This window comes from Oryctolagus cuniculus, chromosome 17 (genome assembly GCF_051225735.1).
Source record: "Oryctolagus cuniculus isolate XC-2025 breed Fujian yellow rabbit chromosome 17, ASM5122573v1, whole genome shotgun sequence".
Lineage (NCBI taxonomy): Eukaryota > Metazoa > Chordata > Mammalia > Lagomorpha > Leporidae > Oryctolagus > Oryctolagus cuniculus.
The window spans coordinates 70,973,113-71,117,291 of NC_142883.1; the positions used below are offsets into that span (position 1 = coordinate 70,973,113).

Here is a 144,179-nt window from a genome sequence, read left to right on the forward strand (position 1 = left end):
CTGACTATGAACACAGTATAATAGAGGGCTTCGGAGGGCATAGCTTAGCATTAAGCACATGAAAATTTTTATTGGTGTCTCATTGGTGTTTGCAGTTCTTTTCAAATCATTTTACATCATTCTTCCATTCACCAAGTATAGAAAGATAAACAAAGGAATTGAATAGAAAGCTAACGTTCCTGAGGGGCAAAATTCTATACATCATCTCATTTCATCTTTAGATTAATTCAGGAAAAGATTTCATCTCTAGTTTACAAAGAGGAAACTGTGGTGGAAAGGGTTTTGTTATTTGCTTATGAGGATTTGTTAATAAGTCTAGGAGAAAGGCTAAATGAAAATCAATACTATTTTTCAAAAAATTATTCTTTTGTGGCTCATTTTCTAACATCTGAGATTTCTCATCTGGAAAAAAAAGTGAGAATGCACACATAGATTACAAGTTCTCTAAATAAGGAATAAGACTCAAAATCTCATTGTGGTATTGTACCATTGTCATTTTATCTTATGTTTAATATCAATGTAGTTGCTAAATATTATGCATTCTCGGATATATATGTGCCATTTTTATTTTAGGTTTTTAATTAGAAAATTTACTGGGTGTAATGGAGTTCTACATTTATGACTTCTTCTGTCTCTTATAGTTCATGGCATAAGAGTTGCTTGATTAACAATGTTTAAATCTTTATACATTCACTTCACACTAATATTTTCTGTTATTAGGCAATATTCTTAGGTTAGATTTTTTCCTGAAATATTTTAGCTTCATTAGGGAAAGAATCATGTTTGCTTTATTTGACATTATAAGCTCAACACCTGAGAATCTGTTTCTTAGTTAAGAAATGAACACGGATATAAGAACTGAACAAACCCGATTCTTGACCCTCAAGAGTTCACAATCTATGGTTGTGAGAATTTTGTGAATCAGATCTGGATTGGTCTCTAAGAGTCGAAGAACAATGAGGCTGGATACAATGGTGAGAAGAGAAGAGCTTTATTAGACAGTACAAAAAGCTGCCACTAGTGGCAGAGGCTGATGGAAAAGGACCAAGCTGAGGGGAACTCAAAGGCAGGAGGTATTTATAATTCTCATATTGGTTGGTTTCCACAGTAAGATGGGACTGAGGCTTATGGGTCCCCACTGTGATGGCTGTTGTTGGTGGGCAGGAGACCTATTATCAGAGTTGCTGAAAGAACTTCCCTATTTTATTCAGGACATTGCTGGTTAGGCCAAGTGAAATGGGCTGGGCCCCTCAGGGCTGAGCACAATATCATATTTTAACAGCCTGTGAGTATTCGTGCAGACAAGAGATGGTGATCTGATCTTATGATGGGGTTAATCTGGTCCTTTTTCCCTGAAGGTGTTGGGGTCCCTCTCACTAGTAGAGGACACAAGGAAAGTTATAAATCTATTTTTTAACTCTCAAAATTAAGTGAATATAAAATTTATTTTCTAAAACTAGTTTGATAATTAAAAGGGGGCATACTAATAAGTACAATGTGATAGAATGTGTGAACAGGGACTGTCAAGAGCAAAGCAGGTTGAATGGTCACCCTAGCTATGTAACTCATTTATTAAACAAACATTAACTGAACATTCTTTTGTGTGATATGTTGAAAGAACCACCAGCCACTTGATTTCCCTAGAAATTGAAGTAAGAGATACTAAACAGCAAAATTTAGAAACTGGATAGGAAGTGGAGCAGCTGTGACATGAACCATGGCCCATATGGGATGCTGGCACCTCAGGCATCATCTGCTATGTCACAATGCCAAACCCCTATGTGTGTTCAATTTCTATCCTAATAAAATTTACTTTTTGTCAGCACTAAGAATTCCTCTCTTTGTGAATGACAATGGCCTGGAATAAAAATATACCCCACAGCAGTACCACCACTTCAGATTTACAGAGGTCAACTGTTAACCTTGTGTGTTTCCTGAGGAAGGGCAAAAGGATCATACTATCAACTATCTCCTTGCTAGTTCCTAGGCTGGCAAACATCTTTTCCTTTTCTCTGTTTCTAGTAAGAAGTCGACCTCCTCAACCAATTCATATTGTCTGTCTAGCAAACACTTTGCCCTGCTTCCCCTCTGCCAGAACCTCATTCAGATCATGCACCCAGGATAAGCACACTGGTCAACACCTGAGGCTGCATAAACTGCTGGTGCCAGGAGCCACATCCTGCATGCATTAGCCAGAGCCCAGTCTGGAAGTCTCTCACCATCACCCACCCCAGGGTGTTGCACCCAACTCAAGTTTATTTAAGTCCACATGAGCATTAAGGGAAAGGCATGGGGCCAGGAGACCAGCCCTCCTTCTCAAGCCAATCACTAACCCCATCAACTGTAGAAAAGGCTGTCTCCATAGTGATGCTCTAACCTCAGAGCCAACCCATCAGACTTCTTCCACCTACCATAAAGTCTCCCTTAGTCTCAACAGGTGCTCAGAACACCTGGTGATGGTGGACTCAGTCATTCAGATGCAGAGGCAGAGCCAGCTCTGTCCATTCCCCACCACTCATTCAAGGCTTTCTCAGCTGTGGAAGCTGCAGTTAGCATCATGTGCCCAAACCCATGACTCATGTTTGCATCCTCTGGCCTTAATCAGTATGGCCAACTTCTGAACCTGCCACTAACCCCATTGACCAATGTGCTGCAGGGGGCAGTGCTTCTCCCTAAATGTTCTCTAAGTTCTCTCAAGTTCATGTCTCCCTATGACTGGCCTTATAGGTTTGTAGTTTTTTGGTTTCACCTCCTTACAAGGCAGAGGGAAACTTTTTTAGCTGTGAAAAAGAATTTCTTATGATTTTTTTAAGGAAGAGCTCATTAAATCTTTCCCTGACCCAAATCACCTACCTCCATTTTCTCACCTTTCAGTATACCCATGAGTATAGGATCATATGATTACATGCTCTGTTTAGATGACACCTCATATTTCTGTTTATTTAACAAGTATTTATCATCTGCTTTCTGATGTGGGCCCATAGGAGATCTGATCACAGGAGAGATTTAGGCTAAGGGGAAAATGCTTAGGTTTCTAAAGGATCTTCCCAAGGATTAGGAAACTTCAAGGTTAAAAGATTCTGGCCTCAATATTGGTGTGTTTCCACAGTGCCTCCAATCATCAGTGGAGAACCTTGTTACGACCAGAGATGTGTTTCTCCCTCTAGGTCAGGCCTCTCTGCAAAGTCACAGCCACTTGGTTATAAGCTGGTTAAATCACCACCTGCAATGCCAGCATCTCATATGAGAATAGGTTCATAACCTTGCTACCCACTTCTGATCCAGCTCTGTGTTAATGCACCTTGGAAGGCAGTGGAGGATGGCTCAAGTTCTCAGGCTCCTGCTGCCCATGAAGGAGACCTGGTTGGAGTTCCAGGCTCCAGGTTTCAGCCTAGGCCAGCTCTAGCAGTTGTGGTCTTCAGGGAGTGAACGAGAAGATATAAGATCCCTCTCTCTGAGACAAAGAGGGACACTATATAATGATTAAGGGATCAATACAACAAGAAGATATAACAATTATCAATTTATATGCACCTAACTACAGGGCACCGGTTTATCTAAAAGATTTGTTAAGGGACTTAAAGGGAGACTTAGACCCCAATACAATAGTACTGGGGGACTTCAATACTCCACTCCCAGAAATAGACAGATCAACAGGACAGAAGATCAACAAGGATACAGTAGATTTAAACGACACTATAGCCCAAATGGATCTAACAGATATATACAGAACTTTCAATCCTACAGCTAAAGATTTTACATTCTTCTCAGCAGTACATGGAACCTTCTCTAGGATTGACCACATACTAGGCCATAAAGCAAGTCTCAGCAAATTCAAAAGAATTAGAATCATACCATGCAGCTTCTCAGACCATAAAGGAATGAAGTTGGAAATTAGCAACTCAGGAATCCCTAGAGCATACGCAAACACATGGAGATTGAACAACATGCTCCTGAATGAACAATGGGTCATAGAAGAAATTAAATGAGAAATCAAAAACTTTCTGGAAGTAAATGAGGATAACAGCACAACATACCAAAACTTATGGGATACAGCAAAAAGCAGTGTTAAGAGGAAAGTTTATATCAATAGGTGCCTACATCAAGAAATTGGAAAGGCACCAAATAGATGAGCTTTCAATTCACCTCAAGGATCTAGAAAACCTACAGCAAATCAGACCCAAATTTAGTAGGAGAAGAGAAATAATTAAAATCAGAGAAGAAATCAACAGGATAGAATCAAAAAAAAATTACAAAAAATCAGCCAAACGAGGAGCTGGTTTTTTGAAAAATTAAACAAAATTGACACCCCATTGGCCCAACTAACTAAAAAAAGAAAAGACCCAAATCAATAAAATCAGAGATGAAAAAGGAAACGTAACAACAGACACCACAGAAATAAAAAGAATCATCAGAAATTACTACAAGGACTTGTCTGCCAGCAAACAGGGAAACCTATCAGAAGTGGATAGATTCCTGGACACATGCAACCTACCTAAATTGAACCAGGAAGACATCGAAAACCTAAACAGACCCATAACTGAGACAGAAATTGAAACAGTAATAAAGGCCCTCCCAACAAAGAAAAGCCCAGGACCAGATGGATTCACTGCTGAATTCTACCGGACATTTAAAGAAGAACTAACTCCAATTCTTCTCAAACTATTCAGAACAATCAAAGAAGAGGGAATCCTCCCAAATTCTTTCTATGAAGCCAGCATCACCTTAATTCCTAAGCCAGAAAAAGATGCAGCATTGAAAGAGAATTACAGACCAATATCGCTGATGAACATAGATGCAAAAATCCTCAATAAAATTCTGGCCAATAGAGTACAACAACACATCAGAAAGATCATCCACCCAAACCAAGTGGGATTTATCCCTGGTATGCAGGGATGGTTTAATGTGTGCAAAACAATCAATGTGATACACCACATTAACAGACTGCAGAAGAAAAACCATATGATTATCTCAATAGATGCCGAGAAAGCATTTGATAAAATACAACACCCGTTCATGATGAAAACTCTAAGCAAACTGGGTTTGGAAGGAACATTCCTCAATACAATCAAAGCAATCTATGAAAAACCCACAGCCAACATCCTATTGAATGGGGAAAAGTTGGAAGCATTTCCACTGAGATCTGGCACCAGACAGGGATGCCCACTCTCACCACTGCTATTCAATATAGTTCTGGAGGTTCTAGCCAGAGCTATTAGGCAAGAAAAAGAAATTAAAGGGATACAAATTGGGAAGGAAGAACTCAAACTATCCCTCTTTGCAGATGATATGATTCTTTATTTAGGGGACCCAAAGAACTCTACTAAGAGACTATTGGAACTCATAGAAGAGTTTGGCAAAGTAGCAGGGTATAAAATCAATGCATAAAAATCAACAGCCTTTGTATACACAGACAATGCCATGGCTGAGGAAGAACTTCTAAGATCAATCCCATTCACAATAGCTACAAAAACAATCAAATACCTTGGAATAAACTTAACCAAGGACGTTAAAGATCTCTACGATGAAAATTACAAAACCTTAAAGAAAGAAATAGAAGAGGATACCAAGAAATGGAAAAATCTTCCATGCTCATGGATTGGAAGAATCAATATCATCAAAATGTCCATTCTCCCAAAAGCAATTTATAGATTCAATGCAATACCAATCAAGATACCAAAGACCTTCTTCTCAGATCTAGAAAAAATGATGCTGAAATTTATATGGAGACACAGGAGACCTCGAATAGCTAAAGCAATCTTGTACAACAAAAATGAAGCTGGAGGCATCACAATACCAGATTTCAGGACATACTACAGGGCAGTTGTAATCAAAACAGCATGGTACTGTACAGAAACAGATGGATAGACCAATGGAACAGAATGAAACACCAGAAATCAATCCAAACATCTACAGCCAACTCATATTTGATCAAGGGTCCAAAACCAATCCCTGGAGTAAGGACACTCTATTCAATTAATGGTGCTGGGAAAATTGGATTTCCACGTGCAGAATCATGAAGCAAGACCCCTACCTTTCACCTTACACAAAAATCCACTCAACATGGATTAAAGACTTAAATCTACAACCTGACACCATCAAATTATTAGAGAGCAATGGAAAAACCCTGCAAGATATAGGTACCGGCAATGACTTCTTGGAAAACACCACAGAAGCACAGGCAGTCAAAGCCAAAATTAACATTTGGGATTGCATCAAATTGAGAAGTTTCTGTACTGCAAAAGAAACAGTCAGGAAAGTGAAGAGACAACCGACAGAATGGGAAAAAATATTTGCAAACTATGCAACTGATAAAGGGTTGATAACCAGAATCTACAAAGAAATCAAGAAACTCCACAAAAACAAAACCAACAACCCACTTAAGAGATGGGCCAAGGACCTCAATAGACATTTTTCAAAAGAGGAAATCCAAATGGCCAACAGACACATGAAAAAATGTTCAAGGTCACTAGCAATCAGGGAAATGCAAATCAAAACCACCATGAGGTTCCACCTCACCCCAGTTAGAATGGCTCACATGCAGAAATCTACCAACAATAGATGCTGGCGAGGATGTGGGGAAAAAGGGACACTAACCCACTGTTGGTGGGAATGCAAACTGGTCAAGCCACTATGGAAGTCAGTCTGGAGATTCCTCAGAAACCTGAATATAACCCTACCATTCAACCCAGCCATCCCACTCCTTGGAATTTACCCAAAGGAAATTAAATTGGCAAACAAAAAAGCTGTCTGCACATTAATGTTTATTACAGCTCAATTCAAAATAGCTAAGACCTGGAACCAACCCAAATGCCCATCAACGGTAGACTGGATAAAGAAATTATGGGACATGTACTCTATAGAATACTATACAGCAGTCAAAAACAATGAAACCCGGTCATTTGCAACAAGATGGAGGAATTTGGAAAACATCATTCTGAGTGAATTAAGCCAGTCCCAAAGGGACAAATATCATATGTTCTCCCTGATTGGCGACAACTAACTGAGCACCAAAGGGGAAACTTGTTGAAGTGAAATGGACACTATGAGAAACAGTGACTTGATCAGCTCTTGTCCTGACGGTTGATGTACAATGTAATACTTTATCCATTTTAGTATTTTTTTTGTTCTAGTACCATTGGTTGAACTCTGTAATTAACACACAATTATTCTTAGGTGTTTAAATTTTAACTGAAAAGTGATCCCTGTTAGGAATTTGGAAAACATTATGTTGAGTGAAATAAGCCAATCCCAAAGGGACAAATACCACTTGTTCTCCTTGATAGGTGACAACTAACTGAGCAGAAAAAAGGAAACCTGTTAAAGTGAAATGAACACTATAAGAAACGGTGACTTGATCAGCCCTCACCCTGACTGTTGATGAGCAGCTTAATATGTTATCCCTCTTAGTTTTTTTTCGTTTGTTCTACTTAATACTTTTGGTTGAATACTGTAATCAATACACAATTCTTCTTAAGTGCTGAAACTTAACTGAAAAGTGATCACTGTTAAATATAAGAGTGGGAATAAGAGAGGGAAGAGATGTGCAATTCGGGACATGCTCAAGCTGACTTACCTCAAACAGTAGAGTTAGAAACACACCAGGGGATTCGAATTCAATCCCATCGAGGTGGCATGTACCAATGCCATTTCACTAGTCCCAGTGATCAATTTCTGTTCACAATTGATCATAATGATAGGACTAAGAACCAAAGGGATCACATAAACAAGAATAGTGTCTGCAAATACTAGCTGATAGAATCAAAAAGGGAGAGAATGATCCAACATGGGAAGTGAGATACACAGCAGACCCATAGAATGGCAAATGTCCTAACAGCACTCTGGCCTCATAATCTGCCCTTAAGGCATTCGGATCTGGCTGAAATGCCCATGAGAGTATTTCAGGCATGGAAAGCCAAGACACTCTGGGGGGAAAAAAAACCTAAATGAAAGATCTCCGCGAGTGAGATCCCAGTGGAAAGAATGGGTCATCAAAGAAGGAGGTACCTTTCTCTGAAGGGAGGAGAGAACTTCCACTTTGACCATGGCCTTGTCTAAAAATGATCAGAGTCAGTGAACTCAGGGGGCTTCCATAGCCTTGGCAGCTCATGACAAGAGCCTAGGGTGATTACTGAGGCCATAAACAAGAGTGTCAATTTGTTAAGTCAACAACAGGAGTCACTGTGCACTTACTCCTCATGTAGGATCTCTGTCCTTAGTGTGCTGTACATTGAGATTTAATGCTATAACTAGTACTCTAACAGTATTTTACACTTTACGTTTCTGTGTGGGAGCAAACTGTTGAAATCTTTACTTAATGTATGCTAAACTGATCTTCTGTATATAAAGAGAATCGAAAATGAATCTTGATGTGAATGGAAGGGGAGAGGGAGTGGATAAGGGGAGGGTTGCGGGTTGGAGGGACGTTATGGGGGGAAGCCATTGTAATCCATATTCTGTACTTTGGAAATTTATATTCATTAAATAAAAGTTAAAAAAAGAATAAAAAAAAAGATCCCTCTCTCTGTATCTCTGCCTATCTGTAAATCTTCCTTTGAAATAAATAAAACATTTTTTAAAAAGACAGTGATGTCATTTCTGGGCTCTACCAGCTTGAGATATGACCTTAACTCTGCTTGATATGGGCATGATTGGGAATCAGCCTATTGGGGAATGTCAGTCTTAACCCCACCTCCAAATGAGGTAGGTGATTCTACTGAGCTGCTCCAGCATTTGTCACATTGTTCTGTAATTGTCTATGTCCTTGTCATCTCTCTCCCAGGACTGCAGGTGCCTTTAGGGTAGGCAATATAGCCATATCATTCATGCTGCATCGATTATATCAAGCACACTATCAGATATAAAGCAGGCATGTGGTCCCTCTCTCCCTCCTTGTCTGCTGAGTTTCTCTTGCAATGTCAGAGGCTCTTGCTCTTTTCCTCATTTACTGATCCCTGTGTACATCTACTGCCATAAGCATGTGTGCACAATACTCCCTAACCCGTGGGAACCCTTGCAACCTCCAGACCTGAAGAAAAGACGGCAAGTGGGCATGGCACCCCCAGGCCTGCATGGGCCCCTTCCCTTACCATTGCTGGCCCTCTGCTTCCTTTCCCAGTTTCTATCTCTTCTCCCTCCCTCAACAGGCCCCATGGGGAAGAGTTTGGGGTAGGTTCAGGTCAGGAAGTCAATCCTTTTAACTCCCTCAACTCCCTCCATCACCCCAGATTTCATGGCCTACCTTGTGTATAAGTGAGGAAGACTGGACAGTCCACTGAAAACAGAGGCCTGGTGCAGTCCAGCTTGACATTGAGTAGAAGGGAGAGGCCTGATCCACTCTGGCTGGTGCATAAGGACTGGGGCCTCAGCAGGGCCACTGCAATGGCACAGCAGCAGATGATAAGACTATGGAAGGCCCTGGTGCTCAACTGCAGAAATACCCTGTAGGAGGCTTCCGCAACACCCTTGTTGTTGAGTGCATCCTCTATGACTTGGAGGTCACCATATTCTGACACCCCCCCCCACACCCTCTAGGAAGGCTGCTACTTCAAGGCACATATTACGTCTCCTACTGACTACCCATATTCATTACTTATCTTCAGATTCTTGATCAGCATGTGGCACCCCTAAATTTCTGAGAAAGGAGACCCATGCATTTCAAGTCTTCATTCACCTGTAGATGACCCACAGAATGAAGAACTGCCCTCTAAAAGGGGGATCCTACTCAGAATGTGAGGACTGCCCTGTTACGTGTAATCTCACTGCTTAACCAGCCCAATACCTTCTCCCCAGGCAATGTGAATGCTTTGATTATGTTCAGGATATGGAGGGATACTAAAGAAAAAGACAAAGAAGATGCCAAAATCATTGGAAACAGGTTTCAGCTACTGAGCTGAAGCAGAAAAGGAAGGTGTGAAGGTCTCCACAACCTTGGCAGAATACTGCATCAAATTTAAAGTGCCGTCCAATGACCATAGCTCAGATTCACTTCATGATGACTTGTCTGATGATGACACTGATGAGGAGGAGAAAGAGGATAAAGATGTCAAGTGTTCTTTTGATTTTGGGAATGAGGAGTCCCAATGGACTCCTTCAGTACCTCTGTGCTGCCCTGCCTTCTTAGTCAGAAAGGAGTGAAGCAAGTGGGGACTTGGCAGTGGCCTCTCAGTAAAAACCTAATCACAGTAGGTGGGAAAAACAAACAGTTCCTGCTGACTCCCCTTGTGAATATGTTTCTCCTTTTTATGGACTTTTACTGGAGAACAAAAAGCTTTTTCATCACTGTATTCATTCATTTTTTTAAATGACAACAACCCAAGCCCCTAGTTTACATCTTCGCTACAGAATATACACAGCAAAACACATATGGTCTGTCTTTATATTCCTGAAGAAGTAAATAGTTTTCAAGATGTTTAATATGTTTAAAGCTGAGAACCCATTGAGAGCTCACAAAAGCTGCATACACTGGGTAGCAGGAGAAAATGGAAAAGAAAACACAAAAAAAAGTTTAAAAAGCAAATTTCCCAAGGATTACTTGCATTTTTATAATTAGTGTGTGCACTTTCATTGTGCAGCATGGTAGTGAATTTGGTTCCTTTCTCTCCATAAGGCTGGGATACAGGGTGCATAGAGGATTTCATGCTTAGGGTGTCTCATGAGAAATGGTCTGTTAGCTTTCATGAAACCATCCTAACCATGCGGCCTCAGCCACTCTGAGGAGAGGATCAGATTTTGTTTTATGAAATCAGTTGGGATCTAAAGCGTGAAATAAATATTTGTACTTTACATAAACAAAAAATAGGCACGCAAAAATATTTGTGAGCAAGTGAGGGAATGAAGAGCAGTAAGGACAGAGGTCACTTACTTCAGTGACAGGAGCACAGAGATGCATATACCTATTCCTGGATTCTTGGAGTTGGAACAAATTCTACCTTCTTTATTCTTACCTAGGCATTAACATCAGTTGCTTAACCAGTCAACATATACTCAGAGTGCCTCTGCTAAGGGATTCAGCAGCGAATAAGACAACAGGTTATCTATCTTCAAAGAGTATCTGTTCTGGAGAGAGGGTAGAGAAGGTAGAATAGAAAAATAATCAAATAAGTAATTATAAGTGGCTGCTGCCATGGCTCAATAGGCTATTCCTCTGCCTGTGGCGCCGGCACCCCGGGTTCTAGTCCCAGTCGGGGTGCCGGATTCTGTCCTGGTTGCTCCTCTTCCAGTCCAGCTCTTCTGCTGTGGCCCTGGAGTGCAGTGGAGGATGGCCCAAGTCCTTGGGCCCTGCACCCGCATGAGAGACCAGGAGAAGCACCTGGCTCCTGGCTTCGGATCAGTGCAGTGTGCCGGCCACAGCGCGCTAGCCGCAGCAGCCATTGGAGGGTGAACCAACGGAAAAGGAAGACCTTTATGTCTCTCTCTCTCACTGTCCGCTCTGCCTGTCAAAAAAAAAAAAAGTAACTTTAAGTAAAATAACAAAAATAAGAGGTCATGAGATGGTCTTTCCTGTTTCTGACCTTGTTATATCCTGAGTTGTGGCCCAAGAATAGAGTACAGTCAATTTTACTGGCTGTGAAGAATGAAATAATCCTGCCTATCTGTATTAAAGGCCTTCTTTAATGCCCCATCTTAAACCTTTTATGGTCACCTTGATTTCTCCTTGAATGTCATTTTTCTTCTTTAGTGCTACAGAAATCAACTGTACCACTTCCAAAACCTCATTGAGCTATTAGTGTTTTTGGACAAAGACAAGGCAAAATGCATTCAAATAATGGTAGAGTTCAAGATTTCAGTGTATATTTGGTACTGTAAACTACAATTTAACCCAATACTTGGCTCTCTTAAACCTTGGTTCTCTTCTGTGCTCTGCTTCACTAGAAAACAGAAGCTAAAGTGAAACTTGTTTGTTCAAACTCACATGGAAAGTATAGGCCTAGAGCAGCAAGAATAAATGGAAAGGAAATTAAAAAAAGAGGAAAAGAAAATACAAGGGAGTGTATTGCCAGGTTTTCCAGAGCTTGAAATAAACTCCAACTAGTTGCTCTGTCTTGCAGGATGTACATCTAGGCATTCTAGACTCTGTGAGAAAATTACATCTCAGATGGAAGAATGGATGGGTTATGCTACTCCATCACTCAGCAACCATGCAGACACTAGATCATTTTGGTTTATCTGAGACAAGAAATTGTGAGCAGTTAAAGCCCCTGATTTGGTCTATCTAGACCTGCTGCAATACCAACGTTGGTGTCAAAACTTGACTATACAGGTGAAACTGAGATAACAAGATCTGCTAGTAAACTGGCAGCTGGGACATCCAATAAGCAATTGCCCAATGCCTGGGGTCAGAGGTGAAGATGAGGTAGTGAATTTCAGGAAGAAAAATAAACCAAGTCCAGTAAACAGACCCAGGTCCAGTCTCCTAGCTTCTGCATTAAGTGACTGAACTTAAACCAAAACTGAGAACAGGAACCAAAGACAAGACAAAACTGATTCTTCTATTATACGCACAAAATCTCAGGAAAAAAAGTAAGATAGTCATCAAAGCTGGACTTTATACAGCAATTAAGAGGCAGAGACCACAGTACCTAAGGACAGTGCATGGCTGCTCCAAAACCTGAAATAGTCAAGAGAATGAAAACAGTATCAAAAACCACCTTGTGTGGAAATTTGAAGTCATTATTACCTTCATAGTTCTCAAAAGCTATATAGGAGCATACTGTAGATTCAAGGACTGTGGGCTCAGAAAGCCTGTTCAGAGTTGAGTTTCCTTCAGATCCTCCATCTCTAGTGCTTACTTGAAAAAGGAACAGAAAACATGCACACCAAGCATAGTACCTGGAAGCCGTGGTGGTTATCACAGCTCTCACCATTCTCTAACTCTCAACTCCACCAGCCCTTCTCCTCACTGCCGACCCCTACTCGCAGTCTCCTGTCATTCAAGTGGTAGCGGGGGCTGGGTTTCTTCTCCCCTCTCAACAAGGCTGTTCCTGCAAGTCTGAGCCATCCATCTCCCTAGGAATCTGAAGTTGAACTAAGAGAAGGATCTGGGGGTGGGGGACAATGTGCCCCTTTTTCTCCATGTCCCTCACTCAGACCTAGTTAATTTTCTCTGTGGTTTTAATAGAGATTTGTTGAAAACTTCAGTTATCAAAACCAATTGCAGCAGCATATTGGTGTTCTTCATAGGCCTGCAAGTGTTTAGAAGGCTGCCATACTCAGTACTGAGTGATCTCTTTGGGAGGTCAATTGTGGCAACAGGAAGTCCCTGGGGACACACATATTTTCCTGAATTGGCCTTTTTCTTCTTGGCTATGAAGTCTCCCCTGTGAATCAGGAATCAAATAAATCCATCTGCTCAGTGAGGCTAAATTGCCCCAGCTGCTCCATGCTGTTTCCCCTCTGTCTCCTCTTGGGTTCTTACCTCCTCACCTCACATCCTCTGACCCTATTCACCTAACCTTGCCCATGGACCAGAGTTGTAATGCACATGCCCCTAAGGTGTGGATCACAAACTTGTGAAGCCCACAGTCCTGTCCAAAGGTTCAAGGTCTTCTTGAGATACCCACCCACTACCCAGAGGCAAAACACCTCTAGAAAAATTGGGGCTACTGTTAGGGTCTAAAAAAAAAGCCCACCGCCCGAGGAACGACTCCAAGAGACTTTTTCTCTCATGCAACCAGCAAAGGGTTAAATTTATTGATCCAACATGTTGGGGCCCTCTGACAAGGACAGAGGAGCAGTGAGGAACTACAGCATAGGGTTTATAAAGGCAAAAACCGCAAAATCGGGAGGGGGGAGAGAATACATGGTTGCTAAGCGGTTGCTAAAATCTTACAATCAGCAATTATGATTTTAAGACATAGACAAATCACATCTTCATTATTAGCCCAGGTAACCCAGGTGCAACCTTTCTACTTTTAAGCTTGAGCAATCATGCTAGGGGGTTTTTGTGCGTTGCCAAGGGTGATGTAGTGCACTGCTATTGTCCGACTATTTGAGATCATAGTTTCAGACCAGAGTCTCACGGTGGGGGGGTGCTTTCCCAGAATGCAGTCTCAAGTGCTCCAAAATGGAGTCCCTACTGTCAAGGTGCTACTTTACTCTGTCTTATTTTCACAGCTGCACCAGGAAGGTTTTTAAACCTGTAAGCTTAAGCTTAACTTTTGACACCCATACATATACAATTTTAACTCTTCACTACAGGATGTTTTAGATATGGTACACCAAGGGGAAGGAAAAAGCAAAGTTGGGAAGCAAAAGTGTTACTATTTACAAGGCTTTAAGGATCCATCAAATTCAAAAGAAGCAAAAGAAGATGACAAACCAAAATGGTGGGCAACTTTCCTCCTAACCCAAAAATTGGCATGTTTCATTCACTGCTGCTACTCCCCTATGCCCTCTCCTCTCAACCTTATCTTGAGAGCCCTCTACTCTCTGTACTCAATCAGTTTCACTAATGGCCAACCCTAGTTTTCTCCCTCCAGTGAACCAGTAGTTCCCAGTTAGAATCACTGTCATGTCTAGGGTTGGGAATCAGCCCCCAGGTGGAAGGTAACCTTGAAAACACTGTCATCTCTTCTGGGTGTGAGGTGCTGTGTTACTTGAACATTCCACTTCCCAATCCCCAATGTCCTTTACTTGCCCATAAATGCCCAGCTAGCAGCAAGGATCACTGGCCCTCCTCAGAGCTCTAAATATGACTAAAGGGCCTGGCAACTATAGCTGAACAGCTAAAGTGCTGAAAGGGGCTGAAGTTTGGACCTAGACATACAAAATTTGAATCCTAGCTCTCAAGCTTACTGACTCTGTGACTTGAGGAACCTCTGTGGTTTTATTCCATGTTGTCTAAGCACCATCCTGTAATAAAATAATTTGCTTCTGGTCTATCTCCTATAATAATCTGAAGATTCTTAGGGGAACCTTAACCATCAATATATTCCTTGTTGATATATTTTAGAAATAAGTGAAACCACTTTCTCTTGACCTGTTTTCTCAATTATAAAATAAAGATGCTACTTGCATGATTAATGTAGCAAAGAATAAACTTAGCACATGCCCTCCAGCATAGGGTGGGTTGCTAAATAGTGAAGCACCCTTCAATTTCCTCTTCAGCTTGCTCATCAGTTTTTATCTGTCCCTATCTCAGCTTCAAGCTCAGCCTTCTGGGGTTTTCCTAACACTCATTAGGTTTCCTCATTAACCTCGGCCTCTATGGAATGGTTTTCCTTTTCCTTTCCTTTCCTTCAGACCAGGTTCCTTGTTTCCCCACTCACCTATAAACTGCTGCCTCTGATTCCACTGATTGCCTTTGCTTCCCTGGGCTTCCTTTTCATCTGCAGCAATGCAGATGCTCCCAGGCCTACAATCTATACCAGCTTTCAGCACAAAGGAGTTGATATCAGCTTTAATACATTGTTCTTTCTGATGCTAGGCTGCAACTTGCTCCTGTAAAATTAACAGTTTCTAACTGTTACTCCAAAGACCTTGGTTTTGCTCCATTGTCAGTGAGTACATCATGGATGCTGGCCTTGAATGCCTTGATATTCTATTCTTACAGTTCCATGACAGCTGAGAGTATGGTGATCTAGATGTCAAGATTTCTGCCTGCATATTACATTCAGTTAGGGGTCATAGAGCTCCAAAGCACTGTTGTTAGAGCCATTCCATGTATTCACTGTGTACATTTACTGAGTTTATCTTCTTTTTGTGCCCAACTACTCCCATCAGAGTAGCCAAGATAGAGGGGGTTTATTTAAGAGTCATGATGCTGAACCAGAAGCAGGCTCCATCATATGTACTCTATGATGTCTATTTTAGATATTCTAGGACACTTTTACTTATTTCCTGCTTCACTGAGTTTTAGGTAGCTGAGGTTGGTGGACACATGAACTGTGAATTAGTGAGGAATAACACATTCAACTTTGCATTATATAATTTTGTAGGTTTTTAAATTTAATATTTTATTTAGATTGATCCTATAGAGGATGATTATTCTAGTTTCTAAGTAACTGCATTATAATGAGGATCAGTGCATATGGTAGTAAAAATGACTTGATCATTGACATAGTGCTTATGTGTTGCATGCATCTATGAACTTGTGTCCTGGAATTTTGGGGATTTTATGTTGATCAGAGGAAGCCTTTTACCACTGATGAACATTAATGTGCTAACATCTTGTTCTGTAAACAATAAAATTCTATTTAGGATTTACCTAGGAGTTTCCTTCTGCCTACTGCACTAAAATGCCAAAATCCTATTGATTCTACTTTTAGATCTCACTGTAATGTATCCCCTTGTCTCCATTCCCACTGTCTTCAGGCCCTTCTATATCTCAACTAAATTTCCTTTAATAGACTTCAGAGTTGACCTCTGTGCTTCTTGTCTTTCTTATCTCTGGGGCCCAACCCTTTGGCTTATATCTTGCTCCTCAATATCTCTTACTTCAGTTTCTAGGGAAAGCAAGTGGCTGGTAGGTCTTTCATCACTCCACACAAAATACTGCTCAATAAATTCTGGTTAAATAAATGAATGAATCATCTTACACAGCTATGGTTATTGTGAACTATGTGGGGATCTAAAAATACCTATTCTAGGCTCTTGCCTCTTCCCTAGAGAAGCATTCTAAGTACAGGTACACATACAACAAAATGATAGTTTATTTAAAAGGTGAGGTAATCACACACACATGTGGGTTATATTCAGGAATAGATTGGGCTGGGAAGGAAAAAGATGAGATATTTCAGCACCCTGCTCCTCTATGTCTGCAGAGAGAGAGAGCATGCCTCTCCCTGTTCTGGGTCTATTATGAGGTTGGAAAAGAGGAGTGGTTACACGGGACCAATGTCAGAGGAGGTGCATCCTAGGGAAGGAGTCATGTAATTGACAGGTGTGTCGATAGGATTATATAAGGGAAGTATGGCTTCCAGCTTGTGGTTCTAATCTAGCTACTTGTCTTATCCCATATCAGGGTGACCATTCAACCTGAGTGGTCCTGGATGTGTTTTTTTTTTTTTTTTTTTTTTTTTTTTTTTTTTTTTTTTTTTGACAGGCAGAGTGGACAGTGAGAGAGAGAGAGAGAGAGACAGAGAGAAAGGTCTTCCTTTGCTGTTGGCTCACCCTCCAACGGCCGCTGCGGCCAGCGCGCTGTGGCCGGCGCACTGCGCTGATCCTTAGCCAGGAGCCAGGTGCTTATCCTGGTCTCCCATGGGGTGCAGGGCCCAAGGACTTGGGCCGTCCTCCACTGCACTCCCTGGCCACAGCAGAGAGCTGGCCTGGAAGAGGGGCAACCGGGACAGAATCCGGCGCCCCAACCGGGACTAGAACCTGGTGTGCCGGCGCCGCAAGGCGGAGGATATTAGCCTAGTGAGCCGCGGCGCCGGCCCTGGATGGTTTCTCTTCACACATTTCTTCCCTGTGTAAATACTAATATGCTCTTTTTATGATTAAACTTTTCTTAGAACAATTCATTGTGTAACTACCTAATTGTGGCAGTCATCAAATATATTTCTAACTCTTTTTGCCTTTACGAAATAGTGAGCTCTTGGGGGACAGAGATTTTTTTTTTTTGTTCACTGTTTATACTCTCATTTATTTGTTCAACTAACTGAATCCGTCAGGTGCTGAGGTTATGTCAAATAAAGCAAACATGGTTCTTGACCTCATGAAGTTTGCAATCTTGCAGGAAAGAGCAATCTAGCCCAAGAATATTACCTACATATAAATACTAGTGGGGAGTGAGTGGACAAAGATTTACACATTCCTAATCAAGCAACTCTAATCGTATAAACTGTAAAAGACAGAAGTAGTCATAAACACAGAACTCCACATGATCCCGCTAATCATGTACTTAATGAGTTTCTACATAAAAATTTTAAAATACAAATAGCACATATATACCTAAGAATTCACACTATTTAGTCAGTACCGTGAATTAAGCATATGAAAAAAGTGACCACGTAATAAGAACAAGGATAGAATTTTTTTTAAAGATTTATTTATTTGAAACAGTTACAGAGAGAAATCTAGATGCTACACTATGCCCTCTGCAATCCCCCTAAAAGTTATAGGGAATTCACATCCACTTATTATTTGGTTCCTACAGGCAAAGGCACAGAGAAGCCCGCCAGGAACAAAGCAGAGGGTACGATTTTTCAGAAAGAAGTTTAGGAAGAAGCCAGGATTTGGCGGTCAGCTAGTAACGGAGATGTCGCTCAGAGATTTTGGTACAAGCAGGAAAAAGAGTACCTCCCAATTTTTGAGATTTTTTTCCATGGGGGAAGAGAGGGATGGGTGTAAACAAGGGCAAATGCCTTCTAGTTTCCACCTGCCTCTACCTGCTGGAGGCTTTGAAGCCCCTGGGGAGGGCCGGCCCCCCAGGTCTCTAGCAACCCTGAGTCTGGACTCCATTTCCCAGAGTTCCTAGGAGTCCCAGCGTATTCTGAACGCCGAGCGCCTCTGTGTTTGCGCGCGTGTGTGAATATGCGCATGCGTGTGCGCGGGGGCGGCTCCGAGTTCCGGGACAGCGGCGGCTCATTCACCCGATCGGAGCCGGCGCTGAGAGGCGGCGCTGCACCTTCTCCCGTGTCCTGGTCCCTGGCCAGCTCCCTGCAATCCCAGGCAGTTGCAAGCGCACAACCGGGCCAGCCCGTCCGTGGCTTCCGCTTCCGCTGCTGCCGCCTCTGCTGCCTCTGCCGCCTCTGCCAGTCCCACGCGCCTCGCAGTTTTCCTGCCGCGCACTCGCCGCCTTGAGCCCGGTGTCCGCAGCCTGCGGCGGAGCTCCCCGGGAACATCCACGGCAGGTTCGGAGCCCAGGAAGGGGCGAGGGGCGTGCGTATGGGAGAGGGCTGGGTGCGAGGGCGGCCGGCGGCCCGGGGACCTCGGCTCACTTTCTGGCTGCGCCTCCGCGATCCAGGCTGGGGCGGGGGCTGCAACGCGGGCTGTCGCCTCTCTGACAGCCACCTCCCAGGGCTCAGCGCACCGCTACCTCTCGCAAACTTTCCTTCATGCGGTTTATTTAGGGGGCGTAAGCGGGTGGGCCTCAACGCGGGGACGGGACAGGTAGGGCAGGCGGGAGCACCGCGAAGGAAGGCAGCGCGACTCCTATTCTCCACATTTTAACCAGCTGCGTTGCCATTTGGGTCGGTGGCGAGAGTGCCCTTGGGGCTGGTGGCCCTGAGCGGGGAGCCCGAGGCGGCTGGAGGGATGGGGAAGGAGCGTCAGCGGAGTGTGTGCCCCGCCGCGCCCACAATGCACGCCCCGCGGACACTGCGGGCATTAGGGCCTTGCCTGTTCGGCCTTTTCCCCAGTGCGAGCAGCGTGGAGGATGTGCTGTGGCTTTGTGGATTCATGCCGCCTCCGCGTCTAGTTCACAAAGACTTTGCAATCTCGAGTTTGAGGCTGTGGCAAAGTAGCTGATTTATTTGGCTGCTTTTCGGTTTCTGTTTTCAGCCCTTCTCCTTTTAACGGGCATGTCAACTGTTACTCTACCGACGCCTTTACAAAGTGAGAAGTGAACTGAAGTTACTGCAAGTCTCCTACTGTGGTTAACTGGAACTATTTCAGTCTGGATTTGCATGAAATGCTAAGCTATAAAAACATCCAGGCAAAAAAGTCACGCTTTTCTCTGTGCCTATTTCTTTATGGCTGGTTATCATACAATTCAGAATTTTTTTTCAAGACGGTCACTTTTTTTTTTTTTATTTTGGGTTTTGTGTTTAAGACCATGCCATTTTTGACATTGGGAGTGTATTAGCTATAGATTTTTATGACTATTGTTTGCTGAAGCCGCTGAACAAGTTGTTAGTGTGTGGGGGAGAATAAGAAAAATAAAAATAAAAAAGTGCTGCCCTCCCGGCAAAAGATAGTTCCACACAATAGAGTAAAAGAAATGTGGCCTTGAAAAATATTCCCTTCTTTTTTTCAGTGTGATGAAGTTTTCATGTGATTAACCAGGTTTGAGTAATTCACGTGTTCTGGTAGAGTGTTTCCTGCTGGTACTGGGTTAATAATTTATGAGACTCATTTAACCCGAGGCCATCTAGGAAGCAGTCACAGAAAGTGAATCATGGGTGGGCGGAATTTTAGGATGGCAGCATTCCTGCTTTCATCCCGAATGTGTTAGTTTTTCCTTTCCTCATATCATAGTGCTTGTTGATGGGAAAGCAGTTATGTATTTCTGATGTGAAGAGCTGCTTCAAACCCTCAATATAGTTGTATGCTGACTTTCTGAGCAGATGTATCGTGTGACCATTCATCTGACTTGGAAGCAGCCAAGAACAGGATTCCTAGACCTGTCAGACTGATTGACTGTGTTTGGCAGATCTTTCCCTATACTAGTAAAGTTGGCAGGCAAGTTACTTAACATTTGGAAGAGAAAATTTTTTTAATGTGAGATGCATAATGTGGTGTTGCAGGAATTTTGTGGATCAGATCCAGATGGGTGTCTGTGCAGCAGAGAAGATTAATGAGACCAGATGCAATGATGAAGAGGTGCGAAGCCTTTTGAAGCAGACAGTAGGAAAGTCTCCTGCAGTAGGAGGGCTGGTGGAGAGACCAGCTGAGGGGGACTTGCTCAAATGCGTTGTTTTCTACAGGCAGACAGTGCTGAAGCTGATTTGTTCCTGCCATGATGGCTGTTGTTGCTGGGCAGGGTAGCTAAGGTCAGGATTGCAAAGAAGGGACTTTTGGGCAGAATTTTTGTGGTTAGGCTAGTTGGAAATGAGCACATCTGGGCCCTCAGTGTTGAGTACCACATCCTATTTGAACAGTCTGAACTTGCAGACAAGCGGTGGTGAGATGGTGGGGCTCTGGACTGTCTTAAGATGGAGTCCGTCTGGCCTTTTACTCCTAAAAGTGTTGGGGTCTTTCTCATTGGTAATTTAGCAATGATGTCTTTAAGGAAGCAGTCTGATGGTGCTTGTTCATCTCCCATTAATAATTCATTGATATTTGCTACAGTACTGTTTGAACTGCATTAAGCCAGGAAGATTCTCTACAGTTTACCTGAGGTTTCTCAGTTTGGGGGAATAACGAAAATACTTCATTGCATAGGTGAGTTTTTTTTAAAAGGAGGGATAAATTTTTTTATATAACTCTCAAAGCTAAGATTATAGTTTGTGGTAGATGGTGATTTTTTTTTGTTACACTTTGAGTTTCTTTAAGTTGTTATTTACTGTTTATTTTTGAAGTTAATGAGTCCTAGTAGTCATCTTATGTTATCTTGCCTTTTGATAAATAATATTTATCCCATCTCACACTCAATATACTTCTTTTAAAGATTTTATTTATTTGACTTATACATATACATACCCCCACACATACAGAGAGAGAGAGAGAGAGAGAGAGAGAGAGAGAACAGTATCTTCCTCTGCTATTTCGAGAGAGAGAGAGAGAGAGAACAATATCTTCCTCTGCTATTTCATTCCGCAAATGAACATAAAAGCCAGTGCTGGGGCCAGACCAAACCCAGGAGCCTGGTACTCCATGTGCGTTTCTGACATGGGTGGCATGGACCCAAGTACTTATTCCTCCTTTACTTTCTCAGGTGCAGTGGTAGGGAGCTGAATTGGAAATGGAGCAGCTGGGACTGAAACTGGCACTCATGAGATGCTTTCATTGCAGATGGTGGCTTAACCCACTACCCCACAATGCCAACCCCTCAATATACATTTCAAAATGGAAACATTGGCTATGAAAGTATTCAATCTAAGTATGCAAAGAAAATGGAAAGAAGTCTTTTCTAACTGCAGTTGGCCCCAGGGGCTTTTATTAGACATCAGCTCTAACTTTGCCAATTAGCAGAGCAAAAGAAGCCAGACATTTTGTTAAGATTTTGCTCTAAATCAGGGGTGAGGAACATCCAGCTTGTGGACCATATAAGGACCATGAAATCATTTGGTCTGACCTTGTCAAGGCAACCACAGGTGGGGTTTGGTATTCAAAATATCTATAGCTACTTATAAATATCCAAGTGCCCCTTGTCTGAAGAAAGGTTTCCACCCCAGCAAAATGTTAATGGCAAGGGTGAGTGAATTAGTAACTACAATTATCAATCTTCTAGAAGACAGGCACAGAAGTAAAGAACACATGCCAAAAACATCCACTATGTTTTTAGAGATTGTCAGAGATGCCAGGTAGCTTGCTGAAAGGGTTTTATTGCTTCTGATAAAAGAGAAATAGGAATCCTGTGTAAAATGTGAGAGCAGGTGCATCAAAATAATGTTGCTGCTGTTGTATCACATAGAACCTGTTTTGGAAAATAATTTTAGATGACAGAGAAAGATATGTTTATGTCTGTGCATATGTGTATATGAGGTATGTGTATGAGGTGTGTATGTATGAGTGTGTATGAGGTATCCACATGTACAGTTTGTAGCAACTCACATGTACAGATGTTCCTTGTCTAGATGAGTATGATGTGGGAATTTGTCAGTGTTGTGCCTTGTTAGGGGAGATGATGAAAGGAGGCATGTGTGGGGGAATTGCACAACTGCAAACTGGCCTCTGAATATCAGGTACACCATGGGTGGTGCTTCTTTAAAATGCAGATCCCCATCTATTCTGCTGGGTGGCATGGCCTTGCAAAGCTCATTTTCCCAGGGGATAGTGTATGTAAAGGTTTTATAAATTCTTTTCTTGGCCTGGGTGCATCTCACCTGGAATGTGTACAGAACCACATCAGCTCTGTGTAGGTCACAGCAAATCATTGATTTTCCTGAGTGAAAATACTCTGCTGCTCCCAAGGCCTGTGTTATCTCTTGCCTGAGCAACTGTAAGCCAGAAAGCTTGGGGTTTTCCTTTTTTCTCCCCCACTGTTTTCCTCCTTCTTTTTCCCTTTGCTTTTTCTGCTACTCTGCAAAGGGGATGACTCCCTAGGAATATTCACTGCCTTGATCCAAGGTGCTGCTTAGCCTCTCTCCCTGGGATGACTGTTTCTTATGTGACACTGGCCATTGAAAAAGACTGTGGTGGGCTTACACTGGGTATTTTCCAGATGGACAGCTTGTCCTATCTTCCCAACCCTTAGCATCCCCAGCCCTGATGGCTTTGGCACCCATGGCCAAGCTCAGCTCTGGTGCTTCCAGCCCTTGGCAGCAGCCATGAGCCTTTGGTGTCTCTATCTTGGTAGACAGGGTGTGTGTATTCCATTCACCAGTGGCTCCTACACCTTTCCCTCTGTATACCATTAGCAAGGTGGGGTGCCAGGCTCCTTTGTAAGTTGTGACTTCTGCTGTCCTTTCTACACCTTTGTCCTCAGTTACTCCCTCAAATCTAGATCGCACTGCAGTCAGTATGCTGCATCCTAGTGGTGGGGGCTTTCCACCTTTATCTTCCACTGAGGACCAGAAGAGCCTCACCACTTAAGAACAGTCATGACACAAAGCCGCTGACTTGTACTTATCGGTAGTGGATGGCGAGTGTAAGACTAGGCACCACAGGTATCTTCTAGCTTCCTCTGCTCACTTAATGGTGATGACGCTGAGAAGACTGTGGCTGTCCCTGGCCTCATTTCTGATGGGGAACCCTCATCTGGCTCAGAGGATTGGAATGACATGTGAGTAGTTTGGTTTGAGCCCTCCCTTTTCTCCAAGTAGGCTCTGCAGCACTCATGTTCAACATCTTGGTGGCTTTGTCCATGCTCCTGGTCACGGGTAGGGCCAACTCTTTCCCTCCCAACAACTGTGGAGGGCTGGCATTCACTTGCCTCTCATCAGAGAGCTTTGATAGGTCTTGTAGGAAGTGTTTTTCTGATAATGGCCAAAGGGAAGTTGGTCTCAGTGCTGTCTTTCAACCAAATACGTGGTTGGTTTATTCATTGAGGACTCTAAAGTGAAAAGAGCTGTAGCAATCACTGGAAGGAATGCCACTGCATTAGCAACTGTAGGTTCCTAGGGAATTTGGTGGGGGCGAAGGGATAGAGGAACTCATCCATCTCTCATTTATTTGTTCTCATTATGTTTCTATGATCTTAATATTATTTTCTAGCTTTTCTATTGAATCACACCCAGCATACTGCATATGATTCTATTTTTACAACTCTCAGCCCTTGTCCACATCAGACGTTTTTTCTGGGAAGAACAAAGGTTGTCATCGGTTACCATAAAGCATTTCAAGTAGCTGTGTTTGCCTTGTTACTGCAAGGCTGGAACGCAGACTTCTCCTGTGACCTAAGAGGTTTGCTGAGTGGTTATCCTGGGGTTCACTTGGAGGACTACACACTGTTGTCCTGTGGTCCATATTTCATGTCCACAACCATTATAAATTCCTGCTTTTGAAATAGCTTTTCTCATGTTCTCTAAGTGTCTGGTTGGGCTCTGGCTACAACCACCCATACTGGCAACTAAACATTTATTTGGCACTTGGAGACTAGGAGTGCTGGTCCAGGAAACTTGCTCTAATTTAGTTAGAAAATAATTGTGTTTTAAAACAACTGGGGTTGGGTAGACAGGGCAGTTTTCTTCAAGTCTGGTGAGAATTTTATGAACTGAGGGTGTTTTTCTCCCACATTTTGATTTAAGATTTGTTTCATTTTATTTTCTTAAGAAAACTACTTCTGAGATTTGCTTTCCCTTTTCTTAAATGTTTATGCTTACATCTTTATAACCACCAACATGAGTATGCTTTTTTTTCTCTTCTCTTTGTGATATTGAGAAGAGTTACTGAGACATTGGAACTCTCTGCCTTGTCATGGTTTCTTCAGGCTGTCATCTTGAGTTAGGCACTCAATAACTTTGCTATTAATAGGCATCTGCCCAAATTCAGTGAACCTTTTCAGTAAAACCCAGCATAGCTGTTCAATAAAAAAGTTATCATAAAATCATCTTGTAAATCTCTCATCTTTGATTTTGAAATACGTTGTGGGTATATCTTTTATATCAGCATCTGTAAGCTGGAGACTTCCCACTTAAAGCAAAAGGCTGCTGAGGGATGGCACAACCATAACCTTATCTTGTCACTTTGGCTATGTATCCTCTTTTACCCTTTCATTTTTTTTCAAATTTTTTTTTCTTCAAGATTTATTTATTTGAGAGGCAGAGTTACAGACAGGGAGAGGGAGAGAAAGAGAGGTCTTCCATCTGCAGGTTCACTTCCCAAATGGCTACAATAGCCAGAGCTGGGCCAACCCGAAGCCAAGAGCCAAGAGCTTCTTCTGGGTCTCCTATGTGAGTGCAGGGGTCCAGGCACTTGGGCCGTCTTCTAACAGAAAGCTGGATCAAAAGAGTAGCAGCTGAATCTTGAACCAGCATCCATATGGAATGCTGGTAGCAGGTCGAGGCTTAACCTGCTGTGCCACAGCCCTGGCCTCAATATTTCTTATTTTATTTGAGATGCAGAGTTAGAGGGAGACACAGAGAGATGGGGATCTTTCATTTACTGGGTCACTCCCCAAATTGCTATAATGAATGGGGCTGGGACAGGCCAAAGCCAGGAGCCTATAACTCCATCTGGGTCTCCCATGTGGGTTCAGGGGCCCAAGTACTTGGGCCATCTTCTGCTGCTTCCTCAGGTGTGTTAGCAGGAAGTTGGATAAGAAATGTAGTAGTTGTGATTCAAACTGGCACTCATATAGGATGCTGGCATCTTAGATGGTGGAAGCTTAACTCACTGTGCTACAATGCCAGCTCTTCCTCTTCCTGTATGTTGACTTGTGTGTGTTCTGTTCCTGCTTCTTGAAGATACCTGCTGATCAGATCTTGGCCTTGTGTTGGACTGCTCTATTTTGTTTTGATTGTCATTTGTTGAGTGATGTATAAGTATTCAAAGCTAGCTGTAATCTGACTGGTGGCTGAAGCTTCTCTGGGTTAGGGTGCAATTGATTCTGTCTTTTCCTGTCTCCAATATAGGTGGAAAATGAAATCTTCTTAAGCCTAATATGCTGCAAAGTAACAACTGGAGATTGAGATTCCTTTCTTGTCACCTAACAGATCCAGCTGGTCTCTGTTTATGTCTTTTTAGCCCACACATATAGCAGACTCCTAGAGTTGGACAAAGCTTGTTAGCCCAGTCGGAACTGACAGATGTGAATATCCATTCCCCTTGGAGTGTCAGAGCTTTACCTCTGCTGTTCGCCTGGTTTGCATTGTATGATGGTACATCCCTCATGGAGACAGATCCCTTACACAGGAATACAACTTCATGGAGAAAAATTCAATGAGTCTCTCTCCAAAATTGAAATGAAATTCTAACTGGAAAATCATGCGATTGTCATCAGTAGGATGGGGAGCCTCCTTTGTTTCAAGTTGAGTGCTATATGAATGGGCACCCTTTCCTCTTCTGTTTGATATATTCCTCCCTTATGGATTACTTACGGAGTACTCAGCACTCTCCTTCTTTTGCACGCACAGGGAGCCTTTGTGGGTATCTATAAATGGGGATGTTTGTGAATTAGCAGTGTCTGGTGTTGCCTTTGTGACCATCTCTAACTAACTGTAAACCAAGGGGCAAAGTGAGGAGGAGACTGTCACCCTGTAGCCAGCCTGGATTTGTGCCTCTTGCTCCTTATCTTTCCCTCGTGCTGGAGCAGCCTTCACAGAGCTCTACTACGTAGCACTGGTGCTTTGATTTTGAGTGGAGAATGAGATAAATCATTTTTCTTTAGGAAAGGATTGAGGTGGCACTAGACAAAGTTAGCAGCAACTTTTTAGATCCCTGTCATATGCTGATAATTGTCAGAATATTTAGAGTCTGTTTTATGTAAATACATATTTAAAGGACATTGGAAGGCCTGATTATTCCTGTTAATTGTCATTCAGGCACTCTGTGCAGAGCTGTTTTTAAGTGTGTAACATTTCTTATGTAATCAAGTGACCATCTACAAGACTGCTTCCAGAGAGAGATTCAGGGGAAGAGGGGGCAGTGATGTGGAGTGGAGGTGGGGGGAGAGGGAAAATGGAGAGGCCAGATTGCTATATATTAATGTTAGCCATCGCAAAACACACCGAACTCTGGAGTAAGGGAAAGGGTTTATTGGGGAACACCCTACAGACCGGAGTGAAGGGGCGGCGAAGGAAAAAGAGAGAAAGAGAGTATAAGAGAGAGAGAGAGAGACAGAGGAGAGAAGATAGAGTAGAGGGACGAGCCAAGAGAGAGGAGAGAGCACTGGAGAGAAGAACCAAGAGAGCACGTGTTCAGGAACAGGCCCTTTTAAAACTTTGCCTGAGGGTGGGCAGGGAAGCAGGAGCATGGAATCCCATTAGGATGGGGGTGGAGCCTGGCTCAGGTAGCTGGGCCATGCGGCCACCTGGCTAAAACTACCAGTTTCCTAACACAGAAGAGAGGTTAGAATGTGTTCAAATGAGTGAGGTGATCCGACACAGATCATTTATGCAGATTGCCAAAATTAACCATGTATATTTTATTTTTTTTTAATTTTTAAAATTTAGAGTTAACTTCTAATACAGTTTCTGGTATAGCTGATCCACTTTTCAGTTTTCTTCATATAAATAAGAAATTTTTGTGAGATATAGATAGGTGGTATAATTAAATTCAATAGGGAACTGCTAAATAAGCAGTTAGCTTTCGAGTTTTGTTGGCAGTTGAGAGAGAAGTGAGTGTGGGGATGTGTGTATAACCCTTGCTTATATCAGTTTTATAACTGAACTTGAGATCATTAAAATCAGTTTTATAATAGAAATGTTGACTTTTTTTTACTGCTGCAACCACCCCCTGCTCACGCTCTGCACCCTTGTATATAAAGACCCACACATGTGCACATTGAAAACAGCGCTTGCAGACCTGGAGTAATGCACATGCACCCTTTGATTCAACCTGGGGACTGATAGGGTGGAGTTCTTTGTGATTTTATTTGTGTGTTTCAATAGAATGAAATATAGCAACTTGTATAAAATATTCTGTATCCCAGTGATGACTCCAGTTGGCTTGCCTGTCCATCCACCTGGTGTTACAGGTGATTGCCATGGCAGGTGTTGGGCTGTAGACACAGAAGTCTACAGATGTGGGCCATCCCTCTGTTCTGACTGCCCAGACCTAGCACTGTTCTTGCTTCACTACTCCTAGGTTCTCCCTGAGCCACTTTTCTCCTCTCTCTCTCCAGGGAACACAGAATTCTACGGTGTGTGTGGTGTTGTCATTTCTGGTTGTTCACTCTCAACACAGTCACTGAGACCCCTTTTCATGCTGCTGGGTTTTTTGTTTTGTGGTGAAGAAATGTTTGCATGGCTAACGTGGGGGCAGACTCATCCCTACAGAGCCATCTGACTTAGCCTGGCTTGGCCTTGCATATGCAGGCTGCTGGCTAGACTCTGACAGGTGCTGTACTAGTTGGTGCTGTGCTTTGCCATCCTTGCTACTTCTGCCCTCTTGGCAATTGTCATGCAGAAGTGATCTTGGCTACCCCTTGGTAATAGATGCCTGCTAATGTAGTTGTGCCAGGCAGAAGGTTGGCTGGAAATTGAGCATTTGCAGGGAGAGGGATAAGAGGAGCCTGGACCAACTGGCAGAGGTGAGGCCTCAGAGGGGCACCAAAGCTTGCCTGCAAACCCTCTTCCCCCCAGCATCTGCCCCTAATGAGGCTTGCAAGGGCTTTCGTGCTGTTGGTGACCGCACTGCTTCTCTGCAGGACAAAGAGCAGAGAGTTCCATACCTGGAAACAGGGGTAGCAGGGGCCATGCCCCTCATGTCCTGCTTCCCTGCTCCATGAGGTCATCCTAAAGACTCAGTCCTGGGTTGATTTCCTATCTGTCTTTTAAGCAGAAGGTGGTAGATAGAGATGGGAAGTAGAGTGTGACAACTAGTGAGCTGGAGGACAGACCACAGGGCCTTAAAGTGAGAAAAAACCAATGGTGTATTTTTTATGAAAGATGTAGCTTAGCAAGGGTGCAGCCATGGATATCAGGTCACAGTATTTGACCACAGTGTAGGTTGACCAAAGCAGATCAACTGCTGAGCTTGCTTTACAATCTTTGTCGCTTTCAGCAATTCTGTAATTGCTGATGACTGTTACAGTGCCTGTTACACAGTGCTCTCACATCTCAGTTCCTGAAATCGTGTTGGCTTTGCTGATACCATGATATAACCTCTCCCCACCCCCCCACCCCCATCTAGATTTCCCAGCAACACCCATCCCCATTACCCTCACTTTAGGTTGTATCTCCCAAATTTCTCAACTAGTGAGGAACTGGGTGAAGGGACCTCCAAACAGCAGTGATAAAAGGAGCTGAATTTTTGAAGGCAGTGTCTGCTTCCACTGATCATTGCTATTGATTCTAGGTTTCAATGAATGCCTCACTTTCTGTTTCCCTCATGTTCCTGGGTCTGTCCTTTTAGTGGGTAGGTGGTATCAGGTGGGCTTATTTCCCAAACTGGGGTAATGGGGGTGGGCAGGAGATAACAGGTGGTGCATGGTGGGAAAGAAGCACATGCACAGGGGTGGCACTTAGAAGGGGTGAGAGTGTGTGTGAGACCTCTGGCATGGCTGTGCAGACTAGTGCACCCTGATCCAGTTTTTCTCTGGACACCTTGTCACTTGTATGATTCTTCCTGCACTTGCACAGTTGTCCTTTGAATCCTCAGCATTTCCTGTCTCTCTTTCATGGCTATGAATCACTAAAGGAGTGTTTCTCAAGCCCAGGCTCTGTAATGGTTTTTGCGCATGATGAGTTGAAATTGCCTCCATGGTCTGATACCCACAGCAGGAACTTCAGCATTCACTGTGGCACTGGTAGTTTCTGGAACTCTTCCCATGGGAAGATTTCTAGGGATGCCTTCTGGTCAAACACAGTTTGATTTTTGGAGGCCTTTCTTTGAAATAAAACATAAACATTGTGTCCAAATAACAGAAGTTGCTCCACAACCTGTTTTATAGTATTGCAGAAAGGGAGAGAAAGGATCAAAATCCATCTCTGTGCTGGTCCAGCTGCTTCTCTCTTCATTTTTTATCCATCCCCTGGAATAGCCCTGCATTTTCTCTGACTGCTTTCTCCCTTCATTTTATTTATATGTGAGGTCATATTAGATTTAGAGAATCTGAGTGTCTGAGTCAGGAAGGGACTTGACTAGGGTTAGATATCTGTGTGGTATCTATGTGGTAGCCTAGGTTAGAGAACCTCTATTTTCATATTCTAGATTTTATACTATTAGATATTGTTAGTAATAAAAGGGCTGCTGGAACTAGTGTGTCAGGGAGATTGGGGCAATAGAAAATCAGATTTGCTGTAATGATATTTGAGTAGCAGTCACATTTTAGACTCTGGTGTATGCTTAGACTGTAGGTTACACAGACATTTTACTTTCTTGCCTAGGTGAGACCCATCTGCAAGCCTCCTCCAGGTGTGTCACAGGACTGCAGCACAATGGGTTGCATTTTCTTAGGAGAGCTTAGGATGGGATTTGAAGGGGCCTTGTAGGTGGGGAGAGAAATACAGAGAAGGGCTGAGCTGGGGGTCTGAGGAGGGATTGACAGGGGAAGGGGAGAGGAGTTGGTTGGGGACAGCCTCTTACCTAGCATCTGTGTGCATTCTCCTAGGAGTGGAGGAAAGCTGCCCACTACCCTACCCTGAGTGCATGAAAAGCCCAGTGTTTTTTTTTTTTTTTTTTTTTCATGGAAATAGAGTGCCATGGGGCTTGCAAGTACCAGAGAAGGGCTCTGTCAGCGGGATAGTGGGGAGTAGGAGAATGAGAGTGGGAAACACTGGTCCTGTCTGCTGGCCTTGGATTTGAACCTGCTTTTAAAATAGACTCATTTATATATGGTTCACCTTTGAGAAATCTCATGTTCACGTATATATATAGCAGAAACAGCCATGAGAAGTCAGATACCTGATACTTCCACTCCTGTCAATTCTTTCATGGCCACCTTTAAAGTTTAAGGGAAGGATTTCAGCTCACCGTTGTGCAGAGCATCCCTGCCAATCATGGAGCACTCAGGTCTGTCCATGTCCACAATCCTTCCTATATATGATCACAAATGAGTATGGGAGGCAGGAAGAGCAACCCTGAACATGCCATTTTGGCCCAAATGCCACAATCATAATGAAAAGGGAATTCTAGATAAAGCAAGGGTGGTATGAAAAGTAGCTAAAGAGTAGGGGCAGCAGCCTAGGCTTGGAGGAGGAATCAGTAAGACTACAGTTAGGATCTAAGCTTAGCTTCTTTCCTGGGCAGTAAAATGAAAAACCAACTTTAGAACAGGAAAAGTCTGGATGCATGGGCTTCCTTCTTGACACACTAACCTGATGGAGATTCATTCAAATTGTGCTGAAGTCAAAGCTGATTTATGCATAAAAGAATATAGACAGGTGGACTTAACTGTTTCCAAACAGCACAGATGCTGTTTGCAAATGCTGCCTCCTCTTTCTGACTTCTCAACATGGTGTGGGCAGCTTTTATTGTCATTTTTTTTTTTCCCTTTATTTAAAGAGAGCACCTGTTGCTGAAGGGCCTAGTGCCCTCTTCATTATAAAACTATTTAGGAGATGCTGAATGGTTTTATAAGAGACCTTCCCATCGAGTCTGGGAGAGAGCTGGCATTGTGGCCCATGGCCAGTATAGACCTCTTGATGATATATTGACTTTGAAGCACTGCATCTTTCTTTGATAATGGGAAATGCTGCTGCAGGTTGTATTGAGGCAATCCTGTGAGCCCCATTTCGGTCTCCCAGATGTTGGTACTAAAAAGGCTTTGTACTGCCTCATCTTAGGTGTTGATTGGTAGCAGTGTATGAAACCATGGCAGAAGTCATATGGCATTACACAGTTGTCCTGAGAGGTGGAGGATGTGATGTACTCACTCATTAATTTAAGTATCCAGCCATATACATGTTCCAGGCACCAGGCTACGTACTGAGGATACAATGCTGAGCAAACTGCGTTATACTTCTGGCTAACTGGACCTTAAGTTTAGTTATCAATTGCAGGGTGTTGTGAAAAGTGCTCAAATATATGAGTATAAAATTCCATGAGATTCAAAGGTATGAGCATCTAGTATTGTTCAAGAATCAAGAATAACCTTCTTGAACAAGTGACCTTTGTGCTGAAATATGAAAATTATGAAAGAGTTACTTATTCAAAGAAGCTATGGAAGGCAGTTTGCTTTTTTGGACAACATTTATCATCTATGTGGAAGAAAGAACTCCAGAATCAGCAAGGATTGCTCATGAGAAAATGAGAATAAAATATCTCCCTGCCAGGGCTGAGAGCTGACTTTGGGTCTGTATAGTATATTCCATCCTACAGCCAGGGATTCTTGAGGGTGTCCATTTCTTGCTCTTGTTCTGAGGCCTGACGTCAGTAAGAGTCTTGCTTTTCAAATAGCTGTGAAGATGAGTCATTATCTAATACTTCCATGTGACTTATGATCTCTTAATCACCAGAAGTCCCCAGATTACAGAGAACAATGCCTGGCACAGAGGGGACATTCAGGAAGTATTTATTGAATGAAGGAGGTCATGACCCTGCTGATGTATATTGAGGTGAATTAAGGGTCCTCTGTTTTTACTGAAATTCAAGCTCAGCTGAGTACTCAGACCTGTCCAGAGACATGTTGGTTCTCAGGACCCAGAGTGTTCATTTGACCACTAGCTGAGGCCTCATAGTACCTGGGATTCTGGACAGAGTTCTTTGCAAAGTTTCCCATGGGATGTGCATTGTTCAGCCTTGGGTTTCATGAGGGAGTTTAGGTTTGTGGTGCCAAGCACATTAAAGGAGGACAAAGGAAAGGGACTGGGAAATATTGTTCTGGCCTAGCATATATAGGCATACTAGAACAGTTCATTCCACCTAAAGTCTCTGTACTCTGCCATCTTTTTTGTGACTTTCCTTTCTTGGCCTCTTATCTTCATCATCTCTGCGTATCTTGGACATTTCCTGGGATCCTGTGTGTACAGCAATGTTCCCAGGGCTGTTTGCAGAGTAGTAGTCAAAGGATGATGTCATACATTGTCTTCCTCAGAGTCTCATGGTCAGACAGGAAGGGCTTGAGCATTCCAAGAGCAGGAGTCATCCTCTGATCTCAGAGCTACCAGCTTCAGATCATATGTGATAGTGGGTTGAAGAAGAGGGTCTGGGAGTGTAGAGATCGTTATATGTAATGCAGATTCCCAGTGCCTGCACTCATCCTGTTGAACAAAATCACAGAGAAAGCTGTCCAGGATTCTGTGTCTTTAGTAAGAATCTCCCTGAGGAGATTGATGTTTATGGTTTCTAGATCACTCATCTGGGGTGACAACATCACAAGGAAGGTTTTTAACAGGAGTTTTGACCCTGAGGGAATGGGAGTTAGGACAAGAAGAGTGGAGAGTAATGAATAAGAATGCTGAGCTCTTGTTTCAAAGGGGGGAATCTTGTCCTTTGAAGAATATAGAAAAAAAATTCCATGTTAATAAAAGACACAAGGCAGAATTCTTATAGATGATATTTCCCCAGAGCTACATCAGTGGAAATTTATTCCTTATGATAAAGCAACCCAATTTAAGTGTTTACAAATTTCCTGATTAACATTTTCTGTTGGTTCAAGAGGCTGGCAGGTTGGGGGAACAGGGGAAGAGTATCTTCTCTATTCAGTGGTGCCTCCCTACAGGTAAATTATAAGGGAAATTTGTGAGAAGGGAAAATGATGTTGGAGCTGCGAGGGAAGGAAATCTAGAGTATAAATATAGGTAAATACGTGCAAGGCAGTCTTCCCATAGAAATTTGGTAAGAAAACCAAATGTGAACAGGGAGCTAAAAAAGAAAGAAGGAAAACTTGGAGATAGATGTAGGAAGCAGATGGGGAACTTGAAATATCTTAAGGAATTATGAATAATTTGATAGCATACATTTGTGATGAAGATATGGTAAACAGGATCTTATAGTTGGTCAGGGTATAAGGTAGTAGAATCTGTGGAGGGCCATTTGGCCAGTCAGCAAAAATTTTTAAATGGCAGATATCCTTTGGTGGGATTCTACCACAGGAATTTATCCTGCATGTATTGGGCCAAGTACGTAAAGGCTTTCTACATTTATTGTGATATTGTTTGTAATGGTAATAAAACAGAAATAACCTGGAGGTATATTGATAGGGAATTGATAAAATACATTATGATATATCATTATAATAGAATACTAAATATGCAGTGGCTCAAAAAATGACTTAGGGACAAAATTCTTGTAAACAAGTTATGAAAATACCATTTTGAGTAGAAAAATGCATACATCTTTATGAAGATACTTCAAAAAGTTCATGGGAAATGAGTTAAAAGATGAGGCATGGCTGGTGCCGTGGCTCACTTGGTTAATCCTCCTCCTGCGGCGCCGGCATCTCATATGGGTGCCGGGGTCTAGTCCCAGTTGCTCCTCTTCCTGTCCAGCTCTCTGCTGTGGCCGGGGAAGGCAGTGGAGGATGGCCCAAGTGTTTAGGTCCCTGCACCCGCATGGGAGACCAGGAAGAAGCACCTGGCTCCTGGCTTTGGATTGGTGCAGGTCCGGCCATTGCGGCCATTAGGGGAGTGAACCAATGGAAGGAAGGCCTTTCTCTCTGTCTCTCTCTCACTGTCTATAACTCTACCTGTCAAAAAAAAAAAAAAAAAAAAAAAGGTGAGGCTATTTTAGTGCCTGAAAGTTGAAATCCATGCATATTTTTGCTAATATACACTCTATACAAACTTTTTGAAGAGCCTCTGTGAGCTTGTATTTCAGAATTTGTTAGGGCTAAAAAACAGTTATGTTTTAATCTATTTTTATCTTGCTGTTTTTAGGTACCCTTGAAACTTTCAGAAGACTAAGAAACTGTTAAGGGTCATTTCTTCTGGAAGGTATAACTAGGGATAGAAAGGATAGAGAAATGCTTTTGTTTTATGTGCTTCTACATTATTTGAATAGCTAATCTGTGCATGTGTTTTTTAAAAGACTTATTTTTATTTAAAAGCTGGAGCCTTAGAAAGAGAGACAGAGACATAGAGAAACTAAAACCTAAAAATTGACTTTAAATAACAGCTAACCAAAGGATGGAAAAATAGAAGCTTTGGAAGAAGGAGAGAGAAAATCCTTGGTAAGAAACACAGTTATTTTATTTAACAAACCAGCACATAGCCAATATGATCTACAGGCATAAATATTTAGTGTTTATAAATGTATATATGTGGCACACATTTACAGGTTGAACATCTAGTTTAAAATCTGATACTTTTTGAGAACAGACGTAATGCAACAAGTGGAAGATTCTGTTCCTGATCTCTTGATGGGTTGCAGTCAAAACACCAGTGGGTTAACAATATTGTAGAAAATTACCTTCATGCTCCATATGTAAAATCTCTTAGACTTAGGTCTCATTATGCCTGTAAATTTTCCAAAGTGTGAAAAAAATCTGAAATCTAGAACAATTATCTATGCTTAAGAGGAACTTGATCTCGGCACTTTAAAAATTGAGAATCCTAATATATAAAAACAAACTAGATGCTGTCTTTGGTTATGGAGAAAAAGAGGGATGGGAGGAGATGAGAACAGTGAAATAAGACTCTTAATTGCACTGGCTGTCAAGGGCATGTGGGCATCAGTGTTGTTTGAAGAATTTGTTAAAAGTGCTGGTGTGTTATATTGGGTCTTACTATATTTACATTCAGGATACCTGGAGATTCTGGACAAGGGGACCTGGGAAAGTCCTGGCAGTTTTACTCCCTTAGCGTTGGGTGAAAATGAAAAGGCCAGGGCTGTCTTAAAAACCTCATCCCATGTCTTTAAAATGCCTTTATTCACTTGTGCATAAGGAGTTCCTGTTCAGATTTTCTGCAACTTTCCCTGAAATCAGTGTAATATGCATGATGTCACCTGTGTTATCAACCTCAGTTGCCAGAATACTCCTTATGTAAATATTTACTGGAAGTGGATCAGGGCTGTGTACAGAGAACACACAGAGATCGATCTTCCATCCATTGTTTCCCTTAACAATTACCCACAATAATTGGGTTGGGCCTGTCTGAAGCCTGGACCCAGGAACCCCATCCAGGTCTCACATGTGGGTTGCAGGAACCCAAGTACTTGGACCATCATCTGCTACCCACCAGATACATTAACGAGATCTCAATTCCAACCGCTTCAATATGAGTTGCAGGCATTCTGAGTGGTACTTTAACCTACTGAACCATGTATAAAAGCATATAATTATATACACTGTCATTTTTAAGAGTATGGTATAAAATATGACATGTTGATTAAATGTTCAGGGTTAGACACATTCACAATTTTTGTAATACTGTCCTTTTCCTTTTTAAAAAGCATATGTTTATTTAATTTGAGAGTCAGAGTTATAGAGAAAGAGAGACATAGGGAGAAATATCTTCCTCCTACTGGCTCATTCCTCATATGGCCACAATGGCCAGCACTAGGCCAGGCCAAAGCCAGGAGCCAGGAACTTCATCAGAGTCTCTCATGTGGGTGGCAGGGGCTGGAACATATGGACCATCTTCTGCTGCTTTTCCCATGCCATTAGCAGGGAGCTGGATCAGAAGTGGAGCAACTGGGACAAGAACTGTTGCCCATAAGAGGTGCTGGTATTATAGGCAGTAGCTTTATCTACTGTGCCGTAATGCCAGTTCTCCACAATCCTTTTCACCCACAGAATATTATGTGCAACAGATTTGAATCTTATGTTATATTGGGATGAGTGTATAATAGTTTGCTTTGTGTGTGCAATCTAAGTATAAACAGGGTGTAACTTCAGTTTCTTCCATTAGTGAGCTATTTCTACATATTCTTAAGCTCTCTGGCTTTCATTTTGCCCTAAACCATTTTTCTGTGATGCATTTATTTTTTACTAAAACCTCCAAAGTGTAAAAAACATGAATTAATAAAACAGCAAAAACAGGACTCACTTTCTGGTGAAGGATTCTCTCATATTCCTTATTCACTGACTACTACTCCTCCCTTTCAGTTTGTCCTTCCTTGGTGATTATATAAAGAATCATTTGATTATACAAGAGTACTTCAAAATGTTTGTGGAAAATGGAACTAAAATATAAGTTTAGTATAGTACCAAAATTATTGAAATATATGCATAATTTTCTCATAATATGACTTTCCATAAAAATTTTGGAGACTGTCCATATATGTTGTTAAATTTATTTTTATTTATTTGAAAAATAGTGATGAAGACAGAGTAGGAAAGACCAAGAGACATCTCCTGCCTGCTGGTTCTATCCCAAATGGCTGGGGCAGAGCCAGGCTGAAGCCAGGAGTCTAAAATTTCCACTTAGGTCTCTTACATAGGTAGCAGAGCCCCAGTACTTGGACCATCATCAGCTGCTTTCCCAGATGGATTAACAGGGAGCTGGATCAGAAGTGGAGCAGTAAATATACAGAAAAGAAAATGAAGTAATGTAGTTAATATCATAAAGCCACCCAAAATAGTTAGATTATTTAATAACATGGAAATGCACACGTGATATTAAGTGAACAATTCTGTAATTCTGTATGTTATAATCCTATTTTATAAAACATACCTATTCAGATGAAAAAATTATAAGAACATATATGGAAATGCATTTAGTAAATTTCTCTAAGTGGTGATTTTGTGGCTAATTCTCATTTCTCAAATTATTCTTTTATAGATATATATATATTATATTTATTTATTTATTTGAAAGTCAGAGTTATACATAGAGAAGGAGAGGCAGAGAGAGAGAGAGGTCTTCCATCTGATGGTTCACTCCCCAAATGGCCGCAATGGCCAGAGCTGCGCCGATCCGAAGCTAGGAGCCAGGAGCTTCTTCTGGGTCTCCCAAGCGGGTGCAGGGACCCAAGGACTTGGGCCATCTTCTACTGCTTTCCCAGCCCATAGTAGAGCTGGATCTGAAGTGGGGCAGCCGGTTCTCAAACCGGTGCCCATATGGGATGCCAGTGCTTCAGGCCAGGGCTTTAACCTGCTGCGCCACAGTTTTGGCCTCATTTTTATATATTCTTGAAATATTTTGTGATTATGAAAATAAGTCTCATTCTCATAAAGTTAAGCAGTTATGCTTTGAAAATAGTAGCAACTTTTTTCTTTTAAAACACAAAGTAAATTCCATAATTTGCAGATATCCATCACTGCGTTGAGTAACTTTTGCTATTTTTCATTCCAAAAGAAACATTTGCAGAATGCTTCGTTTGAAATCCCAGCAACATTGAGCCTGAACACATTGAGCAGTACTCTTCAGAAACATTTTTTTCTCCCATTCCAAGATGATTTTCAATTGTTTTTCTTTGGTAATTACACTTAGAACTTAGGCATTCCAACAGTAACTGCCTCTAACTTTGTAGGTGATAATGATGATCGTGTGCGATAAGCATGTTATCAGGGTTCAGGCAGCCATAAAATGTGCCATAAAATTCTGTTTTAAAAATAGCAAAATTTTACAAATAGGAGACAGGGGCAGGTGTTCAGTGCAGTGGTTATGACTCTACTTGAGAGGAAGACATCCCATATCAGAGTGTGTAGGTTCAAGTTCCAGCTCTGCTCCCATTTCCAGCTTCTTTCTGGTATGTACCCTGGGGAGCAATGGGAAAGGGCTCAGATACTTTGGTCACTGCTACCCACATGGGTGATATAGATGAAGTTCCTAGCCTGGGCTTTGGTCCAGCCCATTGTTGATCATTACAAGCATTTGACATATGAACCAATGGGTGAGATCTCTTGTCTCTCTGATTCTCTCCTGTTAGTACCTTTGAAATAAATAATTTACAAAATAAAAATAGAAGGTAAAATAAGAAAAAATGAAATTTTACTATTTATTGGATTCTATCTTTAAAATTGCTTAAAAATAGCATTATAAAAACTGACAAATAGGAAGAGATGGAGTTTAACTTAGTGCCATAGATGAACTTTCATTGTGTATTGGGCAATGGATGTAACACTGGAAGTATTGTGCTTGTAACAGATTCATACTAATTTAAAAAAATTATTAATTTATTATTATTTATTATATTATTATTATTTTTTATTTATTGGCTGGAGCTGCGCCAATTCGAAGCCAGGAGCCAGGAGCTTCTTCTGGGTCTCCCATGCAGGTGCAGGGGCCCAAGGACTAGGGCCATCTTCTACTGCTTTCCCAGGCCATAGCAGAGAGCTGGATCCGAAGTGCAGCAGCCACGTCTTGAACCGCCGTTGCATCCGGCCAGGGAGTTAACCCGCTGCGCCACAGTGCTGGCCCCAGACTAATTTAAAAGAAATTAATCTCTTTGGTTATTTTAATCAAAATATCTACCTAAGTAGTAATCTATATAACATTATATAGCACTTGGCCAAAATTTGAAAAATATAGGCCAGAGCTTTAGAGCCAATTTGGTAAACAATTTTAAAGTGGATAACTTATCAATTGTATTACATAGCTATCCAGTAATAGTTAATAATTAAGTCAACCACAATAACAGATCAGACCAGGAATTCATTATATGACAGATAATTCAAATAAGACTACTGAAATATCAAGTACTCAAAATCTGCTATTCATTTTTCCATGTGTCTTAATCTTGTCTATCTGCCTAGTCGGTAATAGAAAGCTTTCAATTGTGTGTCATCTCAACAGTCATTCAAATGATCACATATCCTATTTTTTTATTGTTACATAACTACGAAATGCACAGCCTAAAGTGAAGAAACAATACTCCACAGATAGTGTATGTATTTTAAAATTATATATAAAAGGGTACAGACATTTGCCTTAGTGGTTAAAATCCTTGAATCCTACATCAGAGTGCCTGGGTTCAACGCTGGCCTCCAACTCTTGACTCCAGCTTCCTGCAAATGCACACTCTGGGATGCAGCAGTGATGGCACATGTAATTGGGCTTTTGCCATCAATGCAGACCACCTGGATTAAGTTCCTGGCTTCCAGCTTTCAGTATAGGCTTAGATCTGGCCATCTTAGACTTGGGCCATCTTCTACTGCTTTCCCAGGCCATGGCGGAGAGCTGGATCAGAAGTGGAGCAGCTGAGACTAGAACTGGTGGCACCATATAGGATGCTGGTGCTTCAGGCAAGGGTGTTAACCTGCTGTGTCACAGCTTCTACCCCTTGTAGCATCTCTTAATAAAGGGTTCACTGAAGAAGCACATACAGTCTCCCTGCTAAACTAGGAGCTTCTGCTCTCATCCCTGTCTCCTGTGTCCACCACAATCCTAATCCCATGGTTAGTGAGGAGATTATTTTCTCTCCAGTGCCACAGGGTAAAGGAGAAAAATCTCAGTCTTCCATGTTCCTATTCCACATAAACATCACTAATGGAGAAAGAAATGTTAGTGTAAATGTGGGGACAGCTATAATTTCTGGATTGTTCTCTACTCTGTTACATACATCTACTAGAGTCCTAGTGAAATAAAACTGGAACTAATATGTTCTGGATGTCCTTAAAAGTTCTAGACCAAGATAGGAAAACCACCCCTTACTGACAATGGCACAGTCTATCTGTCTCATACAATTGCAAGTGCACTGTCATTAAGTCAGCAGACACCTGCTTGTCTTTCTATACCTTCACCCAAGGAGAGTTTGATAACTAAGCAGATAGAAGTAGGAAGAGAGAAGGGAGACATGGGATTGCAGCCTTTCTCAACACATGAAACCTGGAAGTGAGGCTGCCATCAGCAAAGCCTTCAAGGCACTTGCATAGTGACCTTAGAGTAATAAGAGCAGCCCTGTCTACCTCCAGCACCAGGTAGAAGTGGGCTTGGACATTACATCTCACAAAGAAAACATCAATACTTTCATTTCATATTGTGGTAAAAGTCACATATTAAAATTACTGTCATTCACAGTATAGAGTTCAGTGGGAATACATAGACAAGTGATCTGTATAATAGATTTCTAGAACTTTTTTCATCTACCAAACTCTATGCCTAATGAAAAATAAAGACCTCCTGCCATCCATAACCCCCTTTCTATTTTCAGTTTCTAGGACTTTGCTTTAAATACTTCACAGTATTGGAATCTTACAGTATTTTTGTTTGGGTTATTTGCCTAGCATAATACTTTCAAAGTAAATTGATGTCAAAGGATTTTTTTTCTATTTCTTCATAATACTCCATTATGTGCATAGAACAATTTAAAGATTTTCATCTGTAGTGTAACAATTGTTTTTTTTCCAGACATTGGCTATGGCCCAAGCACTTTGATCATCTTCTACTGATTTCCCAGATGCATTAGCAGAGAACTGGATTGGAAGTGGAGCAGCTAGGACTTGAACCAGTGCCCATATGGAATGCTGGCATCACAGGTGGAAGCTTTAACCACTACTATCCACTATTATTGGACCCCAGTTATTTTAGACATATAGCCAGAGGTGGAATTATTGTATCTTATAAACTCCACCAGAACACTTTGTACATGCCTTAATTTTTTTATTTGCACTGCTCAGCATGTAAGAGATAGGACATCAGAAAGACATGTTCATGGTTGGGAATAGTGCATTTTAATAGGTCATTTAGTTGTGAGTAACTAAATGGCATGGAGGCAATTGGAAGTGCTACAAAGATATGAGTCTGGATTAAGAAAGATGTGGGATATAGAGATGCTGCTTTGGGTGCTGTTTGAACAAATGCATGTTGAGAGGCTCACCCACAGATACCATATGACTAAATGTCTGCAAATCTTTGTTTTGGATTTGTCTAATAGGGCACTCTCTTCCCAAATGAAGTCACAGACATATCCACAAAGGTCACTGATTTCTAAAACATCAGACATTCTAGATCAGAGACCTCCCTGTCAGTGTGGGGAGGATTTTAGTAGACATAGTAGCACTGCGGAAGGTAGAGTCTGTATAGAAGTCTCACATGTGTCTGAGATTCCTAGCAGCCGTTTCTCTTGACTGCGGCACTGCCTTTTGTACAGATTCACAGTAAAGGACACACTGTGAATACAAAAGCATTCCCATGGGCAGAAAATCACATGAAGGGAGGTTTGAGTTCACCTGGTTATCTAATAAAGCACTATTTCTGATTTCCTAAGAGAAAATTTTAAAATTTACTCTTGGGCTTTATTTCATAGATAAAAATCTCATACTACCAATTTCCAATAGCTTTATAGACTCATTACCAAGCAGTATCCATGATCTGCCACTTAGCAAGTATGAAAAGTAGGAAAATACTTCTGCCTGAACCTTAGATTCTTCATCTGTAAAATGATTTTATTTTAACCTTGTAGAGTTTCTAGGCTCAACAAACCCAAATGGTAGATCCATTTTTCATAACGTGTCAAATGACCTTTAAGCAGTATCTAGCATCATCTATGCCAGAACAAATCTAATAGGAATTGTGATAGCAGATGAGGTCTCTCCTCTCCGTATGGCTCAGTTGTTTATTACAGGAAATCAAGACGAATGGGTTCATAGAACAAGCCAGTAGCTCCAGAACAGCTATATAGTGAAGGAGAGTCCTAGCCTTATTATTCTTGTGCTATTGAACTGACTTTCCCTCTTGGTTCTGTGGTACCTCAAAAGATCAGTCTTCATCTTATCTGGGCTCTTCATCCTGACTCTGCTCACACAGTAACAGAAGTCTCTTGATAGCTTCAGATCTTTCTAGTCTTTTAAAAATGATCTCTGTACTCTACAGTTCACTGTACCTACTGTTGGATTTCTCTTTAAAGCGCATTCAATTTGTTCTGATTTCTAACTTGATTAGGTATTTAATGCAAAGAAATCTTGGGTTATTTGTGACATTAATGTAAGAAGAATTTTCTTTTTAGTGTTTTAAGACATTTCAAGTATATTTTATCAAAATTTTAATATACTTAAAATAGGAAAAAATAAAATTATCACTGCTCTGCCAAACCTAAAGAAATGCAAGTGCCTTCCTGGTGCTCACCTCATTTGCTGAAATAGCTTCCTCCTCCTTTCAGCCTTGAGCTTCCTCTCCCTTACTCAATTCTATCTTCTTTGGCTTGCCATTTTCTTAAGCCTATTACAGTTATAAGCTTGATTCCTTCAACAGATTTCTTCTCTATCAGAACTGATCTAAGTGAGAAAAGGGCAAATGTTATACTCTTTCTGTACAAGACAGCTTTGCTAGAGCTCAGATTAAGTCAGTGTGAAGGTGGGAATTTGACTATTTCTGAATCCATCTGAGGCCCACTAAGCATCAGACAGACCTTAGGAAACTTACCAGAAACTCAGATCCTTGAATATCTCAAGTACAAAGATGCCAGCCAAGGGAAGAAACATGTCCATCTGCTGATCACAGATGACACTGTAAGAAAATTAACAAGTCTCGGTGCCCTAGTTATTCACTGCCAAGAACTGAGCTACCATCTGTGTTCCTCCACACTCTCATTCAGAGACATCCTGAGCAAGGAGGCAGAAAGCCTGAGGTATGTGTTGTCTGCATGAATCCTTAAACCCTCACCTCATAGATACTTTCACCCATGTGCAGGGTGCTCTGTGACAACAGGGGGACCTTTTCCTCTCCCATGGTCAAATGACAGAAGACATTGACTATTGCTGCTTATAAAGAACACATTCATATTCCTATTTTACATATAAGAGAAAACTATTGTTTTATAGGTTAATTATCTTCAATGTTCAAAGGTATTATTCACTACCTCCCTCTAACCCCAAATCTAAGACAATCTGACACATGTCACATAGGAACACTTGTCTCTAGATCCAGGAAATTACTTACTTTTTTTTCAGATTTAATTTTATTGGTTTGGTGTACTAATTTTATACACTCCATTGTCCATTCTAGAATCCTTCATTCTCAGATCCTCTGCAGTCTGAGTTGTTCTGTTGTCCTCTGAGGACAACTGACCTCAGTGATCCTGAGTTCTTCATGCTGGTGATTCAAATAATATTCATCTACCACAAAGGTGGCCATGGCCCAAGTACTCAGGCAGTCTTCCACCATTATGTTTCAGGCAAATAAGCAAGAATACAAATACATGATTTTCCATGCTGGCATCCGATATTGGAGTGTTGATTTGAATCCCAGTTTGCTCTGCATCCAATCCAGCTTCCTGCTGGTTTGAAAAACCATGTATTTGGATTTATGTCTTGGCAACTTTGGGACTAACTTCATGATTAGGCAAGTCATATTGGAAGATTCAAAGATTTCCATAATGTGAAACTAACTCCAAATTTCCTTGTACACAAGGGTGGATATGCATCTTATGACCTCAGCAAGGCAGCAAAAATCAGAAAATACACACAAAGGAGTATGAAAATTTGGTTGTTTCTATCTTTTATTCTCTTTAATCCCTGTCTTACAATAATAATTTTTTTTTTTTTTTTTTTTTTTTGACAGGCAGAGTGGACAGTGAGAGAGAGAGACAGAGAGAAAGGTCTTCCTTTTGCTGTTGGTTCACCCTCCAATGGCCGCCGTGCTGTGGCCGGTGCACCGTGCTGATCCGATGGCAGGAGCCAGGTACTTATCCTGGTCTCCCATGGGGTGCAGGGCCCAAGTGCTTGGGCCATCCTCCACTGCACTCCGGGCCACAGCAGAGAGCTGGCCTGGAAGAGGGGCAACCGGGACTGAATCCGGCACCCTGACCGGGACTAGAACCCGGTGTGCTGTTGCCGCAAGACGGAGGATTAGCCTAGTGAGCCGTGGCGCTGGCCTATAATAATAATCTTTTAAGAGCAGTAGTATCGTGCATTTCATGCTAGTGCAAACACGTTAGGTGTTTGTAAACTGTAGTTCTGCCTAATATACTGGTACCAAGTAAAGATACCTCATGCATAAATGCTAATAATAACAACTAAGATTAATTTCACCCTTTGGTACTTAAGTGCCCAAAAGAAAAAACTAAACCTGTAGTCTGTATTAATTGTGACAGTGGTCATGAGATTTTACAAATATTTTCTTATTTAATTCTCACAGCAAGCCTGCTATTTAAATACTATTTACCTAATTCCAAATGTGACTAAATTATCTGGCTAAAATATTAACTGGCAAGAATTGGTTCATGTTCCTAAACATCTTCATTTTCAGGGGTGCACAGCAGATGTGAACTTCAACTAGAATGTTACCTCCTAGCTTATTCACACAATTATTCCACAGGACTCTTTTGTCTTGTCACAAGGAACTCCCTCTGCATTGGATCCACTTTTCATTCAGTAGCCTAGCATTTTCTCATTTTCACTGCACCAGTCAAACCACTTATTCATTTGTACACATGTTCTCCAAGATTGCATATAGTCATCATTCACCACATCTACCGATTAAGAATCTGAACCTCAAGCTCCATATTTCTTCTTAGCCCATGACTGCATCTGAAAGAATTTATCATTAAACTTTCAATTCTGGACTAATTAGATTCATCATTCTATAAATAATCTTATTTTAAAGATTTTTTAAAGATTTATTTGAAAGTTAGAGTTACAGAGGAGAAGAGACAGAATCAGAAGGAGGGAGAGAGGGAGGGAGAGAGAGAGAGAGAGAGAGAGACAGAGAGAGAGAGAGAGAGATGGAGAGAGAGAAATATTTCATCAAATGGCCACAACATCCAGATTGGGCCCAGGCTGAAGCCAGGAGCTGGGAGCCAGAAGCTTCATCTGGGTCTCCTTCCTACATGGGTGCAAGGGCTCAAGAACTTGGGATATCTTTTGGTGCTTTCCCAGGTGTATTAGCAGGGAGCCAGATCAAAAGTGGAATAGCTGGGACTTGAACTGGCTCCCAAATGAGATGTTGGCACTACAGGCAGTGGCTTTATCCACTATGCTACATCACTGGCCCCAAGATTTATTATTTATTTAAAAGGCAGAATTTCTAGGAGGTGGAAGGGGGGGGGGGAGAAAGAGAGAGCGTACTTCCATCCGCTGGTTTGCTCTCCAAATGGCCACAATGACCAGGGCTAGGCTAGGCCAAAGTTAGGAGCTCAGAGCTATTCTGGTCTCCCACATGTGTATGGGGCCAAGACGTGGGGCTTCTTCTACTGCTTTCCCAGACACATTTGCAGGGAGCTGGATTGGAAGTGGAGCAGCCAGATCTCAAGCCTGCACTCACATGGATCCAGAATCACAGGTGGAGGCTTAACCTGCTATGTCACAATGCTTACCCCTATAAATAATCTTTTTTTTTAACGTTTATTAATGAATATAAATTTCCAAAGTACAGAATATGGATTACAATGGCTTCCCCCAAATAACGTCCCTCCCACCCGCAACCCTCCCCTTTCCCACTCCCTCTCCCCTTCCCTTCACATCAAGATTCATTTTCGTTTCTCTTTATATACAGAAGATCAGTTTAGCATACATTAAGTAAGGATTTCAACAGTTTGCTCCCACACAGAAACATAAAGTGAAAAATACTGTTTGAGTACTAGTTATAGCATTAAATCTCAATGTACAGCAGACTAAGGACAAAGATCCTACATGAGGAGTAAGTGCACAGTGACTCCTGTTGTTGACTTAACAAATTGACACTCTTGTTTATGGCCTCAGTAATCACCCTAGGCTCTTGTCATGAGCTGCCAAGGCTATGGAAGCCCCCTGAGTTCACTGACTCTGATCATATTTAGACAAGGCCATGGTCAAAGTGGAAGTTTTGTCCTCCCTTCAGAGAAAGGTATCTCCTTCTTTGATGACCTGTTCTTTCCACTGGGATCTCACTCGCGGAGATCTTTCATTTAGGTTTTTTTTCCCCCCAGAGTGTCTTGGCTTTCCATGCCTGAAATACTCTCATGGGCTTTTCAGCCGGATCCGCATGCCTTAAGGGCAGATTCTGAGGCCAGAGTGTTGTTTAGGACATCTGCCATTCTATGGGTCTGCTGTGTGTCTCACTTCCCATGTTGGATCATTCTCTCCCTTTTTGATTCTATCAGCTAGTATTTGCAGACACTATTCTTGTTTATGTGATCCCTTTGGTTCTTAGTCCTATCATTATGATCAATTGTGAACAGAAATTGATCACTGGGACTAGTGAGATGGCATTGGTACATGCCACCTTGATAGGATTGAATTGGAATCCCCTGGTATGTTTCTAGCTCTACCGTTTGAGGTAAGTCAGCTTGAGCATGTCCCGAATTGCACATCTCTTCCCTCTCTTATTCCCACTCTTATATTTAACAGTGATCACTTTTCAGTTAAGTTTCAGCACTTAAGAAGAATTGTGTATTGGTTACAGTATTCAACCAAAAGTATTAAGTAGAACAAACACCACTACTTGGAATTTACCCAAAGGAAATTAAATTGGCAAACAAAAAAGCTGTCTGCACATTAATGTTTATTACAGCTCAATTCAAAATAGCTAAGACCTGGAACCAACCCAAATGCCCATCAACAGTAGACTGGATAAAGAAATTATGGGACATGTACTCTATAGAATACTATACAGCAATCAAAAACAATGAAACCCGGCATTTGCAACAAGATGGAGGAATTTGGAAAACATCATGCTGAGTGAATTAAGCCAGTCCCAAAAGGACAAATATCATATGTTCTCCCTGATCGGCGACAACTAACTGAGTACCAAAGGGGAAACTTGTTGAAATGAAATGGACGCTATGAGAAACAGTGACTTGATCACCCCTTGTCCTGACTGTTGATGTACAATGTAATACTTTATCCATTTTAGTATTTTTTTTTTTTTGTGCTAGTACCATTGGTTGAACTCTGTGATTAACACAAAATTATTCTTAGGTGTTTAAATTTTAACTGAAAAGTGATCCCTGTTAGGAATTTGGAAAACATTATGCTGAGTGAAATAAGCCAATCCCAAAGGGACAAATACCACTTGTTCTCCTTGATAGGTGACAACTAATCACCAAAAAGGAAACCTGTTAAAGTGAAATGAACACTGTGAGAATCGGTGACTTGATTAGCCCTCACCCTGACTGTTGATGAGCAACTTGATATGTTATCCCTATAAATAATCTTAATGCATATATGTGAATATTGTTATATTTAGAAAATTACTACATTGTTCCATGCTCTGAATATTTCAGGTGTTCTTGGATGCACTTCAGTTTGCTCATGCTGCTCCCAGGATTGCATATTTTCTCTAGATATGAGAATAATATCATTGGAATTTGTTAGGGATCTCAGTGAATGTGTAAATTGCTTTGGACAGTATCGACATTATGATTATATTAATTCTTCCAATCAACAAACATGGAAGACTTTTCATTTTTTGTGTCTTTTTTTAATTTAATATTTTGTAATTTCTTCATTGAGATCTTACATTTTGTTGGTTAAATGTCTTCTAAGATATTTAAGTTTTTTTTTTTTTTTTGGTAGCTATTTTGAATGGGACTGAACTTACACGTTTTTTCTCAGCCATGGCATTGTCTATATATACAAAGGCTATTGATTTTTGTATGTTTATTTTATATTCTACAACTTTACTAAATAACTCTTTTTTAAAGATTTATTTATTCATTTGAAAATCAGAGTTACACAGAGGAGAGGCAGAGAGAGAGAGAGGAGAGGCAGAGAGAGAGACAGAGAGATAGAGTCAGTCTTCCATCTGCTGGTTCACTCCTCCATTGGCTGCAATGGCTGGAGCTGTGCCAATCCTGAGCCAGGAGCTAGGAGCTTCTTCTGGGTCTCCCATGCGGGTACAGGGGCCCAAGGACTTGGACCATCTTCTACTGCTTTCCCAGGCCACAGCAGAGAGCTGGATTGGAAGTGGAGCAGCCAGTAGTTGAACTGGCGTCCATATGTGATGCCAGCACTGCAAGTGGTGGCTTTACCTGCTATGCCAAAACACCGGCCCCTCAGATCTTTATTATTTATTCCCTGGTACTGTCCTTGGATTTGGCTCCTTCTGGTTTTTCTAGGTCCTTGAGATGAGTCCTTAGGTTGCTTATTTGGTATTTTTCTTCATTTAGATGTTTGGCCACCTAAAGCCATAGCTTTTAATTTCTACATTTCTACGATAATGATTGGGGCCTTCTGGATGGCTGCAGGAAATACAAACAGGAATGAGTATTCTGCATTCTTAGGATTATCATAGCAAAATACTGGTAGAATATGGGATTTCAGTCACAGCAATATGTTTTTCATAGTTCTAGAGATAGAAAATTTAAGAGCAGGGTGATAACAGGTTTAGTTTGTCCTGAGGCCTCTCCCCCTGGGTACCATATACATCTTGCTGCATCCTCACATTGTGTTTCCTCTGTCCATGTGTATACCTTCTTATAAAGGCATAGGTCAGTTTGCATCAGGGCTTCACACTAACTATATCATTTGATGTTAATTACCTGCTTAAAGGTCCTGTCTGCAAAGAAAGTCCCATTGGTTTTCAGCAGTTCATCATGTAAATTTTAGGGAGACAGCAGTTAGAAAGGGGTCTTGGTCTTGCTTGATAACCATTCTGAGGAAGTCTTGGTTTCTGAAATGAGTTTTAAGATTCTTCACACTATCATTTTCAGTACTATCAAAATTGGTGTATGCATGGGCACACACACATACATGGAAACACCTGTATACACACTTAACTATCATGGAAATTATGATTGTAAACAGGTAAAGTCAATACAGGAATTCATAAGATAGCAAACATTAGGGGCTGGCGCTGTGGCATAGTGGGTAAAGCTGCGGCCTGCAGTGCAGACATCCCACATGGGCGCCGGTTCGAGTCCCGGCTGCTCCTCCTCTGTTCCCGCTCTCTGCTGTGGCCTGGGAAAGCAGTAGAAGATGGCCCAAGTCCTTGGGCCCCTGCACCCACGTGGGAAATCCGGAAAAAGCTCCTGGCTCCTGACTGGATCGGCGTAGCTCTGGCCGTTGTGGCCAATTGGGGAGTGAACCAGCAGATGGAGGACCTCTTTCTCTTTCTCTGCCTCTTTTTCTCTGTGTAATTGTGACTTTCAAGTAAATAAATAAATCTTCAAAAAAAAAAGGCGAACATTAAAACATGAGAAGTAGAAAAAATGACAAAAATGATTATGTGTTGTACAATATTTATAGCTTCTAAAAGATAAACACTGAAATATGAGTAATAAAACAATGCAGAAACAGTACCTTATAATCCTACAGAACAGCTTGCATAGGGGATGTTTTCCTAAAGCCTTGAAAACCATAAATTACTATTACTCAAACTTGCACTTAGGAGTTTATAGGCAGGTGGCAAAAATGCATTTCCCAAAACATAAATCCAATACCATTGTAGCAAAATTTTTAGTTACAGTTTTTGATTTTCTCAGCATTATCTCCTGAATTAACCGCATGATGAATCATTGTGGATTTTCTGCTCTTTGACAAGCAATTATTGTACTTAAATTTTAAAATTTATCATCAGGTGTGTTTTCTCAACACATACACTGATATTACCAGTTTAATGAATAAGAGGGCGACAATTACAGGGTTAATAATAAAAGTTCTACTACAAGTGTAGGTATTTTTAAAAATATTTATTTACTTGATTTTTTAAAGATTTTTATTTATTTGGGAGTTAGAGTTATAGACAGACAGAGGAAGAGTCAGGGAGAAAGGTCTTCTATCCTCTGATTCACTCCTCAAATGGCTGCAATGGCTGGAGCTGGGCCCATCTGAAGCCAGGTGCCAGGGGCTTCTTTTGGGTCTCTTACATGGCTTGAACCCTTGGACCATCTTCCACTGCTTTCCCAGGCCATAACAGAGAGCTGGATCAGGAGAGGAGCAGCTGGACTTGAACCAGTGCCCATATGGGATGCTGGCGTTGCAGGTGGAGGCTTAGCTCACTTTGTCACAGCACCAGCCCCCACAGATCTTGTTAATATCTTCTGACTTCCACCAAAGAACATAAATAAAAATGTGGGTCATTTATGGGAGATGTTTGGTTTAGCTTCAGTTTTTATCTAATGTGCCCTTACTGTGTGGTAATTAGAAACAATTGATCTCAGAGCATATAAGCACTAATGAGACAGTGGGAAAGACAAAAGACCCCCGCACCCCACCCAGTCATCAGTTCACTCCCCCAGTAGCCTAGGTTTGGCCAAGCCAAAGACAGGAACACAGAACTCCATTTGAGTCTCCCATATGGGAGTTAGGGGCCCAAACATTTGGACCATCATTCACTGCCATTCCAAGTGCATTATCAGGAAGCTGGATCAGAAAGCGGAGTGGATGATATTGGAGCTTGTGCGCTGATATAGGATGCTAGCCCTGCAAGTCTTGTCTCAGCCTGCTTTGTATGAATGCCAGCCTTGATAACAATTATTTTAAAATAACACCAATTGAAAATTCTTATAAAGTCTCTATAAACAGTCCCAAAGACACAGCAAATAAATATTTACTGGAGCAAATTTAAAATATAAAAATATGGAGATTCAGTGCTATTTGAATCCAGACCTGATTCTTCTCTCGCCTCTCATGACTCAGTCAAATGGAAACCCCACACCATACAACTGCAACTGAGAACACAGGGCTTCCTCTCCTGCTGAGTGACAGCTGAAGATGACATCATCACTTTTTCTGCCTCAATTATCTGCTGCCAGAACTGTGTTCTGGGTGAGTGAAGCTGAGAGATGGGGTCCAGACTCCATCTGACTGATGGAGGTTCTATATTGGGCATGAGGACACTTGGATTTCATCTTCCACTATCAGCAGTGCCTATAGTTAGTAAATCTGTAGGAACAGCAATATGTGGTGGCTTTGGATGGGAACAGTTAGCGTTATTGAGGAGATATCGAGAGAGTACTGAGTTTCCTTTTATATATATATATTTTTTTTTGGCCAGGCAGAGTTAGACAGTGAGAGAGACAGACGGACAGAGAGAGAAAGAGAGAGATAGACAGAGACAGAGATAGACAGAGAGAAAGGTCCTCCTTCCATTGGTTCACTCCCCTAATGGCTGCTGTGGCTGGCGCTGTGCCAATCCTAAGCCAGGAGCTGGGTACTTCCTCCCGGTCTCCCATGCGGGTGCAGGGACCCAAGCACTTGGGCCTTCCTCCGCTGCCCTCCTGGGCCATAGCAGAGAACTGGACTGGAAGAGGAGCAACCAGAACTAGTATCCACCGCCCCAACTGGGTCTAGAACCTGGGGGTGCCGGTGTCACAGGCGGAGGATTAGCCAAGTGAGCCACGGCACCAGCTTTATATATTCTTATTATAATAAGAGGCAGGGACAGCAGACAGGGCACTCTTATCTGCTGGCTCACTTTCCAAATGCTTGCAACATCAGGCTGAACTATGTTAAAGCTGGGAGCTAGTGAGGGGCACGTGGCAACACAAGTGAAACCACTGATTTGAATGCTCATATCCCTTTTCAGAGCATCAGTTAGGTCTTGACTACTCTGCTTTCAATCCAGCTTCCTGCTAATGTGTCTAGACAGCTGATGATGGCCCACCTACTAGGGTTTGTGCCATCTACTTGAGAGACCTGGATAGAATTCCTCAATCCTAGTTTTAGCCTGGCCCAGCTTTGGCTGTTGTAGGTATTTGGGGACAAGAACCACCAGTTGGAAGATCTCTCTCTCTCTCTCTCTTTTTCTCTCTCTCCCTCCATTTCAAATAAATAAAATAATTTTTTAAAGTTAAATATTGGAAGCTGTGTATACAATCTAGGTCTCCAACATAGCTCAGCCTCTGCCTTATGCTGATATGAACCCATGGTAGGCATATGCAGGATGCTGGAGTTGAAAGAGGAGTGGAGCTTGGACTCAAACTTACTCTGTGATGTGTTTGTCCCAAGCAGCGACTTAACCACTATTTCCAACTGCAGCATTTTTTAGGAGATAAGGATATTTGAAAAAATGATGATGGTGATGGTTACAAGTAAGTGAAAACACTTTTTTTTTTTTTAAGATTTATTTTACTTGTTTGAAAGAGTAAGAGGGAGACACACACACACACACAGAGAGAGAGAGAGAGAGAGAGAGAGAGAGAGAGATCTTCCATCCACTGGTTCATTCCTCCAAATGGCCACAATGACCAGAACTGAGCCTATCCAAAGTCAGGAGCCAGGAGCTTCTTCTGGATCTCCCACATGGTTTCAGGGACCCAAGGACTTTGGCCATCCTTTGCTGCTTTCCTAGGCAAATTAGCAGGGAGCTGGATCGGAAGTAGAGCAGCTGTGACTTGAACTGGTGCCCATAAAGGATGCTGGTGCTTTAGGCTGGGACTTTAACCCACTACACCACAGTGCCGGCCCCCAGTGAGAGCACCCTTAATGAACAAATTGCTTGGTGAATTCTATTTGTATCTTAGTTATGTTATTTTAGAAAGTAATTGGGGCTGGCATTGTGGCATAGCAGGTAGAGCTTCTGCCTCCAGCCCAGGCATCCCATATGGGTGCCAGTTCTTGTCCCGGATGTTCCACTTCTGATCCAGCTCTCTGCTAATGTGCCTAGGAAATCAGTGGAGAATGACCCAAGTCCCTGGACCCCTGCACCCGTGTGGGAGACTCAGGAGAAGCTCCTGGCTCCTGGCTTCAGCCTGGCACAGCCCTTGCCATTGTGGCCATTTGAGGAGTGAAGCAGTAGATGGAAGATCTCTCTCTCTCTTAATCTTTCTTTCTTTCTCTCTCTCAATCTTTCTTTCTCTTCCCCTCTCCCTCCCTCTCCCCCCCCCAACTCTGGCTTTCAAATAAATAATTAAAAAAAGTTATATGAAAACTGATATGATAAAAGGGACTTACTCAATTATTTCAATTTTTTACATAATAGTTTATATTTTAGTATCCTAAACCCCAGTCCACATAAAATGTGATTTTCCTCTGTAGGCTACATTGCCTATTTATAGTAGAATTGGATACAAATGCTGGAGAAACAGATGGCAGCATATAGCTAGATGATAAACAGCATATAAACAGTGATTGTTACAGGGACAGGAATTGTGGGGAAAAGTTACTTTAATCTTATCTGTCATTTTTAGAATATAATAGAATTATAAAATGAATTAATACAAGCCAAAGCCTGGTCAGACACAAGAGGTATATGACTAAATGTTTTTATTAGTCAGAAAACACTAACCTTTGGGGTTGCCATTGTGTACTGAGTTAGGCTACTGCTTGCAATGCTGTCATCCTATATTGATTTCTGGCTACTTTGCTGCCAATTCAGATTCCTGATAGTGTGTCTGGGAAGGGAGTGGAAAATGGCCCAAGTACTTGAGTCTCTTCCACACATGTAGGAGATTCAGATCGAATCACTAGTGGCTCTATCCTGGCCCAGAACTGGCTTTTGTAGCCAACTGGGAAGTGAACCATGAGAAGGAACATTTCTCCCTCTCTCTCCCTGACTCTTTGTTTTCTGTTGTGTTTATTTGTTACTATTTCAAAAACTACATCTTTAAAAAAAATGAAAACTAACCTCAGGTCATAATCCTTGAGGGATTCTTAATTAGTCCCGCACTCTGTTCATCACTCCCTTTGTCTTTTACCATAGGGATTATGTAATATTCTGCATTTAGTACAAATTAATTACCAAAGTCCTATCTCTGACTCAGTGCTCAAAATTAAGAACTACAATCATTACATGGAAGGCATACAAAAGAGAGAAAATGAGTTGCTTAAGATTAGCCAATTATCAGTCAGTGTGTTTTTGCCACTTTTTCTCTGCTCAGGAATCCTCATGGAATCCACATCCGGTTGGAACAGCTCCTGCTGGTAGAGATGTGTGATAACCAGGACTCACCAATTTGAACAGAGCAAATCAAATCTTAGGCATAGAGCAAACCAGAAATAGTTTCTGGGCCAAGAATCTTTACCCTCCTACTACCCCTACTCAAGCCCACATGAATCTTGACCATCCCCACTTGGACAGAAGCAGCAACAACAACGAGAGTTCTACGATGTCCAGTGTTGACTTGCTTGTGAAGTTTGTATCAGAAACCAGCAAATAGATTAAAACTTCAGATCCAGCTATCAGAACAATAAGTGAAGATTTGTTAGGTTAGATAGGTGGACAGATGGATGTGTGGAGACACGGGATTCAGGAATTATTAGTCAAGTAATTAATGGATTGGAACTTTCGTATTTTCACAAAGAATTTGAAATGCACCCACCTTAAGCCCTACTATTTTATTCCAATATATACACTAGAAGAATGAAGATACCAGTGAAATATCTCCAAATTCCCAGCAAAATCATTGTGAGGTGTGTGTAAGATCTCTTACTATGGGGTAATTGCATTTGTGGGGTTTGTGATATCCCCTCAGGAATTGAAGCTTCTGGTTCCTTCCTGTGTGCTGTCACCTGCAAAGTACCCTTGTTTGAGCTTATAGACATTTATACAAAAGCTAGTTTCTAAGGGCAGTGGGGTTTCTGGTGGAAGTTAGGGTACTAGATGAAGATCCTGTTTCCTTTCTAACAAAGTTTTTTATGTTGAATAAACATGATTCATGTATGCCATGAAATATGCCCTCTGGCCCAAACTCTCTAGTGCATCACGGTAGAGGCAAAGGAGTCCTAAAGTGCTGAGGACTTGAAGCAATTATTGATTCTCCTGCCAGAGGATCAAGATTTCAGTGATGCTACCTCACCTCATCTATAAGCTTCCACTGATTGGTGGTATTGGAAGTTTTATATGAACTTTGAGAGGGAAGATGTGAATGAGTTGAGAATAGACAAGGGCCTAGGAAACATTATTTATCGAAAAATTCTTGATGGTGTGGCCTTTAGTGGAGGGATAACCTGTCACATCTGAAAATCTGTCTACGCTACTCCCTAACACAGGCCTATTACTATATTCTGTCCTCATTATTTCCAAAATTGGAGCTCTCTGAAACCTAGTCTGCCATCACATTTTGTATCTGGAGTTAGTGCTGATGCTCCCTGTATCCTGATAGTTCTTTCTGGTAGCTCAGGAGTTGTCTGGATTTTTATAGCAGATAAAAAAGATGCAAAAAAGTGTGAAGTATGTTTTAGGAGATAATCCTGTTGACAAGTGTCAAGTGATTAGTTTCAGTGGTATTCCTCACTTTACCACAGGTAACTGCAAACTGTTTACTTTTGAGATCCATTTAAGAAAGTGAAGCCAATGTAGAAGAAACACTGTTTTAGAAGACTTTTCCTTGAACATGTCTGTCATTGTCCCACCAGTAGTTTCTATGGATTGTGTGAATCCAACAGGTATTTCTTTTTAAAGATTTATTTTATTTATTTGAAGGACAGAGTTACAGAGAGAGGTAAGGACAGAGAGAAAGGTCTTCCATCTGCTGGTTCAGTCCCCAAATGGCCGCAACGGCCGGAGCTGCACCGATCTGAAGCCAGGAGCCAGGAGCTTCTTCCGGGTCTCCCACGTGGGTGTAGGGGCCCAAGGAGTTGGGCTGTCTTCTACTACTGCTATCCCAGGCCATAGCAGAGAGCTGGATTGGAAGTAGAGCAGCTGGGACTTGAACCGGTGCCCATATGGGATGCTGGCACTTCAGGCCAGGGCATTAACCCGCTGCACCACAGCGCCGGCCCCTATCCAACAGGTTTATAGTGCAAGTTTTTCTCCATTCATGATAGTTATCCACTCTTGATAATCCTAAATGCTGCAGAAATTTAGTATGAGGTCATTTTCAATTATTTAAAATTGAGCTAAATCACATTTTACTGTCAGTTACTTTTTTAAATATAAATAAAACAGAATAGAGCACCACATATTTGTAAAAACATTAAAATAGTCTTTTGGTCTTCAGGCAGTTTGTGTGGCAGCAGCCTTGCTGACATCCTTGCTGACATGGTTAGCATGAATCATGCTCACAGAAATGTCTGTGTGTGATTGTGAAGTTCTCTTGGTTGAATTTGGCTTATAATTATTTCCTGCTCACCAAGGTATATTAACATTTGATTGTTAATTGTTGATTTGTTAATCATTTGATTTGTTGATTTGTTAATCAACAAAAACATGTAGCTTAAAAGTACAACTATTTTATTTGTAATTCTTTTTAAAAATTATTTATTTGAAAGTTAGAATAAGAGAAAGCAAGAGAGAGAGAGAGAGAATGAATGAATGAATGTTCTAACTGCTGGTTTACTCCCCCAGTGTCTTTAGCATTCAGGACCACGGAAGACTAAAGCCAGTAGGTAAGAACTCCATCTGAGTGTTGATCCATGATGCAGTGTCTCCCAGGTACTTTAGCAGGAAGTTACATTTGAACTGTGGAATAGCCAGGAGACAAACCTGTGTCACAAGTAGCAGTTTAACCTGCTTACCACATGTCCATTCCTCCTATGTTTAGTGGTTTGCTCCGGTTCTTTCCTAGTCTCTCTGTCTCCAACATGCAAGTTACAAACTTCTTCACAAGATAGCTGTCTAATAAGGCAAACCCCAGTAGGCAAATACTTTTTAAAGTATATTGGTATAATATTCTTTGAAGATGGTATCATAGTCTTTCATTAAAGAATGTGAAATGGCAAAGTCAAGGATTACTGCGTTGAATGATATTGTAAAGACTTGGATGCAGGGAAGTGTCATTTGGAATAATTACTGGAAAGGTGTACTACAATGAAGATAGGTTATATCCCCTTCTGTTGCAGAAGAATTCATATTGCAAGAAGTATATGTTCTATGGATTTGTAGGTGTACAGCAAGAGGTGTTCCAGGGGAAACACTAAAATGGAGCATTGTGTGGTACATCTGTATCATTGAGAAAAGGTTAATACCACCCACGTAATTATCTTTAGTGTAGATTTTAGTGACAGCATGGTGTTTCCACGGCATACTATAAGTCTTCAGTCATCCTTGAAATTAACAATTATTTCTTTTCAGTAAATTTATTTTATTTTTTTTAAAGAATTATTTATTTATTTATTTATTTTTATTTTTTGACAGGCAGAGTGGACAGTGAGAGAGAGAGACAGAGAGAAAGGTCTTCCTTTGCCGTTGGTTCACCCTCCAATGGCCGCCGTGGCCGGTGCACCGCGCTGATCCGATGGCAGGAGCCAGGAGCCAGGTGCTTTTCCTGGTCTCCCATGGGGTGCAGGGCCCAAGCACCTGGGCCATCCTCCACTGCACTCCCTGGCCACAGCAGAGAGCTGGCCTGGAAGAGGGGCAACCGGGACAGAATCCGGCGCCCCGACCTGGACTAGAACCCGGTGTGCCGGCGTTGCAAGGCGGAGGATTAGCCTAGTGAGCCGCGGCGCCGGCCTCAGTAAATTTATTACAAAAAATTATCAAATAAATGAAATAAGTATTTCTGTTAACCTAATTACAATTGCTTGTAATCACTGCTAATTAGTGTACTTGTTGGTGCTCTTTCAGGGAGATCTTTTGTGCGTCTTCTCATGAGTAAAGCACTGTTCCTGCACAGGGCACCTGATTGTTTTTGTTTTCCCAGCTAAAGTGTCTCTTATTCCTTTCTATCATGATCTTGCTTTGCTATGTAGAATCTAGGAGCAAGCGAGACCAGTTCTCTCACAACTCCCACCATTTTCATTTCTCCCTCCCTCCCACTTTGTTTTCTAGGTAATAATTTTAGAGTACTCTACGTGTTTTCAAGAGCAAAGAAAATGAATACATCTCCAGTAAGTCTGTGTGTTTATACTTTAGTGTATGTTATATTTTCAGAGCCTTACGAAGATTTGATAATCAAAATGGAAAAGTAAATATAACTCAATATCAGAGAATATTTATTAACAAGATAGAGTTATGTTTATAAGACACTAGAGCCATCTAAGCTGTTTGCAGATTTGTTTCTGTTTTTTCTGATGACAAAACAAAAAAGACTTATTTGTTATATAATTCAAATTGAAACTCGGTAGAAAATTTGCTAAATTTGTGGGATGTAGAGTCTGAAACAGTTTTATTGATGTTATAGATGATATAATTGATAGTCATGTGCTGAAAACCTAGAAATAAATACTCAAAATTTTGAACTGGAAAAAGCTACCCAGTGATAAAAACAAATAATTTAATAGTTTTTTTTTTTTAAATTGCTAAAATAGTGTGGTCCTCAATAGCTTTTGGAAAGCTATACTGGATTCCTGGATTGGATCAAGAATGTGTAGAGGGCCAGCGCCGCGGCTCAATAGGGTAATCCTCCGCCTGCGGCACCGGCACACCGGGTTCTAGTCCCGGTCAGGGCGCCAGTTCTGTCCCAGTTACTCCTCTTCCAGTCCAGCTCTCTGCTATGGCCCGGGAGTGCAGTGGAGGATGGCCCAAGTGCTTGGGCCCTGCACCCGCATGGGAGACCAGGAGAAGCACCTGGCTCCTGGCTTCGGATCAGCACGGCCGCAGCACGCTGGCCACGGCGGCCATTGGAGGGTGAACCAACGGCAAAAGGAAGACCTTTCTCTCTTTCTCTCACTGTCCACTCTGCCTGTCAAAAAAAAAAAAAAAAAAAAAAAGAGAGAGAAAGAATGTGTAGAGGACAGAATCTTTCTCCAGTTCTTAAATAACTTGTGATACATTCCTCTCTGCCAAACTATATATCCAGGTCAACTGCAAACTCTTCAAAGTTATATATTCAAGTAAATAACTCCAATCTTTATTTGGAATTTCATGTACTCAAAATAATCTCAATTCAATTCTTCAAATATTTATCAATAACATACTCAAAGCCAATGCTATTCTCTGGTCTTTGTCTTACTTAAATCTTGCTATATAGATAATGAGAGAGAGAGACTAAGACAGAAGAGGTAGAGCTGTTAACCACTGATTTAGTCCAAAATGCTCAGAGCAACCAGGGCTTGGGTAAGGCTGAAGCCAAGAGCCAGCAAGGAAACCCTGACCCTCCATATGGGTGGCAGAAGCCCAATTCCTTTAGGCAGCACTATTGCCTCCCAGAATCTGCACTGGTGAGCATATGGCATCAGGAGCCAGTGTTGGGAATCAAACCAAGGAACTCTGATTTTGGATTGGGATATCATAACTGGCATCATAAACATTAGTCTAAACATCTACTCTGCTTCTTAATTGCTTTTGTCTGCCATATTTGAAAGCATTGTACATGATCCGCTTCTGAAGATTCTGGTTTTTTGTCTCCATGATGATGTTGCTGGTGGTTTCTTGCTTTTCTCCTTGAACTCTTCTATTTTTTCTCCATGACATCATTTATCCAAGGATTCTGTGTGCTCTCCCGTTCATCCCACTCTCCAATGCTCTTTTTAAAAAGATTTATGTATGCATATATGTATATATGTATTTGTGCATATATTTGAAAGGCAGAGAAAAACAGAGAGAGAGACAGAGAGGTATTCCATCTCCTACTTCATTCATCAAGTTGTCACAAAAACCATGTCTGGGTTAGACTAAAACCAGGAACCAGAAACTCCATCCTAGTATCTCATATGGGTGCCAGGAACCCCAGTACTTAGACCATCTTCTGCTTCTTTCCCAAGAACATTAGCAGGAAGCTGGATCAGAAGTAGAGCAACCGGGCCTGGCGCTGTGGAGTAGTAAGTTAAGCCACTGCCTGCAGTGCTGGCATCCCATATAGGTGCTGGTTCAAGTCCTGGCTGTTTCACTTCTGGCACCATGTTATGTAATGCTGTTCTCATAAGCAGTGACTTAACTTCCTGGCCGTCTTCTTTTGGCCAAAGTGTATCCTAGATGTGCTAAATGATGGCTGAAGTAGCTGAGTTCCTGCCAACCACATTGGAAACCCAGAATGAATTCTAGGCACTGGATATTGTGGTCATTTGGGAAGCGAACTAGAAGATGGGAGAGCTCTCTCTCTTTAACTGTTTGTTTCTCTATCTTGCAAATAAATGAAAATCAATAAAAGTTTTTAAAAATATACTTCTTAACTCACCTGAAACACATATGGGGTGTGTGCTTTTGAGCCTTGACTCTGCTTCCAATTCCAGCTTTCTGCTAATGCAGACCTTAGTAGGCAGGAGGTGATGGCTCAGGTACTTGGGTCCCTGCCATCCACATCGGAGATTAAATTCCAGGCTTCTGGTTTCAGCCTGGCCCAGCCCTGGCTGTTGTGGACATTTGGGGAGTGAATAAGCAGATAGAAGTTTTATCTATTATTGTCTTTCTTTCAAATAAAAGTCAGTAAATAACTAAATGATATTAAAATGTTTTATAGCTTTTGCTTATTTACAATATATAATGCTGTCTGTAATTTTACTAACACAAAATTTTATGTTTCTAGCCCAAAGGTAATTTATAATATTTTAAACTCTTTTTTTCAACTTTTATTTAATAAATATAAATTTCCAAAGTACAACTTTTGAATTATAACAGCTTTTTCCCCCATAACCTCCCTCCCACCCACAACCGTCCCATCTCCCACTCCCTTTCCCATCCCATTTTTCATCATGATTCATTTTCTATTATCCTTATATACAGAAGATCAAATTAGTATATACTACATAAAGATTTCAACAGACTGCACCCACAAAGACACACAAAGTATAGAGTACTATTTGAGTAGTAGTTTTACCGTTAATTTGCATAGTACAACACATTAAGGACAGAGGTTCTATATGGGAGCAGGTGCACAGTGACTCCCATTGTTGATTTAACAATTGACGCTCTTATTTATGGTGTCAGTAATCACCCGAGGCTCTTGTCATGAGTTGCCAAGGATATGGGAGCCTCTTGAGTTCACCAACTCCGATCTTATTTAGACAAGGCCATATTCAAAGTGGAAGTACTCTCCTCTCTTTGAGAAAGGTACCTCCTTCTTTGATGGCCTGTTCTTATCGCTAGGGTCTCGCTCACAGAGATCTTTCATTTAGTTTTGTTTTTTTTTTTTTTTTTTTTTTTTTTTTTTTTTTTTGCCACAGTATTTTGGCTTTCCATGCCTGCGAAACTCTCATGGGCTTTTTAGCCAAATCCAAAGGCCTTAGGGGCTGATTCTGAGGCCAGAGTGCTGTTTATGGCATTTTCCATTCTATGAAGCTGCTGTGTATCCTGCTTCTCATGTAGGATCATTCTCTCCTTTTTAATTCTATCAATTACTATTTGTAGACATTTGTCTTACTTATGTAATCCCTTTGGACACTTAATCCTATCTTTTTGATCAATTATGAACTTAAACTGATCACTTTAACAAGTAAGATGTCCTTGGTATCTGCCACCTTGATAGGATTGAATTGGAATCCCCTGGCACGTTTCTAGCTCTACCATTAGGGGTAAGTCCAAGTGAGCATGTGCCAAGCTGTACATCTCTTCCCTCTCTTATTCCCACTCCTACATTTAACAGAGATCACTTTTCAGTTAAATTTAAACACCTAGAATAATTGTGTGTTAATTACAGAGTTCAACCAATAGTATTAAGTAGAACAAAAAAAAAATAGTAAAAGGGATAAAGTATTAAATTGTACATCAACAGTTGGGACAAGGGCTGATCAAGTCACTTTCTCATGGTGTCCATTTCACTTCAACAGGTTTCCTTTTTGGTGCTCGGTTAGTTGTCTCCAATCAGGGAGAACATACGATATTTGTCCCTTTGGGACTGGCTCATTTCACTCAGCATGATATTTTCCAGATTCCTCCATTTTGTTGCAAATGACCAGATTTCGTTTTTTTTTTCTGCTGTATAGTATTCTATAGAGTCCATATCCCATAATTTCTTTATCCAGTCTTCTGTTGATGGGCATTTAGGTTGATTCCAGGTCTTAGCTATTGTGAATTGAGCTGCAATAAACCTTGAGGTGCAGACAGCTCTTTTATTTGCCAATTTAATTTCCTTTGGGTAAATTCCAAGGAGTGGGATGGCTGGGTAGTATGGTAGGGCTATATTCAGGTTTCTGAGGAATCTCCAAACTAACTTCCATAGTGGCTTTACCAGTTTGCATTCCCACCAACAGTGGATTAGTGTCCCTTTTCCCCCACATCGTTGCCACCATGTGTTTTCAGTTGATTTCTCTTTGTAAGCCATTCTAACCAGGGTGAGGTGAACCCTCATTGTGGTTTTGATTTGCATTTCCCTGATTGCTAGTGATCTTGAACATTTTTTCATGTGTCTGTTGGATTTCCTCTTTTGAAAATTGTCTACTTAGGTCCTTGGCCCATCTCTTAAGTGAGTTGTTTGTTTTGTTGTTGTGGGGTTTCTTGATCTCTTTGTAGATTCTGTTTATTAATTCTTTATCGGTTGCATAATTTGCAAATTTTTTTCCCATTCTGTTGGTTGCCTTCACTCTCCTGTTTCTTTTGCAGTACAGAAACTTCTCAATTTGATGTAATCCCAGTTGTTAGTTTTGTCTTTGCCTGTGCCTCTGGGGTCTTTCCCAAAAAGTCTTTGCCTGTGCCTATATCTTGCAGGGTTTCTCCGATGTTCTCTAAAAACTTGAATGTGTCATCATAGATTTAGATCTTTAATCCATGTTGAGTGGATTTTTGTGTTAAGTGTACGGTAGGGGTCTTGCTTCATTCTTCTGCACGTGGAAATCCAGTTTTCCCAGCACCATTTGTTGAATAGACTGTCCTTGCTGCAGGAATTGGTTTTAGATCCTTGATCAAATATAAGTTGGTTGTAGATGTTTGGATTGGTTTTGGTGTTTCCATTCTGTTCCATTGTTCTATCCATCTGTTTCTGTACCAGTACCGTACTGTTTTGATTATAACTGCCCTGTAGTATGTCCTGAAATCTGGTATTGTGATGCCTCCGGCTTTGTTGTTGTTGTACAAGATTGCTTTAGCTATTCGAGGTCTCTTGTGCCTCCATATGAATTTCAGCATCAGTTTTTCTAGATCTGAGAAGAAGGTCTTTGGTATTAAAGTTTTAATTGTTGTATTCTTTTCATATAGTCATTTCAAAATGAGTAATGGAAAATAGATGTATGCATCAATAATGTCAGTGATTATGGAAGAGGACTTGGGTTATTGGTTAAAAATGTGACAAAATGCATAACATAACATTGGAGATTTTAAAGTGTACATTTCAATGGCTTTAAGCCTGTGCACATTACTGTGCAGCCATCGCTGCCATCCATCTGAAATTCTTTAATCTTCCCCAGGTGGAAGTTTCTGTGCATTAAACACTTAATCCCTATCCCCACCATGTCACTCTCTGGAAGCCACTGCTATACTCTATTTCTTTATGAATCTGAACTCACATAATAATTCTCTACCTTTTAATGCTGAAGGATGTTTTGCTTTTGCCTTATTCTTATGCACATGTACTGCTATCTCAGACAAATTCGTTCATTGCTTTGAGTACTTAGGGGACTTGGTTTGTTTAAAGTTTACTTTTTAATATTGGTGAAATGTCTTTTTTGATTTTTATTTTTCCAGTGATAATGCATAGTGAATTTGTTACATAAGGGTGACCTACTTTTAGTTATGGATTTAGGAAAATTCAAATTTAGTAGGAATTACTGATAGAGTAGAGGGTAATCCATCTATTTTTTCATGTATTCATTTCACTTTTCATGCATGGGTATTTGTTTTGTGATTTTCCAACATTTAATGTGACCTTTTTAAATTTTTCCATCCAGTGTTAATTGACATCTCTGTGATTACTTACTGTGAAGCAATAGTTGCCCCTGTTTGGATACTTATGCTGTTATATTTATTTGCACTGATTACCACAGATGTATCTATATTTTTTTTCCTGGAAATTTTGCCTTGCATGGTTTGATGCTCAGTTTGAAAACATTGTAATGTCTTCTTGGAAAACTTCCTGCTCTGCACTGTATAACCCTTATACATTTTCTGATCTAAATCTTGATAAGTAAAAAATGAATATTGCTTTTCCAGGTTGAATTAGATAGTTTTGTAATGGACTGTATTTTTTCATATTTTTGTATTTAATTGTTCTAAGTATTCATGTTTACCTTGCTATTAAAATGTATACTTATGTTTCTTAAGTTGAGGAAAATGGAATGTTTATCACATAAAAATGATTTTTGAAAATATTTAAACAGTGTTGGTGGATAAAGGAAGACCCTTGCCATATATATTATATACCTTTTTTTTTTTAGAATGAGAACACCAAAATCAAATCTCTTACTTTCCAAACTATAACAGATTGTTATTTAACAGACTGTTATTATCACCACATTTTTCAGTAGATTCTTGAACTTATTCCTCCTCTATAAATGAAATGCATTCTCCTTTGGTCAAAATGGCCTCAAACTACCCTCCATGTTCTTTATATTGAAATGATTTTTCCTGTAGACAACACAGAGTTGGGTCTTGGTTTTAATTTTCCTGTGTCAGTCTTTGTGGTGAAATGAGAAGGCCATGCCAAGATGGCAGCTGGCAACGGAATTGACTGGCAACAGGCTGTGATTGGTTAGGGCATAGACCACCCTTTTACCAGATTGGCTGCCTTGGCTATTTAAGTTGCTGTACCAACTGAAATAAATGAGTCTGTGGGATGCTCGCCTCTGGCCTGCTTTCACCTGACTCCTGGGGTCTGTGTGGTGACTCTGCACCTCTTGCCCCCACCATGCTCCTCCTCTCAGAACGAATCCACAGCAACATCTGGCGCCCAACGTGACTGAGATACAGCGTGTCAGACTCGGTGAGATTCCCCCTTGATTTCGGCAAGTAGGCCCCTCGGTGTTTTGTGTGCTGTTCGGTTTTGTGAGGGTGAGCACAGGACCCCCTTCTAAGCCCCTTTGCTTGTCCTCGTCCTTGGTCTAAGTGACCCCAGGTTAGGCACACACCGCCCAGAAGCGTACATCGCTTCTCCGCTCCTCCTCTTACTTTTGGTTCGCCCGGCGAATTCACGTAAGGGACTGATCATCCCAGAATTTGGAACCAAGTCATCTTTCCTCACTGAGAGAGGTGGTGCTCCAGAGACACATAAGGGCATATGGCCTTGACCTAACGAATCAGGGGAGCCCCCCCACTAAGCACAGTACGTACGTACAATCTGATACACCACTGTCTGTTCGTCTAATGTAGGGAACCCCCTGCATAATACCATCAGCTGCTGAGGTGCTAGGAATTTGTTTTGTTATGGCAGCTGTGCTGTGTGTATCTTTTCTTTGGCTAGAGCTGGCGTGGCGTGCCACTCTTAAGCACTCAAACATGAGAAAGATACCCTCCTCTCAGGGTCCCACGCAGATTACCAAACATAACGAATCTGTGAGTGATAAGAGCCTGTCTAGGGCAATAGTCAAGGTTCTACTCCTTAGCCAGGATCGGCTTGTAGATATATTTTCGGACAGCAAATACTCAGTACAGGTAGCAAAGACGATCCCTTTTGCAGTCTTTAACCTGACCAATAAGCCAATTGACCAGATGTTCACAACACTTAAAGAGCTATCTGAAAACAGAAAAAAACCCCTGTTGTATCTCACATGTAAGATCACATACTGGGTTACCTGGCTTTATTTTCCAAGGCAACAACAAGGTTGATCGTCTTATCTCCTGCAGCACCACTTCGATTGGACACCTAGAACAAGCCCGTATTCTACACCAAAAATTTCATATGACAGCAAGTAACATAAAATTGCTTTTCCCGGAGCTGACAATGAGCCAGTGCAAACACTTAGTGCACTCTTGTAAGAATTGTGCACCCCTCACCCCATTAGGCCCACTGCAACAAGCAGGAGTGAACCCGCGAGGCCTTGCTCCTAACAAGCTCTGGCAAGTGGACGTCACCCACAATAACTCCTTTGGTAAACTTAAGTTTGTCCATGTGGTAGTAGATACTTATTCAAAGGCAAATACAGCAACAGCCCAATCCAGAGAAAAGGCTAGTAATGTGATAAAGGTGGTTAAGTCAGCCCTACTGGTCCTTGGTGTCCCCTGGACCTTGAAGACTGATAATGGGCCAGTGAATACATCACAGGAATTTAATTCCTTCCTGAAATCCTGGAACATACAGTCTGCAACAGGTATCCCATACAACCCACAGGGACAGGCAGTCATTGAAGGAACTCATAGGACAGTTAAAGATCTCTTACAAAGACAGAAAAATGATCATATGCCTCCAGACCCACAGCTTGCTTGGACTGAAGTCCTTTCGCTATCAGTTTTCTTACTTTTGATTCCCAAGGGATCATCCCAGCTTATAAACACTGGGGATCCTTTCCATCCCAGACCCTAGCCCCTATGGTTAGGTAGAAAGACCCCCTGACAGGAGAATGGAAAGGACCACACCCTCTGCTAACCAAAGGTCGAGGATATGTTTGTGTCTTTCCAGAGAATGTAGGACAGCCCATTTGGGTACCAGCCAGAATCATCAGGTCCACAACTGACAGCCAACCAGAACCAGCTGAACAAGACTGAGAGTCTGCCTTGTTAGCAGACACACCTGCCCTATCACTCTACCCTGAGAAATTGCCCATAGCCATACCTGTTACTGTTTTATACCCCGCTAGCTCCAGTCAGCCACTCAAATGGCCCACAACCTGTGTGTGGTTATGCCATTCTTGATTATCATTGTTCCTCATTCCTACCCCCATCTGAGCAAGCACTCCTGTGGTCTCCCGTTTTGAGCGCTGGTTAGTCAATGACGGGTAAGATCCCCTGGGGGGACAACCTAAGACAGGCACAGCTGCGTACAGAGACCACATGGAAACGAGGTCAACAATGGTATGGCCAAGAATCATACCTCCGTTTGCTCAAAAATAAACAAAAAGGGGGAAATGTGGTGGAATGAGAAGGCCATGCCAAGATGGCTGCTGGCAACAGAACTGCCTGGCAACAGGCTGTGATTGATTAGGGCATAGACCACCACTTTACTGGATTGGCTGCCTTGGCTATTTAAGCTGCTGTACCAACTGAAATAAATGAGTCTGTGGGATGCTCGCCTCTTGCCTGCATTCACCCAACTCTCGGGGTCTGTGTGGTGACTCCGCACCTCTTGCCCCCACCATGCTCCTCCTCTCAGAAGGAATCCATCTCAACAAATCTTTTTCTTTCTTTTTTTCTTTCTTTTTTTTTTAAAGATTGTATTTATTTATTTGAAAGAGTTACAGAGAGGCAGAGAGAGAGAGAGATCTTCCACCCACTGGTTCACTCCCCAGATGGCCGCAGTGGACAGAGTTACGTGATCTGAAGCCAGGAGCTTCTTCCAGGTAAAGCAGGTCCAGGGGTCCAGGCACTTGGGCCATCTTCCTCTTTCCCAGGCCATAGCAGAGAGATGGATTGGAAGTAGAGCAGCCAGGACTCAAATCAGCACCCATATGGGACGCTGGTGCTACAGATGGTGGCTTTACCCACTACGGTACAGCACCAGACCCCTAGTCTTTATCTTTTAACTGGTGTATTTAGATAATGCACATTGATAATGATTATTGGTATGGTTGGATTAATATGTACCATACTTATAATTATTTTCTCTCCATATTATTCTTGTTTTTTATAGATGTATTTATTAATTTTTATTTATTTGAGAGCTATAGAGGGAGCAAGGCGTCTTCCGTCTGTTGTTTCACTCTCTTAAAGGCCTACAGCAGCTGTGGCTAGGGTAGGCTGAACACTGGAGCTGGGAAGTCCATCCAAGTCTTTCACATATGTGGCTGTGGCACAAATGAGCCATGACTTATAGCCCCTGGTTAATGCAATAGGAAGATGGATCAGAAATGGGGTAGCTGGGTTCAAATCTCATACTCTGATATGGGAAGTTGTCATCATAAATAGTGTATTACCTGCTGCACCAGACATCCATGCCAGTTATTGTTGCTGAAATTCCCTCTTCTCATCTTATAGTTATTACTTATTAATTTTATAAATGAAGTGCAAAGTCACAGAGAGCCATATAGAATTTTCTGTCATCTGCTGGCTCATTACCCAAATTCTTACAAGAAACAATTCTAAAATAGGAGCCTGGAATTCAGTCTGCATCCCAGATTGTGTTGGCCTGGGTCCAGTACTTGAGTCATTTCTTACTACCTTCCAGTTTGTACATTAACTTTAAGTTGGGATTGGGACTGGAGCCAAACAAGCAGTCCAATGTGAAATGAGGTCATTCTAAACAGCTTCTTAATGACTATGTCAAATGTCCACACTTCTCATTTTAATTGAGCATCCTGTAGGACTTCATTTTTTCTCCTCTGTTAAGATATAAGGGGTATGTCTTTCCTAATTTTGAGAGGTAATTTCCCCAGAGCTTAATTATACGTTTCAAATAATCTTAACTCACGTTCAAATAACACTAGTATTTCTTTGGAAGTGCAAGTATCATGTGGTAGAATTCTCCCAATTCCTTCTTCCTGTTCTATACAAAATTTCTGTCATTCTATTTTGCTATGGCAAGTTGGAACAAACCAGTTCATTCATGATATCATTTTGATTAATAATTCAATAATAATAATTTCTTTTGTCTATTTAAGTCATGTGAGAATAAAGTAAATATTTTGTGGTGCCTTCTCTAAATTGTTTTCACTGTTCTCTTTATGTGATCTGACATCCAAAACTATACTGTTCTTTCTCTCTGACGAATGTTGTTTATTTATTTGAGATACAGAGAGAAAGACACAGGAGGCTTCGTATCTACTGATCCATTCCTCAAACACCCACAGTTGCCAGGGAGGGGTCAGAGCCAAAACTGGGAGTCAGGGACTCTGCAGATTTTTCATGTGCTTGAAAAGAATCAAACTACTGGAGTCATCACCACTGCTTCTCAGGATCTACCATAACAGAAATCTGTGTCAGGAGCCAAAGCCAGGGGTTGAGCCCAGGTGTGCCAGTGTAGGACAGAAGTAACTTAACTACTCCACTAAACACCAAACACGAACCTTTTTTAATATGATACATGGATTCAGGGTTTAATCTCTTCTGATTTTATAGCAATTTTATTAACAATGGATAAAACTGTATAAGGAGTAGGTGTTGTAATATAGTGAGTTAAGGGGCCAGTGCTGTGGCACAGCAGGTTAAAGCTGTGGCCTGAAGTGCCAGCATCCCATATGGGCACCGGTTCTAGTTCTGGCTGCTCCTATTCTGATCCAGCTCTCTGCTTTGGCCTGGGAAAGAGACCTGGAAGAAACTCCTGGCTCCTGGCTTCGGATGGGCGCAGCTCTGGCTGTTGCGGCCATCTGGGAGTGAACCAGCGGGTGGAAGACCTCTTTCTCTGTCTCTACCTCTCTCTGTAACTCTGTCTTTCAAATAAAAAAAAATCTTAAAAAGAATATAGTGAGTTAGGCCACCACTTGGGATGAATGCCATATTCAAATTTTGGTTACTCCACACTTGACAGTCCTTCTTTCTGCTAATACACCTAGGAGACATAAGATGTTGCCCCAAATACTTGGGTACCTCTTACCCACATGGGAGTTCCAAAAGGAATTCCTGGCTCCTGGAGTTGGCATGTCCCAGCTACAGGTTTTGAAAGTTTTGGGGGATTGTACCAGTGGATAGAAAATCATTCTTTCTCTCGCTTTCTCTCTCTCTCCTGTCCCTCTCTGTTACTTTGCCTTTCATGTGAATATGTGAGTCTTAAAAACAGTTTAACTGTCTTCCACCTAATTTCTAGGTTAATTTGTGAATAGTGGCATGTAGAGAATAACAGATAACTGTTGTAAATCATGTAAGGGCTGGGCTGAATGTTTAGTAAGAAAGGTAACCTTTTCTTGTTGACTATAAGATTGTGTACATTTAAATAATCCCTAAAAATATTGGCTTATGGTTTTCTTTTTTAATGCTTTGTAAATGGGATTTTTTTTTTTTTTTAGATTTAAAAGTATTTATTAGAGTCAAAGGCCTCCAGCCAGGGGGGGATTCCAATGGAGGGGGGGCTTCCAAGAGAGGAAAACTCCTCTTTTTTTTTTTTTTTTAAGATTATTTATTTTAGAAGTAGAGTTACAGATAGAAGGTGAGACAGAAAGAAAGGTCTTCCATCTGCTGATTCACTCCCCAGATGGCCTCAACAGCTGGAGCTAAGCCGATTGCAAGCCAGGATTCCAAGACAGGGGCCAGGAAGTTCTGGATCTCCTGCAGAGGTGCAGGGTCAAAGTACATGGGCCATCCTCTGCTTTCCCAGACCATATGTAGAGAGCTGAATCAGAAGAGGAGCAGTTGGGACAAGAAACAGCACCCATATGGGATCCCAGCACTGCAGGTGGAGGCGAGCCCTTCTACGCCACAGTGTGGGCCCCAATGTAAAGATCTATTTTTTTTTTTTTTTTAATTTCTTCTTGCTGTACTTGCCTTCAAAACCCACCACTTAAAGCAGAGGCTTAACCTACTGCACTGCAGTGCCAGCCCCATAGGACTCTTCAGTTTCTTTTTTTTTTTAGATCAGTTTTAGTCAACTAAATAAATTTTATTTAAACAATTTTTAAGCAACATGTATTCTTGTACAGTACTATGGGTACAGTATGATAATTGAACACATATACACAGCATAACCTGTTCAAACCAGGCAACTGGCCTTTCTTTATCTTTGCTTTAACATGCTACAAGCTTCTCCTTTCCACTTCTTTATATATTGTATTGTGAACTGTGGCCACTACATTGTGATATGGATCACTGGAACTTCTTATTTCAGTCCCTGTTTTCAGTACCTGGTATCTTACTTCTCTCTGTCCTCGTCCCTCACCCTTCCCAGCCTCTGTTATACAATTCTATGTTCAGATTCACTAGTCTTTATGCTTCTGTATGACAGGGAACATGTGACATTTGTCTTTCTGTGTCTTGCTTATTTCACTTAAATTAATGATCTGAAATTCCATCTATTTTGCAGCTAATGGCAATATTTTATTTTCTAGTGCTGAATGTTCTGTTGTGCGTTCATCCATTAATAGACATCTAGTTGGGCAACTGTGGCTAGAGCTGTAGTGACCATAGGAGGGCAGATATCTCTTTGATTTGATGATGGCTTTCTCTTCTAAAATATACTCAGAATTGGATAGCTGTATCCATTTTAATTTTCTTAAAGGAATGATGATATTGTTCTGAATAATGCCTGTACTGATTTTCATTCTTATCAGCAGTGTATAAATGTTTTCTTTTTTCCATACCCTTACAAGCATTTGTTACTTTTGATGGTTTTTGAGTGAGGGGATATTACAATGTATTTTAATTTACATTACATTACCCTAATGACTCATTATACTAAATATTTTTCTATATATTTGTTGGCCATTTGTATTTCTTATGAGAAATACATATTAAAATCCTTTCCCAATTCTTTTTTAAAAAGATTTATTTTATTTGAAAGAGTTAGAGGGAGGGAAAGAGAGAGAGAGAGAGAGAGAGATTGAAATTGAGATTTCCTCTGCTGGTTCACTACCCAAAAGCTGCTCTTGTTAGGTCTTGGCCAAATACCAGGTGCCAGGATTTTCTTCCTGGTCTCCCACCTCAGTGGCAGGGGCTCAAGCACTTAGGCCATCTTCTGCTGTTTTCCCACATGCATTGGCATGGAGCTGAATCAGAAATGGAGCAGCAGGGACTCAAAATAGTGCCCATATGGGATGCTGGCTTTGCAAGCAGTGGCTTTGCCTGCTATGACACAAAGACAGCCCATCAATTCTTAACTATAATGTTTATTGTTGCTGTTGTACAGTTTTTCCAGTTCAATGTGTATTCTGAGTCTCATCCTTTGTTAGATGCATACTTTGCAAATATTTTATCCCATTCTGTTTGCTGCATCATCACTCTAGGGGTAATTTCTTTTGTTGTAAAGAACTTTCCTACTTCAATACTGAATTTGTCTGTTTGTAATTTTTGGATTTTATCTTGAAGCTAACACATATGCCAATGCTTACATGTTTCATTTTAGGTGTTGCATATAGATCTTTGGCTAACTTTGAGTTGTTTTTTAAATAGGGTAAGGTGTGCTCATGGAGTCTAGTTTCACTCTTTTGCATTTGGATATCCAATTTCCTCTGGACCATTTGCTAAAGAAGTTTCTTTTTCCAGTGTTTTTGGTACCTTTGTTAAATATCAATTGCCTTTGTGTGTGTACATTACTTTTTGTGATCTCTATTCTGATACATTGGTCTGCGTGTCTATTTTCTTTTGCCAGGGTTTACCATAACTCTATAGAATGTCTTGAATTCATATAGTGTGGTACCTCCACACTTGTTTTTTTCTTTAAGATTGCCTTATTATTTGAGGGATTTTTATTCCATATGAATTTTAAAGGTTTTTCTTTCTAGTTACTTGAACTTTATTAATATTTTGGTTGGATTTGTGTTGAATCTTTAAATTTCTTTGGGTAGCATGGAAAGTATAATCCTTCAAATCCATTAATACTAGATATTTTTCCATCTTTTGTGTTTTGAATTTCTTTCATCAGTATTTTTTGATTTTTATTTTACAAGTTTTCCACATTCTGGGTTAAATTTATTTCAAGGTGTTGTATTTTCTTCCTCCCTCCCTCTCCCTCTCTCCCTCTCTTCCTCCCTCTCTCCCTCCCTCTCTCTTTCTTTTCTTTTTTCTTGAGGCCGAGAGAGAGAGATTCTCCATTCCCTGGTTCATTCCCCAAATGGCTGTGATGGCTGGAGCTGCTCCGAACTGAAGCTAGGAGCCAGGAGCTTCTTCCAGGTCTCCCATGGTGGTGCAGAGGCCCTTCCTCCCCTGCTTTCCCAGGTCACAGCAGAGAGCTGGATCGGAAGTGGAGCAGCCAGGACTAGAACTGCTACCCACATGGGATGCTAGCACTGCAGGTGGTGGCCCTACCCACTGCGCCACAGCACCAGCACCTGTGTTGTATTTTCTTATAACTAATGTGAATTTGATTTTTCTTATAATTTCTTCCTCAGTGAGTTCATTATTGGTAGGTAAAAGTGCTACTGATTTTTTTTTTGATGTTCATTTTGTTCATTCCTGCAACTTTATTAAGTTCATTTACCTATTCCATCACTCTCTTGGAATAATTATATTTCTCTATGCATAAAATTATTCGTATCATATGAAAACAAGTAATTTGAATTTCTTATTTTTTATTTGTGTGCCTTTAACTTCCTTTTCTTGCCTACTTGCTTTGATCAAACCTTTCAGTGCAGTAGCCAATAATAGTGAACATAATGGTATCTTTGGTTCTAAATATTAGCAGAAATACTTTCAGCTTTTTGCCATTGAAAGGATATTCTGTGAGTTTGTGATATATTCGCTTCATTGTGTTGTGGTATGCTCCTTCTATATTTGCTCAAGATTTTCTCATAAATAGATGTTGAATTTTATTGATACTTTTTTTGCATTTGTTGAGATAATTATAGTGATTTTTATCCTTCCTCCTAATGTGATTTATTTGGTTTAATTGATTTTGCCTGTGTTGACTTATTCCCTACATCCTTAGGATATAACTGGCTTGATTATGATGTCTGAACTCTTGATGTGGTATTAGTTTCATTTTGGTACTATTATGAGAATTTTTATTTGGAAGGTTTTTTATTTTTTAATTCAAAAGACAGTGATAATCATTGATCTCTCTGTTGGTTCACTCTAGTTTTGAAATGTTTCAGAATGTTTGAAATAGTTTTAGAAAGATTGATGTTAGTTCTTTTAAGAAAGATATAATTTAGTACCATAGCCATTCTGTATTGACCTTTCCTTGGCTTTTTTTTTTTTTTTTAAGATTTATTTATTTATTTGAAAGGCAGAGTTACAGAGAGGCAGAGGTAGAGAGAGAGAGTGAGGTCTTCTATCTGCTGGTTCACTCCCCAGATGGCTGTAATGGCTGGAGCTGCACTGATCTGAAGCCAGGAGCCCGGAGCTTCTTCTGGGTCTCCCACGTGGGTGCAGGGACCCAAGGACTTGGGCCATCTTCTACTACTTTCCTGGGCTATAGCAGAGAGCTGTATTAAGTGGAGCAAGCTGGGACATGAACCAGCACTCATATGGCATGCTGGTGCCACAGGCAGAGTCTAAGTCAACTATACTACAGTGTTGGCCCTCATTGTTGCTTTCTGTATCTCCTTGATTTAAATTTGGTAGAGTACATGTATCCAGAAGTTAATCATTTATTCTAGATTTTCCAATTTATTGGTTTATAGCTGTTCATGAAAGTCCCTAGTGATTTATTATATTTCTTTGATATGAGTTCTTAGGCATAGTATTTCTTTTCTTGCTTGATTTTATTTACATGAATTTTCAGTTACTCTCTCAGTCTGCCCAAAGGAGTACTGATTTCTTCCTTTTCATAAGCCCATTCTTCATTTTATTTATCTTTAACATTATTTAAGATTCTTTTTTTTATTTCTGTTCTGATTTTTATTATTCATTGCATTGCACTGCCCTTGAATTTGGCCCACTGTTGTTTTTCTAGGTCCCTGGGATGGGTAATTAGGTTTTTTATTTAATATCCCTTTCTTTTTTTATTTTTCTTTTTTAGATGCTTGGCTACCAAATGTCATAGTTTTTAGTTTCTGTAGTTGTTTGTCTTTCTCAGCCTTCTAGTTGGCTTCCTGAAATTTTGCAGAGGTCAGAGTTTATTTTCTAAGTTTTCCATAACAAAATACCACAGAATATGTGGCTTAAATCACAGAAAAGTATTCCCTATACTTCTTTAAGTTAGACATCCAAGATCAAAATTTTAGCAGGTTTGATTTTTCTTGTGGTCCCCCCTTGGCTCCCACACAGTCAGTACTTTGCTGAATACTCACATGGTATTTCCTCTGTCCTTGTATATCTCTGATTTCTCTTCTTATAAGGGATTCATGCTTACATCATTTGGTGTTAATCACCTGCAGCAAGGCTCTGTCTCCAAATAGAGTCACATTGGTGGTTAGCTCTTTAAGATATGAGTTTTAGGGAAACACACTTATAGAGTGGGAAGGGGCCCAGTGGGTCACTTGATGAGGATTTGGCTTTTGAATAAATTTATTGTTTCTCACAGTATCATTTTTAATAGTCTCTGTGAAGATTAGCATGTATATGCATACACATATACACACAAATGCCTCAATACACATATGCAGGATAGAATGGAAAAGTATGATGATTACATACAAATAAAGTCAATACAGTGATCCATAAGATGGAATATTGGGAAATGTTAAAGAATATAAATAGAAAGAATAACAATATATATGATATCCAATATTTATATTTTCTAAAAGATAAACAGAAATATGAGAAATAAAGCAATACAAAAATCATAAATTCTAATCCTATAGACCTTGCAAATTTTAAATCACTCTTATTCAAACCTAGTACTTGTGACAGTCTTACATAGAAAAGATACATTCCAAAAAATGAGTCCAGTTTCATTGTAGCTAAAAGTTCATTTTCTATTTTAAGAAGTATGACTTTGAGACTTTTTTGTGTAATTGCTTCTGTGATCTGAGGTGAAGGTTACTAGACTAGGAAGCTCAAAACTGAGATTCCACAGCTAGCATTGTTGCGAAGCTGGTTAAACCATGGATGCTATGAGTCCTGGCTGCTCTGCTTCTGATCCAGCTCCCTGCTAGTGTGCCTGGGAAAGCAGCACAGGATGGCCAAAGTACAAAGGCCCCCTGCACCTGTGTGGGAGACTCAGATGAAGTTCCTGGCTCTGACCTGGCCCAGTTCTGGCCATTGTGGCCATTTGGGGAGTGAACCAGTGGATGGAAGCACTCTCTCTATTTTTTTGTAAATCTGCCTTTCAATTTTTTTTTTTTTTTTTTGACAGGCAGAGTGGACAGTGAGAGAGAGAGACAGAGAGAAAGCTCTTCCTTTTTGCTGTTGGTTCACCCTCCAATGGCCGCCGCGGAAGGCGCACTGCGGCCGGCGCACAGCGCTGATCCGATGGCAGGAGCCAGGTGCTTATCCTGGTCTCCCATGGGGTGCAGAGCCCAAGGACTTGGGCCATCCTCCACTGCACTCCCTGGCCACAGCAGAGAGCTGGCCTGGAAGAGGGGCAACCGGGACAGAATCCGGCACCCTGATCGGGACTAGAACCCGGTGTGCTGGTGCCACAAGGTGGAGGATTATCCTATTGAGCCGCGGCGCCGGCCTCAAATACATTTTTTTTTTTTTTTTGACAGGCAGAGTGGACAATGAGAGAGAGAGACAGAGAGAAAGGTCTTCCTTTTGCCGTTGGTTCACCCTCCAATGGCCGCCGCGGCTGGCGCGCTGTGGCCGGTGCACCACGCTGATCCGATGGCAGGAGCCAGGAGCCAGGTGCTTTTCCTGGTCTCCCATGGGGTGCAGGGCCCAAGCACCTGGGCCATCCTCCACTGCACTCCCTGGCCACAGCAGAGGGCTGGCCTGGAAGAGGGGCAACCGGGACAGAATCCGGCGCCCCGACCGGGACTAGAACCCGGTGTGCCGGCGCCGCTAGGCGGAGGATTAGCCTAGTGAGCCGCGGCGCCGGCCCTCAAATACATTTTTAAAAAGGAACTGAGGTTCGCACATTTGCAGAGAATTAGAGAAGACTCATGTATATGGACTGAGCAAATCATATCTTAGGCATTGAGAAAACCAGTACTCAGCTGTAGGATAAGAATCAATACCCTCCTCCTACCCCTACTAAGCCCACATCAACCTTGACCATACCCATTTGGAGAAATTAGTAATAGCTATGGGAGCTTCCTGAAACCTTGGTGTTGACCTCTTTTTCTAAATTGTTGCAGAATCCAGCAAATGAAGGAAGAAAGCCAAATCCAACTCTCAAAACAGTAAGTGAAACATTGTTGGATATGATGGATTTCAGGAGTTCTAAATAAATAATTACCAGTGATTGGGACTTTTACATTTGTATAATGAGTTTGAAATGCACACACTTGAAAACTTATTATTTTACTCAAGTATATTCAATAGAATTTTTTTTAACTTTTATTTAATGAATATAAATTTCCAAAGTACAGCTTATGGATTACAATGGCTTCTCCCCCATAACGTCCCTCCTACCCGCAACCCTCCCCTTTCCTACTCCCTCTCCCCTTCCATTCACATCAAGATTCATTTTCGATTCTCTTTATATACAGAAGATCAGTTTAGCATACATTAAGTAAAGATTTCAACAGTTTGCTCCCACACAGAAACAAAGTGAAAAATACTGTTAGAGTACTCGTTATAGCATTAAATCTCAATGTACAGCACACTATGGACAAAGACCTACATGAGGAGTAAGTGCACAGTGACTCCTGTTGTTGACTTAACAAATTGACACTCTTGTTTTTGGCCTCAGTAATCACCCTAGGCTCTTGTCATGAGCTGCCAAGGCTATGGAAGCCCCCTGAGTTCACTGACTCTGATCATATTTAGACAAGGCCATGGTCAAAGTGGAAGTTCTCTCCTCCCTTCAGAGAAAGGTACCTCCTTCTTTGATGACCCATTCTTTCCACTGGGATCTCACTCACGGAGATCTTTCATTTAGGTTTTTTTTTTTTTTTTTTTTCCCCCCAGAGTGTCTTGGCTTTCCATGCCTGAAATACTCTCTGGGCATTTCAGCCGGATCCGCATGCCTTAAGGGCTGATTCTGAGGCCAGAGTGCTGTTTAGGACATCTGCCATTCTATGGGTCTGCTGTGTATCTCACTTCCCATGTTGGATCATTCTCTCCCTTTTTTATTCTATCAGCTAGTATTTGCAGACACTATTCTTGTTTATGTGATCCCTTTGGCTCTTAGTCCTATCATTATGATCAGTTGTGAACAGAAATTGATCACTGGGACTAGTGAGATGGCATTGGTACATGCCACCTTGATGGGATTGAATTGGAATCCCCTGGTATGTTTCTAGCTCTACCGTTTGAGGTAAGTCAGCTTGAGCATGTCCCGAATTGCACATCTCTTCCCTCTCTTATTCCCACTCTTATATTTAACAGCGATCACTTTTCAGTTAAGTCTTAATCGTAGACTATCATCCATGGCTCACAAAATTGTTTTAGCAGATGGCTCACAAATTGTTTTAGCAGATGAAGGAAAGCTTCTTTTTGAAGATTTAGTAATGAGTTACACTAGAAATATTAACTTCTTTTTTAAGTATCTTAAAGGAAAGTAGAGTCATTGTTACTTTCCTCATGCTTTCAGCAAGCTTCTGTAACACAATAGATATGTGTTCTATGGCAGCAATGTAAGTACAAAAATGAAAATAGTACAATTATCAAACACTTTTCCACCTTTGAATTTCTCCATTCCTAGCACATATCTTTCAAATGCTTCTTTGTCAAGCCAAGAACTCATCATCAAAATTGTACTTAGCATATGTGTGGAGATGAGTTATCATACATCATATTAAGTCTCCAGAGAACAGGGCCAAATACCCAGGAAATAGGCAAATTATTCTTCTTGTTTTCCAATGTGGGATGGAGAAGCTTGTAGGAAATGTAGCCTCCCTTCCCCATGACACCACAAGTACAGAACCAGAGGAAGAACCTTTTCACATTGCTTCTGAGCATGGGCCACTCTGCCCATTCCTGCCTTCCTCTTCCCAGAAATTCCAGGCTCCAGATCTCTCCTGATGCTTCCCCATGAGCTTTAAATGAGTTCTGTATCCTTGAAGTTTGATTCCAGTGAGATAGAAGAGTACTCCAAGCCACAGGGAGCAATGGGGAATGAGACACGTGTTCTCCACTTGGGACCAGAGACATTGAGGTATGAGCCAAAGACTTAAGTCTGTAGGGGAGGCCTCACTGGCATTGGACCCTCAGATCTGGGACAAAGAAAAGGAAAGCATAGACTGTGCTTCCATAAATTATTTTTGTTCAGAGGTGGATGCTCTGTCAGATGGCCAGTGAGCTCTTTCAGGTATGTAGAAGCAGCTGATTCCAGAAGCTCCAGAAATGTGGCTGGGCCAAGATTGCAGTACAACAAGATATATCTGCAAACTGTTTGAGCAGGAAGCTATCTGGTGTGAATCCAGTCACTGGATTTTGCTGTTACTGACTATATGACATGTTTTCTTCTGGTGGGAAAGGACATTTATATTACCAGTGAAATTTCCCAAATTCCCAGCAAAATAAATTTGAAGTGTGTTCAAGATTTTTTACTATATACATTTGCTTTGACGGGGTTTTGTATTATCTCCTCTGCAAGTAAATTTTCTGGCCCATTCCTATGGATAGCCTGCCCAGTATTCTTGTTTGAGTTTGTAGAAATTTATACAAATTCTTCCATGAGTGAAATTAGGATACTGGATGATGATCCTGTTTCCTTTCTAACAAAGCAGTTTATTCTGAATGAAGATTTGGGCTTCATGAATTTTAATTCATCTGAGTGAAAATACGCCTATGGCCCAGTGCTCTCTCCAGTGTGTCACAGTAGAGGTAAAGGAATACCAGAAAGGTGAAGACCCTAGCTTTGCATTCCCCAAGCAATCATTGAACCTACTGCCCAGAGTGATCCAGATTTGACTGATACTACTTTACCTCATCCATACATTGCCAAAGACTGGATAATGTTGGCAATTTTATGTGAATTTTGAGAAGGGAGATGTGATTGGGTTGAGAAAGATAGACAAGGGTTTAGGGAATTTTAATATTTTTGAAGGTATGGTCTGCAGTGGAAGAACAACTTATCATATGTGAAAATCTTCCTACATTGCTCCCAAACACGCTCTCATTACTTTATGCCACCTCCATTGTTTCCAGAATTGGAGCTCTTGGAACATTGGTCTGTAAACATATTTCACATCTGGAGCTATGCAGGTAATCCCTCTTTCCTGATGCTTCTTCCTGGTAGCACCAGGAGTACTGCCAGGACCTTTATGCCAGATAAGAAAGATGACACAAAGTGTATTATAGAAGATTAATCTGTTGACAGGTGTCAAATGATGAGTAGATGTCAGGCACCCTGTCTTTTGGAGTAGTATTCTCCATTTTACCATAGGTATTTCAAAGCTCATCTTTACTTTTGAGATACATTTTTAGGAAGTGAAGTCATTGTATTGGAAACATGATTTCAGAAGACTTTGCCTTGGACAGGACTAGCCTTTTTTCTTTATAATTTATTTCTTTAAAATTTTATTTAAGGTATACAAATTCCTTACATATAGATTCAGGAACATAGTGATACTTCTCAGCTTACCCTCTCTTCTGCCCATGTCCCCACCCTTCTTCCTCTTCCCTCTTCTTACCCCACTCTTAAGTTTCACAAAAATCTATTTTCAGTTTACTTTATACCCGTAAGATTAACCCTACACTAAATAAAGAGATCAACAAATAGTATGGGGGGAAAAAAACCCACTTTTTAGTGTTTTGTGCAAATCCAATACGCTTCTGGTGGAAGTTTTCCTCACTTGATACCATTTAACCATTCTTGACAATCATAAATGCTGTAGATGAATATGAGTCTATTTTAAATTATTTAAAATTTGAATGACACTTTTACTGGTAATTAGTTTGATAAATACAAATAAAACACAATACAGTTCGAAAATATATGTTGAAAATTTAAGACATAGTCTTAGGAACTTCATTCAGGCAATGTTGTTTTGTGTGGCAACACCTTTCTGACACCTTTCTTCCTGGCGGGCATATATCATGCTTATGAAAACTGTGACTGTGATGTTCTCTTGGCTCTATTTTGGATGGAATTAAATTCATTTTTGTTCACTCATCAATGTATATCAGCATTTGATGTATGAAAAATCCACAATAAATGTGTAGGTTTAAGATACAACTATTTTATTTCTAATTCTGAATCTGCATTTTGGAGTGGACTCAGCTGAAACACTTCTATGCTGGTGTTGCCTGATATCCCAGATAAGGGTCTTGGCATCTGGTAACATGATTGATGCTAGTGCACATAGGATTATTTTACTCTGTCTGGTGCTATTGACAGTTCATTTATTTGTATGAAAGGTAGAGCAAGAGGCAGGGGTGTGTGTGTGTGTGTGTGTGTGTGTGTGTGAGGGGGGAGAGAGAGAGAGAGTCTGCCACCTGCTGGTGCACTCTTGAAATGCCTGTAAGATCCAAGGTTAGGCCAGGCTGAAGCTAGGAAGCAGGAACTCCATGTGGGTCATCCATGTGGGTGGCAGGAACCCAAGTGTGTGTTCATCACCCTCTTCATCCAAGGCACATTTACAGAAAGTGTGGGAGTATGAAATAGCTTAGACAAAAACCAGGTGCTCTGGTATGGGATATAGTGTGTTCCAAGCAGCAGATTAACTTGCCACATTACAACATCCTTCCCTGCCATCTCTGGTTATTTGCTTTGGCTCTTGTTTTAGACCCTTTGTCTCCCACAGACAAGTACCAGGTTTCTTCACAAGATGACTGTCCGATAAGACAAACTCAACTAGACAAATGCTTTTCAAATAATATTGGTGTCATATATACTAATGTCCCAAGGGCTAAAGCATGTGAAAGGTCAAAGGTAAGAGTCATGGTGGGAAAGGGTTATATGAAGGCTTTAATTTGGGGAGGTATGTCATTTGGAATAATTTCTGGAAAGGTGTACTTCATTAAAGTATATTCTATCCATTTTTCCTGTACAGTTGTGGGCAAAGAAATTCAGGTTGCATGATGCATAATTTCTCCAGAATTTTAGATATGCAAAATCTGGAGATGTTCTATTGAAAACACTAAATGGAATCCTGTGTGGCATATCTGTATTAACAAGAAAATACTTAATACCACTGAAGTATTTTTCTGTAGTGCAGAAGCATGATCTTTCTTTGGTATGATATGATTCACATGAACAGTCATCCTTAAACTTATAAATTATTTCTTTGCAGTGATTTTTTTTTACAAAATAAGTAACATAAATATTATCATTAACTTAATGATAAGTTGTGTTTAATCTTTACCAATTAATAGAAATGTGGATGCTCTTTCCTGACCCTTCTCATGTGCTAAGCACTATTGCTGTAAAAGGAGGCTGACTGTTTGTTTTTCTATCTAGTGTGTCTGTGATTCTGTATTCACTTCTACCATGGTCATGCTTTGTGCAGTAAAATCCAGGAGCAAGCCAGACCAGTTCTTTCATAACTCCCTCCATTCACCTTCTCTTCCAGGTATAATTCTAGAGATCTCTACGTGCTTCCAAGACAAAGAAAATGAATTCATCTTCAGTAAGCTGTTTTGTTTATTTTTCTACTTGGTATTTATTGGTCATATAGATAATGTAGTGGACAGTGGTTTAGTACCAACCTGGAAATAAGCATTCAGCATTTAGCAGTGATAGGAGTCACGTAATGCTAAAAACATAATCAGCTGATTAGGGTTCTTTTGGAATTACTAAAATTGAGTGTGGTCCTCAGTAGTTTTGGAGAGGATGTACTGGATTCATGGATTTGACCAGGGGTTTGCAGGTTTCTAAACAACTTTCCAACATTTCTCTCAGCCAGGTTGGACTGGCAGACTTTTCAAATTTATGTCTTCAGATAAGTAATCACATTCTTCATTTGGACTTTATCCTATTTAAAATAGTATTGATTGGATTTTGAATAATTACAAATAACATATAGTAAAAACCAAAAACAGTTCTTTAGTCCTTGCCTTATATGGAATTTTTGCCACATTAAAAAAAAAAAAACAACTATATGTGAGTTAAAGATGCACAAACACACTCAGAGGTAGTTTAAGACAAATAAAGAGACAGAGCTCTCATCCACTGATTCCTCTCCTCAAATAGCTATAGCAGCCAGAGGTGGGCCATAGTTGAATCCACAAGCCAGGAATGTAGTCCTGTGTTGCTGTTGATTTCTCAACAATGTTGCAGTGGGTTCGTTTCTGAGAGGAGCAGCGTGGTGGGGGCAAGAGGTGCGGAGTCATCACACAGACCCCAGGAGTCGGGTGAAAGCAGGCTTGAGGCGAGCAGCCCACAGACTCGTTTATTTCAGTTGGTACAACATCTTATATAGCCAAGACCAGCCAATCTGGTCAAGGGGCGGTCTATGCCCCAACCAATCACAGCCTGTTGCCAGGCAGTTTCCAAAGCCATCCAATCACAGCCTGTTGACAGGCAGTTTCCAAAGCCATCCAATCACAGCCTGTTGACAGGCAGTTTCCAAAGCCATTCCTGAGTAACTGACGCTTGCTTGCCAGTGGCCACCTTGGCATGGCCTTCTCATTCCACCACAGTCCTGGCCTTCCACATGGGTGGCAGAAGACTAATTATTTGTGTCACACACTTCTTCCCAAGATCTGCATTACCAACAAGCTGGAATCAGGAGCCAGAGTGGGGAATGAAACCCAGGCTCTCTGAAATAGGCTTAGGCTACCTTAACTGACATAATAAACATAAAGCTAAAAGACTCTCCCTTTTAAACTTCTTTTCTCTGCCATATTTGAAACTATTGTACATGGTCTTCTTCTGAAAATTCTTTGTTTCTGTCATGACTTCACTGATGGTTTCTTGCATTCTACTTGGGTTTTCTATTTTATTCTCCTTAAGATTACCACTCCAAGTATCCCATGCACTCCAGTGTTCATCCTACCCTGCAATTCTCTTTGGCAGATTTGACGCTCTGTGGTCTGACATTCCTGTTTTCCTCCAGCTAGGGCTTTGACCCTAGGCTGTAACCAAGGGTGTACTCCCTTATGGATACATTTTGTAGCCATCCAAATGGCATCTCAAGCTCAAAGAGTCTAAAATGAAGGCCACGTTATTCATTCTTCCCTATACTTGTATAAGAGATTTCTGTCAGCTAGCCTTGACCCAGATCACCAACGTGGAAATTTTCCTGGACTCCTCCACTTTCATGTCTAATTTCATCTGGTGGGAAATCTTGTTTCTTCCATTTCTTTTTATTTTTTTAATATTTATTTCAAAGACAGAGATGGGGAGAGAGAGAGAGGAGGAGGAGGAGAGAGAGAGAGAGAGAAAGAGAGAGAGAGAATATGAATGAATGAGAATAAGAATGGGAATATGAATCTTCCATCTGCTTGTTCACTCCCTAAATTGCCACAGTGGTCAGAGCTGAACCAGACCAAAGCCAGGAGCCCAGAGATTCCTCTGGGTCTCCTACATGAGTGCAGGGGCCCAAGTACTTGGAGCATCTTCTGTTGTTTTCCCAGGCACATTTGCAGAGAGCTGGATCAGGTGGGGATCAGCTGGGACTTGAACTGGTACCCATATATGATGCCAGCATTGCAGGCAGAGGCTTTACCCACTACACGACAATACCATCCCTGGTTTTTCTTTTGTTCTTTAACCTTTATTCTTACGCCTACATGCACTGGATTAAAGGAGGAGGATCTGCCATTCATTAAAAACAGAATTATTTTTTATGAGAAGTGTCGCTCTGGAAGAGTGTATTTTCTCAGTGATGAGTTTTGGTCCATCTTAAGATGTAACAGGCTCAGCTATCAGTGGAAGAAAGCATTCAGGAGTTAGGGATGTGGGCGCTTGTTAACCAATGTCTAGAGAAAGATGCATTAAAGGAGAGAAGAAACATAATTTTTACCTGTTGAGCATTTAGGATAGTGGCTCTTTTGGGTGGGCCTTTGGCAAAAAGCTGAAGTTGCCACTTGGGATGCCCACATCTCATATTGTGCCTGGTTCAGTCCTGATACTTTGTTTCTAATCAGTTTCCCTGCAAATGTGCATCCTGGGAGGTGGCAGATGATAATTAGTCAGTCCCTGTAGCTCACATGGGAAACCCAATAGAGTTCCACACTTCTGGTTGTGGTCTGGCCCAGCTTTAACTAAAGTGGACATTTAGGAAGTGAACTGACAGATGGATTATGTTTATTTTTTTTTCCTTCTCTGTTTCTCCTTATTTCTCTTCCCTTCAAATAAAATGAAACTAATTAAATGGAACTTTTTTAGAGATTTATTTATTTGTTTGAAAGACAGAGTCACAGAGAGAGAGGAGACAGAGAGATATCTATCTGTGTCTACTCCTCAAATGACCAAACAGCCAGGGCTGAGCCAGGCTGAAGCCATGGACTTGGAACTCTATCCAGGCCTCCCACATGGGTGGCAGGGCCCCAAGGACAGACCATCTTCTGCTGCTTTCCCAGGCACATTAGCAGTGAGGTGACTCAGAAGCAGAGCAGCTGAGACTTGAACTGGTGCTCATATTGGATGCCGGCGTGACAGATCTACCCAATGAGGCACAATTGCTGACCCCAAATGATGATTTCTAAAAATATGCCTCTGGCTTCACCCAAATCCTATATTTGATTCTGTGAGTTTGAATCCTTAACTCTGCTTCTAGTTCCAGCTTCCTGCTAATACAGACTCTAGGAGGTAGCAGGTGGTGGTTCAAATACTGGGATCTCTGACTTCCACATAGGGACCCATGTTGAATCCCAGGCACCTGGCTTCAGCACTTGGCTTCAATGGTCCTGGCTGTTGTGGGCGTTTAGGGAGTGAACAAACTGGTAGATATTTTTTCTGTCCCTGTCTCTCTGTGTGTGCCTATCAAATAAAAGTAAGTAAATAATTTTAAAAATAATTGTACCTTTTGCTTACATACATGTACATGATTCTATCTGTAGTTTGCACTAATGCAGTTATGTTTCTAGCCCAAAAACAACTTGCCACATTTTCAAGCTACTTTCATTTTATTCTCTTATTTCATGTAGCCACTTCAAGTGAATACTGAAAACTAGATGTATGTATGCATCAATCACAGCAGTGACTGTAATGAGCCTCTGACTACTGTCGGTTTTTTTAAAAAAGCATCTCATTCTGATAAAATCCATGAACAAACATTTGACATTTTCAGTGTACATCTAGGTGGGGTTAAGCATACTCAGATTCCTTTGGACCCATCAGAGCATCCATCTGGAGAATTTTTTTTTTTTAATTTGACAAGTAGAGTTATAGACAGTGAGAGAGACAGAGAGAAAGGTCTTCCTTCCATTGGTTCACCCCCAAAATAGCCACCACGGCTGGCGCGCTGTGCTGATCCGAAGGCAGGAGCCAGGTGCTTCTTCCTGGTCTCCCATGTGGGTGCAGGGGCCCAAGCACTTGGGCCATCCTCCACTGCCCTCCCGGGCCACAGCAGAGAGCTGGACTGGAAGAGGGGCAGCCAGGACTAGAACCCGGCACCCATATGGGATGCCGGTGCCACAGGCAGAGGATTAACCAAGTGAGCTGTGGCTCCGGCCTCATCATCTGGGGAATTCTTAATCTCTCTCAGGTGGAACTTTGTGTGCACCAAATAGTAAGTCCCTATTTCCCCCAACACAGACCCTGACAGTCTTTATGAAATTATCTTCTCTATCAAATTCTTATAAGTAGAATCACACAATATTTGTCCTCCTGTTAATGGTGTATTTCATGGAACATTATGTCTTTAAGGTTCATCCATGTTGTAGTGTTTGTCAAAATCTTTTATTTTGAGCTTGACATTACTTCATTGTATGCTGCTACAATTTGAAGATTTTGGGGGGATAATTCCCAAATTGAGTTATTAAGAGAAAGGAAATTTTCTCTGACTCTGGTGCATAGAGATAAAGCTTTTGGGAGGTGAGGTGAATAGAATTAGATGAGGTCATCAGGACAGATCACTCGGAACTGATTGATTACCAGTGACTTTAAAAGAAGGTGGAGAGGGGCTCCCATTGTGCTGTAATGGATTAAGCCACCGCCTGCAATGCCGGCATCCCATATCGGGTTGGTTCGAGTCCTGGTTGCTCCACTTATAATCCAGTTCCTTGCTAATGCACTTGGGAAAGCAGCAGAGGATGGCCCAGGTCCATGGGCCCCTGTGCCTACATCGGAGACATGGAAGAAGCGCTTGGCTCCTGGCTTTGGCCTGGGCCAGCCCTGGCTAATGCAGTCATTTGGGGAGTGGGCCAGTGGATAGAAAATCTTTCTCTCTCTCTCTGTGCAACTCTGCCTTTCAAATATATAGATATTATCAAATAAAAAAGAAGAAGAAGATGTTGAGAGACCAAGATGTTTGGGTGTTCTTTATTATTGGTGTGTTACTCTCTGCACTGCCTCTCAGTTCTGCTACTGAAAAAGCCATCACCACATGCAGCCCTTCAGTATTGTTTTCCATATTGGTTCTAGTATTTTACATTCACACCAGCAATGCATTAGATTTTTAGTTTTTCCAGCCTTACTACTGCTTATTTTTTTAAAAGATTTATTTTATTTATTTGAATGAGTTACAGAGAGAGGTAGAACCAGAGAGAGAAAGAGGTCTTCCATCCTCTGGTTCACTCCCCAAATGACTGCAATGGCCAGAGCTGAGCTGATCCAAAGGAAGGAGCCAGGAGCTTCCTCCAGGTCTCCAATGCAGGTGCAGGGGCCCAAGGACTTGGGCCATCCTCCACAGGCCACAGCAGAGAGCTGGATTGGAAGTGGAGCAGCTGGGGCTAGAACTGAGGGCCAAATGTGATGCCAGTGCTGCAGACTGGGGCCTTAACCCTCTGTGCCAAAGCACTGGCCCCCCAGTACTTATTTTGATAAAGGACATTGCAGTGGATGTAAAGTGGCATTTTATTGTGGTTGTCACTTGCATTTACCTAAACATTAAATAATGTTGAGGATCTTTTCATGTGCTAATCAGCTACTTATACATCCTTTTTCATAGAAATGTATGTTTAGAGCTTTATTTTATTCATTTAAAGGCAGAGTTACAGAGTCAGAGGGAGAGACAGAAAGAAAAGGAGAGGTCTTCTATCTCCTGATTATCTCCCCAGATGACTGTAATGACTCAGGCAGGGCCAGATCTAAGCCAGGAACCCGGCATTCTATCTGGGTCTCCCGTTTTAGTGAAAGGGGCCCAAATACTCAGACCATCATCTGCTGCTTTCTCAGACATTAGCAGGGGCCAGGATTAGAAATGGTGCAGCTGAGATTAAAACTGGCTTTCATATAGGGTGCTGCCTCACTTGCTACACCACAAAGCTAGCCCCAGAAATGTCTTTTTTTTAGATTTCCTTATATATTTGAAAGTTAGAGCAACACACACACACACACACACACACATACACAGAGATGAGAGACAGATACAGAAAAAGACAGATACTGATCTTCCATCTGCTGCTTCACTCCCCAGATAGCTACTAAAGCAAGATCTGAAGCAGGCTCAAATCAGGAGCCAGGAACTTCATTCTGGTCTCCCGCATGGGTGGCAGAGGCCCAAGTATGTGGTCTATCTTCTGTTGCCTTTCTAGGTGTATTAGCAGGAAGCTGGATCAGAAGAACTGTGGCTAGCACTTGAAATGTCACCGCAATATGGGATTGCTGGAAAACTGGCATGGCAAGCCAAACTTAATTCACTGTGCTGCAATGTCACATCCTTAGAAATGTCTTTAAATCGTTGCTGATTTTTAACTCGGCTTTTATTGGTTTGAGTTGTAGAATTTTCATATTTACCACATAGTCACAGTATTCTCATATTCTGAAATGTAGTGTTAATCTGTCATTCTGCCTTTCAAACAAATATTTTTTATAAACAAGAATATCAGTCAAAAAGGATGATGCCCATGACATAGGAAGTATACTCTAGAGTTGGAACAGAGCAATTTAAAATCTGAATATTGAAACTCTCATTTGATGGTTGGCTCCAAGTCTCACACAAAGGGTGTTTTCTGGGGGCAGTTGTTGTGCTACAGCAGATTAAGCCACCTCTTGGAATACGTGCTTCCTATATTGGAGTCCCATAGTGCTTCTGATCCAGCTTCCTCCCTGGGAGACCGACAGTAATGGGTCAATTAGTTGGATCCCTGACACCCATGTGGGAAGACAAGATGTTCTGGGCTTCAGGATTTGGTCTGGCCCATGCCAACTTATTAAAGGCATTTGGGGGAGTGATCCAGTGGATGGAAGTTCTCTCTTACTCAGTCTCTGTTACTCTGCCTTTCAAATAAATAAAAATTTTAAAATAAGTATATTTTATTAGAAGACAGTGTGTTGAGTGCTTAAATATGTCCCTAATTTCCTGCCAACAACTTTCCCCCAACCAAATTTGGAATGAATAATGGCAGGAGGCTTATTAGGGCTTTTTGTCATTTCATTTCAGTTTTACTTTTGTGTCTTAGGACTCTACTTTTGATTACAAATGCTTATAAATCAATGTCAGTTACAGAGAAAATAGATGCTGTAATTAACATTTTAGTATTTATCTACACATGGCATATAAATGTGTATCCACAGTGTACATGCCAGATTACTATTAACTAAACTCCATACTTTGTTCAGATTTCTTGGGGTTTTTTCCTAATGCCATTTTCCTCTTCTAGCATATCACCTCAGCTCTGACAGTACATTTATCAGTTTCTTAAGTTGTCTTTGTTTTTGCAACTTTTACATTTTGAAATCTGCTGGTATTTTGCAAAATATCTCTGTTTTCTCATATGCTATATATTGTCAATGTTAATTTAATGTTGAATGATTTGCAAATATTTTCTTCCACGAAATGCGTTGCCTTTTTCACTCTGTTGAGAATGTCTTTTGATATACAAAGTTTTAGGTTTTTTTTTTTTTTTTTAAAGATTTATTTATTTATTTGAAAGAGTTACACAGAGAGAGGAAAGGCAGAGAGAGAGAAAGCAAGCGAGAGAGGTCTTCCATCCCATGGTTCACTCTCCAGTTGACCGCAATGGCCGGAGCTGTGCTGATCCGAAGCCAGGAGTTTCTTCTGGGTCTCTCATGCGGGTGCAGGGGCCCAAGGACTTGGGCCATCTTGTACTGCTTTCCCAGGCCATAGCAGAGAGCTGGATCGGAAGTGGAGCAGCTGGGACTAGAACTGGTGCCCATATGGGATGCCAGCACTTCAGGCCAGAGTGTTAACCCATTGTGTCACAGCGCCGCGCCCCCCCCCCCCCCCCTTTTAAAGATTTATTTACTTAAAAGAGTTACACAGAGAAGGAGATGGAGGGGAGAGAGAGAGGGAGAGGGAGACAGAGAGAGGGAGAAGGAGGGGGAGGGAGGGAGGGAGGGAGGGAGGGAGAGGTGTCTTCCATCAGCTGCTTCACTCCCCAATTGGCCGCAATGGCTGGAACTGTGCCAATCCTAAGCCAGGAGCCAGGAGTTTCTTCTGGGTCTCCCACATGGGTGCAGGGACCCAAGGACTTGGGCCATCTTGTTCTGCTTTCCCAGGCCATAGCAAAGAGCTGGATGGGAAGTGGAGCAGCCGGGACTTGAACTTGAACTGGTGCCCATATGGGTTGCCAACACTGAAGGCAGCGGCTTTACCCATTACGCCACAGTGCCAGCCCCTTGAAAGTTTTAGTTTTTTATAGTTCCTCTTTTTTTCCTTTTGTTGCCCATGCAATATAAAGGTTATTTCAAATAAGTTAATTTCAACCCAATGTTATCATTTCTCTCCTATTTATTCTTAACACTTCAAATTCTTAGCTATAGCTTTAAATAATCACGAAATATGAGAATAAAATAAAGAATATAAGAATAAAATTTGAGAGGTAGAGTTACAGTGAGAGGGAGAGAAAGAGAGAAAGGCTATTTGGGGAGTGAACCAGTGGTTGGAAGACCTTTCTCCACAATGGCTAGAGCTGCGCTGATCCAAAGCCAGGAGCCAGGAGCTTATTTTGGGTCTCCCACGCAGGTGCAGGGGCCTAAGCACTTGGGCCATCATCTATGGCTTTCCCAGGCCATAGTAGAGAGCTGGATCGGAAGAGGAGCAGCTGAGACTAGAACTGGTGCCCATATGAGATGCTGGTACTGCAGGCAGAGCATTAAGCTACTGTGCCACAGGGCTGGCCCCATTACTTTATTTTTAATTACTGAGTACCTTTCTGAATTTTATTTTCTGATTTATTTCTAATTTATTCCCTGGGTTTAGGGAGAACACTCTAAGATTTTGGTCTTAAGTCTTATGTCTCAGCATCTCTCTTGTCTTGGTGAGTGTTCCAGATTGGTCCATAAATATGTTAGGTCAACATACTCTCATTCATTCATGAGTATATTTATTTTTTACATTTTTTTTTTGATGACTAAAAGAGGAGTGTTAGTTATCCAGCATATTTATAAATTTTAAAAAAATGTTTTCTTTAATTCTGTTGATTGTATGTCTGTTTATTTATTTATTTATTTTGACAGGCAGAGTTAGAGAGACAAAGAAAAAGGTCTTCTTTTTCCGTTGGTTCACCCCCCCATGTGGCCACTAGGGCCGGCATGCTGCGCTGATCTGAAACCAGGAGCCAGGTGCTTCCTCCTGATCTCCCATGCAGGTGCAGGGCCCAAGCATTTGGGCCATCCTCCACTGCACTCCCGGGCCACAGCAGAGAGCTGGACTGGAAGAGGAGCAACCAGGACAGAACCGGCTGCCCAACCTGGACTAGAACCCAGGGTGCCAGCGCTGCAGGCGGAGGATTAGCCTATTGAGCCGCGGCACTGGCCCAATTATATGTTTCTGAGGCTTTGTTTTTAGAAACATTAACATTTATAATTGGTACATCACACTGATCTATGATCTGTTTATTATAAAAAATCTATATCTCTGATTATACATTTTTATTGAAGATTATTTTGTTATCTGCTAAATAATATATCCATTTGTTTTTCATGGTCAGTGTTTAGATAGTACATGCCTTTTAAATTGCTTGTTTATTTATTTATTTGGAAGAGAGAGAGAGGCAGAGAGAGACAGTGATGGAGAGATCCCATTTACTGGTTGACTTTCCAAATACTACAGTAGCCAAGAATGTGCTGGACTTAAGTCAGCAGACAGAAAATCAATTACAAGAGCCATCACTGATGCCTCCCAGGGTCTGTAGTAGCAGAACAGTGTTAGGTGCAAAGGTATATAGCAAACTGAGATATTTCATACATGATGCAGGTATCTTAACCACTAGGCTGTATATCTAGGTCTGCATAGTATATCTGTTTCCATCCTTTCACTTTTTTGTCTTTCTAGCTCAAGAGTGAAACTTGTAGATAGCATACTAAACCATCTTGTTCTTTTACAAAATATGACAACCTTTGCCTTAATTATTAGTTCATTTACATTTAAACTACTTTCTGATATGATTGAAATTATGTCTGCCATTTGCTACTTATTTTCTGTTTGTCTTGTCTGATTTGGTCTTGTTTCTTAATACTTTTCTGTTGGCTCATGAAATATTTTCAATTTTTTTAAATTTAAGTTACATAAGTTTCATGTATTTTATATACAGATTTAGGAACATAGAGATACTCCCCACCCTACCCTCCAACCTGCCCACTTGCCAACCCCTTCTTCCTCCCTCTCCCATTCCCAATCTTGATTTATATAAAGATGTATTTTCAGTTTATTTAATGATCATAAAGTGAACCCGACACTAAGTAAAAGAGTTCAACAAAGAGTTCAATGCTGTTCCTTAATGGAAGAGACAAGGGCTATAAACAATAATCAAATCTCAAAATGTCCATTTTACACCAATACATTACATTTTAGATACTCTATTAGTTACCTCAGATCATGGAAAACATGTAGTATTTTGGGACTGGCTTATTTCACTAAGTATAGTGTTTTCCAGTTGCATCTATTTTGTTGAAAATGACAGAATTTCATTATTTTTTACCACAGCATAATATTCCATAGTGTATATATACCATAATTTCTTTATCTATGCAGTCTTCAGCTGATGGACCTCAGCACTGATTCCATATCTTAACTATTGTGAATTGAGCTACAATAAACATGAGGATGCAGATAACTTTCATATGCTGATTTCATTTCCCTTGGGTAGGTCCTCAGAAGTGGGATGTCATATGGTAGGTCTATATTCAGATTTCTGTGGTATCTCCATACTATCTTGCATTTGTTTATATTCTCACCAACAGTGGGTTAGGGAACCATTTTTCCCCACATCCTCAACAGCATTTGTTGTTTATTGATTTCTGTAAGAAAGCCATTCTAACTAGGGTGAGGTGAAACCTCATTGTGGTCTGGATTTGCATTTCCCTGATGGCTACTGATGCTGAGCATTTTTTTCCATGTGTCTGTTGCCCACTTGGATTTCCTGTTTTGATAATGGTTTTTCAAGTCCTTTGCCCATTTCTTAAATAGGTTGTTTTGTTGTTGAGTTTCTTGAGCTCTTTATAGATTCTGGATATTAGTCCTTTGTTGCATAGTTTGCAAATATTTTCCCCCATGTGTAAGTTGTCTCTTTATTTTGCTGAGTGTTTATTTTGCAGTGCAGAAGCTTCTCAATTTGATATAATTTGTCCATTTTTGCTTTGATTGCCTGTGGTTCTGATGTATTTTCCAAGAATTCTTTGCATATGCCAATGTCTTGCAGTATTTCCCCACGTTCTCTAATAATATGATGGTATTGGGTTGTAGATTTAGGTCATTGATCCATTTTTAGTTGTTTTTAGTGAAAGGTGTAGGGTAGGGGTCTTATTTCATACTTGTGCATTTGGAGACCTAGTTTACCCAGAACCATTTGTTGAAGAGACTTTCCTTGCTCCAGGGATTGATTTTAGCTCCTTTGTCAAAGATAAGTTGGTTGTAGATGCATGGATTAATTTCTGGAATTTCTGTATTGTCCCAATGGCCTACACATCTGCTTTTTTGCTGTTCTGATTAAAACTGCCCTAAAGTATTTCATGAAATCTGGTATTTGATACCCATGGCTTTGTTTTTGTTGTATAATAATATTCCTTTAGTTATTTGGGGTCTCCTGAGTTTTCATATTTAGTATTTTTTTCTATATCTGAGAAGAATGTCCTTAGTATTTTGATTGATATCACTTTGAATCTGTAAATTTCTTTCAGTAGTATGGACATTTTGATGCTCTTAATTCTTTGAATCCATGAACGTAAAAGATTTTTCTATTTTTTGTGTCTTCTTTTCTTTCTTTTCTTTCTTTTTTTCTTTATTTTTTTGACAGAATGGACAGTGAGAAGAGAGAGAGAGACAGAGAGAAAAGTCTTCCTTTTTTCATTGGTTCACCCCTCAATGGCTGCTGCGGCTGGTGCGCTTTGGCCAGCGCATTGCACTGATCCAAAGCCAGGAGCCAGGTGCTTCCTCCTGGTCTCCCATGCAAGTGCAGGGCCCAAGGACCTGGGGCATCCTCCACTGCACTCCCGGGCCACAGCAGAGAGCTGGACTGGAAGAGGAGCAACCGGGAGAGAACCGGTGCCCCAACCTGGACTAGAACCTGGGGTGCCAGCGCCACAGGCGGAGGATTAGCCTATTGAGCTGCGGCACTGGCTTCTTTTATTTCTTTCTTTAATGTTTTGTAATTTTCATTGTAGAAGTCTTTGATGTCTTTGATTAAGTTTATTCCAAGGTATTTAATTTTTTGTAGTTATTGTAAATGGCATTGATCTTAGAAGTTCTTTCTCATTGTCTTTAAATTCAAAGGCTATTGATTCTTGTGTGTTGATTTTATATTTTGCCACTTAACCAAACTCTTTTGTGAGTTCCAGTATTCTCTTAGTGGAGTCCTTTAAATCCCCTATATATACAATCATGTCATCTACAAATTCAGATAGTTTCACTTCCTCCTTTCCAGTTTGTCTCCCTTTGATTTATTTTTCTTGCCTAATGACTCTAGCTAGAACTTCCAGTATTATATTAAATAGCAATGGTGAGAGTAGGCCCTGTTGTCTGGTTGCAGATTTTAGTGGGAATGCTTCCAACTTTTCCCCATTCAGTAGGTTGCTGGCCATGGGTTTCTCATAAATTGCCTTATTGGTGTTATGGAATGTTCCTTCTATACCCAATTTGTTTAAGGTTTTTATCATGAAAGGATGTTGTATTTTATGAAAGGCTTTCTTTGCATTTATTGAGATAATCATATGGTTTTTGTTCTATAGTTTGCTAATGTGATATATCACATTGATTGATTTACAAACGTTGAAACATCTTTGCATACCAGGGATAAATCCTACTGGGTCTGGGTGAATGATCATTCTGATGTGCTTTTGGAATTGATTGGCTAGTATTTTGTTGAGGATTTTTGCACCTATGTTCATCTGGGATATTGGTTATTCTCTTTTTCTGTTCTATCTTTTACAGGTTTAGAAATGAAGATGATGCTGGGAAGGAGTTTGGCAGGATCCCTCTCTTTCACTTGTTTTGAATAGCTTGAGAAGAATTGGAGTTAGTTCTTTAAATGTCTGGTAGAATTCATCAGTAAAGCATCCATTCCTGCCCTTTTCTTTGTTGGGAAATTCAATCTCTGTCTTGATTATTTGTCTGTTTAGGTTCTGTATGTCTTCATGGCTCAATTTAGGTAGGTTGTATGTCCAGAAATCTATCCTTTCTTCCAGGTTTCCTGAATTGTTGGCATACAGTTCTTTGTAGTAATTCCTGGTGATTCTTCTTATTTGTGTGGTATCTGTTGTTATATTTCCATTTTCATCTCTAATTTTATCGATTTAGGTCTTCTTCCTATTTGGTTAGTTGGTCCAATGGTGTATTTATTTTATTTATTTTTTCAAAAAAACAACTCTGCATTTCACAGGTCTTTTTTGTTTCAAATTTGTTACTTTTTCTCTAATTATTTCTTTTCTCCTAGTTTTAGGTTTAGTTTGCTGTTGCTTTTCTATGTCCTTGAAATTCATTGTTAACTCATTTATTTGCTGTCTTTACAATTTCTTGATGTAGGCACCAGTTGTTATAAATTCCCTCTAAATACTGCTTTCACTGTATCCCTTAAGTTTTTATATATTGTACGATTGTCTTCATTCATTTCTAGAAATTTTTTGTTTTCTCTTTGAATTCTTCCTTGACCCACTGTTTATTCAGGAGCATGTTTTTAAGTCTGCATGTGTTTGTTATCCTGAGATTCTTGAGTTGTTGATTTCCATTTTTTTTTAATTTACTGCTCCTTGCTTTAAGGCCTAGTATGTGATATAATCGAGTAAGTTCCATTCACTGGTGAAAAGAATGTTTATCTGCAACTGTGGGGTGAAAAGTTCTGTAGATATCCATTAGGTCCTTTTGGTTTATAGTATCAATTAACTGTTGTTTTCTCGCTCATTTTTTGCCTGATTCATCTGTCCATTGCTGAAAGTTGAGTATTGTAGTCCCCCAATACTATTATATTGGAGTCTAGGTCTCCCTTTAGATCTATTAACATTTCTTTCAAATAGTCAGGTACTCTATAATTGGGTGCATATACATTTATTATAGTTGTATCTTCCAGTCGAATTGATCCCTTAATCATTACATAGTTCCCTTCTTTATCTCTTTTAGCAGTTTTTATGTTAAAGTCTATTTAGTCTGATATTAGGATCGCAATGCCTGCTCTTTTTTTGGTTTCTGTTAGCACGGAATATCTTTGTCAATTCTTTCACTTTCAATCTACATGCATCTTTGTTGGTAAGATGTGTTTCTTGTAGGCAGCAAATAGATGGGTCTTCTTTGTTAATTCATTCAGCCAGTATGTATCTTTTAACTAGAGAGTTGAGGCCATTTACATTCAAGGGATTATTGATTAGTAATGAGTTGGTCCTTCCATTTTTTGATAAATATTCCTGTTTATTTTGGATTTCTTTGTATTTTTACTGGGAGATTTTCTGCCTTCACATTCTTTCATAATGATGACCATGTTGTGTGTTTCTGTGTTTAGCATATCCTTAAGTATCTTTTGCAAGGCTGGATATATGGTGATAAATTCTTTCAATTTAAGTTTGTTATGGGAGCTCTTTATTTCACCTTTATTCATAAATATGAGCTTTGCAGGGGAGGATTTGATCAGCTATTGGTGTAATCTCACGCTCACCTCTCCTCTAAGGAAACCAATACCTGGGTGCCAGCCTCAATGTGTACAATATTCATCTGAGCTGCCACAAGAATCACACAAAAGATTTATGTAGTCCTCAATGTGAGCACAGATCCTGCATCAATGACACTGCCCAGTCAATTAGGGAGACATGAGTGTGTGGAGCTGCACACAACTGCCCAGAGACCCAGCCACACCCTGCGCCGTACCACACAGCCATAGTGTTTCTACAGTCTCATCATACAAGGTTCCCACAGTCACTGGGCACCAAGGATCCACTCTTCCCTGCCAGTCTGTCCTGTCAGCAGAGAGACAGAAACACTCCCAGAGCCAGTCACTTATAGGTTTTTCACCCAGGCAACCTAAGCCTCAAAGAGGGGACCTCACAGTCCTATGTAGCTGCCCAGCCCCCTGCCAATTCTCCCAACCAGGCTCAGTTGTCTCCTGGTTGCTGGGTGCATGGATACAAGCTGGTACAGCTGTGACATGTGTCCAAAATGGCACCCACCCTCTTTCAGGTAGTTAAAAGATGCCATTGTTAGGTGGAGAGGGAGAGAGAAGCAAGCCCCATTTTCCCCTGTAGCTTGGTAGGTACACTGTGGCCCAAGTGCTCTAAGATGGACATATGCCAGACTCCCCCTACAGCTATATCACCAGTGGCTTGGGTTATTGCAGTCTGGTCTCACCTCACTCTCTAAAGCTGGTGCTGAGGCTCTCAGCTGCAGGGGGTCCTGTGTTGTGTCCATGTTTATGCTGCACATCCACACCATCCCTCTAACCTCTAACTTTCACAGTTTCCACTGTAATTTTCTCCCTTACTCTTCCCTGAGATTCCACTCCACTTTTTATTTTTTAAAGATTTTTATTTATTTATTTGACAGGTAGAGTTACAGTGAGAGAGACAGAGAGAAAGGTCTTCCTTCCATTGGTTCACTCCCCAAATGGCTGCTACGGCCTGTGCTGCACCAATCCGTAGCCAGGAGCCAGGTGCTTCTTCCTGGTCTCCTATGCAGGTGCATACAAGGGCTATGCAGGTGCACTTGGGCTATCCTCCACTGCCCTCCCGGGCCACAGCAGAAAGCTGGACTGGAACAGGAGCAACCGGGACTAGAACCCGGTGCCCATATGGGATGCCAGTGCCACAGGTGGAGGATAACCTAGTGTGCCACCGCGCCAGCCCCTCCACTCCACTTTTTAAACTGTCTTTCCCTAGATAGAACAGTAAACTCCCTCCCTATTCCACTGTCTTAGAATCACCCCCTCCCCCAGATTTTGCTTTCTGTTGCCATATAGATTACACTGTTAGCTGCATCTTATGTAAGAGGGACGTAAGACTCACAGAAGAGTGTGCCCCAGTTCTTTCAGCTTTGTGGTAGATCTGATCTGTTGAGGAGAAATGTGATCTTACAGGTGTTGGTGTCATTTGAAGACCTGGCTGTGGACTTCACCTGGGAGGAGTGGCAGGACCTGAGCCATGCTCAGAGAATCCTGTACAAGGATGTGATGCTGGAGACCTACAGCAGCCTGCTGTCCTTGGGTGAGTGAAAGTCCCCTAACATGCCCAACTGGAGTGTTTTCTTTCCATTTGACTATTAAATGAGCACTTAATAAAGTTTAATGCTGGATGAGTACTGGATTTGATTCCATGAAGAATCTGCATATCTTCCATCTAGGAAAGAATTTAAATCAGAACTTCTGTTTCAGAATTCTTGACCAAGATTTTTTCCTTCTTCAAAACATCTAAATTAGTGGTTTGACAAAGTCTTACGTTTCCTATTAACAGGGTACTGTATTACGAAACCTGACTTGATCTTCAAGTTGGAACAAGGAGAAGAGCCATGGATAGTTCAAGAATGCCTAAACCCAAACTTAAAAGGTCAGTCAGCACATACATGGTATGGAGACTATGCCAAAAGGAATGCAGTGAATTTTCACTAGAACTGTTCACACAGTTTATTATCTGAAGTGCCACTCTTGGTGACAGCTTGATTTCAGGCAGCAGACATAGGCTTTCTACAAATTCTGGGAAATGCTCTCATGTGTGTATCTCTCCACCTCTTCTTTGGCTCTTGATGAATATATGCTTTCATTTTTTAAAAATCCAATCCCTTTCTGACTCTACTAACACTTTTTTCTTGCTTAAATATACCCTAAAGTCTAATTTTCTTTCTTTACTTTAATTCCCTGATTTTCCTCAGGAATTTTTTCATGTATTTATTAATTCCTTCCATTCTTGTTTTTCTCATTTTTTTTATGGTCAACAGATTTCATGTATTTAATATATGCAGATTTAGGAGCATAGTGATATTTCCTACTACCCTAAGCTCCCTCCTGTGCATGCTTCCTCTTCTTTCCTTTCTTCCTTAAATTTTTATAATGATCTACTTTCTGTTTATTATATACTCACAAGGTTAATCCTACGCTGAGCTAATAATTAACAAATAGTTAAAAAAAATTCCTCAACAGTAGAGACAAGGGCTATAAATAATCATCAGATCTCAGAATGTCAATTTCACTCCTGTACATTACATTTTTGATATTCTTTTAGTTACCACAGATCAGAGAAAACACGTGGTATTTGCCTTTTGGGGACTGGCTTATTTCAACTAATATAATGTTTTCTAGTTGCATCCAATTTGTTGCAAACAACAGGATTTCATTCTTATTTATTGCTGAGTAGTATTCCATATTATATATACAGAGAGCATAATTTATTTTTCCATTCATCAGTTGATGGATATCTGAGTTAATTCCATATCTTAGCTATTGTGAACTGAGCTGCAATAAGCATGGGTTTATAGGTAACTCTTTCATAGGCTGATTCCTGGGTCGTATGATTGATCTATTTTCTACTTTCTGAGGTATCTCTATACTGTCTTGCATAATGGCTGTACTCATTTACATTCCTACCAGTAGTAATTAGGGTACCTTTTGCACCATGTCCTCACCAGCATTTATTGTTTGTTGATTTCTGTATGAGAGCCATTGTGGTTTATATTTGTATTTCTCTGATGGTTAGTGATCTTGAATATTTTTTCACGTGTCTGTTGGCTATTTGTATTTCCTATTTTGAGAAGTGCCTGTTCAAGTCCTTTGCCCATTTCTTTTTTTTAGAAATCTTTTATTTCATAAATATAAATTTCATAGGTACGTATTTTGGATTATAGTGATTCTTCCCCCCATACTTACCCTCCCATCCCCACTCCTGTCCCATCTCCTCCCTCTCCCACCCATTCTTCATTAAGATTCATTTTTAATTATATACAGAAGAACAACTCTATACTAAGTAAAGATTTCAACAGATTGCACCCACACAGACACAGAAAGTATAAAGTACTGTTTGAAGACTAGTTTTACCGTTAATGCACATAGTACAACTCATTAAGGACAGAGGTCATACATGTGGAGTAAGTGCACAGTGACTCCTGTTGTTGATGTAACAATTGACACTCTTTTATGACATCAGTAGTCACCCGAGTCTCTTGTCATGTGCTGCCAAGGCTATGGAAGCCTTTTGAGTTCATGTTATTTAGACCTTATTTAAACAAGGCCATAATCAAAGTGGAAGTTCTCTCCTCCCTTCAAAGATAGGTACCTCCTTCTTTGATGGCCCTTTCTTTCCACTGGGATCTCACTCACAGAGATCTTTCATGTAGGTCATGTTTTGCCACAGTATCTTGGCTTTTCATGCCTGAAATGCTCTCATGGGCTTTTTAGCCAGATCAGAATGCTTTAAGGGCTGATTCTGAAGCCAGAATGCTGTTTAGTTGTCCATTTCTCAACTGGATTGTTTCTTTTGTTGTTGTTGGGTTTCTTGAGCTCTTTATAGACTCTGCTTATTAATCCTTTATAAGTTTCATAGCTTGTAGATATTTTCTCTCATTCTGTTGGTTGTGTCTTCACTTTGCTGAATGTTTTCCTCTGCAATACAGAAAGTTCTTAGCTTGATGTAACACATTTGTTTATATTTCCTTTGATTCCCTATTCTGTTTTTTTTTTCCCCAAGAAGTTTTTCCCTTGCCAATGTTTTGCAAAGTTTCCCCAATATTTTCCTGTAGTACTTTCATGTTGTCAGGTTGTACATTCAGATCCTTGATACATTTTGAGTTGATTATTTTATAAGATGTAAAGTAGGGGTCTTGTTTCATATTTCTGCACATGAAGATCCAATTTTCCCAGCACCATTTGTAGGAGAGAATGCCCTTTCTCCAGGGATTGATTTTAGATTTTTTTGTCAAAGATTAGCTGGTTGGACATGAGTAGATTGGTTTCTGGAGTTTCTATGCTGTTCCATTGCTCTACATGTCTTATCTTTGTGCTAGTACCAGACTGTTTTGATTATAACTGCCCTGTATGTCTTGAAATCTGATATTGTGATGCCTCCAGCTTTATTTTTGGTGTGTAAGATTGCTTTAGTTACTTGAGGATTCTTGTGTTTCAAAATGAATTTTAGTATCATTTTCTCTAGAACTGAGAAGAATGTCATTGGCATTTTGATTTGTTGAATCTATAAATTGAAACTAAACTAAAATTGAATCTATAAATTTGTTGAATCTATAAATCTATAAATTATTGAATCTATAAATTGCTTTCAATAGTATGGACAGTCTGATGATACTGATTCTTCCAATCTGTGAACATGGAAGATTTTTCCACTTTTTGTATCTTCTTCTAGGTTCTGTAGATATCAGTTAGGTTCATTTGGTCTATTATGTAGATTAGCTCTGTTATTTTTTTTATGATTTCCTGACCTATTGAACTGTTCATTGTTGAAAATGAGGTGGGCTGGTGCCATGGCTCACTTGGCTAATCTGCCACCTGCGGCGCTGGCACCCTGGGTTCTAGTCTCTGTCGGGGCACCGGATTCTGTCCTGGTTGCTCCTCTTCCAGTCCAGCTCTCTGCTGTGGTCTGGGAAGGCAGTGGAGGATGGCCTAAGTGCTTGGGCACTGCACCTGCATGGGAGACCAGGAGGAAGCACCTGGCTCCTGGCTTTGGATCAGCGCAGTGCGCCAACCGCAACACACTGGCTGTGGTGGCCATTTAGGGGGGTAAACCAATGGAAAAAGGAAGACCTTTCTCTCTGTCTCTCTCTCTCTCTCACTGTCCACTCTGCCTGTCCAAAAAAAAAAAAAAAAAAAAGGTGTTAAGTCCCCCATTACTATTGTACTGGAGTCTGTGTCTCCCTTTAGATCCGTTAACATTTGTTTTAAATAGCCAGGTGCTCTGACATTGGGTGCATATACATTTATTATAGTCACATCTTTTTAAATTGATACCTTAAGCATTGCATAATGTCCTTCTTTGTCTATTTTAACAGTGTTTGTATTAGTCCATTTCACCTGATATTAGGGTGGTTATACCTACTTTCTTTTCTTTCTGTTAGCTTGGAATATCTTTCTCCATCTTTTAATTTGGTGAGATGTGGTTTTTTTTTTTAGTCAGCAAATAGATGGGTCTCTTTTGTTAATCCATTCATCCAGTCTATATCTTGTAATTGGAGATTTTAGGCCATTTATATTCAAGTTTATGATTGATAGGTAATGATTTGGCTCTGCTGTTTTTACATAAATACTCCCATTTTCTGCTGTGGATTTGCTTTGTATTTTTGCTGGGAGATTTTCTGCCTTCACATTCTTTCATAGTGTTGGCCATACTTTGTGTTTCTGTGTGTAGCATATCCTTCAGCATCTTTTATAAGGCTGGATTAGAGGTGACAAATTCTTTCAATTTCTTTTTGTTATGGAAGGTCTTTATTTCACCTTCATTCATAAAGGAGAGCTTTGCAGGGTACAGTGTTCTGGGTTGACTTTTTTCTCTTAAGACTTGAACTATATCTTGCCATTGTCTTTTAGCCTGTAGGGTTTCAGGTGAGCAGTCAGATGTTAATCTAATTGGAGATCCTCTCAAAGTAATCTGATTTTCTCTCATGCACATTTAAGAATCTTTTCTGTTTTAACATTGAAAGATTGACTACAGTGTGTCCTCATGAAGATCTTTTCTGGTCATGTCTATTAGGAGCTCTATGTGCCTTGTGTACTTGGAAGTCCTTTTCTTTCTCCAAATTGGAGAAGTTCTCTGTAATTATTTTTATGGATGTTCTAATCCGTTCTCTCTTTCCACACCTTCAGACCTCCCGTGACCCATATTTTGGGTCCTTTGATAGATATGCATCCCTTAAATCTTTAATACCGTTTTTAATTTTTCTTATTTTTTCCTTCTTTATATTTGTTTTGGAGTGATTGAGGTATTTTGAAAAATTTGTCTTTTAGCTCTGATACTGTTTCTCCTGTTTCACCAAGTGTGTTTTTAAGGCTCTAGTATATTTTTATTTGACATGCTGAATTCCTCATTTCTAATATTTCCATTTGGTTTCTCTTCTACATCTCAATTTCATGGGAAAATTTTCCTTCCATGTAATATATGGATTTCTTTAATTCATGAATTTGCTTTTCCTGGCTTCTGAGTAATCCTGTGATCAATCTTTTGAATTTCCATTCAGGCATTTCATCAGTCTCTTTGCCTTCACAATCTAATACTGAAGTGTTGTTGTGTTACTATGGGCGAGTCATGTTTTCTTGCTCATTTTTGTTTCTTGAGTTTCTATTTTTTTTTTTATCATTTGTGAAAATGCTCAATTTTCCCCTCTGGTTGCTTTATCTGTGAACTATGCCTCTGTGGAATGTCTGCTCTTTCAGTGAGTTCTCAGAGGCATGTGCTGGGTGGTGTCAGGGAGTTATGATCTATGTTCCAGGGTGTTGTAGTATCCAGGGTGACACCCAAGCCGGGCATTATAGATCTCTATTGTCAGTAGGGATGAATGTATGATCATCTCTGTTGGCATAATCACACACCTACCTCCTCTCTTCCAAAGTGATCAATGCCTGAGTTTCGTCTACAGCAACTTAAAAACACTCACCTACACTGCCACATGAACCACACAAAGGATCTCTGCAGTCCTCTCTGTGAGCATGGATTCCACTGCAAAAACCCACCTAGGCAGTTTGGAAACTGTACCTCCAGCAAGAGACACAGTGATTGTCCAGAGACCCAGCTGCACCCTACATCCTATCATCCAATCACAGGGTTCCCACAGTCCCAACACACAAGGCTCCCACAGTCATGGGTTGCAAAACATCTGCTCCACCTCACTAGCCTATCCTGTCTGTTGACACAGCAGAGTTATTCCCGAAGCCAACTGCCTGTGGGTGCTCTGCCCTGAGGGTGTGCGTCTCAGAGCCTGTGATATGTTGAGAGGCTGGAAGTACCTCACAGTCTTATGTGAGTGCCCAACCCCCTGTCAATCCTCCCAGCCAGCAGACTCAAAGTCATGGGGGACACAGATTTTTCCATCTGGTAGTATTCTGGATCACACGCATACACAAGAGCTGTCCCCCATGCTAATGATGTCAGTATAGTGCCTTCTTTTTGCCAGTTGCTTCATGCCCTTGTTGGGGGATGGGGAGAAAGAAACTTTCCGTTTTTAAACTGGGTTAGGCAGGTACCCTGTTCCCCATTAGGGCTCCAGACCAGAGTCAAAGACAGTGTGGTTTGCCAGGCTCTCCTTCTGGCAGTATCATCAGTGGCATGGGCTGCTGCAGTCTGCTCTCACCTCACTCTCCCAAGGTGGCACTTCCTCTGGCTCTCAGCTGTCAGGTTCATTGGTTCTGTCTTTTGCTCTTTTTTTTTTTTATAATTTAATAATTTTTTTTAACTTTTATTTAATGAATATAGATTTCCAAAGTACAGCTTATGGACTACATTGGCTTCCCCCTCTCCCCCGATAACTTCCCTCCCACCCACAACCCTCCCCTTTCCCGCTCTCTCTCCCCTTCTATTCATATCAAGATTCATTTTCAATTTTCTGTATATACAGAAGATCAGTTTAGTATACATTAAGTAAAGATTTCAACAGTTTCCACCCACTCTTTGCTGTGCATCCACACCTTCTACACTAATCTGTGGCATCCCTCTTCTTTCTGTAGAATTTCTACCACAGATTTCTCTCTACCTCACTTGCACTTTATCTACTTTTTTTTGCTACTATTTTCCCCTTGCCTAAAGCATTATGTTTTTTCCCTATTCATCCATCTTGGAATCTCCCAAGAATATTCTTAGTAAATATTTTTATTTCAGGTGATCAGTGCAGGAATATCCTTACTAAACATTTCACCATTCTTTAAAATCTTGTATATTGATTTTCTTCTACTTGAAAGGCAGAGTGAGGGGTGATGGAGGGGCGGGGGGGGGATAAATATCTTCTGTACACTGGATCATTCCCCAAATGCCTGCAAGGATTATGGCTGAATCAGTCTGAATGAAGCCAAAAGCTTAGAATTCCATGGCAGAGCCCAAGAACTCTATGTCCCAGGATATATTAACAGAAAACTATACTAGAAGCAAGTCGCAGGATGTAAACTGGGACTGTTATAGGATATAGTCATCTCAAGCACTGGCTTAACATATCTTAACACATAACCTATTTTGCCATAGTTAAAAGAAAAGCATTTAATGTAGTAAACAAAAAGATTGTGAACATTGGGTAAATACATTGATATAATTTATTATTATAGTTATTTTTGAGAAAAGCCTTATAATGGTCATAAATGAATGCCTTAGGCAATTAGTATAAGAGGAAGCATCATTTACTTGAGTATTCCAGAAGATACGTTTGGATTTGCTTCTTGAATATGAGTATTTTTTTCTCATTTCAGTTTCCCAGGAAAGAGATGGCCTGATTGTGACCAACAAGGAAAGTCAAGACATAAATTTGAGGAAGGATGTGGTCACAAACAATACATTCACTCACAAGGGCACTGAATCAAGAAAAACACGTAATTTAAGCTCAAGCCATATTCAAAAACTGATCATCAAAAAGAGAAATTGTTCAGGAATGAAACCTGAGGTATGCAGTATATTTCACAATGTGCATATCCCTAGTGTGCTGGATGAGATGCAAGCTGGAGAGAAATTAGATGCCCCTAATGTACCTGGGAACTCTTCTCATTGCTCAGAGCCTCATAGTCAGCATCACAAGGTTCAGACTGTGCCATTTGATCACAGTAAACAAGTAAAAACCTTGCAAAGGAAGAAAATGTTCTTTACATTTGAGAAGGCTTATATGAGAGACACTTGTAACAAGTCAACTATTGTAGGAAAGACAATGAAGACAATTCAAATAGGGAAGGAAACTTTGCATAAAAATTCTAACCTTAGTAAGTATCAACAAACCCAAACAAAAGAGAAACTCTGTGAATTTTTTAAGGGTGAGGAAGCTATGAATTACAAATCAGATCTTACAATGAATCAGAAAACACATACAGGAAAGAAACCCTATGTATGTGAACCCTATAAAAAATCTTTCAGCCATAAATCCTGCCTCACAGTCCATCACAGAACTCACACAGGGGAAAAGCCCAGTGGGTACAATGAATGTGGAAAAACCTTTTCCTGGAAGTCATATCTCATGAGAAATCAAAGAATTCACACAGGGCAGACACTATATGAAATTAATGAGTGTGGAAAAGCTTTTTACGTGAAACCACACTTTGTAAGACATCAGAAGGGTCGCACAGCGGTGAAACCTTATGAATGTAATGAGTGCAAAAAGGACTTTTGCCAGAAGTCAGGCCTCATAACGCATCAGAGAGTTCACACAGGGGAGAAACCTTATGTATGTAATGAGTGTGAGAAAGCCTTTTCCCAGAAGTCAAACTTGAATAAACACCTGAGAATTCACACAGGAGAGAAATCTTATGAATGCAATGAATGCGGAAAAGCCTTTTGCCAGAAGTCAGTCCTTATAAGACATCAGAGAAGTCACACTGGGGAGAAACCTTACAATTGTAATGAGTGTGGAAAAGCCTTTTCCAGGAAGTCACATCTCATAATACATCAGAGAATTCACACAGGAGAGAAACCTTTTAAGTGCAATGAATGTGGAAAAGCCTTTTACCTGAAATCACACTTTGTTACACATCAGAGAATTCACACAGGGGAGAAGCCTTATAAATGTAATGAGTGTGGAAAAGCATTTTCCCGGAAATCACATGTCATAACACATCAGAGAACTCACTCAGAGAAGAAATCTTTTGAATGTAATGAGTGTGGAAAAATCTTTTACCAAAAGTCACACTTTGTAACACATCAGAAGATTCATACAGTGGTGAAACATTATGAATGTAATGAGTGCAAAAAAGAGTTTTGCCAGAAGTCAGGCCTCATAACACATCAGAGAATTCACACAGGGGAGAAACCTTATGTATGCAGTGAGTGTAAGAAAGCCTTTTCCCAGAAGTCAAACTTGAATAAACACCAGAGAATTCACACAGGGGAGAAATCTTATGAATGCAATGAATGTGGAAAAGCCTTTTACCAGAAGTCAGTCCTCATAAGACATCAGAGAATTCACACAGGAGAGAAACCTTATGATTGTAACGAATGTGGAAAAGCATTTTCCCGAAAGTCACACTTCCTAATTCATCAGAAAATTCACACAGGGGAGAAACCCTTTGAATGCAATGAATGTGGAAAAGCCTTTTACCTGAAATCACACTTTGTAACACATCAGAGAATTCACACAGGGGAGAAAACTTATGAGTGTAACGACTGCAAAAAATACTTTTGCCACAAATCAGCTCTCATAAGACATCAGAGAATTCACACAGGGGAGAAACCTTATGAATGTAATGAATGTGGAAAAGCCTTTTCCTGGAAGTCAGACCTCATAACCCATCAGAGAATTCACACAGGCGAGAAACCTTATGAATGTAATGAGTGTGAAAAAGCCTTTTCCCAGAAATCACACCTTATAGCACATCAGAGAATTCACACGGGGGATAAAGCTTTTGAATGTAATGAATGTGGAAAAGCCTTTTACATGAAGTCAAACTTGAAGAAACATGAGAGAATTCACACAGGGGAGAAATCTTATGTATGCAGTGAATGTGGAAAGGCATTTTGCCGGAACTCAGACCTCATAAGACATCTGAGAATTCACACAGGGGAGAAACCTTATGTATGTAATGAGTGTGAAAAAGCCTTTTCCCAGAAGTCAAACTTGAATAAACATAGGAGAATTCACATAGGGGAGAAATCTTATGAATTCAGTAAATCTGGAAAAGCCTTTTGCCATAAGTCAGACCTCATAACACATCAGAAAATCCGCATAGGAGAAATTTCATGAATTAAATGAGTACGGAAAAACTATCCCAGAATTAAAGCCTCAATAGGCATAGAATTGAAAAACTGGGAAACTTTGAATGCAATCAATGTGAAAAAAAAATCTTTTGCTTCAATTAAACCTCAATAGATACCATAGACTACACAAAGAAGAAAACACTGTCAATATAATGTATGTGAAAAATCTTTGGCAAAAGTCACTCTTCAGTGTACATTGAGAAGAGAAAGCATGTGTGTATACTGAGACTTTGTACCATAGTTCATGTTTTACCACCTCTCAGAAGATTCACATAGAGCAAAATCCCTGTGAATGTATTGGAGGTGGAAACCTTTACTGTAAGGCAAATTTTAAGAAACATCAGTAAAATTACAGAGAAAACATTGAAAATGTAACTTATATGGAACCACACCTCAGCAGTTATTAGGAAATCCAAATGAAGGATTTACCTTGTATGACTGAGACTGGCTATATGTTCTTTAAAGTCTAGTTTTTCCTCCTTTGACATACAATCTGCATTCTTGGCTTTCTCATATTATGAGTGGGACCATGACAATGAGTTATTTCCACATATAAATTTTGTTAAGTATTTTCCGTGTGATACTTACTTGAAATATTATCCTCATCATTTGCAAAGTTGTTTGATTTTATTGGTTGCCCATGATTCCTTCCCCACGTGACTCTACAGATCAAGTTGTGACCATTGGCCCATCGCCTGACTTATATATGCCAGCCATTATACTATATCCCAGCTCTGAATGATGAGTGGTTTGTCCAGATTAGGGGATGAGTCTCTGACAAACTTTATACTCATGAGAATCATAGACTTCTCTGTGTGTAAGTCCAAATTTGCCCTCTTTGCCAGAAGTTTGCTTATTGGGCGAAGAGGGGATGTGTGCACAATGCTCTCATGGCATAAATGCTAAGCAGTCCTCCTGAGATTTAAACTATGTTTTTAACTCTTCTTACTTTCATTTTTTTGGATTGTTTTCATTCCACTCTATTGTGGTTTGCTTCTGTTTGTAATTAAATTTTGGCAGTTGTATTCACTTGGCTTGATTCTGGCTCATTTAACTTTTTTGAGCTACTTGAGATATGCAGGTAGCTAGTGAGCACTAGAAATTAAGGACTATCAGCACCCATGCTAATACCACACATAGAACATACTGCACACCTTGTGTGTTGTTCCTAAGATTGTACTGGCTAGAAATATCCAAGATGAGTGAAGACTGGCAAACCTACTCAACATCAAGCACCTGGGCCTCTCTTCCCATCATGCACCAGATGCATGACACTTCCTAAATTTCAACACATATGCACCTGATGCTATGACAAGCTGAGATTTTCGAAAGGATCATGGAAGTGGGTGATACTCAAGTCCTGCTCCCAACTTAGCCTTATTGAAATATTCAAGTAGGTGTTTTCTCAGACATCACCTACTATCCTATTAAAGGATAACTACAAACCTTTTAAATTGCAGCATTTTCTCCTGAGGTTGTCCACAATATTGCTTTTTTTTTTAAGATTTTTTTTTTTTTTTTTGACAGGCAGAGTGGACAGTGAGAGAGAGAGAGACAGAGAGAAAGGTCTTCCTTTTGCCGTTGGTTCACCCTCCAATGGCCGCCGCAGCCGGCGCGCTGCGGCCGGCGCACCGCGCTGATCCGATGGCAGGAGCCAGGAGCCAGGTGCTTTTCCTGGTCTCCCATGGGGTGCAGGGCCCAAGCACCTGGGCCATCCTCCACTGCACTCCCGGGCCACAGCAGAGGGCTGGCCTGGAAGAGGGGCAACCGGGACAGAATCCGGCGCCCCGACCGGGACTAGAACCCGGTGTGCCGGCGCCGCTAGGCGGAGGATTAGCCTAGTGAGCCGCGGCGCCGGCCCTTTTTAAGATTTTTTAAAATTTATTTGAGAGGTAGAGTTACATACAGAGGGGAGATAGAAAGGTCTTCCATCCAATGGCTCACTCCTCCAATGGCTACAATGGTTGGAGCTGCACCGGTCCAAAGTCAGGAACCAGGAACTTCCTCTGGGTCTCCCACTTAGGTGCAGGGGCCCTAGCAGCTGGGACTAGAACCAGTTCCCATATGGGATGCTGGCATCACAGGTGGAGGATTAACCTAGTATGCCACAGTGCCAGCACCATACTATCTCTTTAAATTTTACTTTCCTGATTCCTTGTTTCTAGCTTTTTTTTTTTTTCAAATTCCTTGTTGCCTAGAGACAGTAACTTGGACTAATGTTTAACCCCTGAAACAGAGAAACTGGTACAAAAATATAATAGTATGGTATTTTTGTAGTTTTACAATGACTTTAATATTTTTGGCTTTATTTTCCACCACCTCATGGTGACTCTAAGTTTTATTGAAATGTTGTGTTTACTTTTCTTTCCTCAAAGTTCTTCTTGGGGTTTGATTGGATTTACATTCATCTCTGATATCAGCATGTACCCACTCTGGATGGACAATGTACCTAGGTGACATGGCCATTCCTCAATGACTTGGTTACAAATGTAGTGATGAATGATACAGCTATAGTTGCTCTTTTTCTGCTTCCTGTCCAGAGGGCAGTCCTACAAGTCATTCCTTCCACCTCTAATCCTAAACGTTGGGAACAGTTCATTGGCAATATACAGATCCAGTCCAAGTGCTAATCGTAAGATGCAGAGTCAAATCTCAGGATACTCGGAAACTTAAAGGCAAATAAGTAGTTATACATAAAATATACACCTTTTATTGAAAAATTAGCACACATAAAGGCAAAATATACAAGTTAAGCCTAAAATAGAAGTGGGAAGGAGTGCCAACTTTCAAAGGGGACCAACTGTGGGCTGAACAAAAAATTCATGTGGATACAGTTGTGGCTATATGCATGGGGAGTGAGGTCAATTCATAGCCTCTTTCTGGGTCCCAGTTCCTTGCTCTGCAAATCTTAGAAATGAGATCAAGATGGTAGAGGAGAATGGAGATATTATCCACTGTCCATGCAGCTTGAATTGTGTGTGAGGGCAAAGGCCATGCCTCTCATTGTCTGAGGACTCCCTATGTTCCCACTTAACCTTGTCCTTTTCCTAATGCTTGCTGAAGTGCTTGTTTCTGAGCCAATGCTGAACTGATTTCTGGCTTGCCTGGACTTTTATTGTCTTCTTGGTCTATTGATAGGATGTTTCAGATTTCTTTTTCTTTGTGTAAGTTTAATAGACAATACATAATGACTCAATGCTTTCCAACTCTCTTCTAGCAAGCTTTGACGCATTAAAAATGGACTGAAAAATGAAATAAATACAACTGCCAAAGTTTTTGAATGTAGAGCATCCAAAATTTTATTAGCATTTGTTTAATTATATGCTATTAAAAAATCTCATTCATTGTTGATCAGAATGCATAATGATATTTTACAAGATATCTGGCTATGTTATTAACAGGTCCTACAATAGTATCATATGCCTACATACAATGCAGCAAGAAAATATATCCAGCAGCTTCATAATGACTATAACCTATATGAAACCAAGAGGTCCATCAGGGGCCGGTGCCATGGCTCAATAGGTTAATCCTCTGCCTAGTGGCGCCGGCACACCAGGTTCTAGTCCCGGTCAGGGTGCTGGATTCTGTCCCTGTTGCCCCTCTTCCAGGCCAGCTCTCTGCTGTGGCCCAGGAGTGTAGTGGAGGATGGCCCAAGTGCTTGGGCCCTACACCCGCGTGGGAGACCAGGAGAGGCACCTGGCTCCTGCCTTCGGATTGGCACAGTTCGCCAGCCGTGGCGGCCATTGGAGGGTGAACCAACAGCAAAAAGGAAGACCTTTCTCTCTGTCTCTCTCACTGTCCACTCTGTCAAAAAAAGAGGTCCATCAGAATATAAACAGATAACCAAACCTTCCCAGTAGGTGGGGACCTTTGAAAAAGAACAAAGGAGGACTCATGAGACACTTGGTGTACACTGGACATGAGGATACAAAAGAAAAGGCATAGGCTGGAGTCATAGGGATTTCAGAGACAAAAGGAATTTACTGGCTACAGATCAATAACATGGAGGTGCTTGCACGAAGTCATGGCTTTAAGTGAAATCAGAGTGGTAACTAAAGACTGCCATGAGCTGAAATCACAGGAGATGAGAGGGGATTGGAAACATAGTAGTTCTGACATAGGCTGTATAGACCAGGCAGACTGAGGAAGATCACAGCTATATGAAGAGAGGTGAGAAATGCATGGCAATTGGCATTGGATACGGAAACTGGAAAGACACTCGAGGAAAGACGTGCTGTAGACAAAAAGGATGGAGACTCATGCAGCAGACATAAGTAACAGGGTTTTTAGAGCTTGCCTGGTTGGCAGAAAAATATTTTCAAAATGGCAAAAATACAAGAATAAACCTAAGTCTCAATCACATGAGATGTTGAAATTGCAGATACCACATAGGTTTTAGGGCCAAGATTAGAGATAGGCAAAACAAGGCATAGCTAGAGGAACATGGGACTAGAGACACTGGGAAGAAGATTACCTGCATGTACAATATTTGAGAACAAAGGAAGAGTTATGAGATGTCATATAAATCAGTTCTTAGAAAAGGTATAGCCTCAAGTGAATATGTTAGAAGGCTGACAATCATTTTAATTTTCTACTTACGAACAAAAGTGAGGGACTGAGATCATGGAATTGTGGGTAAGGCCACTGCCTGCAATGCCAGCATCCCATATGGGCACCAATTCAAGCACTGTTTGCTCCATTTTGGACCAGGTTCCTGCTAATGAGAGAGACAGCAGAGGATGGCACAAGTGTTTGGACTCTTGCTCCTCCATGGGAGACCCAGATGAATCTCCTAGCTCCTGGCTTTGGCCTGTCCCAGCCCTGACTGATGTGGCCATCTGTGGAGTGAACCATAGATGGAAGTGCTCTCTCTCAGGCGCTGTCTCTTGCTCTCTGCCTCCCTCCCTCTGAGTTTCAAGTACATAAAATCTTTTTTTAAAAAAAGAACCAAAATGAACTATACAATATTATATACAAGAGAGACAAGTAAAAATAGAGGCTGGTATCAACAAGATACCTATAACAAAACTATAAGTATGAAATTTTAAACTATTAGCATAGGGCAGACCCTGAGATTCCTGTGCATGAGTGATGGTGGACCCACCCCTGACACCTGGCCCTGGCCTCTCTCTAGTGAGTCCCTCGCTGGACTCTGCCACAAGCAGCCCCAGGCTTTCCCTGTCTGAGGATCAGGAGAGCATGAGGCCCAGCACAGCCTCTGGGCAGTGTTTTACACAGAGCAACTCCAGGCTCTGTCCTATCCCTGGACGTGGCTCCAGCCTCCCCGGTGCCTCTGTCGGGTTGGCCTTTTCCTGGATTGTGATGGGAGTTTTTCTTCTAAAAAATATTTCCTTATTGAATACGCAGAGAGAAAGAGACAGAGAGCAAGCTCCCATCTGTTGGTTCACTCCTGAAATATCCTGACGCTGGGAGCCAGGGACCCAATCCCAGATTCCCGTGTGGGTGGCCCATTTCTGGGGTCATCACTGCCACCTGCCAGGGTCTGTGTTAGCAGAAAGCTGGAACCAGGAGCCAGGGCGAGGGATCCAACACACATTCTCTGAGGTGGACCACAGGTTTCCCGACCAGTGTTTTATCTGCCAAGCCAAACTCCTGCCCCTGTTTTTGTTTTTGTTTTTTTTTTTTAATTTTAAAGTTTAAATAGTGTTGGTCTTTCTGTTACAATACTGAAGACATATGCACAATTAGAATGACAAGCCTGGGGTTCAAGCTTGGCTCAGCGGTTAAAACATCCATTGGATGCCTGCATCCCAGATCATGGTGCTGGGTTCAAGTCCCAGCTCTGTTCCTGGGAGATGCCAGCTTCCTGCTGATCACACCCTGGGAGACAGCAGGTGATGGCTCAAGTACTTAGGCCCGTGCCATCCACCTAGAGACCCACAGAGTTTCTGATTCCAGCCTGACCCAGGGTTGGCTACTGAGGCATCTGGGGAGTGAACCAGTGGATGGGAGATGAAGCTCTCCACCTCCCTGCTCCTCTGGCCTCCCCCTCCAGCTTTCATATAAGATGAATACAACTAAGTAAACCTCAAGACACTTTAAAAGAAACAAAGCAACCCCTTAGAAAATGGTAGGAAAAAGAAGTAAGTGAGCTAACAAGATGGACCCAGATTGGCTGATGCACCTGTGAAGATTATTGAACTGATGGTAACTTTCTCTAGTGTTACAGAGCAGTTTCTCAACCATGGCATTGTTGATATTTGTCTGGATCATTCTCTGTCATACAGGACTATGTGTGCATTTTATGCTATAGGGCTGTGTACATCTGTTTTTCAGTTTTTATTATTTTCTAGTGTATTGTAAAGGAGAGTTAGAGGGACGAGAGAGAGAGAGAGATCCTCCATCAGCTGATTTACTCCCCAAATGGTCACAATGGCCAGGGCTGCGCCAGGCCAAAGCCAGGAGGCTGGAGCTTCTTCCAGGTCTCCCACATGGGTGCAGGGGTCCAAGCACTTGGGTCATCTCCTGCTGCAATGCAGGGAGCAGGATCAGAAGTGGATCAGCTAAGTGGTCTTAGCAGTGTCCATATGGGATGCCGGCTTCGCTGTGCCACCATGCCTGCCCCTGTCTGCCTTGCTCTGGACCCTTCCCTCCCTCTGGGCACCCTGCACATTGTGGCCAGCCAGGGTGCCTTTTGCACCATGCTCCTCCTGACTGGTTCTCGCTGGTGCGCGTGCATCTGTCCCTGGAGGTTGCCTGTGGGTTACCTCACCCCTTCGCTGGGTGCATCAGTATTCCCTTGCTGCATCCTTTCTTAGATGGGGTGGGGAGCTAATGCCCACCTCACACTGCACCTTCAGAGTAGACTGGGGGTGAGCACTGTGGTGGTCTGTGGGTGTCACAGGAGAGCACTGGGAGAAGGCCTGTTCTCACATCCGGCCCTGAGCTGTGTGCTATTGGGGCTCCTCCCCACCCATCTCCAGCTCACCCTCTCCCCTGGTGCAAGGTTCTGAATGTGTGCATCCCCCAGAATCAGGGTCTCCAAGCAGATGGTGGTAAGAGCCAGTAAGAGACCTCAAGCTGCCTAGCCCCTCTGCCATGCTGGGACAGTGACAGGAAGGCCGCTGTGACCAGGGCAGGGGCCTCTGCTCAGCTGCTGAGGACACCTGGAGGAAGCCGTCCCAGAGGGCAGCAGGTGCCGGCTGACAGACCATGTGTGGGAGTGGCTTTTGAGCTGGGTGCTGTGGAGAGGCTGGAAGGGTCTGGGCTGTGTCCTAGAAAATCTGTGTTGCTGTGAATGCATGGGCAAGGGCTCTGGGTCAGGGGGAGCGCTGTCCTCAGGGGCCAAACTCAGGTCCAGTGTGGTGAGAACAGGTTGTTAGTGGATATGTGGGTGGGCGAGGCCTGGTCACATGGGGGAAGGGTTGAGCGGGGGGTCCCCTAATCCATGCCCTGTGGAAGGCAGAACTTGTGGGTGATGAATGTGAGACAAGGGGAAGGATTTGTGATGGAGCTGTTACTCAGAAGGGAAGCAGAGCCTGAAGATCTGGAACATTCTCAGGCTGTGTTAAGGAGAATGAGAGTGGCAGTTCAGGAGACAGCTGATAAGGTGTGGCCCTGTGAGTGTGCATTAGAAAGGCAGAGAGAGAGAGAGAGACTGACTGACTCCATCAGCTGGTTTACTCCACAAATGTCCCCAAGACCCTGCGATGTTTCTCCCGGGACAGCTTCAGTGCAAGAGTCCCTGCCTGGTGGAGTCACTGTCCTGGACCCAGCCTGGGACACTCAGGGATGTCCCAGCTGGGACAACTGAGTGGCATGGGGGCAGGGCCGCCCAAAGCCACAGAGCCTTGGAGGCCCAGAGAGGGCTGCTGACCCACATGCAGGTTGAGACTTGTCTGGGACCTGTCCCTCCTGTCCCCCATCTCTCCCTTTTGGAATGTGCCTGAACCTGCTCCCGGAAGGAGCAGTCATCTCCACAGTCACACCTGGAGCCACACCTGACACAGGTGACACCTGCACCAGATGGGGGCTGTCCGGATGCAAGGACCGTGCTTGCCTGCAAGGAGGACATGGGCCTGGGGTGCTGGGGGTGGAACGCCATGGTGGGGATGTCTGTGCCCAGGTTTCATGAATGAAACCCTGACCCCCATGTGAGGTCCCAGGAGGTGGGACCAGAACCTTCCACCCCAGGAGGTCCCTGAGCTGAGAAGCAGGCCCTCACCAGATGATGCCTGGCTCACCTTGGCCCTGGTTACATGTCTGTCCATGGTGTGCTGTCTGCCCTTGACCCAAGTCTGCCCTGTGGTTTCAGAGCCAGGCTTCTCCCTTCAAGGACATGATCCTGTGCTTCTCTGAAGAGGACTGGCCCCTCCTGAACCCTGGCCAGACTGGCTTCTATGGAGAGTTCATCATTGGGGAGGACTGTGGAGTCTCTGTGACCCCAAGTAAGACCCAGCTCCCAGATGGTGGCCTGGGGTCCCTGCCAGGGTCTCCCCTCCCAAGTGAGACTGTGCACCCAGAATGGGGGCTGGGGTCCCTGCCCTCTGTAATAGCAGGAGACTGGAGGTGTATTCAGGTCTGTGCCTGGTTGTCCAAAGCAAATGTCGCCCTGGTCCCTGCCTGCCATTTTGACACCGGTGGCTCAGGCTTCCCGGGCTGTCTGTCACCAGAGGCCCAGCATCACTATCTGCTTCTGGCTTCACACCTGCTGACCCTGAAGGCCCTGGCCCTGCCCCTCAGGGGTTCCTGCTCACCACACACCTCCCCACCTCCACTCAGCTTCTTGGACTCTGAGCCTGGCTGTGCGGGCCACCTTGGGAGCCACTCAATGGGGTGCCTTGCCTTCCCCTGGGGCAGATGACCCAGCTGCCCTGCTGGGCCCCTTCCAGGAAGAGGAGAGTGAGCTGCTGCTGGAGCTACTGGAGCTCCAGGGGAAGGAAGCACTGCAGGCCTCCTTGACTGGTCAGTGAAGGCACCAAAATTGGGTGAACAGAGAGGGCAGAGCCAGGCTGTTCCCAGGCTTTCTGTGCAGCCCCATGCATTGTCTGGGTACTGATGTCCTGCCCTGTCCCCATCGTTGTCTGGATACTGACACCCTGTCCTGTCCCTGTCCCTCATTTTAACTGAGCCATGCTGGGGTCAGGTGTCCCTCAGGTACCCACCCTGAGCCTGGTGCATGCTAGGGCTCAGGCAGTTCCTCTGTGCCCAGGGCCTGCAGTGCTGGGCTGGGAAGTCAGCACCTTGGGGACAGCATGTGTGGGATACTCAGCATCAGCACCCCCTGTCATGGAGACAAAGGTGCCCCACAGCACATGGGCTTGGGTACCCCGGCCTGCCTGCAAAGGCTGTGAGGCCAGCAGCCATGCTGTGGTGCATCCCACCCTGCGCATTCCATCCTGGCCCTTAAAGGGAGGCAAGAGAGAAAGACACAGCCACTGAGCCATGACGGCTGCCACACGGCTCTACCTGTGGTCCCTGCAGGGCCAGCCAGGACTGAGATCACCCAGGAGTACTGCAAGAACAGGTGTCTCTTGGATTTGAGCCAGGCCTTCTGGGTGGGGTTCTCAGGGGCTGGTGGCACCCCTGACCAGCTTGGTTTCCTGTAGCTGGAGGCAGACCACAGGTCCTGGAGAGCATGGGGCCCATGAGACCCTCGAGACCCAGAAGCCCTACAGGTGTGGCTCCTGTGGGAGGAGCTTCCGCCACAACTACCACCTGCTCTCCCACCAGCGGATCCACCGGCAGCCCAACAGACTGGAGCCGGAGATGCAGAGTGTAGAGGGATTGGGCTTCCAGTGCCAGGAGCCCCTGGCCCAGCACTGCAGCCACACACACCAAAAGGACACGATACGGGCATTCCAGCACTGCTACTGCATCAAGAGCTTTGGGCAGAACTTGGACATCTTCTGCCACGAGTGTGTGCACATGAAGAGGTGCTCCAAGCAGGCCCTGAACTCCTACTGAGGACTGCCTCCCAGCCCCATGCACCTCCTGCCCCTCGCGCCGGGGCCGTGTCCAGCCCCACCTGCTGCCACGGTAGCCCCATGAGAGCCTAATCCATCTCAGAAGCCCCTGCACACAGTTGCCCCAGCTGGCAGAGGGCCAGTCTCCATCCTGGGACCACTTGGTCACCAACCAGTCCTCAGCACTCACCCTCCCATCTTGCCCTGAGCACGGACCCCAGGGTCCAGGCTGGCTGCTGTCCATGCCCCTCCGGTTGGTTGGGGAGTGGACCAGTGCACAGCACAACCTGTATCCAAGGTAGCTGCAGGCCTGATGGCGGGGGTGGGTTGGCAGTCCTATGGTGGGAGCTAAGGGTGCTCAGGGCTGGGAAACCACTGTGGTCCCTTTGGATGTGTGGGGGGGAGTGGGGCTCCCCAGGAAGGCAAATCTCTCCTTTTTAGCTGTTGTGCTTCTGCCCCAGAATGCCCCTTTCTCTGCCCAGATGCCCTTGGTAAATATTTGAGTGGGAAGCTGAGCTGTGGTCTTTGACAGGAACTTAGAGCCCTCCTTGCCCTCTGTCCTGTCCAGGAACTGAATCCTCAGTGAGGGCATTGGCCTGGGGCACCTGGCCCCCAGCTGAGGCTTGTCTGAAATCCTACTCTGCCTGGGCATCAGCAGGGTTCCCTGGTGGGCTCTGCACCTTGGGTGCTTGGAACAGCAGGAATGTCTGTTACAATTCCCAAGGCTGCAAGTCTGGGGGCAACCTGTTGGCCAGGCTGGACCCTCCTGGAGGGCTGTAGGGGAGATTTTGCCCCAGCTTCCAGGGCCTTCCTGGCAGGTATGGCTGTTCCTGGTTGTGGTGCTCTGAGTCTGTCTGCTGATTTCCCTTCTCAGAAAGACATAAGTCACTGTTCCCATTCGAACTTGTCTACACCTGCAGTCACTGGGCACAGGTGCAGGACACACATCTGCCCATACCTGCACTGCTGCCCTCCCTCCTGAGCCTGTTGGAGCAGGATTCAGACCACAGGGCCTGCCTCCTTGGCTGGCATCCCCTGCAGGGGGCTGTGGGCCAGGCATAGCCAGCCACGGGCAGTGAGGCTGAGCACCAGGAGCTGGTGCTGCTGCTCCTAGGAGGCAGCTATGTCAGCTCTGCTCCAGTGAGAAGGCCTGGGGACTATGCAGCTGAGCCGGGGTGCTGAGGTCAGGTGGGTGTTCCTGTGTCAGGCCCACCGCTGGGCAGCAGGCTGGGTGGAGGTGCCCAGTGCTCCATGTGACCCCTGTCACTTCACACCAAAAGGCATCTGCCTCACACCCAATCAGTTACAAGGTTTTGTACCTGAAGTGACTGCGGGGTAGATGGACCCACTGGCTTAGAAAAGGAAGCATGGTCCAACCCTGCAGTCAGACCCAGAGAACTGGCGAGGCCCTTGGTTTCTAGTCATCTGGGATAGGGATGCCCCCACGCAGAAGTGGGGCCCTCTGGGGCATCCACTCTGTGACATCCTGGCCTGGTCCATGGGTGCCCAGCACATCCTTGGCCTCAGGAAGGTCATTTCCCCTGGGGCTGCAGACACTTGGCTGGGAGAGGAGCCCTCTGCTCTCTGGTCAGTGTCTTGTCTGCAAGTCACGTTTTGTGACAGATTGGAGCCCAGAGGAGGCAGTCCCACCCTCCAGGTCTGTCAGGGACCCCAGCTGTGATTCAGAGCCAGGTACCTGGTGGCAGGAAGACTGCGGCCTGTGTCTGGAGAGCCTGCGGGGCCAGGGCATGGCCAGGGGCTTCTCTGAGAGAAGCTGTGGCCCCCAGCCACCAGGCCCGAGGGTGCTGGAGCAGAAGTATCTGCCTCCCCTTGGCCACTGGCATTTCTGGCCTCAGCTGAGGTGGGTAAAATACACAAGGTATTTGTGAGGCAGCTGAAGAAGTGCCTGCAGACAGATTATTTAGGGCCGGGGGTCGTTGTGGCATAACAAGTTAAGACACAGCTGGCAACACCAACATCCACGTGGGAAACCTGGCTGGAATTCCACACTCCTGGCTTTGCCGGGCCCAACCCTGGCTGTTGCAGCTATTTGGGGAGTGAACTAGTGGATGGAAGATCTCTTTCCCTCTCTCGGTAACTTTCAAGTAAATTAAATAAACCTTTACAAAAAAGCAGCAGTGTTTTTATTTTTATTTTTTAAAGATTTACTTATTAATTTGAAAGTATAATTACAGAGAGAGAGGTCTTACATCTGCTGGTTCACTCCCCAATTGGCTGCAATGGCTGGAGTTGCACTGAACCAAAACCAGGAGCTTCCTTTGGGTCTCCCACGCGGGTGCAGGGGCCCAAGACTTCAGCCATGTTCCACTGCTTTCTCATACCAAAACGGAGACCTGGATCAGAAGTGGAGCAGCCGGGAATTGAAACCAGCACCCATATGGGATGCCAGCACTGTGGGTGTGGCAGTTTTACCCTCTAGGCCAAAGTGCTGGCCCCAGCAACAATGTTTTAAAATAAATTAAAAATAATGATCTTTTTGAAAGGCAAAGTGAGTGAGAGATCTATCTGCTGATTTCCCCATATGTTTGCAACAACTAGGGCTGGGCCAGGCAGGAGTCAGGAGCCCAGAACTTTATCCAGATCTCCTGTGTGGGTGGCAGGGACCCAAGCAATTGAGTGAGCATCCGTTACCTCTCAGGTTGCACTAACAGGGAGCCAGATGGGAAGAAGCGTAGCACACCAATATGGCATTCAGGTGTCCCAAGCAACGGCCTACCCCACAGCACCCCAACATGCACACCCTGAATGTCTCTCTATAAAAGAGGTTATTCAGTGACCAACACCTGCAAAGATGTTCAAGTTCTTGAGTAATCAGGGACACTCAGATGGAGTCTGAAAGCACAGAGCAGTCAGGCAATCACAATGGAAATGACAGCACCATGTTGGCAGGGACACCGGCATGCAAGGGAGCTTGTGCTGTGGGTGTGAAATGCTGCAAGCATTCCAGGAACCCGGCAGTGTCTCCCAAGGCTGTAGAGATGCAGCTTCAATGCCATCGCTCCTCCACTACATAGATACCTGACAGATCTGTGCCACGTCACCAAAACCTGTGCCAGAGTTTAAATACCAGCACTCAGAGCCCCTACTGGAAAACACTGCCATGTGCCTGATGGTGAATACTCACACAATGATTCTACGCTGACAAAGCTGAGACACAGCAAAGTGCAAGAAGACAAGTTCAAGTCAGCCTTTGGAATCTGAAAGGCCAGGTAGAGTCCCTGCCCTCCAACATCATTTAAAGCAAGTGTCAGGTGTCAATTTGACCTCTCTGTGTGTTAGCACTGGTGCCTGAGGCCCTGGGATTTCCCTCAAGTGTGCCTAGCATCTGCAAAGCTCCCAGGTGTGTCAGAAACATTTCCTAAGACAGCTCTACCTGAGAGGAATTGAAGACAAATGTGCCATCAACAGGCAAGGTGCTGACCCTGCAGCACTGCTGTCGCCTCGCAGGTTGAAGATGCAAGTTCCAGTGAAAATGTGGGGACATAGAAAAGTTAATACAGAGAAGATGGAAAATGAGAAACAAAGCAAGTGTCAGGAAGGGGCACCTGCTGCCATGAAGCCCAGCCCTTAGTGTGTCTATTGTTCACAGAAACAGATGGCTTGTTCCTATGAAAAGCAAGCAAAACATTCATTTGGATGTATTAGGGATACTAGCCATTAATGTGTCCCGTAGTGATACAGGTATCAAAACAAACTTTTATGATAAAGCATTTTGGCATTGTTGTAGTATTTTTACATTCCATCTAAAACATTTTTCTTCTTTTTTCCTTATTTTTTAAAGATTTATTTATTTTGAAAGCTAGAGTTAGAGGCAGAAAGAGAGAGAGGTCTTCCATCCACTGGTTCACTCCCTAAATGGCCACAATGGCTGTAGACTTTTGCAAGAAGAGGGCTGTAAATTTCTAACCATAAGCTTCAATCTGTCAAAAGAAATGTAAAATATCAGGGCATCTAATTGATGAGAACAAGCACCAAATCAACCCCAGTCATATATTGTATGTCTGAGTTTACCTAAAGCCAAATGTGATCTGAGAAAATTATTATGCTTCAGAGGGAATTGTTGACTTTAGATTCAGTCCTATTCCCCCGAAAAATTCTTTATCTCATACTTTTAGGGAAAAAAGCCCAGAGTCTTTACTGTAGTCCAGTGAGGAGATCCAGGAAACAGACACATTGAAAACAGGGCCTCATAAAATCCCCTGTGATTAGCACATCTCTCACTTGAAAGACTTTTTAATCTTTTAGTCATGGTATATCAGGGTGTGGATCTTGGAATCCTCATCCAGAGCTGGGGAGGAAAAAGCCAGCTAATAGCCACTGTATCTAAACTTCTCAATCAAATTTCTAAGAGATGGCCTGAATGTGTACAAGTAGCTTCTGCCATAACCTTATTGGTGGAGGAAAGCTGAAAATTAACTTTTGGTAGAGCACTTACAGTGAACACCCCACTTAAGGTTAAAAATATCTAAACCAAAAAAGCTAAAAGGTGACTGACCAATTCCAGAATCCTAATATATGAGGCTATCCTTTTGGAAAGGGGTATTTTATATTTAACAACTAATACTGTACAAACCTGGCTGAAATTTTATGGAAGGGGGAAGCTGGTCAAAAAGTATCTGACATAACTCTTCAGACACTAAAGAGTATGAAACCAAAATTCGACTAGATATGAGAGAGGCTCCCTTATATGAGGGAATGAGGCTATCTGTGAATGGTTAAACCTGAGTAATAGAGGAAAAAAGATGTATTGGTTATGCAATTATGGATGATGATAGCCACTTAATATGTGAAAGTGATTTGCTCAAACCTGTGAATTGTGTACCTTTAATCAGGCTCTAAATCAATTGAGGGTCAAGTGGGGACCATTTACACAGACTCCAGGAATATTTATCATGTGGTACAAACATTTGGAAAAATATGGACAACTTCTTAGCACACTGACTGGAACATAGTAAGAATTCAACAAATGCTTGCTAAATGAATAAATTAGTCCCTGGTCTGATTAGGTGGGCCAAAGTAATACTTTCATTTTTCTTTTTTTTTGACAGGCAGAGTTAGAGAGAGAGAGAGAGAGAGAGAAAGGTCTTCCTTTTTCTGTTGGTTCATCCCCAAGTGGCTGCTATGGTGCTTCCTCCTGGTCTCCCATGTGGGTGCAGGGCCCAAGGACTTGGGCCATCCTCCACTGTCTTCCCGGGCCATAGCAGTGAGCTGTACTGGAAGAGGAGCAACCGGGACAGAATCCCGGACCCTGACTGGAACTAGAACCCGGGGTGCCAGCGCTGCAGGCGGAGGATTAGCCTAGTGAGCCATGGCACCGGCCCTATTTTTTCAATTGTATGAATTATCCATGCTCATCATGAGAATATTGGAATATGTGAAAGAATAAAAATTAACTGGAGTCTCACTACCCCAAGTAACTTTTATTTTGTTGGTGTCTCATTTTATACAGACAGAAGAGCATAATAGCACCTGTGAGCCCAGTCTATGGTGTTAAATTTCAGAACTACCACTTACTCAGCTTGCCCAAATGATTGCAGAATTCTCCAGGCCTTATTTTTCTCATTTGTAGGGCAGGGATAACAATGGAACCAATGTCAAGTGGCAGTTATGGGATTAAGAGTGAATGCTTACAAAATAACTAGAATAATTCCTGGCATGTGGTAAGCATTGCCTAAATAATATATTAAATCTCAAGAATATTTATGCACCCTTCACCTGCCTCAGTGCTCACTCTAAAGTTAACCAATGTTACCATCTGTGTGGGTTCTTCTATGCTTTTCTGTTAGCCAATGTAATCATATATGGTTACTGGTAATTGTTTTATAGATCTGTGACAGTATTATACACACTGATCTGGAACACAATTCTTTCACTTACTTAGGAACCTGTTTTGTCAAGTTAATCACTTTTTTATTTAGTAAATATAAATTTCAAGTACAGTTTATGGATTACAATGGCTTCCCCCCCATAATTTCCCTCCCACTTGCACCCCTCCCATCTCCCGCTCCCTCTCCCATTCTATTCACATCAAGATTCATTTTTAATTATTTTTATAAACAGAAGATCGATTTAGTATATATTAAGTAAAGATTTAATCAGTTTGCACTCACACAGAAACAAAGTGTAAAATACTGTTTTGGTACTAGTTATAGCATTACTTCACATTGGACAACACATTAAGGACAGATCCCACATGAGAAGTAAGTACACAGTGACTCCTGTTCTTGACTTAACAATTTGACACATCTGTTTATGGTGTCAGTAATCTCCCTAGGCTCTGGTCATGAGTTGCCAAGGCTATGGAAGCCTTTTGAGTTCGCTGACTTCGATCTTATTCTGACAGGGTCGTAGTCAAAGTCGAAGTTCTCTCCTCCCTTAAGAGAAAGGTACCTCCTTCTTTGCTGGCCCTGTTCTTTCCACTGGGATCTCACTCACAGAGATCTTTCACTTAGGCCTTTTTTTTGCCAGAGTGTCTTGGCTTTCCATGCCTAAAATACTCTCATGGGCTCTTCAGCCATATCCAAATGCCTTAAGGGCTGATTCTGAGGTGAGAGTGCTATTTAGGACATCTGCCATTCTATGGGTCTGCTGTGTATCTCGCTTCCCATGTTGGATCATTCTCTCCCTTTTTTATTCTATCAGTTAGTATTAACAGACACTAGTCTTGTTTGTGTGATCCCTTTGACTCTTGGACCTATCAGTGTGATCAATTGTGAACAGAAATTGATCACTTGGACTAGTGAGATGGCATTGGTACATGCCACCTTGATGGGATTGTATTGGAATCCCTTGGCATGATTCTAACTAGACCATTTGGGGTAAGTCAGCTTGAGCATGTCCCAAATTGTACATCTCCTCCCTCTCTTATTCCCACTGTTATATTTAACAGGGATCAGTTTTCAATTAAAATTTAAACACCTAAGAATAAATGTATGTTAATTACAGAGTTCAACCTATAGTACTAAAACAAAACAAAGAAAAAATACTAAAATGGATAAAGTATTACTTTGTACATCAACTGTCAGCACAAGAGCTGATCAAGTCACTGTTTCTCATAGTGTCCATTTCACTTCAACAGGTTTCCCCTTTGGTGCTCAGTTAGTTGTCGCCGATCAGGGAGAACATATGATATTTGTCCCTTTGGGACTGGCTTAATTCACTCAGCATAATGTTTTCCAGATTCCTCCATCTTGTTGCAAATGACTGGATTTCATTGTTTTTGACTGCTGTATAGTATTCTATAGAGTACATGTCTCATAATTTCTTTATCCAGTTGATGGGCATTTGGGTTGATTCCAGCTTTTAGCTATTGTGAATTGAGCTGCAATAAACATTAATGTGCAGACAGCTTGTTTGTTTGCCAATTTCATTTCCTTTGGGTAAATTCCAAGGAGTGGGATGGCTGGGTTGAATGACAGAATTATATTCAGGTTTCTGAGGAATCTCCAGACGGACTTCCATATGGCTTAACCAGTTTGCATTCCCACCAACAGTGGGTTAGTGTCCCTTTTCCCCCACATCCTCTCCAACATCTATTGTTGGTAGATTTCTGAATGTGAGCCATTCTAACCGGGGTGAGGTGAAACCTCATTGTGGTTTTTGATTTGCATTTCCCTGATTGCTAGTGATCGTGAACATTTTTTCATGTGCCGGTTGGCCATTTGGATTTCCTCTTTTGAAAAATGTCTATTGAGGTCCTTGGCCCATCTCTTAAGTGGGTTGTTTGTTTTGATGTTGTGGAGTTTCTTGATCTCTTTGTAGATTTTGGTTATCAACCCTTTATCTGTTGCATAGTTTGCAAATATTTTTTCCCATTCTGTCGGTTGCCTCTTCACTCTCCTGACTGTTTCTTTTGCAGTACAGAAACTTCTCAATTTGATGCAATCCCAAATGTTAATTTTGGTTTTGACTGCCTGCACCTCCAGGGTATTTACCAAGAAGTCTTTGCCTGTGTCAATATCTTGAAGGGTTTCTCCAATGTTCTCTAATAATTTGATGGTATCAGGTCGTAGATTTAAGTCTTTAATCCATGTTGAGTGAATTTTTGTGTAAGGTGTAAGGTAGGGGTCTTGCTTCCTGATTCTGCATGTGGAAATCCAATTTTCCCAGCACCATTTATTGTATAGACTGTCCTTACAACAGGGATTGGTTTTGGATCCTTGATCAAATATGAGTTGGCTGTAGATGTTTGGATTGATCTGGTGTTTCAATTCTGTTCCATTGGTCTATCCATCTGTTTCTGTACCAGTACCATTCTGTTTTGATAACAACTGCCCTGTAGTATGTCCTGAAATCTGGTATTGTGATGCCTCCGGCTTTGTTTTTGTTGTACAAGATTGTTTTAACTATTGGAGGTCTCCTGTGTCTCCATATGAATTTCAGCATCATTTTTTCCAGATCTGAGAAGAATGTCTTTGGTATTTTGATTGGTATTTCATTGAATCTGTATATTGCTTTTGGGAGAATGGACATTTTGATGATATTGATTCTTCCAATCCATGAACATGGAAGATTTCTCCATTTTTTGGTATCCTCTTCTATTTCTTTCTTTAAGGCTTTGTAATTTTCATCATAGAGATCTTTATTTTTTTTTTATCTTTTATTTAATGAATATAAATTTCCAAAGTACGTCTCATGGGTTACAATGGCTTTCCCCCCCATACCGTCCCTCCCACCCACCACCCTCCCCTTTCCCACTCCCTCTCCCCTTCCATTCACATCAAGATTCATTTTCGATTATCTTAGTATACAGAAGATCAGCTTAGTATACCTTAAGTAAGGATTTCAACAGTTTGTTCCCACACAGAAACATAAAGTGAAAAATAATAGATGATGTTTTTTTAAATGATGATGAAATCAGATCAGACCTATTGTCATGTTTAATCCCAGTGAGAGTCAAGTTGGGAATTGATAGTTTCTTTTCTTTCTTTTTTTTTTTTTTTAACAGAAGATCAGTTTAGTGTACATTAAGTAAAGATTTCAACAGTTTGCACCCCCATAGAAACACAAAGTGAAATATACTGTTTGAGTACTCGTTATAGCATTAAGCCTCAGTGTACAGCACATTAAGGACAGAGATCCTACATGAGGAGTAAGTGCACAGTGACTCCTGTTGTTGACTTTACAAATTGACACTCCTGTTTATGGCATCAGTAATCTCCCTATGCACCAGTCATGAGTTTCCAAGGCTATGGAAGCCCCTTGAGTTCTCCGACTCTTATCTTGTTTAGACAAGGTCCTAGTCAAAGTGGAGGTTCTCTCCTCCCTTCAGAGAAAGGCACCTCCCTCTTTGAAGACCTGTTCTTTCCACTGGGATCTCACTCACAGAGATCTTTTTGCCAGAGTGTCTTGGCTTTCCATGCCTGAAATACTCTCATGGGCTTTTCAGCCAGATCCGAGTGCCTTTAGGGCTGATTCTGAGGCCAGAGTGCTATTTAGGACATCTGCCATTCTATGAGTCTGCTGAGTATCTCACTTCCCATGTTGGATCACTCTCCCCTTTATTTATTCTATCGGTTAGTGTTAGCAGATACTAGACTTGTTTATGTGCTCCCTTTGACTCTTAGTCCTTTCATTATGATCAATTGTGAACTGAAATTGATCACTTGGAATAGTGAGATGGCATTGGCACATGCCACCTTGATGGGATTGAATTGGAATCCCCTAGTATGTTTCCAACTCTACCAATTGGGGCAAGTCAGCCCGAGCATGCCCCAAATTATACATCTCTTCCCTCTCTTATTCCCACTTTTATGTTTAACAGGGATCACATTTCAGTTAATTTTCAACACTTAAGAATAACTGTGTGATAATTACAGAATTAAACCAGTCATATTAAGTAGAACAGACAAAAACAAAAATACTATGAGGGATAATGTATTAAGTTGTCCATTAGCAGTCAGGGCTATGCTGATCAAGTCACCATTTCTCATAGTGTCCATTTCACTTCAGGAGGTTTCCTTTTTGGTGTTCAGTCAGTTGTCACCGATCAGGGAGAACATATGGTATTTGTCCCTTTGGGACTGGCTTACTTCACTCAGCATGATGTGTTCCAGATTCCTCCATTTTGTTGCAAATGACTGGATTTCGTTGTTTCTTACTGCGGTATAGTATTCTAAAGAATATATATCCCATAATTTCTTTATGCAGTCTACCATTGATGGGCATTTAGGTTGGTTCCAGGTCTTGGCTATTGTGAATTGTGCTGCAATAAACATTAGGGTGCAGACCGCTTTTTTCTTTATCAATTTAAACTCCTTTGGGTAAATTCCAAGGAGTGGGATGGCTGGGTCGAACGGTAGGGTTATATTCAGGTTTCTGAGGAATCTCCAGACTGATTTCCATAGTGGCTTGACCAGTTTGCATTCCCACCAACAGTGGGTTAGTGTCCCTTTTTCCCCACATCCTCGCCAGCATCTGTTGTTGGTAGATTTCTGTATGTGAGCCATTCTAACCGGGGTGAGGTGAAACCTCATTGTGGTTTTGATTTGCATTTCCCTGATTGCTAGTGACCTTGAACATTTTTTCATGTGCCTGTTGGCCATTTGGATTTCCTCTTTTGAAAAATGTCTATTGAAGTCCTTGGCCCATCTCTTAAGTGGGTTGTTGGTTTTATTTTTGTGGAGTTTCTTGATCTCTTTGTAGATTCTGGTTATTAACCCTTTATCTGTTGCATAGTTTGCAAATATTTTTTCCCATTCTGTCGGTTGTCTCTTCACTCTCCTGACTGTTTCTTTTGCAGTAAAGAAACTTCTCAATTTGATGCAATCCCAATAGTTGATTTTGGCTTTGACTGTCTGTGCCTCCCGGGTCTTTTCCAGAAATTCTTTGCCTGTGCCAATATCTTGAAGGGTTTCTCCAATGTTCTCTAATAACTTAATGGTGTCAGGACGTAGATTTAGGTCTTTAATCCACGTTGAGTGGATTTTTGTGTAAGGTGTAAGGTAGGGGTCTTGCTTCATGCTTCTGCACGTGGAAATCCAGTTTTCCCAGCACCATTTATTGAATAGACTGTCCTTGCTCCAGGAATTAGTTTTAGATCCTTGATCAAATATAAGTTGGCTGTAGATGTTTGGGTTGATTTCTGGTGTTTCAATTCTGTTCCATTGGTCTATCCATCTGTTTCTGTACCAGTACCATTCTGTTTTGATAACAACTGCCCTGTAGTATGTCCTGAAATCTGGTATTGTGATGCCTCCGGCTTTGTTTTTGTTGTACAAGATTGTTTTAACTATTGGAGGTCTCCTGTGTCTCCATATGAATTTCAGCATCATTTTTTCCAGATCTGAGAAGAATGTCTTTGGTATTTTGATTGGTATTTCATTGAATCTGTATATTGCTTTTGGGAGAATGGACATTTTGATGATATTGATTCTTCCAATCCATGAACATGGAAGATTTCTCCATTTTTTGGTATCCTCTTCTATTTCTTTCTTTAAGGCTTTGTAATTTTCATCATAGAGATCTTTAACGTCTTTGGTTAAGTTTATTCCAAGGTATTTGATTGTTTTTGTAGCTATTGTGAATGGGATTGATCTTAGAAGTTCTTCCTCAGCCATGGCATTGCCTGTGTATACAAAGGCTGTTGATTCTTCCAATTTCTGTTTGTTATGAAAGGTCTTTATTTCACCTTCATTCACATATGAGAGCTTTGCAGAACATAATATTCTGGGCTGGCAGTTCTTCTCTCTTAGTACTTGGGCTATGTGTCACCGTTCTCTTCTAGATTGTAGGGTTTCTGATGAGAAGTCTGCTGTGAGTTTAATTGGAGATCCTCTGAGAGTAATCTGACATTTCTCTCTTGCACATTTTAGGATCTTTTCTTTCTGTTTCACTGTGGAGAGTTTAATTACAACATGTCATGGTGAGGATCTCTTTTGGTCATGTTTACCAGGGGTTCTATGAGCTTCCTGTACTAGGATGTCTCTGTCCTTCTCCAGACCCGGAAAGTTTCTGCTAGTATCTCACTGAAAAGGCATTCTAATCCTTTCTCCCTCTCCATGCCTTCAGGAACTCCTAGAACCCGAATGTTGTTTTTTTTAATAGTATCCTGTAGATTCTCAACAATATGTTTTAGATTTCTAATTTCCTTTTCTTTTCTTTGGTTTGACTGTATGTTTTCCTGTGCTCTGTCTTCTAAGTCCGATATTCCCTCTTCTGCTTCACTCATTCTGTTTTTAAGGCTTTCTAATGTGTTTGTCGTTTGATCTATTGAATTCTTCATTTCATTATGATTTCTCCTTACTATCACAGTTTCATGTTCTTAGTTGCCTCATTTCATTTTGATTCCTCCTTAAGATTTCATTTTTTCTAAGGAGATTTTCTATCCTGTCCATTAAGGATTTCTGTAGTTCAAGAATTTGTTTTTGAGAACTTCTTAATGTTCTTATCAATTTTTTGAGATCTGCTTCTTGCATTTCTTCTATATCATCATCTTCATAATCTTGAATTTGGGTGTCTTTCATTTCGGGGCGTCATAGTGTCTTCCTTGTTCTTGTTACCTCGGTTTCTGTGTTTTTTTTGGCATTGTGGAGATATTCTTTGGTTTCTTTGCTGTGGTGTTTTTTCTCATTATACTGTAACTCTAGATTAAATGGATTGCCTGCTTTTGATGGAGTCTTAGAGGTTTGAGATGGGTGTGGCCTGAGAGCTCTGTTTGGTTCCTCAGGGTTAACCGTGTGCCAAAGGTGACACTCCCAGGTTAGGCGTGGTAAATCTCTCTCTTTCTTTCTTTCTTTTTTTGATTCAAAAGGGAAGTAATTCCACACAGCTGAATGGAATTGGAGATAGTTAGCAGGCGAATCATATATCCACAGAGGCCAGAGATCGGAAGCTCTTTCCCAAGGACCACACAGGGAATCTGTTCTGGCCTCAGTGTTGGCTCAAATTCTCCTGCAGTCTCCCACTGGGTTGCCAAGTTAATCACTTTCAACAAATGACTACATAATTATTCCGAGGCAAAAAAGCAAAACCTTCTATATAGCCATACCTAATGGCCATTTTCTTGTTTTTCTGGAAATTTCTGAGCATTAAAATCTCATATCAGGAAGGCAGGGGAGAGACAAAACTGTGCTTCCAAACTTGAGTGAGATTTGTAGGCTGAGCTATGGATTTGACACATGCAGCAAGAGCTTCATTTTGAGATAAGTAACTATTTGAAATCACCCAACAGTTAGATAATTGACCTAATTTAATTTTACAATATATGGGCAGCTGGTTTTTCTGCCTGATTTATATCATAGCATACATTACAAATCAGTGGGCTATGGGAGGAGGCAAGATGGTGGAATAGGAAGGGAGCACACTGATAGTCCGGGGAGAGATAGTTTAATAAAAGTGGAGATACTGCAGGTTCAAGGAAGAGTAGGGGAGGAAATAGCAGAAGAAACTCTTCCGGAATGCGTGATTCACAGCGGACCTGTGAGGAGAGCGTGGGAGCCCACAGTTCGGGACACCAGCGGCAGACTCAACACACCAGCGCTGGAACGCAAGGTGAGCTGAACCTCAATAGCCCGAGACACCGGCAGGCAAGCGGAGAGAGGAGGCTAGAGGGAACAACCCCCGGGGGGGGGAGGAAGTTCACCAGGCTAACTGGAAGAGAGAAAGAGAAAAAAAAGGTGACTGGTATGGACACGGGTTTCTCTCTCTCCGCTCACCTCTCAAGGGCGAGCAAGACAAAGAGCAGGTGCCATCTTGGACATATGCCATAAGCAGAGCGACCTCAGGTCTGCATCAGCCCTGAGCCTAGCAGAAAAACCTGACTCTGGGCAGGGCGAATTAACAGGAGATTAGGACCTAGTAAATTTGTGGTGCTACTGAACTGAGACTGTGAAAAAAGAGACAGTGGGGGAGAGAACTCACGGAATTCACGTGAGCACTCTCCAGAGACGCTACAATTCCGTAACTTTGGCAACCCAGTGGGAGACTGAAGGAGACTTTGAGCCCACTTGGAGGGCCGAACAGATTCCCTGTGTGGTCCTTGGGAAAGAGCTTCCGATCTCTGGCCTCTGTGGATATATCATTTGCCTGCTAACTACCTCCAACTTCGTTCAGTTGTGCGGAATTACTTCCCTTTTGAATCAAAAAGAGAGAGAGAGAGAGAGAGAGAGAGAGAGATTTACCACTCCTAACCTGGGAGTGTCACCTTTGGCACACCAAACAGAGCTCTCAGGCCACACCCATCTCAAGCCCTAAGGCTCCATCAAAAACAGATAGTCCACTTAATCTAGAGTCATAGTATAACAAGAAAAAGCACCACAGTGAAGAAACCAAATATCTCCAATATGCCAAATAACAAACACAAAAACCAAGGTAATAAAAACAAGGAAGTCACCATGAAGCCCTCAAATGAAAAAGACACCCCAATTCAAGATTATGAAGATGATGACATAGAAGAAATGCAAGAAGCAGATCTCAAAAAATTGATAAGAACATTAAGAAGTTCTCAAAAACAAATTCTTGAGCTACAGAAATCCTTAATGGACAAGATAGAAAATCTCTCTCGTGAAAATGAAATATTAAGGAGGAATCAAAATGAAACGAAACAACTAGTACAACAGGAAACTGTGATAGTGACTGAAGTGAAGAATTCAATAGATCACATGAAAAACACAATAGAGAGCCTTACAAACAGAATGGGTGAAGCAGAAGAGAGAATATCGGACTTAGAAGACAGAGAACAGGAAAGGATACAGTCAGACCAAAGAAAAGACGAGGAAATTAGAAATCTAAAACATATTGTCAGGAATCTTCAGGATACTATTAAAAAACCCAACATTCAGGTTCTAGGAGTTCCTGAAGGCATGGAGAGGGAGAAAGGATTAGAATGCCTTTTCAGTGAGATATTAGCAGAAAATTTCCCAGGTTTGGAGAAGGACAGAGACATCCTAGTACAGGAAGCTCACAGAACCCCTAATAAACACGACCAAAAGAGATCCTCACCACGACACGTTGTAATTAAACTCTCCACAGTGAAACATAAAGAAAAGATCCTAAAATGTGCAAGAGAGAAACGTCAGATTACTCTCAGAGGATCTCCAATCAGACTCACAGCTGACTTCTCATCAGAAACTCTACAAGCTAGGAGGTAATGGCGAGATATAGCCCAGGTACTAAGAGAGAAAAACTGCCAGCCCAGAATATTATATCCTGCAAAGCTATCATTTGTGAATGAAGGTGAAATAAAGACTTTTCATAGCAAACAGAAATTGAAAGAATTTGTCGCCACTCGTCCAGCCTTGCAACAGATGCTTAAAGATGTGTTACACACAGAAACACAGAAACACGGTCATCAATGTGAAAGAAGATAAAGGAAGGAAAGCTCACAGCAAAAGATCACAGGGAATTCAAAGCATATATTAGAACTTATCTTTGGCAAATGGCAAAGCAAATTACCACTTTTCATTAGTCACATTGAACGTGAATGGCCTGAACTGTCCAGTTAAAAGACACCGATTGGCTGATTGGGTTAAGGAACAAAACCCATCTATTTGCTGCTTACAAGAAACACATCTTTCCAACAAAGATCCATACAGACTGAAAGTGAAAGGCTGGAAAAAGATATACCATGCCAACAGAAAGGAAAAAAGAGCAGGCGTAGCCATCTTAATATCGGACAACATAAACTTTACCACAAAAACTGTTAAGAGAGACAAAGAGGGGCACTATATAATGATTAAGGGATCAATACAACAAGAAGATATAACAATTATCAATGTATATGCACCTAACTACAGGGCACCAGTTTATCTAAAAGATTTCTTGACGGACTTAAAGGGAGACTTAGACCCCAATACAATAGTACTGGGGACTTCAATACTCCACTCTCAGAAAGAGACAGATCATCCGGACAGAAGATCAACAAGGAAACAACAGATTTAATCGACACTATAGCCCAAATGGATCTAACAGATATATACAGAACTTTCAATCCTACAGCTAAAGATTTTACATTCTTCTCAGCAGTACATGGAACCTTCTCTAGGATTGACAACATACTAGGCCATAAAGCAAGTCTCAGCAAATTCAAAAGAATTAGAATCATACCATGCAGCTTCTCAGACCATAAAGGAATGAAGTTGGAAATTAGCAACTCAGGAATCCCTAGAGCATACGCAAACACATGGAGATTGAACAACATGCTCCTGAATGAACAATGGGTCATAGAAGAAATTAAAAGAGAAATCAAAAATGTTCTGGAAGTAAATGAGGATAACAGCACAACATACCAAAACTTATGGGATACAGCAAAAGCAGTGTTAAGAGGAAAGTTTATATCAATAGGTGCCTACATCAAGAAATTGGAAAGGCACCAAATAGATGAGCTTTCAATTCACCTCAAGGATCTAGAAAACCTACAGCAAACCAGACCCAAATCTAGTAGGAGAAGAGAAATAATTAAAATCAGAGAAGAAATCAACAGGATTGAATCAAGAAAAACATTACAAAAAATCAGCCAAACGAGGAGCTGGTTTTTTGAAAAAATAAACAAAATTGACACCCCATTGGCCCAACTAACTGAAAAAAGAAGAGAAAAGACCCAAATCCATAAAATCAGAGATGAAAAAGGAAATGTAACAACAGACACCACAGAAATAAAAAGAATCATCAGAAATTACTACAAGGACTTGTCTGCCAGCAAACAGGGAAACCTATCAGAAATGGATAGATTCCTGGACACATGCAACCTACCTAAATTGAACCAGGAAGACATCAAAAACCTAAACAGACCCATAACTGAGACAGAAATTGAAACAGTAATAAAGGCCCTCCCAACAAAGAAAAGCCCAGGACCAGATGGATTCACTGCTGAATTCTACCAGACATTTAAAGAAGAACTGACTCCAATTCTTCTCAAACTATTCAGAACAATCGAAGAAGAGGGAATCCTCCCAAATTCTTTCTATGAAGCCAGCATCACCTTAATTCCTAAGCCGGAAAAAGATGCAGCACTGAAAGAGAATTACAGACCAATATCCCTGATGAACATAGATGCAAAAATCCTCAATAAAATTCTCACCAATAGAATGCAACAACACATCAGAAAGATCATCCACCCAGACCAAGTGGGATTCATCCCTGGTATGCAGGGATGATTTAATGTGCGCAAGACAATCAATGTGATACACCACATTAACAGACTGCAGAAGAAAAACCATATGGTTATCTCAATAGATGCCGAGAAAGCATTTGATAAAATACAACACCCGTTCATGATGAAAACTCTAAGCAAACTAGGTTTGGAAGGAACATTCCTCAATACAATCAAAGCAATCTATGAAAAACCCACAGCCAACATCCTATTGAATGGGGAAAAGTTGGAAGCATTTCCACTGAGATCTGGTACCAGACAGGGATGTCCACTCTCACCACTGCTATTCAATATAGTTGTGGAGGTTCTAGCCAGAGATATTAGGCAAGAAAAAGAAATTAAAGGGATACAAATTGGGAAGGAAGAACTCAAACTACCCTCTTTGCAGAGGACATGATTCTTTATTTAGGGGACCCAAAGAACTCTACTAAGAGACTATTGGAACTCATAGAAGAGTTTGGCAAAGTAGCAGGGTATAAAATCAATGCACAAAAATCAACAGCCTTTGTATACACAGACACTGCCATGGCTGAGGAAGAACTTCTAAGATCAATCCCATTCACAATAGCTACAAAAACAATCAAATACCTTGGAATAAGCTTAACCAAGGACGTTAAAGATCTCTACGATGAAAATTACAAAACCTTAAAGAAAGAAATAGAAGAGGATACCAAGAAATGGAAAAATCTTCCATGCTCATGGATTGGAAGAATCAATATCATCAAAATGTCCATTCTCCCAAAACCAATTTATACATTCAATGCAATACCAATCAAGATACCGAAGACCTTCTTCTCAGATCTGGAAAAAATGGTGCTGAAATTCATATGGAGGCACAAGAGACCTCGAATAGCTAAAGCAATCTTGTACAACAAAAACAAAGCCGGAGGCATCACAATACCAGATTTCAGGACATACTACAGGGCAGTTGTAATCAAAACAGCATGGTACTGGTACAGAAACAGATGGATACACCAATGGAACAGAATTGAAACACCAGAAATCAACCCAAACATCTACAGCCAACTTATATTTGATCAAGGATCAAAAACCAATCCCTGGAGCAAGCACAGTCTATTCAATAAATGGTGCTGGGAAAATTGGATTTCCGCATGCAGAATCATGAAGCAAGACCCCTACCTTACACCTTACACAAAATCCACTCAACATGGATTAAAGACCTGAATCTACGACCTGACACCATCAAGTTACTAGAGTACATTGGAGAAACCCTTCAAGATATTGGCACAGGCAAAGAATTTCTGGAAAAGACCCGGGAGGCACAGGCAGTCAAAGCCAAAATTAACATTTGGGATTGCATCAAATTGAGAAGTTTCTGTACTGCAAAAGAAACAGTCAGGAGAGTGAAGAGGCAACCGACAGAATGGGAAAAAATATTTGCAAACTATGCAACAGATAAAGGGTTAATAACCAGAATCTACAAGGAGATCAAGAAACTCCACAAAAACAAAACCAACAACCCAATTAGGAGATGGGCCAAGGACCTCAATAGACATTTTTCAAAAGAGGAAATCCAAATGGCCAACAGGCACATGAAAAAAAGTTCAAGGTCATTAGCAATCAGGGAAATGCAAATCAAAAGCACAATGAGGTTTCACCTCACCCCAGTTAGAATGCCTCACATACAGAAATCTACCAACAACAGATGCTGGCGAGGATGTGGGGAAAAAGGGACACTAACCCACTGTTGGTGGGAATGCAAATTGGTTAAGCCACTATGGAAGTCAGTCTGGAGATTCCTCAGAAACCTGAAGATAACCCTACCGTTCGACCCAGCCATCCCACTCCTTGGAATTTACCCAAAGGAATTTATTTTTTTTTATCTTTTATTTAATGAATATAAATTTCCAAAGTACGTCTCATGGGTTACAATGGCTTTCCCCCCCATACCGTCCCTCCCACCCACCACCCTCCCCTTTCCCACTCCCTCTCCCCTTCCATTCACATCAAGATTCATTTTCGATTATCTTAGTATACAGAAGATCAGCTTAGTATACCTTAAGTAAGGATTTCAACAGTTTGTTCCCACACAGAAACATAAAGTGAAAATAATAGATGATTTTTTTTAAATGATGATGAAATCAGATCAGACCTATTGTCATGTTTAATCCCAGTGAGAGTCAAGTTGGGAATTGATAGTTTCTTTCTTTTTTTTTTTTTAACAGAAGATCAGTTTAGTGTACATTAAGTAAAGATTTCAATCGTTTGCACCCCCATAGAAACACAAAGTGAAATATACTGTTTGAGTACTCGTTATAGCATTAAGCCTCAGTGTACAGCACATTAAGGACAGAGATCCTACATGAGGAGTAAGTGCACAGTGACTCCTGTTGTTGACTTTACCAATTGACACTCCTGTCTATGGCATCAGTAATCTCGCTATGCACCAGTCATGAGTTTCCAAGGCTATGGAAGCCCCTTGAGTTCTCCGACTCTTATCTTGTTTAGACAAGGTCCTAGTCAAAGTGGAGGTTCTCTCCTCCCTTCAGAGAAAGGCACCTCCCTCTTTGAAGACCTGTTCTTTCCACTGGGATCTCACTCACAGAGATCTTTTTGCCAGAGTGTCTTGGCTTTCCATGCCTGAAATACTCTCATGGGCTTTTCAGCCAGATCCGAGTGCCTTTAGGGCTGATTCTAGGCCAGAGTGCTATTTAGGACATCTGCCATTCTATGAGTCTGCTGAGTATCTCACTTCCCATGTTGGATCACTCTCCCCTTTATTTATTCTATCGGTTAGTGTTAGCAGATACTAGACTTGTTTATGTGCTCCCTTTGACTCTTAGTCCTTTCATTATGATCAATTGTGAACTGAAATTGATCACTTGGAATAGTGAGATGGCATTGGCACATGCCACCTTGATGGGATTGAATTGGAATCCCCTAGTATGTTTCCAACTCTACCAATTGGGGCAAGTCAGCCCGAGCATGCCCCAAATTATACATCTCTTCCCTCTCTTATTCCCACTTTTATGTTTAACAGGGATCACATTTCAGTTAATTTTCAACACTTAAGAATAACTGTGTGATAATTACAGAATTAAACCAGTCATATTAAGTAGAACAGACAAAAACAAAAATACTATGAGGGATAATGTATTAAGTTGTCCATTAGCAGTCAGGGCTATGCTGATCAAGTCACCATTTCTCATAGTGTCCATTTCACTTCAGGAGGTTTCCTTTTTGGTGTTCAGTCAGTTGTCACCGATCAGGGAGAACATATGGTATTTGTCCCTTTGGGACTGGCTTACTTCACTCAGCATGATGTGTTCCAGATTCCTCCATTTTGTTGCAAATGACTGGATTTCGTTGTTTCTTACTGCGGTATAGTATTCTAAAGAATACATATCCCATAATTTCTTTATCCAGTCTACCATTGATGGGCATTTAGGTTGGTTCCAGGTCTTGGCTATTGTGAATTGTGCTGCAATAAACATTAGGGTGCAGACCGCTTTTTTTTTTTATCAATTTAAATTCCTTTGGGTAAATTCCAAGGAGTGGGATGGCTGGGTCGAATGGTAGGGTTATATTCAGGTTTCTGAGGAATCTCCAGACTGATTTCCATAGTGGCTTGACCAGTTTGCATTCCCACCAACAGTGGGTTAGTGTCCCTTTTTCCCCACATCCTCGCCAGCATCTGTTGTTGGTAGATTTCTGAATGTGAGGCATTCTAACTGGGGTGAGGTGAAACCTCATTGTGCTTTTGATTTGCATTTCCCTGATTGCTAGTGACCTTGAACATTTTTTCATGTGCCTGTTGGCCATTTGGATTTCCTCTTTTGAAAAATGTCTATTGAAGTCCTTGGCCCATCTCTTAAGTGGGTTGTTGGTTTTGTTTTTGTGGTGTTTCTTGATCTCTTTGTAGATTCTGGTTATTAACCCTTTATCTGTTGCATAGTTTGCAAATATTTTTTCCCATTCTGTTGGTTGTCTCTTCACTCTCCTGACTGTTTCTTTTGCAGTACAGAAACTTCTCAATTTGATGCAATCCCAATAGTTGATTTTGGCTTTGACTGTCTGTTCCTCCCGGGTCTTTTCCAGAAATTCTTTGCCTGTGCCAATATCTTGAAGGGTTTCTCCAGTGTTCTCTAATAGCTTAATGGTGTCAGGACGTAGATTTAGGTCTTTAATCCACGTTGAGTGGATTTTTGTGTAAGGTGTAAGGTAGGGGTCTTGCTTCATGCTTCTGCACGTGGAAATCCAGTTTTCCCAGCACCATTTATTGAATAGACTGTCCTTGCTCCAGGAATTAGTTTTAGATCCTTGATCAAATATAAGTTGGCTGTAGATGCTTGGATTGATTTCTGGTGTTTCAATTCTGTTCCATTGGTCTATCCATCTGTTTCTGTACCAGTACCATGCTGTTTTGATTACAACTGCCCTGTAGTATGTCCTGAAATCTGGTATTGTGATGCCTCCGGCTTTGTTTTTGTTATACAAGATTGCTTTAGCTATTCGAGGTCTCTTGTGCCTCCATATGAATTTCAGCATCATTTTTTCTAGATCTGCGAAGAATGTCTTTGGTATCTTGATTGGTATTGCATTGAATGTATAAATTGCTTTTGGGAGAATGGACATTTTGATGATGTTGATTCTTCCAATCCATGAGCATGGAAGATTTTTCCATTTTTTGGTATCCTCTTCTATTTCTTTCTTTAAGGTTTTGTAATTTTCATCGTAGAGATCTTTAACGTCCTTGGTTAAGTTTATTCCAAGGTATTTGATTGTTTTTGTAGCTATTGTGAATGGGATTGATCTTAGCAGTTCTTTCTCAGTCATGGCATTACTTGTGTATACAAAGGCTGTTGATTTTTGTGCATTGATTTTATATCCTGCCACTTTGCCAAACTCCTCTATGAGTTCCAATAGTCTCTTAGTAGAGTTCTTTGGATCCTCTAAGTACAGAATCATATCGTCTGCAAAGAGGGATAGTTTGACTTCTTCCTTCTTGATTTGTATTCCTTTGATTTCTTTTTCTTGTCTGATGGCTCTGGCTAAAACTTCCAGAACTATGTTAAATAGCAGTGGTGAGAGTGGGCATCCCTGCCTGGTGCCAGAAAAAAAAAAAGCGCACAGTGACGCAAGAAGAATTAACTATGCCGAGTAGCAAACACAGAAATAGAGGGAGCAAGATCAACGATGACAGTATGATGCCTCCAAATAAGCAAAACACCCCAAGCCAAGAGTATGAAGATGATGAGATAGAAGAAATGCAAGATACGGATTTCAAAAAATTTATGATAAGAACATTTAGAAGTTTTCAAAAGCAAATCCTTGAACTACAGAAATCCTTAATGGACAAGATTGAAAATCTTTCTCGTGAAATGAAATTTTAAGGAAGAGTCAAAATGAAACTCAGAAACTAGTAGAACAGGAAAGTGTAATAGTCAAGAGAAATCAAAATGAAATGAAGAGCTCAATAGATCAAATGACAAACACATTAGAAAGCCTTAAAAACAGAATGGGTGAAGCAGAAGAGAGAATATCGGACTTAGAAGATAGAGCACAGGAAAACATACAGTCAAACCAAAGAAAAGAAGAGGAAATTAGAAACCTGAAAAATATTGTTGGGAATCTACAGGATACTATTAAAAAAACCAACATTCGAGTTCTAGGAGTTCCTGAAGGCATGGAGAGAGAGAAAGGATTGGAAGGCCTTTTTAGTGCTAAGAGAGAAAAATTGCCAGCCCAGAATATTATATCCTGCCAAGCTCTCATTTGTGAATGAAGGTGAAATAAAGACCTTTCATAGCAAACAGAAATTGAAAGACTTTGTGGCCACTCGTCCGGCCCTGCAAAAGATACTTAAAGATGTGCTACACTCAGAAACACAGAAACACGGCCATCAATATGAAAGAAGGGAAAGGAAGAACACCTACCAGTAAAAGAGCATGGGAAGCTCAAAGCATATACTAGAAAATATTTCCGGGAAAATGGCAGGGCAAAGTCACTACGTATCAATTGTCACATTGAACATTAATGGTCTGAATTCTTCAGTTAAAAGACACCGTTTGGCTGACTGGCTCACAGAACACAACCCAACTATTTGTTGACTACAAGAAACACATCTCTCTAACAAAGAGGCATGCAGACTGAAAGTGAAAGGTTGGAAAAAGATATTCCATGCCAACAGAAACCAAAAAAAAGCAGGTGTAGCCATATTAATATCAGACAAAATAAACTTTAATACAAAAACTGTTAAGAGAGACAAAGAGGGACACTATATAATGATTAAGGGTTCAATTCAACAGGAAGATGTAACTATTATAAATGTATATGCACCTAGTTACAGGGCACCGGTCTATTTAAAAGATATGTTAAGGGACTTAAAGGGAGATTTAGATTCCAATACAATAGTACTGGGGGACTTCAATACTCCACTCTCAGAAAGAGACAGATCATCCGGACAGAAGATCAACAAGGAAACAGCAGATTTAATTGACACTATTGCCCAAATGGATCTAACAGATATCTACAGAACTTTCAACCCTACATCTACAGACTTCACATTCTTCTCAGCAGCGCATGGAACCTTCTCTAGGATTGACCACATACTAGGCCATAAAGCAAGTCTCAGCAAATTTAAAAGAATTAGAATCATACCATGCAGCTTCTCAGACCACAGCGGGATGAAGCTGGAAATTAGCAACTCAGGAAACCCCAGAAAGTATGCAAACACATGGAGACTGAACAACATGCTCCTGAATGAACACTGGGTCATTCAAGAAATCAAAAGAGAAATCAAAAACTTTCTGGAAGTAAATGAAGACAACAACACAACATATCAAAACTTATGGGATACAGCAAAAGCAGTATTGAGAGGCAAATTTATAGCAATAGGTGCCTATATCAAGAAATTGGAAAGGTACCAAATAAATGAGCTTTCAGCGCACCTCAAGGACCTAGAAAAACTGCAGCAAACCAAACCCAAATCTAGTAGGAGAAGAGAAATAATTAAAACCAGAGAAGAAATTAACAGGATTGAATCCAAAAAAACATTACAAAAAATCAGCTAAGCGAGAAGCTGGTTTTTTGAAAAAATAAACAAAATTGACACCCCATTGGCCCAACTAACTAAAAAAAGAAGAGAAAAGACCCAAATCAATAAAATCAGAGATGAAAAAGGAAACATAACAACAGACACCACAGAAATAAAAAGAATCATCAGAAATTACTACAAGGACCTGTATGCCAGCAAACAGGAAAACCTATCAGAAATGGATAGATTCCTGGACACATGCAATCTACCAAAATTGAACCATGAAGACATCGAAAACCTAAATAGACCCATAACTGAAACAGAAATTGAAACAGTAATAAAGGCCCTCCCAACAAAGAAAAGCCCAGGACCAGATGGATTCACTGCTGAATTCTACCAGACATTTAAAGAAGAACTAATCCCATTTCTTCTCAAACTATTCAGAACAATCGAAGAAGAGGGAATCCTCCCAAATTCTTTCTATGAAGCCAGCATCACCTTAATCCCTAAGCCAGAGAAAGATGCAGCACTGAAAGAGAATTACAGACCAATATCCCTGATGAACATAGATGCAAAAATCCTCAATAAAATTCTGGCCAATAGAATACAACAACACATCAGGAAAATCATCCACCCAGACCAAGTGGGATTCATCCCTGGTATGCAGGGATGGTTCAACATTCGCAAATCAATCAATGTGATTCACCACATTAACAGACTGCAGAAGAAAAACCATATGATTATCTCAATTGATGCCGAGAAAGCATTTGATAAAATTCAACACCCTTTCATGATGAAAACTCTAAGCAAATTGGGTATAGAAGGAACATTCCTCAATATAATCAAAGCAATTTATAAAAAACCCACAGCCAGCATCCTATTGAATGGGGAAAAGTTGGAAGCATTTCCACTGAAATCTGGCACCAGGCAGGGATGCCCACTCTCACCAAAGGAATTTAAATTGGCAAACAAAAAAGCGGTCTGCACCCTAATGTTTATTGCAGCTCAATTCACAATAGCTAAGACCTGGAACCAACCCAAATGCCCATCAACAGCAGACTGGATAAAGAAATTATGGGATATGTACTCTTTAGAATACTATACCGCAGTAAGAAACAATGAAATCCAGTCATTTGCATCAAAATGGAGGAATCTGGAACACATCATGCTGAGTGAAATAAGCCAGTCCCAAAGGGACAAATACCATATGTTCTCCCTGATCGGTGACAACTGACTGAACACCAAAAAGGAAACCCGTTGAAGTGAAATGGACAGTATGGGAAACGGTGACTTGATCAGCATAGCCCTGACTGTTGATGAGCAACTTAATACATTATCCCTCTTGGTAGTTTTTTTGTCTGTTCTACTTAATATGACTGGTTTAATTCTGTAATTAATACACAGTTATTCTTAAGTGTTGAAATTAAACTGAAATGTGATCCCTGTTAAACATAAGAGTGGGAATAATAGAGGGAAGAGATGTACAATTTGGGACATGCTCAAGCTGACTTGCCCCAAATGGTAGAGTTAGAAACATACCAGGGGACTCCAATTTAATCCCATCAAGGTGGCATGTACCAATGCCATCTCACTAGTCCAAGTGATCAATTTCTGTTCACAATTGATCATAATGAAAGGACTAAGAATCAAAGGGAGCACATAAACAAGTCTAGTACCTGCTAACACTAACCGATAGAATAAATAAAGGGGAGAGTGATCCAACATGGGAAGTGAGATACTCAGCAGACTCATAGAATGGCAGATGTCCTAAATAGCACTCTGGCCTCAGAATCAGCCCTAAAGGCATTCAGATCTGGCTGAAAAGCCCATGAGAGTATTTCAGGCATGGAAAGCCAAGACACTCTGGCAAAAGATCTCTGTGAGTGAGATCCCAGTGGAAAGAACAGGTCATCAAAGAAGGAGGTACCTTTCTCTGAAGGGAGGAGAGAACCTC

At 41.5% G+C, this 144,179-nt stretch overlaps 2 protein-coding genes and 1 pseudogene across 17 annotated transcripts; all 3 read left to right on the forward strand.

Annotated features, from left to right (window-relative positions):
* The first annotated feature begins 9,381 nt into the window (after nucleotides 1-9,381).
* On the forward strand, nucleotides 9,382-18,744 carry LOC149121371 (uncharacterized; annotated as a pseudogene).
* On the forward strand, nucleotides 18,382-109,218 carry LOC100340453 (uncharacterized). 16 transcript variants are annotated; one of them, XM_070067831.2, is made up of 9 exons: nucleotides 18,649-18,794; nucleotides 58,200-58,258; nucleotides 77,090-77,134; nucleotides 80,049-80,105; nucleotides 81,647-81,774; nucleotides 82,415-82,471; nucleotides 98,403-98,529; nucleotides 98,776-98,868; nucleotides 105,705-109,218. In XM_070067831.2, exons 6-9 carry the CDS (start codon nucleotides 82,457-82,459, stop codon nucleotides 108,173-108,175), a joined length of 2,706 nt encoding a protein of 901 aa, XP_069923932.1. In that variant the 5' UTR covers nucleotides 18,649-18,794; nucleotides 58,200-58,258; nucleotides 77,090-77,134; nucleotides 80,049-80,105; nucleotides 81,647-81,774; nucleotides 82,415-82,456; the 3' UTR covers nucleotides 108,176-109,218. The 16 variants fall into 16 exon arrangements, with proteins under 16 accessions (XP_051694329.2, XP_069923933.1, XP_089173290.1 ...); XM_051838369.3 differs by lacking the exons at nucleotides 80,049-80,105; nucleotides 81,647-81,774 and adding an exon at nucleotides 20,953-21,045 and having other exon boundaries at nucleotides 18,382-18,794; XM_051838373.3 differs by lacking the exon at nucleotides 81,647-81,774 and having other exon boundaries at nucleotides 18,383-18,794.
* A 7,225-nt stretch (nucleotides 109,219-116,443) lies between these two features.
* On the forward strand, nucleotides 116,444-120,755 carry LOC138848316 (zinc finger protein 496-like; the record flags this gene model as incomplete). The annotated part of the gene is made up of 2 exons (XM_089317036.1): nucleotides 116,444-117,008; nucleotides 117,698-120,755. Coding segments are annotated over 2 exons (987 nt in total), but the record flags the coding sequence as incomplete, so codon positions are not given.
* Nucleotides 120,756-144,179: the final 23,424 nt, after the last annotated feature.

What these genes read in the sequence shown, in the direction of transcription:
- LOC100340453 (XM_089317159.1), top strand. An exon ending in CAAATCCAACTCTCAAAACA is followed by an intron (nt 77,135 to 98,402) that starts GTAAGTGAAACA and finishes GTGATCTTACAG; the next exon opens with GTGTTGGTGTCATTTGAAGA. An exon ending in CCTAAACCCAAACTTAAAAG is followed by an intron (nt 98,869 to 105,704) that starts GTCAGTCAGCAC and finishes TTCTCATTTCAG; the next exon opens with TTTCCCAGGAAAGAGATGGC.